General features: G+C 43.6%; 2 protein-coding genes, 2 long non-coding RNA genes and 1 pseudogene across 8 annotated transcripts; 1 reads left to right on the forward strand and 4 right to left on the reverse strand.

Moving 5' to 3' along the window:
- Nucleotides 1-2874: 2874 nt before the first annotated feature.
- Nucleotides 2875-64919, reverse strand: SSU72 (SSU72 homolog, RNA polymerase II CTD phosphatase). Its single transcript, XM_048825194.2, has 5 exons — nt 64683-64919; nt 48758-48901; nt 9833-9972; nt 5260-5378; nt 2875-3471 (listed from the first exon to the last, which is right to left on the reverse strand). The coding sequence occupies exons 1-5, from the start codon at nt 64760-64762 to the stop codon at nt 3370-3372; spliced, it is 585 nt and encodes a 194-aa protein (XP_048681151.1). The 5' UTR covers nt 64763-64919; the 3' UTR covers nt 2875-3369.
- Nucleotides 64920-65871: 952 nt separating this feature from the next.
- Nucleotides 65872-67100, reverse strand: LOC125624467 (actin-related protein T2-like; annotated as a pseudogene).
- Nucleotides 67101-73058: 5958 nt separating this feature from the next.
- On the forward strand, nt 73059-82371 carry LOC142069536 (uncharacterized). The gene is made up of 3 exons (XR_012665415.1): nt 73059-73297; nt 73729-73824; nt 80345-82371. It is a non-coding gene; the product is annotated as an uncharacterized LOC142069536 (long non-coding RNA).
- LOC125624477 (uncharacterized) lies at nt 75718-103753 on the reverse strand. 5 transcript variants are annotated; one of them, XR_012665412.1, is made up of 5 exons: nt 103330-103753; nt 98975-99170; nt 95783-95853; nt 90151-90929; nt 87721-89851 (listed from the first exon to the last, which is right to left on the reverse strand). It is a non-coding gene; the product is annotated as an uncharacterized LOC125624477 (long non-coding RNA). The 5 variants fall into 5 exon arrangements; XR_012665414.1 differs by lacking the exons at nt 87721-89851; nt 103330-103753 and adding an exon at nt 75718-75993 and having other exon boundaries at nt 90151-90223; nt 98975-99626; XR_012665411.1 differs by lacking the exons at nt 87721-89851; nt 103330-103753 and adding an exon at nt 75718-75993 and having other exon boundaries at nt 98975-99626.
- A 2324-nt stretch (nt 103754-106077) lies between these two features.
- Nucleotides 106078-110841, reverse strand: FNDC10 (fibronectin type III domain containing 10). Its single transcript, XM_075121072.1, has one exon. The coding sequence runs from the start codon at nt 110431-110433 to the stop codon at nt 109741-109743; it is 693 nt and encodes a 230-aa protein (XP_074977173.1). The 5' UTR covers nt 110434-110841; the 3' UTR covers nt 106078-109740.
- Nucleotides 110842-115979: the final 5138 nt, after the last annotated feature.

The following is a 115979-nucleotide window of genomic DNA, read 5'->3' on the forward strand; positions in this document are numbered from 1 at the left end:
TTTTTGGCCCAGGAGGTTGCTTGGATTTAGACCGCTCAAGTAGGATCTTTTTTTTTTTTTTTAAAAAGGAACCTTTTGGGTTTTTCTAGGCCCTACCCTGTTATTGTGGGCTTTGATGAAGATGAAAGGCATTAGAAGCAAACAGAGGAACACTTTGAGTACAAATACATCTTTCCTTTGCCATCATATAACTTAATTCAGAATCAACATGTGTCAGCACACGAACAGCTCAAGAAGGCAGCAGAGCAAGGTACGAGTGGAAAGCAGTCTCTGCACAGGGCAGCTAGAATCACTTTTCATTGGGTTGTGGGCCCCTCTTAATCCTCGTCTATACATTCAGGTGGCTATTAATGAAGCATGTTTCAGCATACAGCTTAGCTCATAAAATTTGGAGGACTGCTAACATTACAATTTATTTCCTGCCTCAGAGATAAAAATTTGCTCCCAGTTTAAATTCCACCTCTGAGTGACCAAGCACAATTTACAAAGGAGAGGGTGATGCTGTAGAATCCCACACCCCAGAGCATTCTTTTAGATCAAAGCCTTTTGTGTACATCTGGAGGCAAAGCTGGGGTGAAGGGTGGATTCAAGTGGTTCATATATAATCTGCAGGAACAGCAGGTTAGCTGTTTGGCAAATGGAATAATTTTGGCTGAACTGTTCAAGTTCTCTACATGAATCCACACTTAATGGCTAGAGCAATGGGGATGCTTCCCTTCTAGACACACATATACATAGCATATTCCTATGTAATCAGAAAGAATACCTCTGAAGATCTCCTGGATATGTATATACATTTTATATGGATACACACTCACTTAAAATAAAAGCTAACAAAACTCATGTTCACTGGCCATGTACAATAATATCCTCAGATGCTTACTCAGTTTTTATGAAGGGACAATAAAGAAAGAGTGAAGATGGAAGTGGGATACAGCTCCCAACACTGTGCCCGCTTCTTCTCGCCACGGGTTCAACTCTACAGAGCTGCTGATGCCATCTGAGGTGAAGGGGGGGGGAAGCAATAATTCTGCTCTACATTTTTGTTCAATCATTCTTAAAGAGGCCATCTCTAGGCACTTTAGCTCTCCTAGAGTCATCTTAACCATCTTTCTTTGCCTGCAAATATTCCCATAGCAATCAGCTATGATGTCACAAACATATGAATGAGCAGAAGCAGATGAAGTTGAATGAAATCCTGCCTTTAAGTAAATAGTCTCAAGGAACAAAAGGAAACAGGATGAGAAGAGAAACAATGAAAATGTATTTACTATGCAAGCAATACTGCTTATAAGTGCCACAGTTTTAACTCCCCTCTAGTCATAGGAATGTATTCACAAGGAGATGGTTTCTGTTTGTAACTTTTACATTTTGGCGGCGGGGGGGGGGGGGGGAAATGGTGTGTGGATATTTTAGTGAGGTAGGGCTTTCTATGATCAGAGTATAATTTAGTGGTTACTTAGGACATTCCTGGAAAGCACATCAGCCTACAGGGTCATGGCTTTTCACTTTAATGCAAATCATGACTTGGCCTTTGCATGGGCAAAGAGGGGCAGAATTTCCATGGTGCCTTTGATGGGGCAGAAAGCTGCACTTGAGAGCTACAAGAGCTGCTGGGTGCAAAGCAACATGGTCAGATACTGGACTTGCATCCATTCTACCTTTTAAGAAATACATCTTTGAACTGGGTTTGTTAAAGAGATTAGGAAAGTGGTAGATACTTGCCACTTCCATGGGGCTTTTCATGCATAGATCTCAAAGTATTTCACAGAGGTAGATAAATATCTGCATTTTACAGATTGGAAAGCACACACAAAGGCCCCAATTCAGGAAAGCACTTAAGCCCTTGCTTAACTTTAAGCATGTGCTGAAATCCCACTGAAGTCAAGGGAGCTTTAAGCACATGCTTAAGTGTCTTTGTGAAATGGGTGGGTGGGTAAGAGTTTTATCCAAGATTCCATAGCAAGTCAATGGGAGAACCAGAAACAGAACATAGGAATCTGGATTCTGACTGCAGTGTCATTTTAAAATAAGCAAACACCTTTTATAATACATCATAAAGAAGTAAAAAGGACACAAACCTAGTCCTCTCTCAATCCTTGATAGGCTACCTTTAAAGAGACACCATCAACATATGATTCTCATCTTCTACCAGTAGCTCTTCACTTTTTTCCATTCTTACCTTCTAATAAATTACTTAATTTTCACTGTTTATGCTGTTCACCTTTGGCATTTCCCTCAGTTTGAGCCATACAATTATGTTTTGCTTTTCCTTTATGAACAGTGACTGGTCAGTTTTTGGCCTGCCAGTAGAAACACTAACCTTGTTTGAGACCATAACACGGGAGGGAATGTTTAGATCCAAAAACACTCAATTTCCTTTTATAATTAAATCATTCCTATTTCTAGACTTTACACTTTCCCATTCTTTATATGGAACACATCTGTTTACTTGTGGCATGTCATTATAGTATCTTAAGGCCTTAAAGTAATTATTTCATCCTCACATAGCACACCTTGGTTATAAGTGACATATCAGGGAAATGAGGCAGAAATAGATTAAGGCCCTGATTCCTGCAATGAGATGTGCATAAGCAAATCCCTGCACATGTATGGAGTCTCACTGACCTCAATGCATTTCACTTCAGGAGCAGGGACTCTGCAGCTTGCCCAAGGTCAGATATGAAATCTTTGGCAGAACCAGGACTAGAAACTGGAACTTCTAAGTCCCAGTTCAGTGCCATACCCTCAAACACACATTCATTTGTTTGACCCCACTTTCTCTAATGCTTTTTTAGAGACCTTTAGTTTCATCACAAGGAACCAACATGCAGGTATCCAGCTTCTGTTCTGAAAACAAAGATAGGGAGGAAATAGAGATTTTCATTTTTATTGGATGCTTCCAATGTCATATCTAATATTATACAGATACTCATTTCCCATTCACATCTTTGCATATTCCAGCCATTCAGTCAATTACATTAAAAGAAGAAAAAAAATGCACAACTGAAATAAAATAAATTGGTAAGCTGGAAAAATACAATATAAACTGTATCATATTCAAGAAACACTCTTTATAATTAAAATCCCACTTGCAACAATTAAAGTAGGATTTTAAAAAAATCTTGATTTTTATTTTTAAATAGGTGGCCTTTATGTATATTTTTATTTCTCATTTTCATATGTACAATTCAGCAGGTCTCTCTGCCTGCCTGTGGCAGAACACCTGAAACGTAAAAACAAACACTGAAAAGGAAAATTATTAACAAAAAAAAGTTCGAAGTTCATCTTCCAGGAAAGTACAGTATGGTCAGAACGTTACACACATGCTTCTTTCATCTGCATTAAGGCCTAAGCGACGGATGTGCTTTAATAAAAGCAGACAGTGTGAAGAAAAGTCCTTCCACTTTTCTCTTCAAATTCCTGTAACAGCTCATCTATTTCGTTTTCCATGTCTTCTGTGTGCTGTATCTAAGAAGAGGAAGAACACATCAGTAATTGACATCAGATGATGCTGATCGAGTTTGTAACAAGGCAGCTCTCCTTTGTTTAGGTTTATTTCTAAATCGGACCAAATTATAAAACATTAAGGACTTCATTGGCAATTTGCTAGTAATTCTAAGAATGCACCCAATATGTAGATACACATATGTATTCTTTAACATACAAAATAACATGCAACTATAATATCGACATGTAATTTGTACCACATTTGATTACTAAAGATGCAGCTTGGTTGTTGAGTTCACTACTAGCAACAAAAACAAATCCCCAAAGGAATTCAGGCAGACAGACTCGCACATTGGGCCATATTCACACTGGAATCAGAACCATTTTTCAAACAAACACAGTGGCCCCATATACATTAGAAAGACCACTGTGCGAGGCAGCAGGTTAAATACCGTTGTCCCTGACCTAGTTACAACTTTGTCCCATTTTGCGATGCGGATGGCACCTTAATCCTATTTCAACACACAGCCAAGACTTGAGCCAGATTACAAAACACAGTCAAGGTCCCATCTACATTGTGATCCTCGTCCCCTACTACCTATATTAGCAGTGGAGGCTTCTAACTAGTGTGGCCAGGAATTATGTCTTGTCCTCAGACAAAAGAGAAGACCGAGAGAGACTATATAGGACCTAAGAAAGTTACATCTACAGCCCCTCTAGTTCCCACTCAACATATTGGTGATATTTTTCTTCCGATCAGACTGGGTAACAATAGCATAACAAACAAACCAATTTACTTAGAGCATATTCTTGGCAGCACTACATATGAGCATGTTCCTGGATCATGCGATGCGAGGAGACCTCTCCTCCACCCCACCCAGTATTCCCTGCGAAAGAATCAAAGTAGCGGCAAGTTCCACATTAGGTGCAAGTTCCACAAGCACACACAGGAGACTTGAGAGCTTTGCCATCTCATCAAGCCTACAGAAGGTTCTGGAGACTGAAAGTGTGTGTGTGGCATCAAGAGATTAGACCAGACTCCCTGTGGAATACCAGTCTGCCATAAGAGTGGAATATCAAGGCTTATTAGCTTGTGGAAGAATTTTCCCTTTGCCTTCGTGGACACGATGCTAGATTTCTTTAGAATTTAATGCATCAGCCAGCAAAGATACAAGTGTTGATTAAATAAGGTGGTAGGGCTAAGACTATTGAAGGTGGAAAGTAGAAGGTACCAGCTGCTTAAGCATTTTACGTCTCCCCCACCACACATACAAATGAGGATTCATTCTGGGCAACCCTCCGAAAAGATGCACTCCTCATTCTTGTAACACCTCAGAACCTAACATCTAAAAATAATCACTGTATAGTAAAAGCTTGGGTCGACATAAGCGCCTGTAAGTATATACGGTTTCCATGCACACAGTGAAGTGTTAGCACATCTGGGGTTCAATGTGTAATAAGTGCTGATGCGTGCAGGCTATGCAATATTGGATTTAAACAATAGTTGCTAAAAGAATTGCATATTCATTCAAGCACAATGCCCATGGCTAATTATGTATTTGTTTTAAACTTTTTTGCCTAGAAAAACATTAATTCAATGATGATTCATCCATCTAGGCACATCCGTTCTGAAGAGAATCCTAAGGAAGGATTCTAGAAACATCAGTCTGTCAATATGGATTTTGTTTTAGGTAAAGATTCACCTACCACAGGTGAAACAAACAAAAACAAACTAAGTAATTTTTTAAAAAAAACCTTGTAATCAGCTAAGTCCAAGGTGCCCATATGGCATGAGAACTTTATACTTACACACTGACATAGCTCACAAATAAGGAAAGCTCCCAGAGTCGCCTCCTCATGATTATCCTGAATGTCCACGTTAATCACATGTACGGGTTGGCATGTCTCCTGTTCTCTGGAATTCAAATCTAGTTGGGAACACCACACAAAACAGCAACACTTCAGAAAACCATCAGGCTTTAAATGGACATCCAAGAAAATATTTGTAAGGCCTTTATGGGGAGAGAGGGCTATAGTAACGAAACAGGTCTTGTCCTGTCTCAGTCCTCCCTGAATCTTGTTTTAAGAGGTCAGGCTATTTTATGTTTTTCTATTTTGCTGTGCAGCACCCCCAAGTATTCAGTGAAGCAAAAGGAGATTGGCTATAAATAAAATAATTGAACCTTCCAGAAGGATACAAGAGCTCACCTGCCCAAGCACAAAAGTTACTTGCCCAGCCTTTACTTGGATGATCATAAAGACCTAGGCAAAGATTTTCCAAAGCAACTAGTGATTTTGGGTACTCAACTTGAGACACCTTAAAGAGGCCTGTTTCTCAGAGAATGCTCTGCACATATCCTCTGCAAGTAAGGTCCCTTTAAGGTGTCTCAAAAGCCAGGGCTCAAATTCACTAGTCATTTTTGAAATAACTGGCCTTAATGTGTTTCACTCACAGATTAAAAAAGTTAACACTTCCCAGGGAAGCATATTCTGCAAGGCTGTGGAATATCTATTAGTGTGGTTCCTCACTACTCTATAAAGCTTCCAGTCATGTGCTCTGCATTAACAAGAGGCTCTCCTTCCCACCCACCTCCTGCAACCTCAGCTTGGCAAAGTTAGCCAAAGGCTCCGGTTTAACATTTCATCATCCATTCATAGCAGGAGCTATGCAGCAGCACTCAAACCCTCGTTCATTTGCCAATTATGAAGAGTCTCGTCACACTGTGAAAGAGGTGCACAATGTGGAAACTGAATGAGCAGTTGCCTGCCACCACCTACCCTCATATAGAGAAAACGCTCTTCTAAAATACTAGAGCAAGAGCTGTTCTCTGCGAGCAGCGCATGCTGAGTTTAGTGGCAATTCATTCAGATCTCAGGCCGCTTACTATTGTAAAAGCCAAACTGGGTCCAAGCCAGATCCCTTAAAGCCCCCAGAGCTCTGCAATAGTACAACTGACAGAAACCCAAAGGAAATAGACAGTGATTTGGAGAGCTGGCAACATGCTGATACGGGACTAAGCAGGCAGGCAAAACTTTTATTTAAACATATAAGATACTGGATTTTATTGGCTGCTTTATGAATTTAAAGACAACTCCTCACGATTCATGGAATATTGCATGTTGAATGGTTACCGAGGAGGCTGGGTTCTGTTCCTGGTACAGACACTGACTGTATACCCTCAAGCAAATGATTTAGCCTCATAGTGCTCAGTTTCCCCAATTTGTAACATGAGGACAATCCCCCTTGAAAAGCACCATGTATGTGCAAAGCACTGTTACATCTATACTATCGATTTATACTCCCCAGGCTAATTTTACCATTAGTTGGAGCCAAGCACTCTGAATTTTAAGGGACAGCATTTGTAGGGATGTTTAAGACAGGAACTTTGTCTCCAGTGGAGTAGTAAAGAGACTCTTCTAACGAACCATAGTGCGTCCTTTGTATTTGGTGATGGCAATGCCGGCCAAAGATAAATGCAGGGCAACAATTCAGCAGAAGCTCCTCTAGTGACTTTGCTACACTGCTCCGTTCCTGCCTCCGCTCTCACTTCTAAGCACCACCACATTTGCATTAGCCTTCAGCGTGTGGCGGCACACGCCCATGAGGCTCCTCAAGATTCTCCAACAGCCCCTCTGGCACACTCAGCTGGGCTCTGTCAACAGTGGCAGCTGTTCTGTGACAGCATTAAGAGAAACAGGTAAAGAGGGCTTCAACTGAGAAAGAACCACCAAGAAAGCTATTGAACCTCCATTTCCTTGGGCATGTCACCTCTTGGCTTGATTTACCCCATTCACAGGATGGGGATAGCACGTCTCTACCTCTCTGGCACATTATAAGGATTGTTTAAAGGCCTTTAGCACAAGAGAGTGCCATGTAAGCATTAAGCATTCACTATTCGGCAACTGAACGGTTGCTTACTTAGTAAAAAGAAAAGGAGTACTTGTGGCACCTTAGAGACTAACCAATTTATTTGAGCATAAGCTTTGCATCCGATGAAGTGAGCTGTAGCTCACGAAAGTTTATGCTCAAATAAATTGGTTAGTCTCTAAGGTGCCACAAGTACTCCTTTTCTTTTTGCGAATACAGACTAACACGGCTGTTACTCTGAAACCTGCTTACTTAGTGTAACATGAACCAGTTTCCACTTCTCTCAATAAAAAACAAACTTAACATTTCTTGATACCATTAAGCACTGGAGATAGCTCTCAGACTATGGGATCATCCAAGCTACAGTTTTTAATAAGTTTATAGTCAGGTTGTAATGGAGCTGACTCTATATATCCACACCAAGGCTGTTAGCCCACGGCTTCTGACTGTTTTGGCATACCTGGCTTCAACCCTGCTTATGGACAGGGTTGTAACATGATTGTCAGGCAGTAACTAGGCTCTAATGCAGGTCTGCTGAAATGCAGATGGGACCCTCTAACCTTGCCTAGCTAGCTAAGAAGATCTGGAGGACCTTAAAAACTGGAGTAATAGCAATGGGACGAAATTTAATGGTGCAAAGAGCCAGTTCATGCACTTAGGGACTAACAAAAAGAATTTTTGCTATAAGCTGGGGATTTATCGGTTGGAAGCAACAAAGGAGGAGAAAGACCTGTTGTATTGGTTGATCACAGGCTGACTATCAGCCGTGAACGTGATGCGGCCGTGAAAAAGGCTAATTCAATTTTAGGATGCATCAGGCGAGATATTCCCAATAGAAACTGGGAAGCGTTAGTACCATTATACAAGGCACTGATGAGATCTCATCTGGAATACTGTGTGCAATTCTGGTCTCTCATATGTTTAAGAAAGATTAATTCAAACTGGAATAGGTGCAGAGAAGGGCTACTAGGGTGATCAGAGAAATGGAAAAATCTACCTTATGATGAGACTCAAACAACCTGGCTTGTTTAGCCTAGCCAAAAGAAGGCTGAGGGGAAATAGGATTGCTCTCTATAAATATATCTGAGGGATAAATACCCGGGAGATCGGTTATTTAAGTTAAGTACCAATGCTAACAAGAACAAATGGATATAAATTGGCCATCAACAAGTTAGGTGAAGATTTCTAATAGCCTTGGAATAGCTTTCCAAGGGAAGCAGTGTGGGCAAAAACTTAGCTGGCTTCAAGACTGAGCTCAATAAGTTGATGGAGGGGCGGTATGATGGGACTCCCTACAGTGGCATGTAGCCCACCTGCGACTTCTAGTAGCAAATATCCCCAACAGCCAGTGATCGGGTACTAGATGTGGAGGGCTCTGAGTTACTACAGAAAATTCTTTTCCAGGTGTTTGGTGCTTTCCAGGGTCTTGCACACATGCTCAGGGTTTAACTGATCACCAGTTAAGGTTGTGAAGGAATTTTCCCCCAGGTCAGACTGACAGGAACTCTTTGGCGGGGAGAGGGGGAGTGCCTTCTTCTGCACCAGGGGACATGGATCACTTGCAAGATTAAACTAATGTAAATGGGGCATTCTCTGTAATGTGAAGTCTTCTAATAATGATTTGAGGACTTCAGTAACTCAGCCAGAGGTTAGTAGTCTATTCCAGGAGTGGCTGGGTGGAGTTCTGTGGCCTGCAATGTGCAGGAGGGCAGACGAGATGATCAGCCTTAAAGTCTAGGAGTCTTCCCACTGCCAGGATTTGCATGGGGTGGGGGGGGGGAGGCAGGGGGGAAAATATCACATGGTGCACGGCTCTGATAGAAGAGCACCCACAACCCTCTGCCTCTGGCAGTCTTCAGCTGAATCAGTAATCTGCGGAAAATCTAGGCAGCTCTCCTAGAACATACAGACCCAGTTATGTATTATGGAGATGTGAACAGGCCAACATAGCTGGTGAGACACTGCTGTGTGGACACACTGAACCAATGTTCGCCATATTTATGCCAGAGCCTGGTTACTGTTAATATGGTCTAAACTGTAGTAAAGATTGGGCAACTGACACACCTAGACTTTTGTATGGACTCATTTCCAAATGGCAACTTCTGTTTTCAGGGAAGTAGGTAGGAGGGTTGTCTTGCATCTCTCTCCTGCAAGGTGACGCCCTCTCCATAAAGACAGGATGCACCATATTCAGCCTGCTGGGATTCCGACCTCAGAAGCTTTTGGAATCTTAGTCTGTAAATGTACTTGACCTTCAGGATAGCTCCTCCAATCCCACCAACCTGCTTTGAAGGCACCTGCACACCCCACTAACATCTTTTACAGATATAGTTGGCATTTTCCCAGCCAGCCATCACCTTTATGACACATCTGACCCCAGATCAGGGACCACTAGTCTTTTCCCAGATGCATCTGCCAGCTGACGCCAGATGGGTTGGATACAGATGTTTCCAATTTGAGAGGGACTAAAAGGGTAATTGAAGTAAACTTAGTTTAACCATCCAAGGTCCTTACCTTCTACTACTTGATCATAGACTCTTTCTTCACAAGTTAGAATCAGATCAAACACATCTTTGCAGTTCTGGAATCTTTCTGGTCGTGGCTTGATTCGCTTATTTCTGTCCAACATGTGTAAAATCCCATTCTGTGTATATCTGAAGTTTCTAGAGTTAAGTAACTTGGAAAGTAAATTTTTGTATTTTCAGTAAAGTAAATGCTTCCATTACTCTTTATTTGCCTTTTTTTGCTTAGAAGCTAATAATTAGGACCAAAACAAAAAACAAAAACCCCATAAACCCACCCAAGGAAGAGATAAAAGTTGTCTCCTATTTGAAAATATAAAGGTCAATGAACTTAACTGAACTCTACAGCAATCTCCTAAAAACTGGTAAAACAACCCAATCAGGAAAATTCATAGAGTCTCTGGAATACACCGCCACCTTCACAGAAATTTACTATTCCTGTCCGTACAGAAGCAAAAATCACCCTCGAAGGCTCTGAAAATGAAGAAGCTTTAAGAAACGTCTGTCTTTTATAGAGCGAGTTCCGTAGCCACAATACTTGAACAATTAATGACATGTACCCGTTTTATATACATAAAAATGTATGTCTTCTGTTTGCATACAATATTTCCCACAGTAAGGGCCTATATGTTACAAGCCAGTCATATTGTGCTCTTAATGCTAGTTGCAAAAATGTGTGGGACCTACTCAGAACTGGGTTTGTATAACTGATCTTCTTAAGGGAATTAAAAAATCCAAAGGAGAAAAGTGCCTTGAAAATATGTCACCAGGCCTGGGTGTGCTGGAGAAAGACATTGATTTATGCTTATTGGAACTTTATACAGTCTCCATATGAAAGGGATGAATTTCATCTGCTGCTTAGTATCTATTACAGTGGTATGACTAATCTCAGGGTCAGGATTCACACACTGCATTCCAGTTCCATACAGGAATGGGACATACTGCTGTCAACACCATCATTATCTTCCCAGGCTTCTGCAACATTCGGTTTCAGTAAAATATGCCAGCATACAGGGCCATTTTAACCTGTGGCTCATTTATGCTTTTTGTCAAACCACTGCAGAATCAGGCCTCTAGGATTTTTTTCAATTGTTTTTTAAACTGTTCAACATACAAAGTCTTGCTATAATTTGAAACCTAGGTGAAAGACCACTTATTTATTTCCAGACACTCCATTTCTAAAAATAGATATTTTCAGAAGGTAATACACCAAACTTAAAGCCAGGTTTCAGAGTAACAGCCATGTTAGTCTGTATTTGCAAAAAGAAAAGGAGTACTTGTGGCACCTTAGAGACTAACCAATTTATTTGAGCATAAGCTTTCGTGAGCTACAGCTCACTTCATCGGATGCATACTGTGGAAAGTGTAGAAGATCTTGTGTGTATAAAAAGATCTTCTACACTTTCCACAGTATGCATCCGATGAAGTGAGCTGTAGCTCACGAAAGCTTATGCTCAAATAAATTGGTTAAACTTAAAGCCCTTAGGCAAAACCCTCTCTGGAAGCAGTTTCAGACGTGGATTAGGAAGGAACACCAAAAGTGTGTGGATAGAAGAAAACCTATTAGCCAATGCACATCTTTCCTCTCACCTTAGAAGAAGCAGTGATACTTACAAACAAGTCTTTGGAGAATGCAAGTTTGCACTGGTTATTACCAGTATAAAGATGCACCATTTACAAATGTGTGATTTTTGTGTCAAGAAATTCCCCTCTTTAGTAGCCAGACCCTTTCTGATCTTGAATCTTGCAAACATTGAAGTGAGCTATCCATTTTTACATTCTTTACAGATTCATACTCCTCCCAGATCCCCTCTAACTTCTTTTCTAAAGATCTAGTTTCTAACTCTTTGAAATAATTTAGGACTCAAATCCCTGAATCTTTCATTCTCGTTATCCTGTGAGTTCTAAGATTCCCCTCTGCTGCCTGGGTAACCAGATCTATTCAGACTATCTCAAATCCATTTTCGAGTGGTGTTGAAGGAACTGCGTTAAGTCTCTTCCTCTAACCTACAGATGCTCACCTATGCCCTCCTCAACACTGAATTCTGATGTTTAATAAAACAAAAGTTTTGAATTGCATCAAAAATTAACCCCAGCTCCTCTGCCTACTCAGTGTCCTGCTGTAGATAGAGTGGATAGTCTATTTCTATTATTTTGGTCTTTCACTATCAGCCTACATTCTCTGCAGTGAATTGTCCAGACCACTTGCTTAACAGACAACATTCTTCTGAATGTCTTTTGCTCTGCAAAAGAAAGATTGGCACTGCCCTTTTTATATCCTCAGCCAATTGTCATCTCACTGCAATGTTTCCTTCTTCCAGATCACTAATGAAAATCACTCCCCCAAGCCTTGCGCTATCCCTTTCTCCAAAAACGCTTTCACTTGGAATTATGATTGGTCTACAATGGCCAATTAGTTATCCACTCAAATAGTTCTATAGCACTTACTAGGTCCATAGTTTCACCAGGTCACTCTTGGTTACATCCTTGAAAAGCTCCACTGGATTTACTAGCCACGTTCTTCCTTTTGGGAGTCCATGTTGTTCATGCTTCTGTTTTAATGGATGTTAGTTCCCCGGATGTGCCTAAAACATATGCTTTCCTTCTACTCTCCAATCTATCAGGTATGCCCCCAATTTCTGCTTCCTTCAGAATCCTGATTTGGATCCCATCTGGTCCTGGATTTTTCGGTCTATATACTCTCTTAATCACATGCTCTGGCACAATATCAGTTTCTCCCGGGTATGTTTCCTTTCTAAGATAAAATATGTCTCTAGCATCTGTCCTTTAGCTTTCTTTGCTGAACACTAAGTCAGGGAATTACATTTACTAAAAAGCCCACAGTCAAGTTTTACCTCTTCTGCCAACTTAGAGCTACTTTCTCCCAGGGGCCATCTGCCTACATACAGAATAAGAGGCCAGAAACAAGTATTTTAAGATTTATGCCATTTTCATATATTCTCTTATTATACACATTGCACCTGAAAAAACCAACATACCACACGTTGAAAAACTGGAGGTGGTAATGGTGAGTGTTTGCATTATGTACTCATGATTGTTTTCTTTCCCTCATCACAAGCTGGGGTGAATTTCAATATGCCTTCATGGTGTGACACTTGTGTCACTGTCTCCACTATGCTTGCCCAGATATCTTGAGAGTCATTTGAGTCAGACCTTCCTCTTCTGCCCACACAGTGTCCCACCCCCACCGTCTCCTCCCCTATGCATTCCAGACACATTTTTTGGCATAGCCACCTCTCCAGATGGTGTACACAAACTTTTCCTTTGACTTTTGAACAGCAATGCTGGCTCTCAGCTCCAGCAGGAACCTCACCACTGTGATGTTCAGCAAGTCAACACTAGCAGCATATGCATTTCTCCAGGATGTTTTCAACCTAGACAAACCACTACTTGTCAATTGTATTATGCCCATTTTACATCCTTGATCCCACCGCCTTTTATAATGGGCCTGATTCTGATCTCATGCCACAGTAACTCCACTGAAGCCAATAGAATCCCACAAGGGTGAAACTGAAAAGCATAATTAGCATTAGGCTCAAATGCGTTTGACTCTAGGCAGAAAATGTTGCCTGCATGCACACCTAATTTCTCCTGTACCCTTAGCACTATGTACTAATTTTTAGTCAATAGGCCACAAGCTATTTACATGAGCAATCTCTCAATTTTACGAAAGATGTATGGTGTTCATTTCTTGGTATGGAAAAACTCTTTAGGTCTTTGCAAAATTTAAAGAACTCAACTCATCAGCTGTCCACCATTCATTCCACACAAAGCGAAAAAGATCACAATGAACAGTAAAACAAACTCAACTTAGTTTAAAGTTTTGTTTTTCAAGAGATCATCTCATAGAAGATTATACTCTGTCCTCCCACCTTATCCCAAACAAGAATAAGCCCACCCACTGTTTGCCCCTCTAATCAGTTTATTCATAACCTCCCAACTCATAGAATTCAAACACACAGAGATGCACACTAGCTCTGTGCTATTAGTATATTAGTTGGCAGATACATACAGGCAAGTCCTCAGCAAAGTGAGTGTCTTCCTTCATTCCTTATAGTTAGCAATACGTATCTTAAACCTTCACAAGCAATTCAGCACAGCTGGCAGCGCACGTGCTGAACAGACGACTCTGAGCTCAGACTATTCCCACCTCAAAGTCTAGCTCAATGCCAAAGCCAGGGGAAGTACCGGCCTGAACGTGTTTAGGTTACATATCACGCTGGCACCTCCTTTTCTTACTCCTCTCAAACACACAGTCACGCTTTCATCCACACTAAAGAAGCTATTCTTACGAGCAGCACAGTAGACGGCTTAGAGTCTGATGTCACGATGTGGATAGAAAGGGGACTAGATCGCCAGGCTCAATGGGTAGTGATCAATGGCTCCATGTCTAGTCGGCAGCCGGTATCAAGCGGAGTGCCCCAAGGGTCAGTCCTGTGGCCAGTTTTGTTCAATATTCTTAATTAATGATCTGGAGGATGGCGTGGACTGCACCCTCAGCAAGTCTGCAGATGACACTAAACCGGGAGGAGTGGTAGATACACTGGAGGGTAGGGATAGGATACAGAGGGACCGAGACAAATTAGAGGATTGGGCCAAAAGAAATCTGATGAGGTTCAACAAGGACAAGTGCAGACTCCTGCACTTAGGACAGAAGAATCCCATGTACCTCTACAGACTAGGGACCTAATGGCTCGGCAGCAGTTCTGCAGAAAAGGACCTAGGGGTTACAGTGGACGAGAAGCTGGTTGAGAGTCAATAGTGTGCCCTTGTTGCCAAGAAGGCTAACGGCATTTTGGGATGTATACGTAGAGGCATTGCCAGCAGATCGAGGGACGTGATCGTTCCCCTCTATTCAACATTGGTGAGGCCTCATCTGGAGTACTGTGTCCAATTTTGGGACCCACACTACAAGGATGTGGAAAAATTGGAAAGCGCCCAGCGGAGAGCAACAAAAAATGATTAGGGGACTGAAACACATGACTTATGAGGAGAGGCTGAGGGAACTGGGATTGTTTAGTCTGCAGAAGAGAAGAATGAGGGGGGAATTCGATAGCTGCTTTCAACTACCTGAAAGGGGGTTCCAAAGAAGATGGATCTAGACTGTTCTCAGTGGTAGCAGATTACAAAACAAGGAGTAATGGTCTCAAGTTGCAGTGGGGGAGGTTTAGGTTGGATATTAGGAAAAACTTTTTCATTAGGAGGTGGTGAAGCACTGGAATGCGTTACCTAGGGAGGTGGTGGAATAGCCTTCCTTTGAGGTTTTAAAGGTCAGGTTTGACAAAGCCCTGGCTGGGATGATTTAGTTGGGGACTGGTCCTGCTTTGAGCAGGGGGTTGGACTAGATGACCTCCTGAGGTCCCTTCCAACCCTGATATTCTATGTGTTGTATAGTAAGAGGACACTTTGGTTTATTGCTATATAGTACTGGTACAGGAATTAAAACTTAGTATTTAAGACATCAACAGGGATTCTTTGTCGCCAACTCTGAAGAGTGCAGCAATGTCCTATCATTATAAGGTTTAGTCAGCTACTAAAATATTAAAACAGTCTTAGGCTTCCAAACCATGGTGATTTGGTTAAGAAAACTGGATCAAGCAATCACTTTCTCTAAACACCCACCCAAAATAACTTCTACAGGACTGGATCTATATTGCATTTGTTTAGCATGAAGCACTGCCAATTGCCAACCTGTGCTGCTGGGTTCTTCCATCCTATTGTTGCTGCATTGTCTTTCTTCTTACTTAATGAGCCCAGCTCGCCTCTCACTTAAATGAATGTAAATCTGGAGTAACTCCATTGCAGTTAGTGGAATTGTGCCGATCTTAAACCAGTGTAAGGAGAATGAGGCCCATTGAGTAGATACTTAAGACAATGCAGCAGAACCCGAGCTTTTTTTTACACATTCTCAGTTGGAATTCTCTTCATGCAAACATTTATCTAAAACATTTATCTAAATTCTAAGTTTAATATTTTTGCTTCCTATTTCAATAAATCGTCTAAAAGATGTATTTCTGCTACTTAGCCTGAAAATTTCTAATTAAAAATTTAAAGAAGTTCACTTTATCCAAGTTTCAGTAATCTCTCTTGTACGACTTTGTGCTTCTAACCAGTTAGACGTGTGTCCTTTTTCTTATTCCCAATTCCGCCATTTACAGTTTTCCAGAGGCCTAAAGATTTATAGTTCTATGATTTGCAACTATTTCAAAAGTTGTACTAAACATGCCAAAATGTTTAAACAGAGTGAATCATGTAATAAAATACAGATACAGTGGTTGGGGGATTTGGTTTTTAAAACAAAAACAAAAAACGTATGGCTTGAATGTGTTAGGTCCAGGCTCTCTGTTTATGTTTATACCACAATAAAGTTATTCACCACCTTTGAGTACTGTAGTTATTCTAAATTCTATTTCAGAAGTTAAAATTTAAGAAAAAGTTAGAGCATAGTCGATCGTACTAAAGGCTAGGTTCTCTCCCCAAAGTTTACAAAAGCATCTAGTAAGAGTAATATTCTGTTCATCGTGTAAACAGCATGATCTGAGATGTAAAATAATGTGTTAGTGCAAACTTCTCTGAGGGTGGGATAACACTCTTCTGTATGATTCACGTATAGTTGACCATTGACAATTCTGGAACAAGGAAATACAGAGATTTTAAGGGAATAAATGTACATTACCATCACAGACGATAGAAGTCACTGTGAGCCTCACACTCAGACCCTTGAAGCGATGCTAAGTCAAGCTGCATTAAATGGAAGAGATCCCTCAGAAGCTGACTTAGTGTCAGCATCCAGATGTTTTCTATCCTCTCCCCCCACATTAAAGATGCATCTTCACAGCTGTAGGCCAGACCTAACCCAACTCTAAACCTGTGGATACCATTTTCAGAGATTAGGATTTTAATTGGCGTACACTTCGTATATGGAACCACAAGGGGACAATAAGAGAAAAAGACAAGGTGGCATTAAAGGGAAACGGCTCATGGGGGCGTGGAAAATTACCACCATACAAGCTCACAATGATGTAAAACTCTAGTTTTACTTTTGTAGCAAGGCGACAGTGAAGCTGTGATCTTGGCCAGGGCACCAGATATTCTAGTGGGATTTGGAGCACAGAAACCAGCTAGCCTGAACAGAGTCCATTCTTTTGGAGTTAGGATTAGGGAAAAGTCTTGCACTTGATGGTGGCAGATTTCTTTTAAGCACTTTAAATGGCAAAAAAAGAGTGCAAAGTTTGCTGAGACAAGAGAATTAGATTGTTAGAGAACTTTCAGATACCACATAACAGATGTGTTCTGGACATCGCAAAGTGAGGCGAGATTCCACACTTCACACCAGGGAGAATCAGAAGTAATTAACTCCATTAACTTCAAGGGGAGTTACTCCAAATTTACATCAGGGTAACCGAGATCAAAATCTGCCCCTCTGTTGAAGTGTGAAAGGGTTTGATCACAGAAATCAGAAAAAATGGCTTTTGAAAGATCTAACCCAAAGCTAGTGACCAATGCTATTATATTTCCTCATGCATTAACCTACTACTGCACTGTGAAAGGGCAAGCACCCCAAAAAGGGAGGTTTATTAAAAGAACTCTTGCAATATCACACAAAATTTGCAGCAAGGGCGGTTTAGGTTGGACATTAGGAAAAACTTACTGTCAGGGTGGTTAAGCACTGGAATAAATTTTCTAGGGAGGTGGTATAATCTCCATCACTGGGGATTTTTAAGAGCAGGTTGGACAAACACCTGTCAGGGATGGTCTAGATAATACTTAGTCCTGCCTTGAGTGCAGGGGACTGGACTAGATGACCTCTCAAGGTCCCTTCCAGTTCTATGAAAATATACAGACATATTGTGTATTAAATAGTACAGCCAGCTATTAAACTGCTCTTTAACATTGAAACATTAGTCCAACTCCCAAAATTGTCCTGCAATGTGACATCACGGGGAATCTCTGATCGGGGAAGGCAAGGAAGTAGAAGAGCAGGAGTATTGCAAGTCAGGACTTAAATACATTAGCAGATGTGTTCACAAAATGAGCCTAGCACATGCTTTTATCAGTCCTGTCAGTTACATTAATTAATGCTAAACTTTGCTATGCATTTATTAAATCCAGCATGAAGACAATCCTAATTAATTAAACCAACTCTGTATAATCTTACCTTGAAATGAAAAGGGATGAAGTTATTACACTAACATCCTGTCATTTTAAAAAAAGAGAGTTACAGGGGAACTAGATGACTCAGTAATGAGATAGGGAGCTCTACATCATTAGGTTGCCAGAAGTTACCACCCTCTGATGGCCAACAGGGAAAGAATGGGAGCTTCCAGTCAAGTTTCCAACATGTAGGTGGCCACACCGCAAAAAACACACCCACACAAAAACAAAACCACATCTATCAGCGCTCACCATTGTACCCATTGTGAACAGTCTTCAAAAGACCAAGAATGGCAAATGAACTCCTTTTTCACCTATGGATGTGGACCATTCAGAGAAGGACTGAAGCACATTGTTGGGGTGAACCAAGGGGGAGGAAGCTAATGGCCATAATGTACATTTTGTGGATAAAGGCTTCTGTCTCCAGGACTTTCATCCCAGCACCTTTCACAAGCATTAAAATAGGGAAGTTACTATAAAAAGAAAAAAAAAAAAAGAGAGGCAATTCTTGCCAGTATCATAGGATATGGTTTCCGGTGCTACCTCAGCCAGACCATGGCAAGAACTACTTGTACATAAGCAGGCAATTTTTGTAACAATGCTTGTAACAGTAAAGAAGAAAGTCCGTTTCAAACTCAATATAAAATAGGCCAGGAAAAGTTGCCCTAAATCAATTGTTCCATTTTATTTTGGGATTGTTTTCCCCGATTATAAATAAAGTGGGGAGAATGAGTCACCAGTTATATCAAAACACAGAGAGGCTCCTGCATGAAACATAGCTGGAAGGACACTGTAGTTGTACCACAATTATTGCTGTGTAGGGTGGTCAAATTCCATATTGATGGATGTGGGACAAAAACCTCCTATACAGAGAGGACAGTAAAATACTGGCTGTTTGTATGGTTTAGATGTAAAAACCTTCACAGTTCCCCTTCTTAAAATATGACCATTCCTAAACATAGGACATTCTTCATATCCATTTCCAGATGCAACAGACTTTGCATTTAGACCCCACCCACCTATTTTGTCTGCTCATGGTCTCAGACATTCTATGGTTAACTGAGCATTTTACATACACAATTTAAAGTACAGAACAGATGTAGCAGTAGGATACAGCCAAAACAAGTTCTTTTCCCTCAAATGCCCTTGGATGTTTACTTTATAATTCTATGTATTCTAGGGCCTACATTTTCAAGTGACTAGTGATTTTGTATGACTAACTTCAGACATCTTAGAGGTCTGATTTTCAGACAGTGCCTAGCATCCACCCTTGGAGTATCAAGTCCCTTTAAGGTGTCAAGTTGGGCACCTAAAATAACTAATAGTTTTTGAAAATTTAGGCCCTTAATGCACAAAGAAAATGGTTTCACCTTCAACAGGAACAGCCCTTGGCCTGAACAATGGCATAGCTCAGACATGGGTAACTTTATTGGGTCACTACTTCGATTGTAAGCTCTTTAGGGGGAGGGACTGTCTTTTTGTGCTCTGTGTTGGTACTCCTCACACGTGGGGTCCTGGTCCATGACTAGAGCTTCAAGGCACTGCCAAAATATAAATAAGGGGAAAAAATAATTCAGAGTAAATAACTAAGGAAGCGATGAGGACAATGAAATGGGAGGAACAGGAAATAAAACTGGGCTTGTACAGTCATGCCGGGGGAAGGGAGTTAAGTGAGGGAAGGAGGAATAGATCACTAACTGTGCACCCTGATACCCTGAGTTTTCCATTAATTATGTACTATTCACTCTTTGTCCAACTGGGTTTAGCATAATCTGTTTCTTCATAGAGATTTCAGCAGCATCTGAGCCATAGAGCTCTAATTAATTAGAGTTGGCACACAGACAACAATGCACAGATCATCTTCCTAGGCCAACTATACTTTAAAATAAACAGCAGTAGTATCTGATGCATTTAAATTTCAAACACAGCTAGACAATCATGTGTTTATGGCACACAGCATGAAGAGGCAAGGGCAATACACGCCATGGGTACTTCACTCTGCCAGCCCTTTCCAGCATAGGAAGCCATTGTCATAGTTGGACAGATATTCTATTTTAATTAGGGCTGTTGATTAATTAACTCACAAGATTAACTCAAAAAATTAATCATAATTAAAAAAATTAAATCAGTTTTAATCACACTGTTAAATAGAATACCAATTGAAATATATTACATATTTTTTCTACATTTTCAAAGATATTGAATTACAGACTAAAGTGTACACTGCTCACTTCATATTATTACAAATTTTTGCACTGTAAAAATGATATAAAAGAAAGTATTTTTCAATTCACCTCATACAAGCGCAATCTCTATCATGAAAGTGCAACTTACAAATGTAGATTTTTTGTGACATAACTGCACTCAGAAACAAAAACGCTAAACTTCAGAGCCTACCAGTCCCCTCAGTCCTACTTCTCGTTCAGCCAATCGCTAAGACAAACAAGTTTGTTTACACTTACAGGAGATAATGCTGCCCGCTTCTTATTTACAATGTCACCTGAAAGCGAGAATAGGCATTCGCACGGGACTTTTGTAGCCGGTGTTGCAAGGCATTTATGTGCCAGATATGCTAAACATTTGTATACCCCTTCATGTGTCGACCACCATTCTAGAGGACATGCTTCCATGCTCATTAAAAAAAGAATCCATTAATTACATTTGTGACTGAACTCCTTGGGGGAGAATTGTATGTCTCCAGCTCTATTTTACCCACATTCTGCTATATATTTCATGTTCTAGCAGTCTTGGATGATGACCCAGCACATGTTCATTTTAAGAACACTTTCGCTGCAGATTTGACAAAACTCAAAGAAGGTACCAAATGTGAGATTTCTAAAGATAGCTACAGCACTCCACCCAAGATTTAAGCATCTGAAGTGCCTTCCAAAATCCGAGAGGGACGAAGTGTGGAGCATGCTTTCAGAAGTCTTAAAAGAGCAACACTCTGATGCAGAAACTACAGAACCCAAACCACCAAGAGAGAAAATCAACCTTCTGCTGGTGGCATCTGACTCAGATGATGAACATGAACATGTGCTGATCCACACTGCTTTGAACTGTTATAGAGCAGAACCCATCATCGGCATAGATGCATGTCCTCTGGAATGGTGGTTGAAGCATGAAGAGACATATGAATCTTTAACGCATCTGGCATGTAAATATCTTGCGACGCAGGCTACAACAGTGCCATAAGAACACCTTCTCACTTTCAGGTGACATTGTGAACAAGAAGCAGACAGCATTATCTCCTGCAAATGTAAACAAACTTGTTTGTCTGAGCCATTGGCTGAACAAGAAATAGGACTGAGTAGACTTGTAGGCTCTAAAGTTTTGCATTATTTTTGAATGCAGTTTATTTTTTTTAACATAATTCTACATTTGTAAGTTCAACTTTCATGATAGAGATTGCACTACAGTACTTGTATTAGGTGAATTGAAAAATACAATTTGTTTACAGTTTAGTATCTGTAATAAAAAATAAAGTGAGCGCTGTACACTTTGTATTGTGTTATAATTGAAATCAATATATTTGAAAATGTAGAAAACATCCAAAATATTTAAGTAAATGGTATTCTATTATTGTTTAATCACCTGATGAATTTTTTTAATCACTTGACAGCCCTAATTTTAATTTCTTGCCCCTACTGTGTAGCACTGTTGGTACCATGATAATGCTCAAAAGGGGCTGCATTTAAGCAGAGTCTGAATATATGGTTTAATATGGTGCACGGTTTAATACCGGAAAGCCTTCTCAGGCCCACAAAAGGCACTATGCAAATAGTGCATGAGTACAACTACTGGCATATATTAGGTAACACTCTGTACATATTATCAAGTTAAGCTTCAATCCACCCAAGTATTTCAAATGTTCCATTTTATACACCTACCAAATGAGCCTTTTAAACATGAAATTCACAACTGATTTAAGATGAAAGTTTGTCGCTATCTAAAACACAGTGGGGATTATATTAAAAACCATTTGGTAAATTGTATCCAGCTTTTAACTTTGCGTTTACCAAAGAAGTGGACACACTTTTGGTGAAAACATTTTTATAGCTATCCCCGGCACCTAGGGCTTTTAAATCTTCAAATAAAAATCTGACATGCGAATGACTCATGCTCTGGGTACAGTAGTCAACATACCGGTACAGATACCATAATTTTTCTTTGTAGAAACCAAATGTTCTGTTTTGCTATGCAGACAAGCCAATTATAGCTGTTTGGACTGGCATTTACAGGTCTCATTTTTCCATGGTATCATCTTAGCTTTCTAACTGGCTACTGTTTACAACGTCAATTCTGTATTGTGTATGTGTCGTATTAGCAGAAATTAAAACCAAACATTTCCTCCAGGTGGCCTAGAAAAAAAAAACACTGATCTAGCTTTCCAGTAGTTTAAGAGCCTTCCTTATTTCTCCAGGGAATAAGACTGAAAAAGAATCAGGATTAAAAGTCCCACACTGCAGCCTGTTACAATTTACTATTACAAGAATATGGCTAGATCCATTTCAGTTTGCATGGAAACTGCATGTTTTTAAACATAAAATTTATGTAGTTCAGACCGTGTCTATATAGCTCATTGTATTGTGTAAAGTAACTCAGGTTCCGAGTATTAGATCAAGTGTCTTAAAACACAAAAAGGGGATACTTTGGGGTTAAACACATTTGAAAAGTTTTTCGGTGTCAATGCCTTACACAACACTGGAAATAAAGTTAAAATATCAAGGTTACTTATCATTAATACCAGTTCTTGATTTTTATATTCCTCTCCACTTGGACAATGAAAATCAGATTAGTCACTTTACTTTTGTGGATCATGTGCTAGTAATGCTATGAAGTTTGGATTGCAATCAATGCAGGGGAATGTTTACAACTAAACAAAATATAGTTGTATCACAAAGTAGGGGAATCCTTTAACTGATCTTAGTTTTCGTAGTATTTTTAAAATAAAAATCTAAATTTTAGGCCCAAACTAACTTGTGACCCTTGAAGTATGTTTAATTGTTCATAACCTTGAAATGATTTAAGTAGGACCAATGCAGGCGACTGGACTAGATTGACCTCTCAAGATCCCTCCCAGTCCTACGATTCTAGGATTCTACATTTCAACTCAAATAACCTTTGGTTCTCTTACTCCCAAAGATCACACAATACATAACACTTATCTAACATTTTTCTGGTGCCTCACAGAAGTGTTTACTGAACTACACAAAGGAATTGTGTCACCCTGCACTGAACTACAGCCAGGAACAGTTCAGTAGTGCACAGTAGCACCACACAACAGTTTGTGACAGTAAGTGAAGGTTTAGGTTAGATATTAGGAAAAACTTTCTAACTACAAGGGTAGTGTAAGTTCTGGAATAGGATTTAAGGGAGGTTGCGGAATCCCCATCACTGGCGGGTTTAAAGAACAGGTTGAATAAACACCTGTCAGGGATGTTCTAGGTTTATTTGGTCCTTCCTCAGCATAGGGGAGCTGTACCAAGAGGACTTCTGGATGTCCCTTCCGGCCCTACATTTCTATGATAATCATCATATTTAGTTTGAAACTGTAGGTGGAAAACTTAGGTAGGCAGAATGCAATTTCTGACATTTGAATTTAGCACGGACATCAGAGGTGATGCCATTTATCTTTGTGATAAAGGCCATAACACCACAAAGTTTTAAATCACATCTGAAATACAGCACAGTGTCTGATGTTATTCTGGAGAGCTGATCCCACATGGGGTCAGAAGAAAGAGCTCCTACCCATTGAATCACCAGAACCAGCAGCATGTGGGATTTCCTCTGAGATCTCATCTAAGCACTAGCCAGGCTCAACTTCACTTAAGGAAGCCACAGCACCAGGTGGAATGGAAACAAAACAGGTTTTCAAAGGACATTTTCATGTGGGGAAAACAAGAGCACTCAAGATCAAACTAAACCAACATACTCCCTATACTAGCCTGACTGAGGTCATTTTTATTCTATTGCATTGGATGAATAAATTCAGCATGAAAATGCAAAGCTTTTCATTTTGCAAATCCACCTCGATCTGGTTTGCCAAGTCATCCTTAGGATGACCTGTTCAGTTTAATCCAGGAAATAGGTGTCAGATTAAGATGCTCCTTGTGATGCCAGTAGCTTTTAATCTTTAATATTTTGTTGCTTAGTGCTCATAACAAGAAGAATGAAATCTAGTATTTATCCCCTGAATGGGCAGCAGCAAGGCTGGATTCCCAACACAGCTCAACCTTGCCCTGGAGGAACAGCCTCTGGCTTAGTTTAGTCTTCACGCCCCATTCAGTCCATGTCCTGTCTGCTCAGACTGCTAAGAAGGGGGCCAATTATGATGGTAGTGGTTTGCGTTGAAATGCCTTGGCCACCCATTGCATTTCACAGAGTCTCCACACCACCCACAACAGTAACAGCTTCTGTTCATTGGTGAAACAGGGCAAGGTTCAAATTGGCAACCTACAAGTGAAAGGCTCTAATTATTAGTCCTCTCTAAAACGGTCAGTAACCCACCTCCAGGGACCATGTCTCACCATTCTCTTCCTCGTCCTGTGGGTCTTGCCTTTAACTTCGCTACCCTTTCTCACCTTTGACAGGGTGGTCTTTCTGCTGCCTTCGTCAACGGAGCCTATGTTTACACTACAGGCTTCTGGCACCATAGCACGGTTGATCGGGCGTGGGCAAAGGTGTGATTCCTAACTGACATAGCTGTGCCAGCTGAAGTCTCTAGTGTAGACACAGCTATACTGTACTGGTAAAACTACACTTTTCTTGGTATAGTTTATTTCGCTCCTCAGGACTGAAATGGGGAAGATAGGGCCTTACAAATGTGGTCACTTTGAGATCTACTGATGAAAAGAGCTACATAAAAGCTAGGAGTTACTGACATACTGGTACAAAGTGCAGCTTTGCCAGCATAGCTGCCCCCAAACTAGGAGCACTTTGCAGATATAGCATACTGGAATTCCGGTAATGGTACAGTGCTCCTACTGTAGATAGGTCCTAAGTACCAAGCCCCGCCTAGTACTACACACCCATGCTGGGACAGCCTTTGGCCCTCTTCCCTATTAACAGGAAGCAGCTGTGCACAATTTTGATTGCTCCTACTTGAGAAAGCTTCTCAATTGCTTTTGCATTTGGCATTTTAACCTATGTTGATTCTTTTAAAAATTAGTGCCTTGGAGAGAGAGTGTGGATTTGAGAGAATGATCACAATCAAGAAAAATGCAACCCTCAGATCTCCTAATCATGGCTGTGGAGGTGCACCTAGGAGTAAGGGGATGAAACTGAGCAAGGTAAAATTTAGGCCGAGTAGCAGAGAAACACTTCCTAATAGCGAGCTCTATTAGACCGTGAAATAGTCTCCTGAGGGAAGCAGTAGAAGCTGGAGTCATTTATAAACACAGACAGGGACAAAAATCGCCTCTTCCAGGGAACAGCCCAGCACTGGGTTAGATGAGCTGGATATGCTAACAAAAAGGCATTTCCCACTGGACAGCATTATTTGTTTCCTTACTATGCACAGACTGGCCCGCGAACTTAGTGCATGGGTCATTTACAAAGAGGACAATTGCTTCATGACTCGATTTTCCCTTTTCACTGCAAGGTTGAAAGGAGCAGAAAAACAGCATGTGGGACTTGGCTGCATTGCTCGCTGGCCTACAGCACTGCTGGTGCTCCTAGAGCAAGCTGGTTTCTACCCACACCTGGCCAGTGGCAACGGTGCTAATGTGTCTGAGTGGGTTTTTACTCCTGGGAATGACAGCAAGAGCAGCATCACAGCACATCACCTTAATGGTGGGCGGGCAAAACAAGGGTGTTTTTGAAAGCCAAGCTGTATTGGGAGAAATTCCCTCCCAATCCCATGGCTGCTTCTTTTCTCGGCATGCCTAGCAGCATTTTGCTGGGCCCCAAGGCTTCCGTCACGGCTCGCTTGTTAGCGCTCAGTGCCCTAGAGCCCATCTGTGGGAAAAGAGATTTACAGTAATGGGGAGGGGGGTCCCCAGTCAGATAGTCGTGGAGCACTTAGCAAGGGAACTGCAGGATGCTGACAAGCTAATAGAGAGCAGCACGCAGAGGGACACTAACTTGGCAGCAGTGGGAAGGGAGTTGAGAATGAACACAGAGGATCAAGCAACAGAGAAGAGAGGGAGCCCATCATAAGGTTTCAGATAAGTAGCCGACTTTGCTCCTCAGAACATAATCTTGGGGGCAATGTGAGGGAAGGCCTGGAGGGATGAGGAAGGACACGTCTGGGTAGATTACTGGCAATGTTAAAGCCTGAGTACAGGGAAGGAGGCATTGCAGAATTTTAGGGTAGACTAATTATCCCAGATGCTGACCCGCTCCCTCTCCGAGACAGCAGTGGCATTTTCTTTTTCCAACTCTGTTTAGTGTCACCAGAGCACGTGGTTCTGTGCACAGCCACAATCCCTCAAACTGGTTTCAGCTGTCCAAGACGGCTCTCCACCGTGGAAAGGTCTCTGGAAGTAAATTCTATGAGTTAGGACAGTCACCCCACTGATTGGAATAAATGCACGGGAGTAATGTGGCATGGATTAGAAAATGCCATATGGGAAGCAAGGGCTAATTTCCTCGCCCTTCCCTATCCAATTTTTCAAACAGCGCCCTGTCATGAATGTGGCAGCTTTAAGAGTCTGCACAGGCCTGCATCATTCCAGGAGCAGACTTATGCTGGCTTCAGCTGACATTTCCTCCACAGGAGCATCCATGGAAACTGCTCAACACCTACTCATCACTACTCAGATGAACTGAGATATCCCTTTCCCTATTCCATATTCCTTCCTCCCCCTGCCCCCAAAAGCTCTGGATGCAAAGGATGATTTGGGCTCATATCAAGGGAATTTCAAGAAGAGATTTTCAGAACAGTATAAGGGTTGTCTTAGGACCTAGTGCTAGAACAACCATATCTGAATATACTTATTGTTGGCTGGGTTCTAGCAACTTCCTGACCAGCATGGAGAGGGATTCAGTTTTGAGAAGCTTGTTATACACCACTACCTTACATTGCCTACAGTACTTTTATAACATGCTTTTCAGAGCAAGCCCATTTCACATCAGTTCTCAATGCTAGCATGGGTCTACTCCCGCTGTGAACATGCTTGTAATGTTGCTGGAGACTTCCAAATCTTCTACTGGGCAGCAACAATGCATGATAGTCTAACCTCTTTCTCTGCCGCAGGACCCAGGGGCAACAGCTGAGAAACTGCATCTTGAAAATATGGATCCCTCCTTACCTCAGCTACGTTTTTGGGCCAAAAAAAAAAAAAAAAAAGGCAAACATTTCTAAACTGCCTTGCTTCAGCCCACATCTAACAGTAAACAGTCCTAAGTTTTTTTGTTCCACATGCCGCAAGAGCAAGATAGCTTCAGCGATAAGATATATCCAGTTCAGAAAGAAGAGGTTTAGCAATAGGTTTATCTTCAACCACCTTGTGCTGGACCAGTCTAAAGCATCCACTCTGCAGTGCAGCTGCATTCCCTCCCCTCCCCCCAGGAAAGGTTAGCATCCAAAGCATTCGCAAGCACATACTTTGAGTACTCCTGTTCCATATGGTATTCAACATACCTTATTCCTAATCAGAGGATTAACAGCATTTTTCCCCACTTGTTCATAATTTGCCGTGGCCTTGGCTGTTTAGATGATCGTTTGCAGGCATTTGCATAATGCTATTTATAGCGCACCCAGCCATTTGCTGCCTGCCCTTTATCTCAGAAATTCACTGTAGAAAATCATTTCTGAAAAAGTGCTGCTTTTTAAAGACATTTCTCAGAGCTGATTAAGCACTTTTATCTGGGACATGAAGCTCTTCCAGACACTTCTTACACACATGCTGGTAGCATACATTAACAGAGAGATCACCCAAGCAGAATGCTTCAAAGCCAGGAGTAATTTCATACACAGAATGTTTTCTTTGGGGCTTTCTTTTGGCGGGGGGAGAAAGCGGGAATACTGCTGAGCCAATTTGTTTTCTGTTGGGAGCGCACTGCATGTGCATTTGCAGCTGGCGATGCATTACGTATCCTCCCACTCCCATAACGGCCCTTCCTACTCACACTGCCAGATATAGTATGCCGCATGATGATCCAGTGCTATAAAAGTCTATGATGCTCTGCACTCCTAGGCCTCTCTCCCTGAATAAAGGAAACTGTGCCAGAATATTCATGTTAGAAGCAGAGCAAGCACTCCACTTCCCCTACACTTGTGGTATAAATCGCCCTTCCGTTCTTAAAAAACATACTCAATCTGCTCCCCACACATAACTAGCCACACACTTGGGGGCCTCACACCAGAAGCAGGACAGACATGATGTGGCTGACTCAGGGCTTTTTCCTGCTCCTACCTCTCTTCTGGATTCCTCCCTTCCCAAGATGTAGGTTATGGGTAAAAATTTCAAAAGCACCACGTGACTTAGAAGCCTAAATTTCATTCAAGTCAATATAACTTGGGCTCTTAACTATCTAAGCCATTTCTGAAAATGAGACAGGCATCATAGGCCCTTCTGAAAATTTTACCCTATTCTGAATCTAACATCTAATCATATCTGCCTGCACAGAGCCTCACAAAACAAGCCACACAGAAGTTTATTCTCAACATGTTTTAGGGGAACATATAATTTATACCTAGACCTCCCTCAGATGCAAGTTTATTGCCAGAGGAATTTTGTTCAGTTCACTCTGAATTTCAGTATCCTGCATCTTTAAGAGTATTGATATTTTACTCCACATGCATTTGTGATTTGAACCACTGATCAAAAAGAACAAACATCAAGCTTCACTTGCTCTTCTGTACCTACATATGCCAACAGGGTTGGTTTTCTTGAGCTCAACATTTCATGTCTCTGGGGGCAAGAATAGCAGAATTAAATCAAGAACTATAAAGGCTCAGATTATCAGAGATGTAAATCAAATTCACTACAAAGGGACTCTCCCAAAAGAACCTTCTATGATTTAAATTGTTAGGTACTAGCGTCAAGTTACTAGATGCTTTAGGAAAACGAAAAGCTGTGATTCCACAAGGCACAGTTAGAGAATATATTGGTATCTGCTTAGTTTGGGAAGTCTGGTGAGGAATCCTGTTGGTAGCAGGGAGACTAGCTCTGCCCTAAGGGAAATTAATCTGCTCTACAGCTAAGCCCCTTCATGTTACCAAGTGGCAGACATCATATAAGCATTACATATACAGAAAAATAACCCACACTCACTGCAAATGGATTGCAGATAAGCCTTCAAGACAAGAATGCTCAGATGTGTTTAAGATCCTAGACAGTCTCAAATAGCTGAGAAGGTAGACTAGGAAGTGGCTTTGCTTACAATTATGGAGAAACATCAAACAGAAAGGCAATGTTCTGGGCTACCTTTTTAACAGGTCTGTTACAAACGGACCCAACCTAATTGTAAAGGCTTGGTAGACACATCAAAGGAAAAGTCAGGCCTAGCAATTGTACTGCCTTGACTGTGACTAGTGACACTACTGTGGCAGTTCTGATGATTGCTAACCTACTACTAGAGAAAGGATATCAAAGGAAAGAGCAGTGTAAGCTTCCCTCACGTTGCCCCCAAGTTTCCCCAATGCTGACTTGAGCGAGCCACCTTTAGCAGAAAAAGGGTGCGGCAGAGCATCCCATTTGAGCAGAGCGGTGCACTTAACATACAAGCAGGTTTGTAGGGGACGGTTTGCTCTGGAAATGAAAGTTTATAAAGTGGAAGTTACATGCTATTTAGGAATGCATTTAAGACTCACATCTGAAGAAGTGGGGTTTTTTTCCCCCACTAAAGCTTATGCCCAAATAAATCTGTTAGTCTTTAAGGTGCCACTGGACTCGTCGTTTTTAAGACATGTACACATCCATTAAATGGCATGGTGATTTTAAAATATTGAAGTATTTCACATATTTAGATTTGATTTCTGGAACAGTTAAAATCCCAAGAGCCCAACACAATCCCAAGACAGTCATACAGCTCTGAAGAACTCAATTCCTAGGTGATTTGCAAAAATCTCTACTTCAGGCCACTACTATTTTGCCTAGGTAGGGTTCCAATTCATCCAGCTGCTACGCTGAAAAGTTCTCTTCCTTCTTTTGATGTCCTCTACTGTCCCCTTGGCATTTTCAAGGCTCTTAGAGTCCAACCCAAGCTTTGCCAGGGAACCATTTCTTTTGAAGGAATGAATTTGCTCCCCCAGCTGCAACATTCTGTGATAAGAATTTTCAAATGGATTGGTTTCAGTAGCTATTAGTCAAAATAACACATTTACAAATATGCTGTATGTAAAGCTCAAATATTGTGGTTATGAATGCAGTAAGAATACCTAGATATTATAATAAGTTTGTTTTAAAAATCTGTATGCAATAGAGCCCTGGCTGAGATGGGCTTCTGCTACCAGCACAGAAACCAAAACACCCACAGAACTGGCCCTTTGAAGAATGAACTTCAACGGGACAATGCTCAGATTAGTTCAACAAGCATGATGGAAAAGCAGAAGGGAACTAAAATAAGCAGCGGCCAGGAAAAGAGCAATCTGATGAAGTGGCAATGACTGAAGTTCTCAGCTCACAGTGGCAATGAATTTAAACATGCCCTAGAGGTCTTTTCTGCACAAAAACTGTATCACTAACTATACCGCTATAGCTAATGTGGTACAAGCGCCCTAGTGTAGACTCAAAATTATAATCAGTTTAGAGATGCCTTATACAAGTATAGCTATTCCCATTTCAGAAGGGGAAGCAGCTATACTAGTGTAAGGCATCTTTACACCAGTTCAACTACATCTATACCAGAGGCTGTACTGATTTAATTATTTTGGGTAGGAGTGGAATAGTTAAAATCGGTACAAGAAGTGTGTGTAGACCAGGCCTAAAGTTCTACAGAACAGTGGATATCAGGACAAGGAAGAGGATCTCTCATAGGTCTTGCACGCAAACTAAACACGGAAACAAAGTGGTGTGACATAGCAATGTTATTGGCTAGAAGATTGTCTCTATTAGTCTATTGCCCCATTTAGAAGTCATTGTCAGCCAGTTTTAATCAGAAGCTTTCATTCAAGCAATTTTTTAAGTAAAGATAATGGTAGGGAAAAGCGATAATCTTAACCTTCTGGAGATACATAAATATTGAGGCAAAGCATCTATGGGAGATAAATGTCAAAATGTTGCCAAAATATCACAGAACCAATGCCCATTGTAATTCCTTTCCATTATACTAGGACTGATGGCAGGGTCAGCCTCTCATTCCTTAACTCTTTTTGGAAAGCCCATGAGTGGAGAAACTAGGAGGCTCATGCCCTGCCTGGATTAGAAAAGGTTTGCCTATATAGCTATGCCAGCCAGCCTTCCTAGTGGAGACACCTCTTACGCCAGCAAACAGTTCTTTTGCTGGAACAGGTCATACTAAGCTGTATCAGCAAAAAACTGTTTTGCTGGTATAACTGCATCTACACTGAGGCTTTTGCTGACAAAGCTATATCGGTTAGGGGTGTGATTTTTCTTCCCCCCACATTCCTAACCGACATAGCTACACCTGCAAAACAATTAAGTGTAGACCAGGCCTCAGTGGAAGCTGATGCAAAAAGCATAAAGGTGGAAGGGAGAGGTGGAAACAGGGAAGAGGCAGTGGGAACTCGTATCTGAGAAGCGAGAACCAAGCTGACCAGGAGGAGCTGCAGTCATTGTACAAGTTACCTGGGGGAGAGGCTAACAAGCTGTCCAGTTTTATAAGAGTCAAGCATTGCACTGCTCCAGGGACCCTTTGGTTATATGGGGCTCAGCACTAACGGAAGATGTAGGGTTGTTAGTTATTTTGCCTGATGGATATTGGTGCAATAATGTAAAAGGTGTTCATTACTGATCTGCTTCACTGATTGGCTTGGAAAAGAGCTATTTGCTTCAGCCAGAGCAATGCATCTAACACACTTTTCTAGAGTACATTAATGTAATAAATATTGTACTCTAGAATCCTTCAGAATGAAATTTAAGAGTGTTTTACAAACTACAGAGCACCACTGAAATGCAGCCAGACTTGGGAGGGAGGGAGGGAGGGAGTTTACCAACAGCATTAGCAAGAGAAGAGGTAGTCATTTTGGCAAAGTTAATCAGGCCAAACTCCTCAACTTGCCTTAAGATCTTAACGGTCTGTCCAGAGTAGATATGACCTCAGGTTAAGGTCTCACCTTTACTTTGAGTATGCTATTTTTATGGACTACCTTCTGGTCTGTGGGGGGTTGGGCGAAAGGTGTACATTCATCCAAAGCTGCCTGGCTGACATGCATTTCATTTGATATCACTGAAATTCAACAAATCAAGGAACTTAGACTTGCTTTGCACAATTTTTAAAGATTTCTTAAAGATCAGTTTTACATATGAAAGAGTCTCAAGCTCTGGATCTTTTCGGGTATACGCCTGAGCAGCTGAGACTCACTATGGCAAGAGAGGAAATGTATTTGAGTAAAAATTTAGAAAGAAAAGACGAGATCTACTCTTTGATCCTTGAATGGAGCCTGCAGTTAATATTGCCTCCTTGAAATGGAAATACCAATTTAATAGTCTTTCCATTTTAACATGAATGCAACAAAGGTGAGGTGCAGTCCTTATAGAAAAGAGTCTAATTTTAAAAGGATCTAGTAGTGAACATTGCCTTTGAGAACTTTTTTTTAAGGTTTTGAATCAATAAATCTTTAGTCCCTTCTCCAGAAAGCTCTCGTTCCTGCAAGACTGGAAACTTTGATATGCAGAAAGTTGGACCTTTTAGAGACTGTTCAAATTCCAATTTTTAATATTACTTTTCCCTCTCAACTCAGTTTCTCAGACATCCGAGTCTTCTAGCGAAGAACAAAACAGCAAAGAGTGACATCTTGGCCTCACTTAATTAAAATCAGTTTTGTCGTTGACTTCCATGGAGCCAGAATTTCAACTCAAGGGTTTAAAGCCTTTCAGTGTCAGGTATCAAAAAAAAAAAATTGTGTAGCACAGCACAAGCTCCACGGAGCACAGTCTCCCAGCCAAGGGCCAGGACAAAAGGAATGTAATAAAGTAGGCCGGCACCTTCCAGCCAGGTGGACCCCAGAGTGCTTTACAAATCAGCTGCAGGAAACCACTTCGCCCACCACTGAATGGCAGCCACTTTAGGTGGAAGATGACAGCTGCTTATTAGCATTACACAACAGTTTAAGAGTATCTATAGCCAATTGAAACTATAGAGGGAGTTGAGAGGGGCAGAATATCATTACCCAAGGTAGAATTTGGCCAGGATAGTCTTATGGAAAGTGCAGAAAGGGAGTCCTTTGAACCATTAGGCATTCAAACACTTTCTAGGGGTTCCGACAAGGAAGTGAATAGCCTGAGGCACAAAAGGAGGTTTTCTGAATAAAAGGGAGGCCAGCAAGTGAGCCTCACTGCTCCTGGCTACTTCCCTCAGTCTGTCCGCCTCTTGGTCTCTCTCAGGCCATGAAACATCTCTGATAAGGTTGGTTTCTCTCCGTTACATCTCAGCAGGGAGAACAGAGCTAAAAGCTAAAGCTCAACTGGGGACATTAAAAAGGTCAGGAGTGAAGAGGGGGAAAGAAACTGGAGCACAATTTACTCAAGTAAACAAGTCCCAAGAGTTAGGTTTCATTCAGGAAATGGCACCTCAGGCAGAACAGCACCTTTTAGGGACAGTGTTTCAGCACTGACTCAGAAGATACTGGTGCTGATTTACACTTAGGAGACATAAGCCGTACACATATCTGGCATAAACTGTCATAGAATCATAGACTATCAGGGCTGGAAGGGACCTCAGGAGGTCATCTAGTCCAACCCGTTGCTCAAAGCAGGACCAATCCCCAGTTTTTGCCCCAGATCCCTAAATGGCCCCCTCAAGGATTGAACTCACAACGCTGGGTTTAGCAGGCCAATGCTCAAACCACTGAGCTATCCCTTCGTGAATCACCACCTTGACTCACTTCAGCACCTTGCATTTTCCTTGGAAGTTTCTCATCCCAGCACTAGCCTGGTTCTACCTTGCTTTGCTAGTAAGATCTATCTAATGGACAACCAAAGCTGGTATGACAGTAAGTAATGTTATGTCCATTTAATTCTGCTCTTAACTAAAGGTATCTCCCCCCACTATGTCCATTCACCCTCAGATCATGCTGCTTTCTCCAAGATACCCTGGAAAAGCAGCTGTATATTCATCTTTAAGATTAAATGTAAGGAAAAAAATCCAAAGTTTAAAAACACAGTAGAAAATTCGAAAGACTTCACTTGAATAGATATAGCCAAAGCACCCCAGGTTACCTGCAACTTTTTTACTGTAAAATATTTAGCTGCAGCGGTATTTACATGTTAATTTTAAAGGCTTCAGCTATTTTTCTTCCAAGGAAAATGTGCATTTTCTTCAGGGCATTTGAAATCAGATATAAGAATAACTGCAAATAACCAAGAAAATAAAATTCTCAGTGAACTAGACTCTACGGTTTTGTGAAGAATTACTCTGTTCTCAAGCTAAGCTCAGGCTCAATTATTGTAAATTGCAGGCAATCTTTATGCTAGCAGTATATAAGTAGTATTAAATAGATTCAGACAGAGACAGACTATTTTTAAGTAACATTAAGTGTGTTACTGACAAGTGGAAGAAAATGTAAAAGGCTAACATTCTTAACACATACTGTCAGGCTTTTCTCATCCCTCATCACAGCAGGAGTGCAAGATGGTGTAGTAGGCTTAACGTTGAATCACTCGGCTCTCTACTCATTGTGCTATTCCTTATTTCAATAATTGTTATTGTCTGAAGTTCTACGTTAGCCCAATTCTGCATTCATAACACCCAGCAGGAGCCTCTGGGTGCACAAGAAATGCAGGAGATGCCCTTTTAGCAACGCTTTCCTTCCCACAAGGGCATTACAAGATTTTTAAAAGCTTTCAAGTCCAATCGCCATGCACTAGAGATCAGGTCTGAGACTCAGATATTTATAGCTTATGCCTCCCTGGAGTTGTTACTATTTATTGGTTTAATATAGATTGCCTTTATGTGCCATTCAAAGCACGTTATGTATCCAACAGACATCCTGTTAATGGAGATTTTTTGATTTATTACAAAACTCTCTTTACATTTGTGACATAAGCTTGACAAATCAGTTGAGTGGCTACAGTTTATCAAGCCAATCCAACTGCTACATCTGCATATAGAAGATCCACCAGAACTACCCATGCTGTCCTTCAGGGCAGGTATCTCTTTTCTATGCTTGTACAGCACCCAACACAACAGGACTCCAGCGTAGTACCAGAATCAATATTTATTAACAAGGCTCTGAAAGACCAGTGATCTTAACTCAATGCAAGGGCTAGCAAGTCCAACAGAAGTGTTTACATTATGAGTCTAAGCTCTGTTCAACTACATAAAATGAAGGGTTCCCCACCCTGGATATCTTTAATCTGGTAAAGATATTTCATATTAAAGCCCGTAGAATCTCCTGACTGTAGATCATGTACCAGATTCAGTGGCCAATATTATTTTGATTTTGATTTCAGCAGAGCTCGTTCCCGCTCCCCAAATCCCCCAAAGACTGTTCCCTTTTTAATTTTATCTTATTGGCTACATTATTCTGTGTATTTTCTTCGCTAAGATTTAATTTCAATGACAGCAAACCCAAGTATGTGTCAGGTAAGGCAAGTCCCTCCCCTCATCAACACTAAATAAAAATCTCTCTAAAACAACCCATAGATCCCGTTACCTGACTTACATATCTCTATAGCACTTCTCATCCAAACAGATTGCAAAGCATCATACAGGCTTTTAGTAAGTGATTGCAAAGGCGACAGATCAGGTCACCTACCACTGAATGGCAGCCGACCATGCGGTTTAGCGAGGCTGTTAAAGAACAGCACACTGCAACGCTACTCAGTTGTTCCAGGCAAGTGAAAAACTATGTCCTTCCTCATATTTTTCTTTGAGAATTGTTTCTTAGAAGTCATCTCTTCGACCACTCAGAACCTTTTCATTTCTTTATCCTTCCCACCCGCACTGCGTTTTTGGTGGCCTTGTAGACCACCAAAAAAGGATCTACCAATCCATTTGAGAATCACTCCAATATCTAACTGATGCTCAAGAGAATTTGCATAGGCAAAGTTCGCCAAACTGGAATTGGGGCAGAACATGTGGCTAAAACACCACTATCTTTGGGACCTTTACTGAATACAAGGTTTCAGGACTGTGGCACCTTTAAAGGCCATATACGTTCTTCAGTGCATGACAATCAGGTCCATTAAGGTGGGATGTGCAGCATAATAGAAGACCCAATGGTATCTTGCAGAGCTACTTAGTGCAGGATTCTGATCGTACACTCAACTAGGTGGTAACTCAGCCTCACTAAATCAAATCTTGTGTTCACACATTAAAAATTCATGCTTGTTAGCAGGGCCAGTGCTCCCTATGATGCAGATTTCTGTGGCACAGCAATACTGAATTCCGCAGAACACTAGAATTTCTGTGGCAATTAAATTCATTAAAACCGATTTGAATTTAAGGGGAAAAAAGTGACCATTAGTACACCATTCCTTGTGTTGTTTTAAAATTAAAATCTGTTGAATTTAATAAAAAGGTTTTGGGTTTTGTTTGATTTTACTCTGGCACAGCTTCCAAATTCCCAGTTTTCAATGAGCTGCAGAATTCTGCAGTGACAATGCATAACTACACTGCAGAAGTTGTCCAGAGGAAACAAGGTAATTTGAATAGCTACAGCCGGGACTTATGAAACTCAGAACTGCGACAGAGGCAGCTAGGGGGGAAATTTTCAAAGGAACAAAAGGCAATCAGGCACCCTACTCCAGGGTTGCAAACTCTTGCCATTTTATCATGAGTCTCGCAATATCTGGCACTTCTCTTGAAGCTCCAGGAGCCATGTTATTACATGAGAATCTCAGCTTTCACTTACAAAAAGTGTTCTAGCCATCATGGTTTCAGAGAAAAGCTTGAAGACATGAACCCTAGTGACTCAGAAAGCAAATAAAAAGAACCCTAAGATTTATTATTGAAAATCTCATGTTTTGAGGGGTCGAACTCTGATTTTTCTATGCTTCGGATTGGTAATACTGCAACTCCCACTGACTTTCAGTTGTAGCTGGGTGACTAACTTCTGCTTGTGCCTTTGAAAATCTCCCCCTTCAGGTTTTTGGCACCAGAGTAGACTATGTCTCCTCTTATCCTTCCCCACCCCTTTAGTGAGAGGCCATAAAGATCCAAAAATCAAGGTCGATGAGAGGGAGAAGGATGGACTTCAACTACTAGTTCCCAGCCTCAAGTAGCCACCTCAGTGTACTTCTCCCCCAGTATCTACCAGTGAATCCAACAACAGGGGACAAGCACATTAAACTGGAAGTTTCAAGCTAAAATCATCAGCAGCAAAATTTATGTTGACATTTCAGCTGGTTTCACAGTTAATACCTTACTGAAGTGAATGGAGCAGACGTAACCAACACAAGGGTAAAATCATCAGAAGCTGCTGAAGCCATGCCTATATTAGGGCTCTCACCAGTGCAACTGAAAGGACAGAAGCACTAGTAGGAAGTTTCCTAAAACTTCATAGTGTGGACGCTGCCTTCGATTGCAGAAAAAGAGGTGAATGCTGTAGTCCTGTAAAACATGGAACCCTGGTTACCGCAAATAGGTAACAGTGGATTTAGAAGTCTCAAAATCCTGGTCTAACACACAGAACAGGCCTCAGTTGTCTGACCCCAATCTGAACAGCTGAAGATGGTGTTGACTGGCACTAGAAGTGGCAACGTCAAGCCTAGTGTGAGCGTGGCTGCCAATTTTGGGTACCAGAAGAAAGTACATGGGAGGGAGGTTAGGAAAGGGAGAAGATAAATGATCCAAGACTCCAAAACCTTTTCCCTTTAGAAAAGATATTTTCATAAAAGGTATTTCCATGTAGATAAGTATTCAAATATACAGAGGGATTAGAATATCAGCTTCCTGATCAGGAAACGGACACTGACTGCACACGACTGACAGACGTGAAAGGAACAACTAAATTTAACAAAACGGTAGTACGCAACTTTGGTCAATTGTCACAAATCAATTGCCATGATGGGAATTTCTCTAAACTTTATTCCAGCTCCTTAAAGGACTGCTTCTTGGAAGAACTAGTTTCTAGAGCACGCAAGATGGGAGGCTATACTTGAATAGGAATTGATTCAACAAGCAGCTCTAGAGAGGCTATTAAGTAACAGTGACCACAATACAATTAAGGTCAACATCCTCAGAGGAGGAATTGTCCCAAAAACTAGTACTGTAACGCTTAACTCTAGAAAGAGGTACAAAAAAAGAAGAGGATGAAGCTCTGATCCTAGTCAAAACGCAGCATGGAGCTGCTGAAAGCATATCAAACTCCCAGAAGGCATTTATACCTCTAAGCAAAAAAGGAAGCTGGGAGAAGGTTGCACAATATGGTTAAAAGGGCCAGATTCAAGAGGTTATTTGAGCTGCACAAGTCTCCCTCAGAAAATGGCATTAACTGTAGTGAAGCCAACAAAAAGGAACAAAAATCTAAGAACTACGGAGGACTCTGAAGAGCAAATAGCTGAAAGACATGAAAACAAAATAAATTCCTTAAAAAAGACAAAAGTTGGAAGCCTGCAAGAGAATTGTCTGCTGGGCTACCAGGGAGAAAGAGGACCAATTAAGGAGAACTGGAATATTGTAGAGAAACTATCCATAAAAGTTCTGAAGAATGAAATAGCTGGGCTGGAACAAAAATAGGAACTCCATTAAAGCAGCTACTAACTAAACAGAAGGGTAGCAAACATATATATTTTTAGAAAGGTGGCAGGTGTGGGTCCTGGGAAATAGACCAGTAAGCCTTACTTCAGTACCAACCTCATCCAGTATGGCAATTCCTTTGTTTTTATGTCTTCTGAGCTAAAGATGTGATCCTGGTTCTTTCCTGGTTGTTGTTAACATCATCTTGAGTTTTCCGAGCAGATTAAGACTAATCAGAGAATGGCTTGAAAATTGAATGGGGAGGGATGTTGGACTACATTGTTTCAAGATGGACCTCCAGCTCTCATTTTTGTCTAGACCACATTCCCTACGATATGCTGATAAAGAGTTGCTCTGCAACATCTCAAGCTTAGGGCAACTCCTTCTGAGATTGGACAGTCCTTCTTACCACAACAGAGAAAGGCTGCCTGGCATACAGATTACACTCTTCCAATCCCTAAACCAGTGGCTCGGGGGGGGGAATGCGGCGCGGCAGGAGAAACCAAAGAACTATGCCATAAAAGGATCAGAGCAAGTACCCAAGGAACTAGATTTATCAAAGGACATTTCCCCCAGAAGTTGAACTGTTGAAACTTCCAGATAGGAAATCCGGACGTTCTGCAAGAAAAAAAAGCCTGCTCGGAGCAATTGCTGGCTCCAGGACTTTAAAGCCAAAGCAATCTGCTCATCTCCTTTCTCAGAGCAGGAGAATGTCTCCTTACTTCACCACAGTGATCATTCCTACAGATGAGGGTTAGCAAGAAAAATGTTCTCTGGGAGTTATACAGACTTCTTTCTGCACATGCTCTCTGAAAGGGCTGAGTAAGAGAAGAGCTTTCAGTGATGCCTTTTCTCTTGAGGAAGAGCTAGTCAACCACACCCCACAGAGTCTATTTCCAGGTGGCTGGGTTGGGAAGCTTTAGGAAGCCGCCTCCTCAGTATTTGCCTCTGGACCAATCATGGGAGAGAGGAGCAGTGGGAGAACCCCTGAGAGCAATGACTCAGACACCTTCCCAAGCCAAACTGAAGAATTTAGGGAGACAAATAGTGACGGCTCCCAGGACAGACAGTTCTCAATGTAGGTCAGATCTGCTGCAACAACACATAGCTGTACACCTCCTAAACCTACCACCGTGCTCAAGAAAAGAGATTACGTCCACCTCTGCTCATCTGGATCCTGTGGAGACTATGTGCATTAGAGCTGGGTAAATGTTTAGAAAAAATTTCCCCCTCCTACCACCAATAAATAAATATTGTAGATTTGGGTCAATTGGAACATTGAGTTCACCTAAATATTTCAGTCAAAACAATTGAAAAAAATCAAAACATTTCATTTGGACATTTTTTAAATAAAGGGTTTTGATTCTATACAACTTTTTGTTTTGAAGTTTGTTTCAATTTCATTTGAAAAAAATATTTTAAAAGATCTCAAAATTCAAACAAGTATTTTGTTCAACCTTAAGCAAAATATTCAACTTTTGGTTCGCTGAACAATTTTCACTAAGACAACTCAAAATTATTTTCCCCCATAATTTTTTGGTTATTCACGCAGCTCTAATGTTCCATGCTGACACATGCTTCACATTTCTCGCCCCAAACTCTGGGATGATCAGAATGGTCCCTCAACTGAGGCACATAGACCTGCTCCAACACTTAGTACTTCACCCTATTCTCACTGAGCTTTATCATGTTGCATCTCACCAGTGAAGAGGAATACATCTTCTTGAGAAGGTGGAAGAAAGGGGAGTAAACCAGGGGTAAGGGTCTGCTATGGGGGAAACCACGAGGCCATATTTGCCAGCAAGTTGGTCTGTCCACATGACATAAGCAACAGCTGCCATTTGTTCAGGTTTGTTTGGTTTTTGCAGGGAGGGAGTAACTATAAACAGAAACAAAGATTAGTAAGAACCAGGGAGACTAACTGAACCAGAATTTTTACTTGGAGCAGAACCAAACCTGAACCAGAATACTGTCCTACCTACTGAACCTGAAAAAAAAAATTTCAGTTACAGGTAAAAATAAAGGTTCCGCATTTTTTAAGATCAATATTTTAAAAGACTATTGTAATTGTGTTTTCTTTATAAGATAGGCATGTGAATGCTACCAGAAAGGCCTGTTCCGGTATAATGAGAATAGAAAGCTGCCAGGCCACAAGAGTAAGATAGGAGAAAGGAAGCTTAGGAGCTACCTACATACCATGCGAGTTCCCAGAGACAGACAAACCATCCCCGAGACTCTTCACTGGGGAAAGATGAGGTAGAATACTCCCTGGTCCCAGAAGTTAACAATAACTCATCAAGCCCAAGGAAAACGGTAATGGCCCCTCAACCCTTCTCCCCCTTAGACAGGCCCTCCCACCTATACCCAACCCCTAAGGCAGCTCCTGCCTCCAGTTGCCCCAAACTCAAATGTATCCTTTAACTGTATAGGTCCAATATGAGATCGAATAACAGATGTTATTTTAGTTTGCTCAAATTGTTCATAAGAAATAAACATGATTATTTCTTAACAGAAAATACTAGGAAAACTCACAAAGTTGAAAAATAAACAGTAAAAAAACCCAAGAGTTTCAATTTTAAGTTAACTTCTATTAAGGCCTAAACTTGATTTGAACTGGTTACTGGCCCATTTATTTTTTTTGATGGCTTGAACCCAAACTGAACCCTAACATGCTTAAAGCAACTGAACCAAACCAAAATAAATACTAGTTCAACTTCCTAGTAAGAGCAAAACAAAGTTTTACAATGGTGATCCCGTTAAATGGGTCTAGATTTTAGGGAGCAGAGCTCAAGTCCCCTCTCCTGGATTTTCACCATTTTCTCTTCTCCAGAGAAGAATCTGTATGTTTCAAACTTGTACATACTTGGCTTCAAGCATCCTTCTTGATTACTAAGACTAGGGAAGTTACTCTCTGCATTAAACAGAACTTCTGGCCTTCTCTATATACCTTCTCTTTCCTGTCAGTCCCAAGGTTGAAGACCCAGAGCTGGAGTGCAGCTTACAGCCAAGGAGCAGGGACGCCAAATGCACAGGCTGGTCAGCAGGGCAACAGTGCAACAGCCCAAGCTCAAGGAGTGGAGCTAGGCTGCTTAGAGACCATAACAGAAACCCCATCTTTGGAACTAAATCAACAAATGTTTTCACCTATGACCCATAGATGTGTGGGTGGGTGGAATGGGAATGAAGGCATTTCATGACATAGTAAATTAACACTGCCACAGAATTTAGGAGTTACTGCTACAGAATTTGGTCCTATGGTGCTTTGGAACCCAGAGAGCTGTGCACAGAGACTGACCTGATGAGCCAGTTGGTGTCTGGCTTTTGGAAACTTAGTCCTTGATTTCTCGCATGTGTGGGTCTGTTTTCTGCAGTGTCACTGTCTCTTTTTAAAAGGCATTATTCAGCTAATCATTATGTACTTCAAAATAAACCTACTACCTTGTTTACACAGCTATAAAAAGTGGCAAAAGTAATCACTCCAACCACTCCAGAAGATGGCCACGCCTCATGAGCAACAGAGATGAAGGAGACTTGTATATAAGCACATTTCCGGGAGTTGTGGATTGCGAATTACCCCAGCTATAGGGATGCAATAATCCCTAGGATATTACTGGAGGGGAGAGAAAGGAATGAGCCTCTAGCAAAAATGTCAACCCATTTTCCCCACTGAGATGTGCCTTTCTCTCCTCTAGTAAGATCAATGGGTCTTAAACCACACTACACCTTGGAGATGGCAGTTAGTCTCCTCAATGATCTCCAGAGTGACCCCTATTCAGGATTTCCTGCTGTCAACCAACCAGGGATGAGTCAGCTACTCACCACTTCACTGGAACATCAGAGGCACTTTGCATGCAGCTCCTCATGCTGCCATATCAACTTTGGGGATGTGTCATGGTTATAATCAGCAGTGACCAGCCACAGGCATCGCTGCCCAGTGAAAGCCCCTACAGTAGACAAAGTAGCTGCTTGCCCTGGCAGAACTTGTCCCTGCTGGAAACCATGGTTAGCACCACAGGTGCCAACAGCAGCTGTGCTGATCTAGGGGTTGCACCAATACAGCGACAGTGATGGCTAAAAACAGGGCAAATGCAAGGCCTTAGTCAGCTCCATATTTCTGATGGCAAAAAGGGCACTATTCTGCAACATGGAGCATTTTGCCGGTGTTTTGCCAAGACATCAACTTTAATCAAAAGCTATTTTCAAAAACATTTGGTTTCAGCCAGCTTCCCTGCAAATGTAATACCCTTTTAAAGATTTGGGAGAAGAGCTTCACAATACGGATGTTAATCTTTTCTAATTGGCAACCTTTTATTTTTTGTATTTAACGTAGCTGAAATTAGTTTGATAATAAATTTACATTCTATCTTTTATCTAGATGGATCCCAAAGCAATTTACAAATTAATACGTAACAATTTCACCCACCAGCTCTGAGGTAGAAGGCAACTGTTTAACTCCACCTAGCAACAGTAGTTTAGGAAAGGAAGAGGTTCTACATCAGCAGTTCTCAAACTGGGGGTCGCAACTCCTCAGGGGGTCGCAAGTACATGTGCAAAACAGAGACCGACTGCTAGAATATATGGAATTTAAATCTAGTGTTTTAGAAAATTACACAAACCTTTCTGTCGCAATGTAGTGTATTTACTTCAAAAAGTATTGTAAACGTATAATGCATCTATCATTGTTCCTAAATAAAATATATATTTGTATTATCACCACCTTAAGAAAACTGGACTCTGGGGATTGTAGCATCGTGCATGCATGTTCGTTGTCTTGAGACTAAAAAAGGTGAGACCGAGACAACATTAGAGGTCTTGATTGTTCAGCAGCTGAAGAGCTATAGCCATCTCAAAGTTTGCCTTAGCACTGCCCTGCCCCCCGAAGCCACCCCTCTGAGCGGAAAGGTCAAACGTTATGCAGAAGTGAGGTGGCATGATATGGCATTGTCACCCTTACTTTTCCAGTTCTGCATTGCTGCTAGTGCCTTCAGAGCTGGATGTCTGGTCAGCAGCCACCGCTCTCCAGCCGCCCAGCTCTGGGACAGCACGTGCCAACAGCAGCAGCGCCGAAGTAAAAGTAATGGGGTGCTAAGTCTGCTGTGGAAAGTTTTTTTTTTTTGCTTCCTCCCAGTATAATTAGAAAAAAATATGTTTTAGTCAATTTAAAAGGGGTGAGAAAAGGTAAATTCATTTTAAACAAGGTTACAAATGTAGCATTTAAAAGTGTTAAATATAAAAAATTGTTTTTAATTTATAAGGGGGGGGAGGGTGTTGCTGTCTGAAAGGGGTTGCCAATATAAAGTTTGAGGATCTATATCCATGAGAAACTTCAAGGAGAATTTAGGTAGGCAGAATATAATTTAAAAAGTTGGATTTTGGCCAGGCTACAGACATTAACATTTCTCATGGGGGAGGGAACGGGGGGGGGGGAGGGGGGGAAGGATGAGGAAAAGAAAGAGCCATAAGTGACTATAAGTTGTCAGGAGGACCTTGATTCTACTTTTCATCTAAAAGAAAATTTGAAAAATGTCCTACTGGGGATGCTAACACCATATGAGACATTGGTTTTAATTAAAATGATTTTTTGTGGTTTAGATCCCAAAGCTTAATGAAATAGTAGATTTAAATTACAAATAAAACAGATAATTTTAACATGTATTTGCAGTTTTTATATTTGCACATGAATTTCTGCTAAGAATTTGGGACCTTTTTAAATTAAACATTTCCATTCCCTTTTTAATATGGACTCAGAGGAAAGAATGCCACCTATCGATCACCAATATTTGCCGCATCACTTGGGTTTTCTTTGGAAGGCTCCCAACTACGAGCTTGGTCCTATTAAAGCAAATGAGAAAACTCCCACTAAATTCCATCAGGAGCAGATCAAGGCCTGCAGAAGCATGACCCTACCTGAGGGATTTGACAAAAGGCAGTATGGCTGAAATTGACATGCTCAATAACTAAAGATCTATTTCTAGTTAACTGCTGGTATCTGCAGGAGCAGATTCAAAATTGAGTCCACAAGTGGGTTTCCCTTCCCCACACAGATGGTTTCTTAGTAGTAAAAGGGTGAATATAAAAGTTTGGAGCTATATTTTAGTAACAGACTGGGCTACAGAACAAGTGTATTTGGCACACAGGTACTGGTACCAATATTTCTGTCTCCTGTCATGGACTCTTTGATAGGTATTTTTCAGATTAAACATATGGACATAAAATTACTATTTTCTGTATGTCATCTTGTTTCATATTTATTCTACTTATCTGACTCTGTATGCTAACCTTTAACAGGGTCTGGGGCATAATTTTCAAAAGCATCTAAAATCCTATTTTCAAAGGTGACGGGCACTTCTGAAGCTAAGATGATGTCTATACGTACAGCGCTGCTGCGGTCTGGTGAAGACGCTCTATGCCAACACAAGAGCTCTCCTGTTGGCATAATAAAACGACCTCGACAAGTGGCAGAAGTTACGTCGGTGGGAGAAGCTCTCCCGTGGACATAGCGCTATGCACAGGAGCTCTTATGTCGGTGCAACTTGTATCACGCGGGGGAGAGTTTTTTCACACCCCCGAGTGACAAAGTATGTTCACGTATGATAGGTCTACACTACAGGCTTATGAAAACAGGACTTTGGCAACTAAGGGACTTCAATACTATTGAAAATGTTGCTACTCGTCTCCCAGTAATGCTGAGGGAATTTAAACAGCTGAATCTCTCCTACATAGCAACAGCCGCCCTGATTACTTAGTCTTGACAACTATGTTTATTTCATTTTAAGTGTTTGACTTCATTTTAATTTTAAAACACTAATCTCTTAGTACTACATGTATATCCCTGCAGAGCCTAGCTTCGTTACTTCTGCATCCCCAACTCCTTCTGAACTAAAAGCATTCCTTTTTAACAAGCTACTCTTTTGAAAGTATTTCTCATTCTTCTACCTATAACACAGAGAAGTACCTACATTTGTAAATATGTCCTCATTTAGTGTGGAAGATTACTTATGGAAAGGTTTATAACCTACAGCTATAACACTTGAGAATTTGCACTAATATATATTTAAGTGCAATCCAGATGCTTTTTATTTTTGTATAAGTGTGGATTCTCTTGTTGTTCTTCCCTCCTCCCCACCACTGATAGAGAAAAGAGTTTTCACACACCTTGCCATTCTAAGCCGCTTTTTACCTCAGCTGACTGATGTCCACACCATCGTAGAACTTCAGGCCTGGTTGGGACGGCTGCTTTCCGAAGCAGTTATCAATTCGTTGACTGGCTAGCAGATGATGGGCTGGAGTAGTTTAGCCAAAACTACTTACTGAATATCAAGTGTCCACAGTGCACGTATCTCCCCACTGGCCTACAGAACTCAAGCACGAAGTCACTCCTAAACACAGGAGCACACTGTGCTGCATTGGACCTATATTCCCATACTGAGGTAATGAGATACACAAACTGGCCCTTGTCACTAAGAACGGCTGTTTCAGACAATGTGGAAAGGCTGAAGGTGGCAGTTCTCCCCACTTAACTGAAGATAGCAGGATTTGGGGAGCATAAGGACAAGCCAAGGAATTTGGACCCCCTCCTTCTCCCACATCCCCTTTGAGACACCAAAGGAAAAGTAGTTCCCTCCCACCCTACGACAAAGCACCTCTTTCCCCCCCTCAAAGAGTAATCAGCTGCCCTAACTGAGTCCAACAATGCCATGGTCCCAAAGATAGCTGCTCCTTGGCTCACAGGCAGGAACAAGAGGGGTCTCTGGTTTTCACGAATTTAGGAAAGAACTTACCCACTCACCCAGAGTCTGGAAGTTGAGCTGCCTTTTGTACTGAAAAAGTATATCTGTTTCAAAGAACTTGAATTTGCAACATTTGAGGGCATAAAATATACAGACATAACTCCTTCCCCACCCCAAACTGGGCTTTTGCTTAAACGGGAAAATCAAAATAGAAAGGAGTGCTCAATGTCACTCTGCATAAGTATCTGTGGCTCAGAGCATAGCCACTCCGCCTCTAATGTGGAGCAGAGCTCAAAAGGCAACTCCAGAGAAGATACTGGATAGAGGACCAGATGTGTTTTAATTTTGTTGTATCTTAAAACAGTACTACGTTCCCAATACAACAGAATAGGCAAAGTGGTAGTCACTGCAAATTCTTAAGTGCTTGAGAATGAAGACTGCACAATTCAAACAGTCCTCTATTTGAAGGGGGAAAAAAGTGTTTGCATTGAGATGTGCACCATCTCAATTAGAGGATGGATTGGCTGGGAAATATCCCTTTTCTTCACCAAAGATGTGATCATACAAAATTAAGTTATGTACCGATTCAATGGATGCCCTACATTTCAAATTTAAAAGATACTGCTACTCAGCCTTTTCATCAGAAATTGGGTTCCCTAATGTCCTTGCATAATATGGATATCCGTTTTGGGGAAAACCATGTGGAAGGAAATTTCCAACATAGTATCAAATTTAATTGTACTGTACAGCTTTATGGAGCTGCTCGTCTTAGCTGAGTACATTCAGAAAACTCAACACGAAAGAAACCACCACTACTGGGGTCTTATGGAGCTCAAATTTAATGTTTTCTAGTCAGCAAATACACAACTAAAAACCTGCTGACTCAAATCAAGCCACAGTGAAACCTGCACTAAGGACCTCCTCCATGTCTTAACACAATTTTAAAAGTCTACTCAAGTCTTGCAGTACACAATTTTGTTGAACCAATAGTTGAAAGCCCATCTCTTCTACTGGGCTACTGAACTTGTTGATTCCTTGGGCGGCCACTTAAAATAGGTTTCACTGTATTCCCCATTTTCTAATCTTCATCTAGTGCCTGTTTGCCTGTTCTCAGCCTTTTTAAAAAAAAAAACTGAAAAATTTCAGCCATACAAAAATAAACTGTTTAGTTATATAATAGTGAAGCTTCAAAAGATATTAAAAATAAATATTTAAAAGATAACATTTTAGCTGCCATTTCCAGATAGCTATAGAAGATAGATATCAAATCTAACATTAGCAAGATTTTACTAATTTGATCCAAAATTACTTTTATGCAGCTCCCTAGAAGTTAAAAATCTAGGTCACGCAACAATAAAGGATGGGACAGACTGCCATATTATACCTTGTTATCCAGACTCGCTTCAGAGGCATCACATTTTGTAACAAGGGCCTTGTAATCTACCATTAGAAATTAATAAGCAAAACCTACATAAATTTAGTTTTCCCTTTCACACCAAATTATATTTTTAATATTAAAAATCAGATCCTGCGTAGAGAACAAGACCCCAAACAAGTGCCCTGATCTTGCAAACTAAAGATGTGTTTGGGGTTTTTTTGTTTTAAATATAAAGAATAGATGTCCTAAAATACTGTGTGCTCATGGCTGATGTGAAGAAAGGTAGTGTGCCTGACCCTTGTCACCTCTGGTCTTTGGGAGTAAACCTCACATTTAATTGGGCTTTCTGTGCCCATTCTTGGAAATATACTTAAGGAATATGTTTTTGATGTACAGCCAAAACCAGAAATTAACAATTAGCTTCTTGATGAGAAGAGAAAATATTTGATGGATTATGTTCTCTCCCCTTAGGCCACTAGGCTACTCTAAACTTTACCTGTTTGCTTGACTGAGCTACATATGATTTTCATTCTTTTGGTGGCAGCTCTTGGCATGCCCATTGCCAGGAATGGGCTCTGCACTGGGAAAACATAGCCCGCAGTGCAGTTCATGGATGAAGGTGTAAAATATTCATAGTTCTGTTCAAGAACTAAGTATGTTAATTTACTATACAAGAGGATTTTGAATGCATGCATTATAACTCAATAGCAAGTTACAAGGGGAGTGTTAGAGATCCTAACAGAATGTGAAACACCTGCCTAGAACCTTAAAACAAAGCTCTTGCCAGTCAAGCAGCTGTGTATTCCTTATGCAAAATAATGAATTACACCTTTCAAAGATGAACCATATAGGGTTTTTTAAAAAGGTCATTCCACGGGGATACAGTTCTTTGTCTTTCCTAAGCAGATCATTGTACATCTGATCATATGTTGTTTTGAAATCATAAACATTCGGCTTGTCTGGTGCTGGTCCTGGCAGTTTCACATGAGTCCCTGTTCCAAAGGATCGAACACTGAATCCTCGTTTGCTGAAAGACACAAAAAGGGATTTATAATTAGATTGGAAAGATTTAAAACCTACATGTCTAGGTGCTGAACAGCAACGCACTGGACTTGGAAAAAAAATAAGATTCTTAGAGACCTGTCAACTCTGAATCCAACCTTCTAAACACATTTAAGATAAAAAATTATACATTTGCAATTTAATGCAAGTCTTGGTGCACAATACGTATCCTACACTTCATTTAAATAACTTTAGTAATGTTGCAAAAAAGTGGCAGCCAGAAAGTGTGAAGTTGCGGGCAGTCTTTGTCTGATATCACAACAAAACAAACTGGATTGTATTCTTTTTCAAACTCACAAGCCTTTTTCCATTGTGTTCTAAAGAAGCTGAAATTATGTGGGTTTTGTTTAACTCTGTTTCTCTAATATCCTCATGCCAAGAGTTGTCTGTTCAACCACAGAGTGGAAAGTGTGCAGGAAGAACTCAAAACTGTTACATAATCAAAGGTTGTACTTCCTGCTGTCTCCCAAATTTTGCATCTGTACGGGTGCAACCCTAATATGCAGCATAAGCACAATGAGAGACTGAAAACAGAAGGGGGAAGCTTTATTGATGAGCACAGAAACTATGAAAAAAAGAGACATGGTTAATAAGACAAACCTTTATTTTCAAAACATTCCACACTCATCCATAAACCAAAAAAAAAAAAGCCCCCAAAGTTAGAACAAGCTCCCCACCTGTATCTCCCAAGGAAGAGAAAATTAAAGCTTTGAGATTGAAAAAGTTCATCTTGATCTTCCTGATATTAGTGGTTGAAAAAGAGTTAGCAAAGGGACTCAAAACTGCTGTACTGGTACAAATCATGACTACACTAGGCATTTGCACTTAGACATCTGTGTCGACGCAAAAACCAAGCAAGTGCAGATAAGGCCTTAGCCACAAGACTATCACCAATACAGCTGATAATGTGTAGTTCTAATACACCAAAATGTCAAAACACTTCATTTTTTGCCAATCCAAAATCAGTTTCTATGGAAGAGGCAATATTCAATAGTAACAGTTCTCCTATTGACTCCAGCTGTGCACCTGAAACACTGATGCAATCTAAGCCACTACAAAGGATTTTTTGATAGTACATCTATTATGGGAAGGCTGGAACGTAAGAAAGTGAAATTTGTCCTCATGTCCCACCCTTTAATAATGAGTAGGGTTTAATGGAGAGAAATAACTCTGCTACAGAGTCCCAGTATCTTATAACAGAGGCCTTCAAGTAGAATCTGTAAAGCTGTAAGGGCCTTTCACAGAGCCTATTTCATGACTATAAAAATATATCTGCACCTATATAGCATCTATTCTCAGACTGCCCATGACTAATGCATGAGATTCAGTGTGCTACTTCTGACAGTTAAGCATGCGTCTCCCCTTCAGTTTGAATTATTAATTTTGGCACTGAAGCCAGATCTCCATTTCAAACTCCAGCAGGAAGATAAAGCAGATAGCAGCTCCTGAGTTTGGCACCAGTCCTTGGTTTGATGCTCTCATATTCCACCATGGCGAGTCACTTGCAGCACACTGTATGACCGATACATACTTGATAACCTATCAGGACCACTACTAAACACAGATGAGAGATACTGCTTTGGAATCGGTCCCAAAAGGAACAGATTCCTCTCATTTAAAATTCTGAAAAGAAATGTATACCAGCCTAAAATTTTACTAAAAATTATTAGTGCACCTGTAGGTCTAATTTTCACAATATTGCATCTTTGAAAACGTATTATACCAGAATAGAATTGTATACATATGCACAAATACAGCTCTCCTCTGGCACACAACTGGGTGGGAGGAGGAAGAGGTTTGAGCTGGACTGTCTGGACATCATGGGAGCTAAGTTCTATGAAAATGGGCAACCTGGAGAGCATAACGAAAAAAAACCCATCAAATTAAAATCACTGAATTTACATTCTGTGAGCCTTCACTGAGTTTTATAGAAGTGGAAAGGAAGGGAGTGACGAGATTTTAAGGAGATGAGTAAATAATACTGCTGCTGAATTTAAGGGCCCTTGCCACAGAATTTGGTTCTAATGTGATACAGGATACACAGGACCTTGATTACTGAATTATATACACTAATAAATCAAAACTACCAGGTTCTACCCCCACCCCAACCTTGCTAAACACGGATGTAATCAGGAAGTAAAATGTGCAAAAAACCGTAATACCAAGATCCCATGAATTTCAACTTCTCCAAGTATTTTCCCCTACCAAAAGCTGTAACTGCATCATCGCTGTATCTACACCCTTTTAAGGATATTCGGGCTGATTATCAGGAAAAAATCTTCCTGAGAACAAAACTATTAAGCTATGGAATATGCTGCCAGAGAAAGTGATGGAAGCACCCCTGCTTGGGCATTTAAAACTATGCAATGGAATACCAGAACATATACTGTAGGTAACGATGCTGAATTGGCAGGGTGATAGACAAGATGAGCTACAAGGTCTTTTTCATTTCTAACCTTTGGCTGCTGTTCTGACTCCCCTTTTGGCCCACAGACCACCCAAGAGACTTTACCACACTACTGTTACCAGGAAGGAGAAATTTATTTTGGAAAAATCAACACACAGTATAAGTTGACATCTTATTAAATGACTAGCAATAAATAACTGAATTCTAGTTTTAGTAGTAGCTAATTGACGGTAACCACCTTACATACTAAGCAAAAAAGCAAACGTGTACAGTGTATTGACAATCATTATGGGGTAAAGAGGAGGTCGGGGGATAGCAAAAAAAACTCCAAGCCCATCCATTATTTTCACTGCAAAGAAAGGCAGTTTTGTTTATCAATTTTATTCCACTCCATTCACCCCACCCGCCACACCAACAAAACAGTTGGTTGTCTAACCAGGAAAAAATGGGCTGAGACACACAAAGGTTTGCAGAATTTGGGTTCTAACGTATAAGTGACAGATCCTCTTATGCTTGGTTCTCACTTGTTTTGACTGAAGTCCCTCTATAGCAGCTTTCAGGGTACCTACTTAAGAAATGCACTTGGCAATTTCAATATCTAATAAAGCAAGTGATTAAACAAGAGATCTTATTTATTCTTATAGATTCACTACTTCTAGACCCAAATTACAGGTCTTCTGAAATACTTTTACCATTTTAAAAACTTCTCCAATTAAATTGATAAGCATACAATGCTTAACAACCCAAAGGTTAAGTCTCCCTGAAATGTCAATTTACTGTTTAAAAATGCACATATGCAGCTTCCAAAAGATGGCTATAAAATTTCAGCAAATTAAGTCAGCTGTACAGCTATTAGGACTATTTTTAGTTACTTTCCTCCTTTCATTTAAATCAGTCCATGCTGAATTGCACAAGTACGAATGCAGAACATTCACTGTTACAGATCAGAAAGACATCTGAAAGGAGGAAGGAGCAGTATCAGAAATGATAGTACTCAGTATTTCAAACAGAACACTAATTTTTTTTTAAATTAAATTATATAAACCTGTCTACCAATTTTTTTAAAAGCACCAAATGTGCATTGTTTAAATTTAATACAAGTACAAACATCGGAATCAGCTAAGTTTTTCCAACCAGATTGAAAATTAGTTTGTCCACAAATTTTGCCAGAGTCTGATGGATACTTTATTGACTTGTAGCCAAAAGTCATAATAAACCAGGCATGTCTTCCATTCCATTCCTGTCAGCAGCTATTCTTTTAATAATTAAAACAGAAAAGAAATTTCGAGGGCAGACAAACAATCAACTGCATGGTGCTGACTTTTAGATATCTTTTCACTAGGTCATTATGGAAAGGGGGGGGGTGTATGCACATGTGCGCACAACCCCACCCCGTTGAATATTTGTGGAGTTAAGATTATGAGAAGCAGGATCAGTCTGTTGCTTCACATATACTGCAATACCACTGCAAATATCTTCTACTCCCAGTATGGCTTCCCAACCATAATCCTATATCACCAAGCTCAAGCCTACCACATTTCTCATATTTAGGGTTATTTGGTTGGCTATTTTATTAATGTATGAAGTGCCACCAACACCCTTGACCTCGGCAAGCTGCCACTTGAAAACAAAGGATTGTAATAATGCTAAGCTTTGCTGAGTATCAGCACATAGAAGAACTCGTCCATTAGCCTGTCAGAAAGCAAAGGGTGCGAGGAATCTGAGCGAAGTAGTCTGTCAGTATTGTTTAGGAGGTAAAAACATCTGGCTTTCTAATTCTGATGTGATTTCTGGAAAAGCATTTCAAGAGTCTGGCTTGCTTTTTAAAGACCCAGACTTGCAACGTCACTGAATTGTCAAAACACAAAAGAGACCGAAGTTATCAAGCCCTGAGATCCAGAGCAGATGTGAGCATGTACTGTGAGCAACTGACCTTCAGCATTTCAATTCCTTGCTCTCCAAGTATCAAATTGCAAGAAACAAAAATAAAATACAAGTGTTTAATTTTAAGTGTTTATGCACATCCTATTCCCAGGGACTGAGTGCTCTGTCTCTGTAGTGCTCCAAAACCTTCTTGGCATAGATTGTGAAGGACCAAGCTTTATCCTAAACTCTCATGTGTTCCCACACCACAAAGAAGAGGAAGGCTGCCTTAGTAATGTATTTGTCTTACCGTGCTTTTTATTCCATCTTCCCCTCTTCTCACCTTCCTATACTTTCTCCCTCTCCAATAATTCTGAACGCTCTACTGTTTCTGCACACAGTGGAGACAGGAACTGTGATATGAAACTGAGGTGATCCTGGTAAGTTTCATTCTGCTAGACCAGGGGAGGATAGGTGGAATGGATGGAAGTGGAAAGCGTATATGATTTCCCACAGTTGAAGAGAGGAAGACTCATTTTTTAAAAGATTAATTTCTCTTCCCTTCCCCAACCTTTGGCACAGAGGCTAATCTCTCTGTTACTCATGCCTAGGCCATTTTCCATACTTACATTAGTTTCATTCTACTGCCCCTACTGGGCAAAAAAGTACAATAGGAGAACCACGACAGATGGAAATTTTAATGATGAAATTCAAACTGTTCAGTTTTTGTAAATTTTGCTGCATCCGAACTAACACCAGATCTGTTTTGTAGTTGAAATACATCAGTACATTTCTACCTGTGGAATCCCAGAAAGGCAGTGTTTGTTACAGAAATAACTTCATAGGGGAGCTAACACCAATCTCCCATTATTCTTACATGAAAATTCAATTTTTATACTGCTGTCTAGTATTCAAATATTTTCTTAACTTCAAAACAATTGAGATGCAGTTACACAAGAAATGTGAACACAAACTGGTCTGAAGTAAACATCAGATTTATATCAACTTTCATTCCTGTAGCTACAATAACCAATAAGATGTTTTAAAGTCCATGAAAACAGGTTGTCAATTATGAGAAGCGCTTCAGTAAAAGAACAAATCCCCCCATTTAAAAATTTGATATGGAAATAAGGCTCACTAATAAATTCTGTACACTACATGATGTAAAATGGTATCTGGAAGGACTACAAATAGTGTGAATTAGCCAGTCTGTACCTGTGAAAAACAGGTTTGTAAAATGGAGCTCCCTTATCCCTCTCCTGCCCTTTCTCCACCCATCTGTTTCTGCCCTACAGTCATCACTTCATCAAGTAGTGGGATTTCGCAATACGACTCTGCCATAAGATAATGGCGTAAGAGAAGATTTTGGCACCATACCCTTTTCTTCTTCCTCTTTCTCTACCCGCCCTCCCTCCCAGGTCAGGATGGTGGAATTGCAACAGTCAAGTCATTTTCTTCCACTTTTTTCTCCTTGATTTTTTCTGTTCGCATACCACAATACCACTGGCTGAAATGAGTCACGGGAGATGCAGACATACTGGCCACAGCTTTCACCACAACACTTACCACAGCCACCCTCTCTCAAAAGGTAAAAGCTGCATTTGATGAAGTCTGCATCTCATCTGAAATAATAAATAGAAACTTTTCATTGGCAAGGCTTCCTACCCCAAGATTTGAAATTCTGATGCATTCTGACTTATTTTTGAGACGTCTCTCTTCCCTAAACAGTCAGAGCACAGCTCTCAAAACCAAAGTCTTTACACTGCATTAGTAGTGGCCAGAGTACATCTGTGCGTGTCACTTACACAACATGTTGTGCTTTGACATAATCTGAAAGTGTTTCAGCACATTTCTGGTAACTGTACAAAAAATTATTGCTAGTGCCAATTGAATTACTCAGCACAGCCTTCTTCTGCTAAGCAATTAAACAAGTTGGATTAGTGAGTGAATCCAGATAGCTAGCACCAAGCTTCAGTAATACCAAAAAAAAGAAATCTAACATTTACAGTACAGGATAATTTATACAGAGTTTTGCATTATCAAGGTCAGAGTAAAGTTATTTATAACTATATGGGAAATATTAAGGTAACTCCAAGTACACCATCCACAGCAACAGCAAGACAATACTAGCGCACCTCAGATCACTGCTGATCACTGCAAATGCCTCATTCTAACCCAATGCATTAAGAGGTCCATTGATGGATGTAAGATTTGTGTAAATAATTTCCACGAATGCTAGTTAAAGTTATGAGCCTAGATAGGAGACTGTACTCACACTCAGGGCATGTCTACACTTGCAATTTAAAGCTGAAAAAGTCCCTTTTTTGCACAAAAACCATGGGAGCGTCTACACTTACTAATGACTTTTTGCAGTGAACCTCAGAAGTCTCACCGCAAAAAGAAAACCACCTCCACGAGAGGCATACAGCTCTTACTGGTGATGCTTCTGCAGTGATGTGGAAGTGAAGACACGTTCTTCCTGTTTACAGAGCTTTTAGCCCCCGCAGGATATCCCACAGTGCAGAGGTGACCACTCTGGGGGGCCAGCAGCTCTGCTGCTCTGACACCAGGTAAACAGACAACCCCACCCTCCCCCTGTAAAGCCCTGGGGAACTTTGAAACTCCCCTTTGTGTTTTCTTGGCAAGTGCTCACTTATCATTTGGCCAGGTGACAACGCTTGCTCCATGGAGCAAATGATCCCCTGCTTGGACCAATGCGAGCTACTGGAGCTGATCACCGTTTGGGGAGAGGAGACCGTGCAGGGACCCAGGATGCCCCACGATCACCTCACCCCACCTTTCCACAAGGCCTATCATCAAAATAGAGAGAGCTGAACTGTGGGATAGCTGCCCTCCGTGCGATGCCTCATCGGGGATGGAAGTACTGCAAATGTAAACACTCTCTGTGGAAGTAAATGGGTTCACAAACCAGCTCTTTTCTTTCAGCGGTTCACTATCACCACTGAAACTGACAGTGCAAAACTCTGCAAGTTTAGACATAGCCTTAGTTTAGCAATAACTTTACACAGATAGGCCCTGATTCGGTATGCATGTGCCCAGCTTTAAGCACAAAGACAGTTTCAGTGAAATCAGGCGGACTATTCATATGCTTAAAGTTAGGCACTAAGTTAAGTACATTGCTGAACTGGGGCCATGGCATTTTCCACCAGACGGATCTCTACGCACTTGACATACAACTCTACTTCTAGGAACACAACAGTTGTTTAACAGCTGACAGCAGTGCTCAATAGCACTGATGAATCGTTAACACTTGAAAAAGGACACAGCAGTCCTTATTCAGTTTTAGACGCTGGTGACATCTAAAGCAGAAGAAACAGAACTTTAGTCCAAGCAGATAAGTTAATATTCTGGAACCTTATATGGCTTGTGTTCTAAAAAGGAAATCTCACCTAACCTTAAACTCAAAATACTGCTGAGATTCTTCTCTCAAGTGGCCAATATTGAACATAATAATATAAAGGGATGTAAAATAACTGCTTTATTGCAATTGAATGGCAACAACATTGTTTAGGAAAAAAGTAAAAGTTCAGTTCCTAGGCAAGTTTAGCACACACTATTATAATGAATAAAAGTAGAATAATGAACAGCATTTCTTTAAATAATGTTTTCAGATTAATCTAAAGTTGGATCCCACTCAGCCAGTACGCATTTTACTCTTAAAAACTGCATTTGCAATCTAAAAGCATATTGCTGACTGGTTTCGGTCTCTGAAATCTTCAGAAAGTTGACAACTGGCTCAATTTCTACGTTAGCCTTTTTGAATATGTTTGTCAAATAAGTCAAATTCTATCAATATAAAAATGTAATAAATCAATGTTGGCATTTGCTCATTCTTGCTGGTTTCAAGCTAAACAATTTAAAAACATTTTTTGTAAACTAAATGGGGAATCTGACAAAAAGTTAAGCATACTCTTCATTTAGTTCAGTTGCTGATTGATACTACCCAATTGGTATAGAAACTCTGACTGAAGCTTGTTTATTGTAAACTGTACTTGGTTGAACTTCTGTTTCTCCTATGTGGTTAAACCCCCAATATTACATGATTTGTGGTTTAAGGCTCTAATGAAGTTTCTTATAAGCTTTCAACTCTCATTCTGTTTACACCATTAATAATATACCTCACACCCCACCTCAATTCTAAACATACAATTTACTAAAAATGAACTTGTATGAATGTATATGTAATGCATAAATCCTCACTCAAAAGCTACAAATTCTGAATAAACCAGAAGTCAGCTACAAATACAGAAATCCTAATTTCAAGAGACTGAGGAGTTGTTACTATATTAGTCTGAAATTGCAACAGTGTAAACACAGTAGGCATAGAACTCTGCACTGAAACAGTTCAAAAGTACATTTCTTTTTAGGAAGGCACTTTCAGTATGGTACTTTATATATAACAAAGTATATAAATTCATTAAGAAGAATTTGGAAATTCTTATTTGAAAGGATTTGCAGATAAAAGAAAATCCTTGTATCTGCTATAAGTGACAGAAAAGGAGAATTTGAATCAGATAAATTGTGCATACTCAAGGTATAGAGCAACTGGTCAACTGTTGGAAATGGGCCATCCTGTTTTCTCCTGCTGATAACAGTTCACCTTAATTGATCACTCTCATTATAGTGTGTATGGCAACACCCATTTTATCATGTTCTGTGTGTGTATGTATATCTACATCTATCTTCCTACTGTATTTTCCACGGCATACATCCAATGAAGTGGGTTTTAGCCCACAAAAGCTTATGCTCAAATGAATTTGTTAGTCTCCAACGGGCCACAAGTACTCCTCGTTCTTTTGGGGATAATACTGCAAGCTTCCAAATACTGTCTTGTAAATTAATCCCAATTCTTTTCATCCTGTTTCCATTTGTAATTCCCTACATGCTTAATTTATAATTTTGGACAATGCACTATACAAGTTGTACCCAGTCTATTCGGTATTCAGATCTGTTCATTGTCCTGTCTTGCATTACTTCAAGGTGGATTTTATTTCCCGAGTTCTCAATGGAAGATGGACTTTCCCAGCCTTTAGAACCTGCCAGTGATTTTCCTAATTTGATTACAAGGGGTATTCCCTTCCTCCTGGACTGAGCACACTGTACTGTGGGCCTAGACACAGACACTAGGTTCAGTAAATGAGTTAGATCACTTTCAGTTAAGGCTTACAAACTAATAAAGAACACTGGACTGTGATGCAAACTGATAAAAGCAAGGAAATAATTGCAGTTGCTATAGCCCCTATATTATGCCTGCATATTGGAGGCTTCACGCTGCCTTTTACCCCAGTAATTTAGTCTTTCCTTCACTGGCTTATCACACCATCATTCATTCCTGTAGTTAGCATATAAATATAAACGTATGTTCAAATTGCCATGTTGAGATGATCCAATGTACACAGTGCTGTCCATTTACAATGAGGTTACAATAATGAATTGACAAACAGTTCTCTGTCCTGAAGAACATAGCTGTAGAACAAATAAAACTTTGTTCATTTACATTAATTTATAGTCTTTTCTGGCAACAATACACCTCTACCCCAATATAACGCAGCCCTCAGGAGCCAAAAAATCTTACTGCATTATAGGTGAAACCGTGTTATATCCAACTTGCTTTGGCCTCGAACATTTCCGTTATTAATAGTCACTTCCCATCCCGACTGACCCCTCAGAACTCCCGACCCATCCAACCCTCTCCCCCTTTGTCCCGACTACCCCTTCCAGAGACCCCCCCCACCCCTAACCACCCCTCCGAAGACCCCACCCCCATCTAAGACCCCCTGCTCCTTTTCCCAGACTGCCCCCTCCAGAAACCACCCCCAGGACCCCACCCCCTACCCAACCCCCTGACTGCCCCGACCCCTATCCACACCCCTGCCCCCTGACAGGCCCCCTGGGACTCCCACGCCCTATCCAACACCCCCGTTCCCCATCCCCTGACCACCCCGCCCTCAAAACCATCCAAACCCCCCTGCTCCCTGACCGCCTCCCGAGACCCTCTGCCCCTTATCCAACCCCTCGGCCCTGGACTGGCACCCTTAACACGCCACTCAGAGCCCCGTGTCAGAGCCAGACACACTGACATGCTGCTCCGCTGGAGCACGCAGCCCCGCCCCCCAGAGCACTGCTTTACTGTGTTACAGCCAAATTCGTGTTATATCAGGACATGTTATATCGGGGTAGAGGTGTACTACTATAATGTGTCTTCATAAAAGGAAATATAAATCTGAACTATTTCAGTGTAGGATTCTATGTTTGTTTTATATACATTCTCTATTAATATACTGCAGTTTCACAGACTGATACACATTATACTGTAACAATACTATCACCAAACCCAGGGACTTTGATATTTAATTATATTTTTATAAAAAAAAAGTAAATGGTTCAGAACCATGATGCTGTGCCTGCCACTAACCTATGTAACCATGGAACTTTATTACTGTTACCTTCCTCCTCTCCCCCCCCCCCCCCATTCCCTTTTGCTGTTTGCTCAACTCAATTGTTGCATCTCGTCTTAGACTGACCCAAAATACTTGCAGGAAATGTCATTTTACAAGTTTATACAATACTCAATATGAGCATTGATCCCAACTGGGGACTTTGAGAACTGCCACTATACAAATAAAAGTTACATTATGAATAGATCATGATTCTTAAACTAAAAGAAATCCATTTTCATTAGAATTCTTCACTGACAAAGTTATTCTCCCCCCTTCCCTAAATGGCTACTGCTCTTGCACAACAACTTTAAACCAGTTAAGGGGTGGCAAACAGTCTCAGAGACCTTGACAGTATCAGTGTATTATAGACCCGTTTGTATTTAAATTTTCATGATCCAAGAGAGAAACGGTAACATTCTACTGTATTAAGCTTACATATACACATGCAAAGGTACTATCATTCACTGTGCAAATTCCCATAGATAACTATGATTTTATGTAGTATTACTGCATACATTTAAAATACTATGCAAGAGAACATGTCACCATGTTGTAGTGGAGTGGTTCTCAAACTTTTGCACTGGTGACCCCTTTCACATAGTAAGCCTCTGAGCATAACCCCCCTTATAAATTAAAAACTTTACATATTTAACACCATTATAAATGTTGGATGCAAAGTGGGGTTTGAGGTGGAGGCTGACAGCTCACGACCCCCCATATAACCACCTCATGACCCCCTGAGGGGTCCCAACCCCCAGTTTGAGAACCTCTGTTGTAGTGTATCCCAAGTGAAAACTATAAAAGTCATTACAACATAGGATAAGCCAGGTGTGGCTGAGTATGGTTACAGAATGACATCCGGTTTGGCAACTTTTAAGATATGAAAGTCATTTATTTGGTCAATATTGTTCGGGGTATTTTGTGTTTGGTTTTATATTTCAACAAGCTACATATATGCAGTAGTTTCACAGATCTTGTTCGACTTTTGTATCATAGCGTTATAGTTGTAAAAAGTTTAAATATAGTTGTAAATAATAGATGAGGGACTATATTGGGACATTGGGAAATCCATTTTAAAAAAAACAGAAAGCAGCTATTGTTTGATCTTGTAGGACATTTGCAGCCATAGAGAACAAAGAATATAGAAAACATACAGATATCTGACTCTCTGTAAGGCATAAGTGATAGTATAAAGCTATACAGAATGTCAGTCTGACAAACAGCCTTAGCTAAGTTTCCAAACTAAACCATACATCTCACCCTAAATGGAATCCACTGTGCTTCAATTTAAAAGGGTCAAGAGTTTATAGATTTCTCAAAAAAATCTTCAAATTTTAACCCTCTTTAAAAAAAAAAAGGGGGGGGGGGTTATAGCAGAAGCAGACCTTTAAAAGATAATTTGATCAATTTTGAACCATCCCAAATCCTGAAGTTTCTATACGCAAGAGCACTGTTTTTCTTTTTTTCCTTTTTTTTGGGGGGGGGGGAGGGAAGAGAAAAGAGTTGAAATGTGTCAGAAAAACGTTTTTATTTGGAACTGGCATTTCTGAGTCCAAAACAGAGACAAATATTGAGATTTTTGTCAAGGACAAGTTTTCAATTTTATATCAAACCTACCTGAAACACCTGATAATTTCATGCATTTAAAAAAAAAAGCATAAGACCCTATTACAATAAAAATATTGAAAACACCCCACATAAACCATGTATTAAGACTAACAAAATAAACGGTTTTAAAATTCTATAGTGCTTCAGGCAGGTCAAAAATATCATAAACTGAGTAAATTTTTAAGATGATGGGCAGTATTGACAAATGTTTCCTCCACAAATTAAGAACTAGAAAAAAAATAACACTGCCAAAGTGAAAAGACTTGACTTAAAAAAAAATTAGTGTTTTTTTTTTTTTTTAAACAAAATCTGTAAAGCCTATACCCATAAATACTGAAACTTGAGAGTAGGGTAAACAATATTTAAGATATGAACTATTTAATAGAATTTCCTCAACACTAAGAAAAGCCCTGTAACAGGGTTTTAATTTTATTGTTTCAGTTTCTCAGTGCAAATATTTTAAAATAAACTACAAACAGAATAGTTTTACAACCCCTCAGAGCATCACGTTTCAGAAAGCTCTTTCAAGCATTTTTAGATATCATGTAAAACTCTGCCCATCGTTTCAAAGGGACAGTATCCTGTATTATAAAACCTAATTTTTTGTCTGAGAAACTTTATAAAATGCAATATAAATGCCTCTATGCTATTTTAAAATTTCAGTAACAGTTTTGTTCAATTGAAACATTCCCCCACATTGTTTGATGCAATATCTAGTTGTAGTGTGCTTTGGAAAAACATGTAAAGTACTGTAGGGCACAATCCCACAATAGCAAGATGGATGACTGGATGATCAAGTAGGTATTTTCCATCTCTGACTTAAGAGTCTATAAACCACAAATTGAAGTTGACTAGAAAATGAATATTTTCCATTGTCCACATTAGGAATATGTAAAAAGCAAAACAGCATAAATGAACATAATGACCATACTGGGTCAGACCAATGGTCCATCTAGCCCAGTATCCTGTCTTCTAACAACGGTTGGCACCAGATGCTTCAGAGGGAATGAACAGAAGAGGGCAATTATCGAGTGGTCCATCCACTGTCGTCCAGTCCCAGCTTCTGGCGGTTGGAAGTTTAGGGACTCCCAGAGCATGGGGTTGCATCCCTGACCATCTTGGCTAATAGTCACTGAAGGACCTATCCACTGGGAATTTTCCTAATTCTTTTTTGAACCCAGTTATACTTTTGGCCTTCATGACATCCCACTGCAACAAGTTCCACAGGTTGACTGTGTGAATAAATACTTCCTTATCTTTGTTTTAAACTATCTGCCTATTATTTCAATTAGTGACCCCAGGTATATATGTGTGTGTGTGTGTGTGTGTGTGTGTGTGTGTGTGACACTTCCCTATTCACCCTCACCACACCATTCATGATTTTACAGACTTCTATCATACCCACCTTAGTCATAGCTTTTCTAAACTGAGCAGTCCCAGTCTTTTTAATCAATCTCACACAGAAGCTGTCCATACTCCTAATCATTTTTGTTGCCTTTCTCTGTAGTTTTTCCAATTCTGATATATCTTTTTAAGATGGGGTGACCAGAAGTACATGCAGCATTAAAGGAATAGGCTTACAATGGATTTATTTAATCGCATTATGATATTTTCTGTCTTATCTATTCCCTTCCTAATGGTTCCTAACATTCTATTTGCCTTTTTGACTGCTGCTGCACATTGAGCCAGAATATTCAGAGAATGATCCACGATGACTCCAACATCTCTTTCTTGAGTGGTACAGCTAATTTAGACACCATCATTTGGATGTATGTTTTCCAATGTGCATTTGCACTTAACACTGAATTTCACCTGCCATTTTGGAAATGGAAGCAGTAAATTTCTATAACTTATTACTTTTTTAATTGTCTGAAGCATTATCAGCACACAAGAAAGAAAATATTTTTTATCCAGATAGCCATTTAATGATGATTTTAAGGGATTGTTAACTATTAACTCATATTGTTTAAAACCTAAGTTTTGTGCTAACAGGCTAAGAGCTCATTTGCAAGATCTAAGACCAATAGAAATGTTTTCATGATTTTTTTTTTTAAATCCCAACAGAACTTGCAGCATTGGGAACCTGAAAGTGACTTCATCCGTTTCCCTTGTAGGAGCTGAGAGAAATACAAAGAGTAAAACAGCAAAATGTGAAAAGTATACTGCATTTTTAAAATCCCTTAATTTTTAATATTTTTTAGTGTTTAGTAACAGAAAAGGCAGTTTTGTTTACAACAGGATGTTTATGATATTATTGTCTCAATGAGTCTTACAATGAGTTTGACTATTACTAACATGGTAAATTGCCTTCGACCAAGATGGCTGCCACCACCAGAGAGATATTTTATTGATCACGTGCCATGTGTGCTTTAAAACATTTTAAATACATTCCTCAGTTTATTCCTAAACTTTCCTTTCAAGTGATTTTAAGCCAAGACCTAGATTACTTCCTTGTGCTAGATAAGGGAGCTTCAACACACACACTTTCTGGCTCATCACTTTTTTCCTCCCTCCTTTCGGTCTCTCTCGTGTATTTTCCGCTCTAAACTAAGTGAAGAGTTGAAAACATTTGCAGCACTAACTATGCGAGCGGCCATATTCCTGAAGGGGAAATTGAACGTTCAGAGCTGAGCGGCCTGTCCAGTGTCCCTCTAACAAGCCAGCGAGAGGGGGCTCGAGTCTCTGAATCCCGCCGGTGTATTCAGAGAGGGCGGATGACGCCGGGGCAGGTTGGTTTTAGGCTGCCGAGCCCCCCAGAAGCCAGCCCATGGGATTGCTCCGGGCCGGCAAGCATGGGGTTGTTGTGGGGGGAGAGATGCGGATGTTAATGCTCCGCCAGAGCCCTGGGACCGGGCCAGCCTTATCAGAGGGGCGGAGCAGCCCGGGGAAGCCGGGATAGGGCCCAGACCCCTGGCCAAGGAGATTAACCCAGCCCGGGACTTGAGCGAGGCCAGCGGAGGTGGGGCCCCGTCGATCCCTTCCAGCGAGAGTGTGAACCGAACCGCCCCATGTCAATACGGGGGCGAGACCCGATGGAGACCAGGAACCGGGGTCAGTCTCACAAGGAGCGGTTCAAACCCGCCCCCGGGCCGGGCTCCAGCGGGGCCGAGCCCAGGTGGCTCGGGCAAAGGGAAGCGGGCGGGAGGGAGGGGGAGGCCGGCTGGGGAGTGCCCAGGGCCGGGAGGCTCAGTCGCCGGAGAAGATTACGAGCCTCCCCCAGGATAGCGGGCTGGGCCCGGTGCAGGGGCGGGGGGATCCGGTCCGGGGCAGGCCCCAGGGCAGACGCGGCGGCGAGCAGCCCCCGTGCGTGGGGAAGACGAGGGGCGGCCTCGGCGAGGGAAGGGGCCACGACGGGCAGGGCAGGCCCGGTCCCGGGGAGGGGGGAGTGACGGGCAGGCCCCGGTTACCTAAGGATGTTGTGCGCCTCCATGCTGCGGTTCTGGTTGCTGGAGCACACCACGGCCACCCGGAGCGGCGAGGAGGGCATGGCGGGACGCGGAAGAGGCCCAGCTCCCCTCCGCCGGTATCGTGACTCCTCTGGTCCCGGCCGTCCGGCTCCGGCTGCGGCTCACATAAAATGGCGGCCAGAGCCAACGACGGGCGGCGCCGGGACGTGTCACCAGGGGCAGCGCCGACCTGCTTCCCCTAACCATAGAGACCGCGCGAGAGCGGAGCCCTTCGCATACCATCGAGAGGCGGGCCGAAAGAGAGAGCGCCACCGCAGGGAAGGTCCGCCAGCCATAGAGAAGACGGATCTGTGAGCGTTACACCAGAGCGAGGGGCCTCCAGTCATAGAAAGGAGAAGAACAAGTGTGACAGCGCCGCCCTAGTGGAGCAAGAGGGCCTGCCAGCGCTCTGTGCCATGCCCAGGGGAGGAGGCAGAGAATGTGCTTCAGAATGAATTGCCTTTTGGACATCGGTTCAAATCCCACCCAGGCTCTCAGACATAAAAGCCAGGCACACTTTGGAGCTGGTGAGAAATGAGTTTGCCGAGTCCCTAAAGGGTAGGTGATACCATCAGAAAAGCCTCTGGCACTAAGTGACAGTCTCAGCAGGGAAACTCTCTAGAACTCACTTTCTTATAGAAAAAGGCCCTGATTCGCCATTGCCCTGACCCTCATGCAGCCATTTAAATTTACAATCCTAATACTGAGGCATCTGGCACACATTTGGCAGGGACACAAATGATTACACAGAGTGCAAAGCCAGGGGCAGGGAGGGGGAACAAGAGGGTGGGGGGATAATTCCTACCTGACAATTGTAGTGATCAGTTTATCCCCCAGAACATCCTTTTTTTAGGCTATAATAACTACTAATACCATAGATTCTAAGATGATGAGCACCTTATAAATACCACAGAGAGACAAGGTGAGTGAGGTAATATCTTTGGTTGGTGAAAGAGACAAGCTTCTGAGCTACACAGAGCTCTTCTTCAGGTCCTGTAGCTCTGTGTAACTTGAAAGCTTGTCTCTCTCACTGTCAGAAGTTGGTCCAATAAAAGATAGTACCTCAACCGCCTTGTCTCTCTAATATTCTGGGACCAACACAGCTATAACAACACTGCAAAGATCATTTAATGCACTTTTTCACTTTTATTCAATCACCATCACGGGACAACTTTTTTTTCCAGTTAAGTCTTCAGTGCAATTCTCAATGGTAGCTGACACAATTCAACCCTGACCTGAGACCTCTTAAAAGCATTTTCTGTGCACAACAGAAGGTCCTTATTCTTTGTAGTCCCAAACAGTGATCCACATTGGCATGAAGGATGCCAGGTAAGTAATGATGGAAGCTCCCATCTGCACAGAGCACTTCCTGTCTGGCAGGGCTACAATCCTTACATGAACTCCTTTACGGACTTGCTGCTCTATCTCTTTAAACAGCCTCTCATTTAGTCCCTGAAAAAGGGATGAGCCACCAGCCAATACCACATTGCCATACAGATGCAGGCAAATATCCCCATCACGCTTTGTAACTCTGTTGGAAATCAGAGTATGAAGCTCTGGGTGTATCAATGCCAATGCTACGTGAAAAGATTTTCTGGTGCTCTGCAGAGGTGAAGACCAATTTTGATGGCATTTCCATCAGGAAGTTTATAATCTCTCAGGACCTCCTCTGACTTCTTCTTAATCTCTTGGCTGGGGTCTAAAGCCACATAGCAGGACTTTTCCTTGATATCTGACAGTTCACCATATTTCTCTTAGCCCTGCTCATGAGAGAACAGCCACTTGTCGAGAGGAGCCTCATGAGGTATTCAGTGATATCCCTGCCTGCAACATCCAGCCTGGAAACAGCATGAGGTAAGCAGTGTCTTCATAGATGGGCACTGCATGGGTAACTCCATCTCCACTGTCCATTACCATTCCAGTGGTATGAGCCGATGCATACAATGCCAATGTCGTCTGGACAGATAGATACAGACCTGGTACCTTAAAATGCTCAAACATCAGCTCAGTTATTTTTTCTCGATTGTGAAGGGGATTCAGAGGGGGCTCACTCTTTAGCACTGGCCTCTCGCTGGCATCTGTTCTAAGCTCACACGCCTAGATGTGTCTCCAGAGCTTCTCCACGTCATCTCAAGATGCAGCCCTGCCATGGTCAATAGGATATTTCAAAGATAAGGTCCCCCAACTTGGACAGGGCTTCTTCTCCAACATAGTATTCCTCCTGACCATCTCCAGGCACAGCTGCTTTCACTTTAGGGTGACCAACCACTGAAATAATGACAGATCTTGATGTCATCTCTCCTGCAATGCCAGCTTTACATGACCGGATCCATTGTCAAAAATCACAGCTCAGGTTTGTAAGATTTTTTAATCAAACATTACAGCAGGAAGAGAGAATGAAGCTGCTGAGGTTGGCGCTGGGGCTTGGTTTTGGTTTTTTGGAAATTTAGTGAAGTTAGAATGTTCAGGGATAAATATTCTAGATTCCTGAGGTCACAAAACAATAATAACAACACTAAATTTTGATAGTGCATTCCATCCAAGGATCCCGAAGCTCTTTACAAAAGTAGGAAAATATTATCCCCATTTTACAGATGGAAAATCAAGGAACACAGAGGTTAAGTAACTTACCTGAGGTCACAAAGGATACTAGAGACAGATCTAGGGGTAGAGCCCATGGTTCCAGTCCTCTACTCTGATCACTAGACCATCTGCCCTTCCCAAATCAGGAACAGAACCTTGTTCAGAAATATGCTGTAGCTCAGCCACAAATTATGGGCTTCATGTGGGAATTATTGTGCCAAGTTCTCTGGCCGGTGTTATACAGGAGTTGACTAGATGATCATTAATGGTGTCTTTTGACCATCTATGAAGCTAGAGTCCTGATACCCAGGTGCCTGCACTGACTATGTTGCCTCCCAGACAATCCAAAAAGATAAGCATGAATTTGAAAACTTTTCCAGTCTGCTCATGGCAGAGTCTATATCTGACACAGTTGCAGCTATCTGCTTTTGCCTCTTGAGGGTCCTTATCCAAGCAAAGGTGCCGGGGGCAACAGAGGTACATTGACAATAAATTAAAGCCAGGTCAGCAAAATTGGCATGGATGGGCATTTAAAGATGGAGGCCCAAATGAACTGGGTTGCTCTGTAATAGAGTTCAGCTTGGACTGTGGGAGGACTGAGCTGCGGGAGCATGGCCCCTCAGACCAGACTGAACGTACTCCTGCTGGGTTTATCCCACTCCTATATCAGGCCTTTGTTCTGCAAAGAGATCTGCATGGACTTAAGGCTCCTTCTGCACGGAGCTCTGTGGAAGACCCAGTGGTTTGTCTAATTTAAGTAAATCCAAAAAAACACCTGCTCTTACAATCATTCAACTTTGTAAGTAGAGTAATTCTTTGTACAAACATAAGAATGGCCCCACTGGGTCAGACAATTGTCCATCTAGCCCAGTATCCTGTCTCTGACAGTGGCCAGAGGGAATGAACAGAACAGGGCAATTTTGAGTGATCCATCCCCTGTCCTCCAAACCCAGCTTCTGGTAGTTGGAGGTTTAGGGACACCCAGAGCATGTGGTTGTGTCTCTGACCATCTTGGCTAATAGCCATTGATGGACCTATGCTCCATGAATTTATCTCATTCTTTTTTGAGCCCAGTTATACTTTTGGCATTCACAACATCCCCTGGCAATGAGTTCCAAAGGTTGGCTCTGTGAAGACGTACTTTCTTTTGTTTATTTTAAACCTGCTGCCTATTACAGAGCAGTTCAGCTGTATTCACCTCTTGGATCAGATCCTGTACTCCACTTAGGACTTCTCTCCAGTTGTGGGTTCCAGGACTAGGTGCCTCAAAGAGGAGTCATTTAATGTGTCTAGAAATTTCATCTCTGCATCCCTTCCTGAGGTGACATGTTCCCAGTCAAAATGAGGATAGTTGAAATCCACCATTATTATTGTGTTTTCTGCCTTTGTAGCCTCTCTAATCTCCCTGAGCATTTCACAATCACAGTCACCACCCTGGTCTGGTGGTTGCTAGTATGTTCTTACTACTATCCTCTTAGCCAAGCATGGAATTTCTATCCCTACAGAGTCTATGGTATTGTTGGATTCATTTAAGATTTTTACTGTATTGGACTTTATGCTTTCTTACTCATATAGAGCCACTCCCCCACCAGCACTACCTACTCTGTCATTCCTATATATTTTGTACCCTGGTATTTCCACATCCCTCTGATTATCCTCATTCCACCAAGTTTCTGTGATGCCGATTATATCAATATGCTCATTTAATGCCAGGCATTCTAGTCCACCCATCTTAGTAGAAAGAAAAGGAGTACTTGTGGCACCTTAGAGACTAACCAATTTATTTGAGCATAAGCTTTCGTGAGCTACAGCTCACTTCATCGGATGCATACTGTGGAAACTGCAGAAGACATTATATACACAGAGACCATGAAACAATACCTCCTCCCACCCCACTCTCCTGCTGGTAATAGCTTATCTAAAGTGATCGCTCTCCTTACAATGTGTATGATAATCAAGGTGGGCCATTTCCAGCACAAATCCAGGTTTTCTCACCCCCCCCCCCCACAAACTCACTCTCCTGCTGGTAATAGCCCATCCAAAGTGACAACTCTCTTTACAATGTGTATGATAAACAAGGTGGGCCATTTCCAGCACAAATCCAGGTTCTCTCACCCCCACCCCTTTTTTTCCAAAAACCACATACACAAACTCACTCTCCTGCTGGTAATAGCTTATCCAAAGTGACCACTCTCCTTACAATGTGTATGAAAATCAAGGTGGGCCATTTCCAGCACAAATCCAGGTTTTCTCACCCTCCGCCCCCCCCCCCCCCCCCACACACACACAAACTCACTCTCCTGCTGGTAATAGCCCATCCAAAGTGATCACTCTCTTTACAATGTGCATGATAATCAAGTGGGCCACTGATTATCATGCACATTGTAAAGAGAGTGGTCACTTTGGATGGGCTATTACCAGCAGGAGAGTGAGTTTGTGGGGGGGAGGCGGAGGGTGAGAAAACCTGGATTTGTGCTGGAAATGGCCCACCTTGATTTTCATACACTTTTGGTCACTTTTGGATAAGCTATTACCAGCAGGAGAGTGAGTTTGTGTGTGTGGTTTTTGGGAAAAAAAAAAAAGGGCGGGGTGAGAAAACCTGGATTTGTGCTGGAAATGGCCCACCTTGATTATCATACACATTGTAAAGAGAGTGGTCACTTTGGATAGGCTATTACCAGCAGGAGAGTGAGTTTGTGGCGGGGGGGGGGGGGGGGGGGGGCGGAGGGTGAGAAAACCTGGATTTGTGCTGGAAATGGCCCAACTTGATTATCATACACATTGTAAGGAGAGTGATCACTTTAGATAAGCTATTACCAGCAGGAGAGTGGGGTGGGAGGAGGTATTGTTTCATGGTCTCTGTGTATATAATGACTTCTGCAGTTTCCACAGTATGCATCCGATGAAGTGAGCTGTAGCTCACAAAAGCTTATGCTCAAATAAATTGGTTAGTCTCTAAGGTGCCACAAGTACTCCTTTTCTTTTTGCGAATACAGACTAACACGGCTGTTACTCTGAAACCCATCTTAGTAGTTAGACTTCTAGCATTTGTATATCAGCACTTGTCCATTTGTCTATATTCAGTTGCTTGCCTTCATGAGTTGTGTTTAAATGACTGTTCCTCGCTAACTCCCACTTCTTTTCAATCCTCTTTACTAGGCGATAGACTTCCCCCTTTAAAAAAAAAAAGGAGGACTTGTGGCAGCTTAGAGACTAACAAATTTATTAGAGAGTAAACTTTCGTGAGCTACAGCTCACTTCATCGGATGCATACAGTGGAAAATACAGTGGAGATTTTATATACACAGAGAACATGAAACAATGGGTGTTACCATACAGACTGTAACAAGAGTGATCAGGAAAGGTGAGCTATTACCCACAGGAGGGTGTGGGGGAACCTTTTGTAGTGATAATCAAGGTGGGCCATTTCCAGCAGTTGACAAGAACAGTAGGGCGGGAATAAACATGGGGAAATAGTTTTACTTTGTGTAATGACACATCCACTCCCAGTCTTTATTCAAGCCTAAGTTAATTGTATCCAGTTTGCAAATTAATTCCAATTCAATTCCAGTGCTACTCTTCCCCCTTTAATAAATTCATCCCTAAGGGATGCCTCCACTCAGATCGTGTGACCATCCACATCTGCCAGCTTTCCCCAATCCCTTAGTTTAAAACAATCCTTTCCAACTTTTTCAATTTTACACTCCAGCCATCTGGTTCCATTTTGGGTTAGGTGCAGCCCATCCTTCCTGCATAGGCTCTTCCTTTCCCCAAAGGTTCCCCAGTTCCCAGTAAACCTAAAACCCTCCTCCCTACAACATCTTTATGCCCTCCAAGTCTGCAATTCTAAGTCCAGATAGGTACTGAAATCCCTAAGATCAGTCTTATTGTCTTGTCATAGATCTGTCTTATTTGTGCAAACATTTGTTGATTTGGCTTTTAATTAGCATATGCACAACAAGAATAATAAGAACAAAGCCATTTCAAGCTCCATTAGAAACACAAGTGGGAGATAATCTGTATATAAGTCTTTGCCAAAAGGAAAAAGGACAACATCAGTGAAGGAGACTTTGGGGTAGATTTTCATAAATGGGAATTGAGTGCCTAAGTGCCATTTGAGCCTTGAAAAAAATCTACTCTTTTGATTTCAATTGTCTATACAAGTATTAAAAAACAAAAGAACACAAACTTTTTTGAAGTGCTGGATTGCATGCTTTCCAATTTAAAGGGACTCTCTTTCAGGCAACTGGTGATCTTTATAAGACCTGAACAAACCTAGTATGAAAATAAATATTTAATTATTCAAAGTTTTTATTTAAAACTTCCTCTGCAGCCCCCATGCATCTGAAGAAGTGGGTTTTTTCCCCACGAAAGCTTATGCCCAAATAAATCTGTTAGTCTTTAAGATGCCACCAGTCTCCTCATTGTTTTTGGGGATACAGACGAACACGGCCACCCCTCTGATACTCTGCAGCCTAGGACATTATGGTGAGTGCTTGAAAATCAGAAAGTTAAACTGACGAGAACTGCTCCTGCTTGTTTACATAAGAAAACGTCTTCTTTTGGCTTTATGACTCTTGCTTCTGCTTGATTTTTTAAATCCAAAAAGGTCAGCAATTTATTGAAAGGGCTAAAAGCAAGCAGAAGACTCCTTGATGTAGAAGTGCTACCTCAGTAGTGCCAAGGAGGGGTGTTTTTCATCTTTTTGGGTGTGGCCTTTTTTTATTTCTTCTCCATCAGCATCCTTAAGACTCTGGAGTCAGACAACTCTTTTTCAGCATTCGGTCACGTCAGCAGCTTGGGTAATGCTGATGAGGCTTCGGAGGGAAAGAGAAGCTGATTCCTTCTCATTGGAAAGTGCTCTTCCGAAGAAATCCACATGCATTTCCTTCTCTGCATTTGTCCTCCCTTGCTAGGAAGAACTCATGCCCTAGGCCAGCAGGCAGGGTGGTACAATCAGATCCCCTCCTACCCAGATATGTGTGAGTTTAGCTCACAGAGCCTGGGGATTTGAGCATTCTCATAGTTCTTCATCTGTACAGCATGTTCCATGCACCTCAGCAAGCAGGGAGGTTTGGCAGCTGGGGAGGGGAAGGCAACATCAGCACATCTGTGACTATGGGGGGGAGGGCCCTAGGCATTCTTGCCCCAGATGGCAATGCACTGTTGGCCACTGGTGCCACTGCAGTACCAAGGCTGCACCAGCTGTTGGGGAACTGGTCTGCTGCCATTCAAAAATTGGGGGTGGGGGCAGGGGTGTTCCATTCCTTCCCCTCCCCACAGCAATCCTCCCCGTGCAGCCTCACTGCTCTCGGTGTGATTTGTAAAAGGACAGCTCAGTGCAACAAACACAAAATATCCCGTCACAAGACTGCAGGCTGCGAGTCAGCTGCTTTAATCAGCTGCATCACAAAACACAGTGGGGGTGTCAGAGCAGGGGGGACGGGACTTCCACAGCAGGAAGAGTAAGGGAGCGGCTCCAGCCCATAAAACTCTGGGTAACCCCTGTTAACCTTGTTATGACTGTTTTCATTGTGCATGTGGAAGCATTGGCTTGTGGTCAGAGCAGGGCTCGAGGATTCCTGGGTTTGTTTCTGGCTCTGCCACTGATTCACAGTGGGACCTTGTGCAAGTCCCTTTCTCTCTCGGGGGCGGGGGTGGCCATACGTGTATGATTTGAGCCTGAGCCACAAAGTTCAGGGTGTTTAGAGTTGGAGTTTTTGCTCAGCCTATTATCTATTGACAGGTCTATGACAGCAGAGATCTATGGTACCTTTAAAGCCACAGTCGATCTAAAAATCCCTCTAGAGCCTGTGTCTGAAGCTCAGTGCATTTGTCTGGATCTGAGATGCTGCCATCTGACCGACAAGGGTTTCGCAAAGGAGAACCTGTGATGAGAGCTGCTTGGGAATGCATGTGCCATCACCAGCCAAGTTACATCAAAGGGAAGACTTCGATGGATAGCAGCATAAGATGTCCTCAAGGCAGGCTGGGTATAAACAGGCTTCCCTTTATCCCTCACTTTTCTGACTTATCTGATCAGCACTGTCGATATGCTGGAGCTGGAATCGCTAGGAAGTGTGGCCATCAGTTTAATACTGGCCATTACGTTGTTCCCAGCTCCCATCCGACTCTGACAAATGCAGCCACATTTAAATCATTGAGGAAGCACACTTTAGCACTGTCTAATCACACTGGGGGGTGGGCACAACCGCCGCCCCCCAGTCCAGAGCTCCAGAATGGTGCTAGTCGAAGACTGCTGCTGTTGTCTCACTGAGTACAAACAGATGCCGTGGCAGACGCTGGTGTCATTATTACGCCGAATCATCGGTTTGAAGGGTTAGTGTGGCTCTCTCTCATCACCCCTTCACTGAGCAGATGTTCTTCCACCACTCACTTCAGGGCCTGCCTTTTTATATTCCAGGCACACAATCCCAGAGGCCGTATGAGAGCTTCTTGGAGAGCAAACGGACGGCCCACCCAAACCCTGCCTGGAACAAGCCTGCAAGGAGGCGTCAAGGTCAGCATTATGAGGGCATGTGATAGGACAGAGGCCTGAGCCTGTAATCCTTCATTATGGGAGTAACCCTTCTCATGCAGGGCTCCCATAGTCCTGCATCAGGGTGAATGGAGGAGGAAGCATTACTCAAGTTAAATGATACAGAGAAAGTAAAAGTCCTAGCAGGTCCATAGCAATCTACCCACTCTCATGGCAGGACTCGGCCCTTTCAGGGGAGATGCGCTTTAATCCCCGTGGCAGCTGAAAGTCTCAGCTTACAGCTAGCTACTCTTTGGGAGCAATAGAAAGTAGGGTCTAAGTCAGGGCAGCCCTGAGGATGCTCTAATATGTGATGGGAACTTGGCAGGCCCCTGTATTGCCCCAGGTATATGCTGCCCAAAGGTGCCTTCAAGCCATCTGAACCCCTCTTTCCCCCCCCCACCCGCACTTTACTCTGTGCACTGAAGTGAAGTAACTGAGAATCAGGCTCATCGTGTCTCTCACGCCTCATCTCTGTCCCAGTCAAGCTAGACGTATTCAGGAACTCTTAACCTCTCTCCCAACTCAGTCCCCAAGCTCCTCACTCATTATTAAAAAGAAAAGGAGTACTTGTGGCACCTTAGAGACTAACCAATTTATTTGAGCATGAGCTTTCGTGAGCTACAGCTCACTTCATCGGATGCATACCGTGGAAACTGCAGCAGACATTATATACACACAGAGATCATGAAACAATACCTCCTCCCACCCCACTGCCCTGCTGGTAATAGCTTATCTAAAGTGATCATCAAGTTGGGCCATTTCCAGCACAAATCCAGGTAAAAGAAAAGGAGGACTTGTGGCACCTTAGAGACTAACCAATTTATTTGAGCATGAGCTTTCGTGAGCTACAGCTCACTTCATCGGATGCATAACGTGGAGGAGGTATTGTTTCATGATCTCTGTGTGTGTATATAATGTCTGCTGCAGTTTCCACGGTATACATCTGATGAAGTGAGCTGTAGCTCACGAAAGCTCATGCTCAAATAAATTGGTTAGTCTCTAAGGTGCCACAAGTACTCCTTTTCTTTTTGCGAATCCAGACTAACAGGGCTGTTACTTTGAAACCTGTCACTCATTATTGTCCGAAACCCCACCTCCAACCTGTCACCATCATCCTGGCTGCCAGAACAGAATACAGGTAAATCCTACCAGCCAACAGGAGGCTCCTGTGTCTGCCTCTCTCCGCAGCAAGCTGCAGGTCGGCCAAGGTGGGATTTAAATCCATGCGTTCTCTTGGCCTGGGCTAGGAGAGCGGGCTGCGTGAAATTCACAGCTAGACGGGAGAAAGGCAGAGGAACCAAAACTGCTCTTCCAACATATTGCAGTTCCTCAGCAAACTGCCTGTTCCAGGGCCGGGGGAAGGCAGCTCCCACGGTGATTTCTGCATTCCTGAGATAGGAAGCAGACAAGGGCTGGGCTGCAGTCAGCAATTTCCTCCTCTGCACGGGATGGAGGCAGGCACTTCATGGCCGACAGCTTTGTTTCCAGTTTAGAAAGAGGGCAAAGCTGTGCATGATCAAGTCCTGCAGCTCACATCTAAACCCAGGGACAAGATGCCAGAAAGGCCACATTTAGCCCTGAGAAGGGGGATTAAATAGGGGTACCATGGCCCTGCTGCATGCCAGGATTTGATGGGGCCGTTGGTCCCAACTCCTTCCTCCCTTTGAAACCTCTCACTGACTTCGGTAGCAGCAGGAGGGGGATGGATGTATACAAATGCATAGCCAAGAAGTGTTGTTAGTGTGTCAGATGCTTTGATTCAGAAAGCACGTCATGCTTCAATCCACTAACCCCGAGCACCTTTAGCAAGGGAGTCTTTAGCATGTCAAGAGCACCTTCATACAGGCAGATCTCAAAGCATTTTGCAAATAATAGACAATAAAATGGCTGACCCTCATGTGACAGACAAGGAAAATGATGCACAGAAAGGTTGGAACTCACCCAAGGAATAGGAACCATGCTTTCCTGATGCCGGCTCCCCAGCTCTGACCACTAGACCACACATTCTCCTTCAGGTGCTTGGCAAAAAGGGGGCCATCGAGCCCGATGGTGATGGGAAGCAGAAGAGCCTTGTCTTAAAATGCAGAAATTCTGCTCCCATTTTCTCTCCCAGTTCATATTTGCCAACTGAAAACCTGCAAGGAACAGCTTTGAAACAAAGGGAAATAAATCACCATCAGGAGTGCTTGATGGATTAACTTTGTGAGCAAGCAAACCCTGTCTCTGAGCTATCAAGGCAGCCTTCAGCTTCATGCCCAGAGAAGGCCAGCGTTTTGCGGACCGCTGCCAGGCAGATGAATGCGCAGGGTATGTCTTGCGACCGTGGGAAGCAGTTCCTCGCCTGCACTCCAACGGGCATTGCAGCCCCTGTATTTCAAGTTCCAGCAAACTCCAGAAGAGATAGAGGCTGAATTTCACTTGGCTTTGCCTGGAAATCTTGAAATTCCAGAGCCTGTGGTCACCCTGAGACTTGGGATCCAGGCTCCCCCCGGAAACTCAGACCACCCCAAATGATTCACAAGCCTGTGCCAAACTCACCAGGAAGCTTGTTTAATTTGTCAGTTTGTTGCACAATTCAAATCCGCTGAGTTTCACCTGGTGTCACGGACCCAATCGAGAGTTGGAAAAGATACACAGTTCGGCTGGGTCATGCCACCAACGTTTTGCTGCAGTACGCAGAGCAGTTCTAGAGTCTCCCAAAGGTTAGTCAAAAACCAGCCTGAGCTCAGCGATGCTTCAGTCCTGCTTGTGCTGAATTTCAGCCCTCAAGGCAACAATCCTCCAGCACCGCAGTTCTCAACCTTTTCCAGACTAGGATTCCCCAGAACTTTCACCCCCATCTAGCCAGGCCCCCGGTTAGCAATATGGGAAGGGCAGGGTAGTCATGGCCCCCAGGTTGAGTACGGCTGCTACTCTAGCTGATTTCTCAGCAGAGGAGGCAGGAGGAGAAATGTGCATCACCTGTTGGACTTCTTAAATGGGAAATCATGGGATGGATCCAAACAGACCTCAGCACTCATTAGCCACTGTGTGATCCCCTCCGCTTTTCACATAATCCCAATTGTTCCCCCGTCTATAACACACCCCCTTTCTTTCTCTTAAGCTGTTCTTCACCTCCATTGCTCATAACATCCTGGGCAGGGCCATGCAGCCCGAGTCTCCCAAACCAGCAGGTGCCAAGTTCCTCATTAATTACAGCACTTTTCAGCCTTAAAGAAACCAACCCCAAACCTTAGCTTGACGGCTCCCCGGCAGTGCCGCCCGCAGAGATGCGGTTTCAGTGGAGGGCACCAGGGCCTTGCATTGGACAATGCCAGTGGGAATGCGGTGAGCAAAGAGATTCAATAGGCACAAGTAGCTGAAGTTAAGGGCAGAAATGAAATCAGCTGGCCGTAATCTTGATCAATGTCTGCAATTAGATGGCAGTGGCGCACACAGACGCTGCCATCTGGCGAGAACACAAATTCTAACCTAATGAGGGGTTTTCATCCACAATTAAAAAGGAACTGACTCCAGAGTTGTTTGGAAGAATTTCTGCTTTCCCAAATGTGTGTATATATATCATCGAGAGAAAACAAATGGCAAGCTCTTGAGAAGCTCTTAAGGAGTCGCTAATTCCTTTCATAACCTCTTCAAGGCATTCAAAAGCTACTGGAGCTTAATCAAGCACCTCTCTTGACCGCAGCTGTTTGTTTAGCAGTTCACATAGAAGGCAGGAGGATGGGTGTTAACTGAGGGTGGATTGTCTCTGGACAGCTGAGTGGGGCCAAGCTGCAACACCAAGGAAGCTCTAAGTATGACACAAAAAGAAAAGGAGGACTTGTGGCATCTTAGAGACTAACCAATTTATTTGAGCATGAGCTTTCATGAGCTACAGTTCACTTCATCGGATGCATTCAGTGGAAAATACAGTGGGGAGATTTATATATACATAGAGAACATGAAACAATGGGTGTTACTATACACACTGTAACGAGAGTGATCAGGTAAGGTGAGCTATTACCAGCAGGAGAGCGGGGGGGGGGGGGGGGGGGGGGGACACTTTTGTAGTGATAATCAAGGTGGGCCATTTCCAGCAGTTGACAAGAACATCTAAGGAACAATGGGGGGGAGGGAGAGAAATAACATGGGGAAATAGTTTTACTTTGTGCAATGACCCATCCACTCCTAGTCTTTATTCAAGCCTAAGTTAATTGTATCCAGTCTGCAAATTAATTCCAATTCAGCAGTCTCTTGTTGGAGTCTGTTTCTGAAGTTTCTTTGTTGAAGAATTGAAACTTTTAGGTCTGTAATTGAGTGACCAAAGAGATTGAAGTGTTCTCCGACTGGTTTTTCAATGTTATAATTCTTGACGTCTGATTTGTGTCCATTTATTCTTTTACGTAGAGACTGTCCAGTTTGACCAATGTACATGGCAGAGGGGCATTGCTGGCACATGATGGCATATATCACATTGGTAGATGTGCAGGTGAACGAGCCTCTGATAGTGTGGCTGATGTGAATAGGCCCTGTGATGGTGTCCCCTGAATAGATATGTGGACACAGTTGGCAGCGGGCTTTGTTGCAAGGATAGGTTCCTGGGTTAGTGGTTCTATTGTGTGGTGTGTGGTTGCTGGTGAGTATAGCTCACGAAAGCTTATGCTCAAATAAATTTGTTAGTCTCTAAGTTGCCACAAGTCCTCCTTTTCTTTTTGCGGATACAGACTAACACGGCTGCTACTCTGAAATCTAAGTATGACAGCAACCCAACTGGAATTTAGCCAGCAGCTCTGCCAGAGGATTCTCTGATGCAATCAGATCTCGATGGGTTGGGTTGGGCAGGTCAGTCCTAGGAGGGATGGGAGAGACCCCATGCAACCAGAGTTCTATGTGAAACCGGAATTCCATGCAACCAGAGTTCTATACCGGAAACCTACTGACCGCTATTCCTACCTACATGCCTCCAGCTTTCACCCTGACCACACCACACGATCCATCGTCTACAGCCAAGCTCTGTGATACAACCGTATTTGCTCCAACCCCTCAGACAGAGACAGACACCTACAAGATCTCTATCAAGCATTCTTACAACTACAATACCCACCTGCGGAAGTGAAGAAACAGATTGATAGAGCCAGAAGAGTTCCCAAAAGTCACCTACTACAGGACAGGCGTAACAAAGAAAATAACGGAACGCCACTAGCCGTCACCTTCAGCCCCCAACTAAAACCCCTCCAATGCATTATTAAGGATCTACAACCTATCCTGAAGGATGACCTAACATTCTCACAAATCTTGGGAGACAGGCCAGTTCTTGCCTACAGACAGCCCCCCAACCTGAAGCAAATACTCACCAGCAACCACACACCACACAACAGAACCACTAACCCAGGAACCTATCCTTGCAACAAAGCCCATTGCCAACTGTGCCCACATATCTATTCAGGGGACACCATCAAAGGGCCTAATCACATCAGCCACACTATCAGAGGCTCGTTCACCTGCACATCCACCAATGTGATCTATGCCATCATGTGCCAGCAATGCCCGTCTGCCATGTACATTGGTCAAACTGGACAGTCTCTACGTAAAAGAATAAATGAACACAAATCAGATGTCAAGAATTATAACATTCATAAACCAGTCGGAGAACACTTCAATCTCTCTGGTCACGCGATTACAGACATGAAAGTCGCTATTTTACAACAAAAAAACTTCAAATCCAGACTCCAGCGATAAACTGTTGAATTGGAATTCATTTGCAAATTGGATACAATTAACTTAGGCTTGAATAGAGACTGGGAGTTGCTTAGTCATTATGCAAGGTAGCCTATTTCCCCTTATTTTTTCCTACCCCTTCCCCCATCAGACGTTCTTGTTAAACCCTGGATTTGTGCTGGAAATGGCTCACCTTGATTATCATACACATTGTAAGGAGTGTGGTCACTTTAGATAAGCTATTACCAGCAGGAGAGTGGGTTTGTGTGTGGGGGGGGGGGGGTGAGAAAACCTGGATTTGTGTTGGAAATGGCCCACCTTGATTATCATGCACATTGTAAGATTATGCTCAAATAAATTGGTTAGTCTCTAAGGTGCCACAAGTACTCCTTTTCTTTTTGCGAATACAGACTAACACGGCTGTTACTCTGAAAATTGTAAGGAGAGTGGTCACTTTAGATAAGCTATTACCAGCAGGAGAGTGAGTTTGGGAGGGATGAGAAAACCTGGATTTGTGCTGGAAATGGCCCAACTTGATTATCATACACATTGTAAGGAGAGTGATCACTTTAGATAAGCTATTACCAGCAGGAGAGTGGGGTGGGAGGAGGTATTTTTTCATGCTTTATGTGTATATAATAAGATCTTCTACACTTTCCGCAGTATGCATCCGATGAAGTGAGCTGTAGCTCACGAAAGTTATGCTCAAATAAATTGGTTAGTCTCTAAGGTGCCAGAAGTACTCCTTTTCTTTATGTGAAGTGTAGTTGCTGATGATTCAAAGGTGATGTCTTTATTCCAGCTCCTGCCATCCAGCCTTCAACCTAACATTTGATGCAGCAAAGCACACCCCTGCCTTGGGCCGCTCCTTCTGCTCTGGAGTTCTATTCATGGAGTTTGTTGACACATATTTATGCACCAAGCGGCCCTCTCCTCCCCTCTCCTCGCTTATCCATCCAGAGATGAGCCCAAGTCACAAGCTGAGATCCAGATCCAAACTTTGCTCCAGCCAGAGGCTGTCCAGATTTGGGGGTTAGTTTGGCCCACTGTGGAGAGAAGAGGCAGATGTGAAATTTTGAATCTGAACTTCACCAAAGTCTGGGGTGGGGAATCAGGTCACTTCCCAGAGTTCGGTTTAGCCCATCATCTAGACATAGGGACCGTGGCTTGGACTCATCTAAAGGTTGGTTGGGTCTGGATCCCAGTTTTTGATTCAAATCCATCTCTGGACACTCCAGGAAGGATTTGGAATAGATGCAATTTCTGCTTGCTTGTGCACTCAAATAAAGGCTGTTGCTGAATCAATTAAATGCATTCTTCCAGCTGCCAAGACCGACACGCCACCTATGGTCAAGCCTCCCCACGATCCCCCAGCTATGGCCATGCCTTCTGAGCCAGGTGGAGGCAACTCCAGGGCAGAATGTCACTCATAATCCCTTCTCCAGGAAAGATCATTAGTAGATACTGCTCAGCTGGGGAGAACATCCAGGCAAAGTCCAATCCACCCTCCACAGCCTGGGCCTTACTGGCCTCTTTCTTAGGCAGACTCCTTCCATTTAGGGGAATGGTCTCACGCCTGATCCACAAAATCATCATGCCTAGAGTGAAAGGAGCCAGCCCATCATCAGAAGCCATTCGCAGCTTGCCCTCTTGTGACCAGATGCTGCCACTGCAACAGGGTTTGCTGCAGACGTAGCAGAGAATACCAAGTTGGTCTCTTCGGGCCCTGCAGGGACCGTGTGGAGGAGCCAGGGGAAAGGTTCAGCCTCCATCGTCAGACTGTCCCTGCTGACTCTACTATGCCTGCCCAGAGTGATGTCAGTTAGCTCCAGTTATCATGGTGGGGATGGTGCAATGTGGACATCTGGGATGCTAGGATTAGGAAAATGGGGGAACCCCTCCCTGGACAAGAACAGTGAGCTTCCTTAGGAAAGGACAAGGAACCACAGGTACCATCTTTGTAATTCGGCAAGGGACAGAGAAGTGGATAGAAGTGGCACCAGCAGGACAGCATCTGGGCTTTTATAGACCTAGAAAAGTCATACGATAAAAGGGAGAGCATGATGCTCACGCCGGTGCTGAGGACAGGGGGAGTGTCTGAGGATTTAATAACTACGGGGAATGCATGACACACCTCTTAGAACGGTGATCCAAAGACCAACAAGTCCCTTCCCTTTTCGAATGACAAGCCCTGTGGAAGTGAAAGTTGGACTGTACCACGGGCTGGCTCTCTGTCTGTGGGAAAACCCCAATGGGAAAAGGTGAGAAGCTGCTATATGCAGAAGTGATAACAATAAGGGTATCCTCAAAAGAAGACCTACTAGAAACAGTAAACCAGTGGTGTGACACTGGGTAACTGTATGCTAACAGGCCTTGGACTATGTGCAATAAATGGGCAAGTCTTTCTCAGGGCCGAGAACTTGTCTACATGGGGACACTCAGGAATATTCATCCAGATTAACTAAAGGTGTGATTTTAAAGCAGATTAGGGTTTGTCAACACATGAAAATTAATACATAATAAAGTAGAGTGTGAATTTAAGGTGGATTAACTAGTCCTGATTAACTCCATGTGTGGATGCTCTTATTCTGGAATAAGAGTGTCCATTCATGCATTTAATCAGGACTAACTCTTGTTTAGTTTTACTCCATTAATCTCTATGGCCAGAATCCCTGTGGCACCTCTACTGACCCAGAAAAACTATGTCCAAGAGAATTTGCACGGTAAGATCTCTGGAGCAGGGAACATGTTTTGGTCTGTGTTTGTAATGCACCATGTAAATGTCTGATGTTACTGAAGTATGCTTAATAAAGTAATCATAAACAATAATAGTGAATAGCTTGCCTAGCAGTCCCTATATTTGTTCCTAAATATGCCTCATTAAAACACTCTGTTCATATGTCTCTCTCCACGTGCCTGTCAGTGCAGACTAGGGCATCCACTAGCGTGTCTTGTAAAATAATCATCCAGACGTTTCTATCAACGCTCACCAACAGGCAGTTCCCCGAAGTTTTAGCAGCTGCTGCTTCAGGTTCTTTTTTAACACTAGATGGCAGCCAAGTGTCACTGTGAATACAGACAGGTGGGGACAGAGAGATGAGGTCTAATGACCTGCAACATTGTTAGATCCTGAGGTGAATCCTGAGCTGAATTCCTCCCAAATTACAAGCAGGTTGGGGGGGTGGGATCCTGGATCAGCCCCCATCTCTGTGTTGGAGGCCAGATGATTCTCTTCCTGGGATCCCTTTTGTTTAAAACAATAGCAGATGCCTCCCTCTGTCTCTGTAGTGCCTGGCATGGTGTTTCAGGTTCGAGTTGCAGGCATTTAACAAGGGAAAAGTCCCTCGTCCCCGTTTACAGAACGCTGGGCAAAACTACGGGGCCCCTCTGGGTGCCCACTGAAATGCACTGGGCTTGGTGAGCAGCTAGAGAAAAAATGATCACAGCCCTCCTAACTAGGGAGAACCGGCCAGAGCCTGTCCTCAGCCTCAGTCCTCTTCCCCCCAGCCTGTCATCACCTCTCTCCCATCTCTCTGCTTTGCTGTCTCGCCTTGGGCCATACACACAACTCGGCAGTGTCCCCTTTCCTGGGGCAGCAGAGTGGCCAAGGACTGAATGGCCCGTGGGGACTTGAACACCCCTCTCAGTCCTAGAGGCAGCTCCTCCAGGGCTGGGTCTCAACACGCTGTCAGATCAGCATGCTGGAAGACTGCCCTGCCACATTCCATGTGGTCCTTGGGGGTAGTGGACAGAGGCCTTTGGTCTCCAGGGTGGGCAATCCAGCATCAGATCCACACACAGGAATCACAAAGCGGACCAGCTCTGATTTGAATTCAGACAGACCCTGAGTAAAAATACTGATTCTGTATTAAACATGACACGGAGGCAGGCAATCACCCCACACTCCAGGCCCGGTCTGGCCCATCTCACCCCGGGCCACACATGCCGGGCACCGAGCTGATGAGTTGTTCAAGGTTTTCTGCTGGAGCGGTGTATTGATGCAAGGCGATGACTATCCTCGGTGATTAATGTAATTGAAGGGAAGTGGATGGCGATGCCGGAAGAGACAGCGCTAAGCAGGCTCCGGCTCCCCAGCTCCCTCCATAATTATAAAATACAGAGGGCATGAGAATCAAGAGCTCCCAGGGACGCTGTTTGGGACTGGAGCTCGCCACGAAGCTACTGAGCTTCAGCCCAGTCAGGAGAACGGTCTGGAAACCGTTTCCGCCCACCCCACCCCCTTTTCCCTGGCCTCCAAGCGACCGGAATGAATTTTGCACGATGAATCAACTGCTAAGAGCCCTGGGAACAGCTGTGTAGCCCAATCAATTTGCCATGAAGATCGGTACAAATTAAAGAGCGGATCCTGTGGGGTACTGAGCACCCTTCACTCCCACTGAACTCAAAGGGGCTTTAAGGCCCTCATGCCTTGCAGGACTGGGCCCTGAGTCAGCATTCGAGGGGTTTATGAATATATTAAACTGGGGACTCAGCGCCCTTGCACCAAGCTGGAGAAGAGGTAATTAACAACTCTGATTGGCTGCCTGAGGAAGGCACCAGCTGTCCAGCTACCCAGATTGTGCTTGGTCTGGTTGGTCCCTTGCTGCTCCATGCAGAGCCCAGATGGCTCACAGGGGCTCCAGCATGAAGTTCCATCAGAGTGTCTATGTAATACCCTGGCCACAGCCCCTCCTGGGTCCCGTCCAGGACTTCGGATCAAATAAAGGCACATCCCAGAGAATCCATCCAAGGCTCTGCATTCAGCCCAGTGCATGGTGGGACAGGACTTGTGGCGCTGGAATCAGCGCAGTGTGAATGCTCATGCAGGGTAGACACAATCCAGACCACTCTTAGTTCTGTACCCCAGAATCCCGTCCCAGTGCTTTGATTTAAATAATCTAGGAGATGGCCCACAATTAAGGGTTTATTCTGTTAACTTTTACATTTGTTCTGCATCCTTAGCCTGCAAATTAACAATCTATTTGTTGTGAAATATAAATCAATGGAACATACAATTAACGGGACGGCGCCTAGTCGTCAATATAGTTTCTTTGGGGCAAAGTCTGAGATCCTTATACAGGTAACAGACGTGTTAGTCTGTATTCGTGTAAGTCTCCCACTGAGGTCAGTGATTTTTAAATAGACCCCCTAGTTGAAATCAATGGGGAATTCTGCTTAAAAATTGATGGTACAATATGGGCAGAACAAGAACTTCAGAATTAAGCTGCAGGCATTTGGGGCCCACTTGAACCTCAGAAATGGCATCGGGTTTAATGTTTTAGTAATTAATTATTATTATATTGGTTTAACATTTTCCTGTGCCCTTAATACACATTTAGCTAATCCCGAGGCTCCATAAAATAAGAGTTACCAGCTTCTCAATAAGATTAAATAGCAGGGGCGGTGTGGTGAGGTCTCAGGTTATTAGCGTTTCATTCTTTTTTACAAAATATACTACACCAGACAACAATGTAAATTTTCTTTTCAGCCATTTTTATTTTCTTCCAGAATTCAAGCTGATGGGATGAGCTCTTTTGCATATAGCCTCTTCATGGGTGTAAGGGGGAAATTAACAAAGTCTTTGCATTGCGATGTCCCATTTAGCTTTGACAGCCATTCCTGATGAGCAGGAGACAATGCCTCCTGCCTGGGTTCACCATTTCAGAGCAAACATTTTTTACAGTTGCAAAGCAAAAACTTAAATATTACCTTATAGCATGTGATAAAGATATTATAAGAGAGATCAGCCACTTACAAGCATTTCATAAAGTCTAAGCACTAAACACATTGTCCTAAGTCCAATACCCATCTTAACTATACTAACCCCCAGGGGGACAGCAATGGATTTGTCCCTACTCAGCTGAGGCCTAAAGCCTTGCCAAGAGCTGGCACCTGGTTGGCCAGCATCACAATCAGCCGGAGGAAAAAAGCAGAACCCTCCCACCCTGTGGGAAAGTGCCACGGATCAGCCTTTGCCCATAAAGAGGCCACGACACTTGGGCCCGGCCTGTGGTAGTTTGACAGCTGCCATCTTGGCCAACACCAAGGACTGACCCGGGAAACTCCAGAGCTAAAAGCGGGAGCTGCTCCAGCCTGAGCTCTCCCGCTTGGGCCCATACCAGACTCTTATCCTCTGTGGAGGGGGTGCATCACACACATTGACCAGTGAGTTATAGCCGATCAAGAGGCTAACTTCCCAGCCCTCAAACCAACCTCAGGGTCTCCGTCCAAAGCAACTGCCCAGCGGGGGCCATATTGGGAGAGATGCCCACCTCAGGTGCCTTGCAGAGCTTTGGTCTCCCACCTTCTCCAGCCACCTGTGGTGTTTCCAGAAGACGCTTTGGCTGCTGGGTGCTGGGGACCCAGCCAGCCATGATGAAATGGCATCCTCGTGCCATTCAGAGCCCTCAGTTGCCCCCTTATAAAGTAATCCTGTTCTCCCAGCTGCATTCTCTCTGCTCCAGGGCTGCAGGAAGCTCTGGACGCTGCCAGCAGCAGTCTGGCTGCGTTAACATCTGTACATTCATTTCTCCTGCCTGAGGGAGCCGGCTCCTTGCCTGAAGCTTGTTGACAGCTTTTATCTCCTACGTGACAGCCAGGACAACAGCTCCAGTTTCCCAGGTTGGTGTCTGCAGCATTGCACGTAAGGACCTGCTTAAATGAACAGGCAGCAGAGGACAGGGATCCCTTATCTTGAGATGGGAAACCTACCGGCTGCAGTCATGTCATATGATTTAATCACCGAGCCACCTGTGTCTTCGGTCCAAACAGCTGGTGGTGGACATAGCATCCCTGGGGAGGGAGCTGGGAAAGGCAATGCTGTTCTGCCACAGAGCTGGACCCAAGGCTCTGCGTTCTGCTTCCAGAGTTCTGGGTGTCTGGGTACAGGGTTGGGTATGGAATAATCTGGGTGGGTCAAGGAAGGGAGGAGGACCATGGTGGGGCGGGGAGGACACAGCTGGGGGAATACAGGGTTTTGTTTCCTTGAAGCTTGTTTCTCCACCGTGTGCGCCATCATTTACACCAGTGCCTAGAGAGTAAAAAATGCTCCAAAGCAGGTCTGAGCAACACCACAGGGGGCCAGGCCATGCAGAATGAGGTTCTTTGGATGGCTCTCAGCCAGCCTGGGAATTGGCAGGTCTCATGCCCATCAAACCCCTGATCTGACAAAGGCAACAAGTAAAGCTGGTCGGAAAATGGGTTTCCCCTCTCCCCCCCCGTGGACAGTTTTGACATTTTCATTGATTAAATCGAAAACAGACCTTCCAAAAAACTGTTCAGGCTTCCAATGAAAAACCCAAAGTTCCAAGGAAGTCACAGACCTTCTACAAAAACAGTCAGTTTGTCAACCCCCCAACTTCCACTGAGAAAAAAAAAGTGGATGGAAAAGTGCCACCCAACCCCAGCAATGGGAGAGGAGGGCTCCCTGGGAGATGGGGTACTCACCAACTGGAAGGACTGGCCATTGCCAAGGTATAGTGAGGTTAAGGCTCCTCTACTGCTGAAGGTAATGGGAGTCTGGCTACTGACTTAGGTACAGGGCACACGGGCCAGATTCTCAAAGATATTTAGGAACCTAACTCCCATTGATTTCAGTAGAGTCTGGCTAAATAAGTCTGAGAAACCGGGTCTTCATGACTTGCCCAAGCTAACACAGTGAGTCAGCTGGAAGAGCTACGCCGAGCACCCAGGTGCCCAGCCTCCAGGCTGTGTGCTAATCAATAGGCGATGCTTCCTTTCGGGCCAGTACAGTGTGCAATCCAGCTTACACGGGCACAGCAGTGGGTCCTATGTGAGAGCACCAAGCAGACCGCCAAACAACATGGAGTTTATGTGGGCCTGAGGCTCCAGGGAGAATGAGTCAGTGTCACAGACACACATCAGAATGCCATTCCACTGACCTGACACCTGCCAAAACCAGATGACCCCAGCAGGAGCAACAGAGAAAACCTTTGAAGAGGATATTTGTCGCCTGCCCTTTAAAGACAAATCAGTATCGCCTGGAGCAAGCCTCCCCCGGGGAGAGGGACACTATGGCAAACCTACTTCAAATGAAAAGGAGGACTTGTGGCACCTTAGAGACTAACCAATTTATTTGAGCATAAGCTTTTGTGAGCTACAGCTCACTTCATCGGAGCTCACGAAAGCTCATGCTCAAATAAATTGGTTAGTCTCTAAGGTGCCACAAGTCCTCCTTTTCTTTTTGCGACTACAGACTAACCCGGCTGTTACTCTGAAACTACTTCAAATGAACTCTTTGCAGGGCCTTGCTGCAGACTGACTTTGCAATCTACCCTTTGCGCATCCACCTCCCCAACTCTTCCCAGCCTAGCTGGTTGCTTGTTTCAGTTTGAGTCCAAATGGAAATGTAGGTCTCCATCTCCTGCAAGTCAGGGAGGACACAACAAGCTGCTACATTGCCTTACTGGCTCTCATTCTGATACCAAGTCACTTCCAACCAGGGAAGGAAGCCAGCCTGGGCAGCTCCAAAACAGGCTGCCACTTTGATTCAAGTGGAACTGATTCGTGTTATTGCTGCTCTTATGAAATTGCAGCCATTTAAGGATTGCAATAAGCAGAGGCTGGGTTATGTACCCCGGTCTGGGCTGCCCCAGTACAACAGCACAATAAATTAGCAGGCAAGTTGTTATTAAACTGAGAACTGCTCTAGATATCTCTCCAGCTACATATATTTTGTTTACGGGCTCTCTCCAATGTGTACTTAATGTGCACTCAGAAAACCAGTTATTGTTAATTAAACACTATTTGATTATTAAAAAAGAAGGAATGATGATGAATTAAAACCGCGTGTCAGTGATAAATCTAACCGGCTGGCAATTAACTCAAAGCGACAGAACCCATAAACGTCTCATTACATCCTTGTTTGTATATCACACTTTTATGAGCCTTTAATCAACTGGAAAAAGGCAGCCAAAGCTGCTTCATGGCATGCCTAGAAAATCAGAGGTATGTTGGGAAAAAGGTAACCAGAGACTTTACTAAATGCAGGAGAGGGGGAATTCAATCACTAGAGACCAAGCCCCATTTACTGAGAACTCCTTAAATCAAGACACTGAGACTTGGTAACTGTAGCTCAGATCCCCAGCCGGGGTAAATCAGTGACGCTCCACTGAAGTTGATTTACTGGAGTTGATTTACACGAGCTGAGGATCTGGCTCTATGAGCTGTGTGTGCTCTTACCTACATGGGAGGTGTAGCTGGTATAATCTCGTGTGAAATTTAAACTGATATGGGGAGGCCATTGTTTAGTTTAAATCCGTTCCCAAGTTACATAAACTAAACTGGAAAGAGGCCCTCTTATAGCAGAATGACAGTGTCCACCTAGGGTGGTGTCCGTATAACTATCTCGGTCTAACTGGTCATACTTCCCCATGTAAACAAGCCCCCGGTCATGCTGGTCTAAATCTGCAGTAACTCCAGGGAGTTATCCAGCGTTAATGAGAACAGAGCTGGCCTTCCCCAAGTCTGCACTACGGACTCACACAGCATTGGCCAGACCCCCAAAGCTGTGGCCCAGCAAGCACTGGGCTCAGTACAAAACCTGCAATGGATGGTCTAGGGGCAGCTTCTTCTTGAGCACTTCCATAGTCCTGGTTGGGAGGGTGGCGGGGATGTCCCAGGACATTGCAGAGTCGCTCTCGGAGAGAAATTCCCAGAGAACGTCACCCTGGTATAACGTGACCCCATGGGTCAGCCCCGAGGATGGAACCCGGGCCCTCGAATGGTACGAGCATGAGAAGTGAAACCCTCTATTTACCCTCAGAGCAGGCACAGCATGGCCAGCGGCAGCCCCAGCTTCCTCCACTCTCACTCCTGACCTGGAGGAGCGAGAGGTCCAGGCCTGAGGCTGCCGGCTGGTGGATGGGTTAGTGCTGATTGTGGAGAGGGTAGCTTTGTGCTGCCTCCCCTGCGGTAGGATCAGGTGCCCAGGAGTTGCTGTCAGTTGCTCTAAATCCGAGGACGAGTCTTTCCGAAAGTCCAGTTTGGGGGAGGTGCCTGGTGAACATGACTCCTGTGGTGTGGCTGGTGCTGGGCCCACCCATGGAGAACCAGCGGTCAGGTTTTCCGAAGAACGAGAGTTTAGATGACAGAAAACAACAAAACCGCCATGGAAAGCCGGACCCCCATCTGCGAAAGACCCGGCAGACGGCAGGGTCCAGATCTGCCAGCCATAGCCTCCCCACGGAACGGAGCTCAGAGATCTTGTAAACCTTTAGGGGTAAGGGCCATCTTTCTGTCCTGTGTCCACCCAGCTGTGCCTACTGCAATGGAGGTCCTGGTCCAAGCTCTGAGGTGTTATGATAATACAAATAGTAATGACAAAAGGAAACCAGAGACAGGGTGCAAACAGGCAGCCTCCACCCTACCCTACAGACAACACAATGCACAAACTTACCCCCCTTTCAGGCCTGTGCTTTTACTGGTAGTAATTAACAAACAGACCTCAGCCTAAGCCTCTTCCTGAGCTTTGGTTTCTTTCAAGGTTTTCCCCGCAAGACTAATCTGGTGTTTGCCCACAGCTCTCTATTCTCTCTATAGACTCTCATTATATCATTATATCCCTTGGCTGGAGCTAATCGGACTCACCTGCTCCAGTGAGTCAGCTGCAATAACCATCTCGGCTCCTGTCACTCCGGGTGTCAACCACAGTTTGTATCTCCTTCCAGGAAAAGCAAGAAAAATGATGCCGGCAGTGAGCATGTGTGTCCGTTGCTGTGTCCCTTTCTTGGGCTGTATTGGCAGCAAGCTAGTTCCTTATTTATGATGCCGCGAAGAAGCCGCACTGTGATAACAACATTTCTGTTCTTGCACACCACATGCCCAAAGCATCTAAAAATACCCCTTGTTAGCACATCTTGTGAGCAATGCAGAAAGGTGGTTCCTTCCTCACTGCCTGAGTTCACAAAATAACGCCACGTGTGCTTTGAAATCTTGGAGTGAAATGCACAGAGATTACCCGAATCAACTCTCCATCTCGACACCACATTGTCATTCTTGCTAATGATCCCAAAGCAGAGAGATGTCAAAAGAGATCAAAGCAAAGCTCCAGTTTGCCACCCATGGAAATATCCCTGCTGGATGTCAGACAGTGTGGGGTACTGGAGATGCACTCGCCAGATTTCTGTTGAGGAAGAATACATGCAAGACGGGAGGGGAAGTTTTGCTTGAGTAACAACTCAGTATTGCCAATTCCAATAGCTCAAAAACTATGAGTCAGGTCCCCAAAAAGCATGAGATTTTTTTTTTTAATAATAAGTTTTAGGTTCTTTTTATTTTATCTTCTGGTTTCTGAATCTACCATGATATATGCCATCATGTGCCAGCAATGCCCCTCTGCCATGTACATTGGTCAAACTGGACAGTCTCTACGTAAAAGAATAAACAGACACAAATCAGACGTCAAGAATTATAACATTGAAAAACCAATCTGAGAACACTTCAATCTCCCTGGTCACTCGATTACAGACCTAAAAGTCACAATATTACAACAAAAAAAACTTCAAAGACAGATTCCAATGAGAGACTGCTGAATTGGAATTAATTTGCAAACTGGACACCATTAAATTACAGGTTTCAGAGTAACAGCCGTGTTAGTCTGTATTCGCAAAAAGAAAAGGAGTACTTGTGGCACCTTAGAGACTAACCAATTTATTTGAGCATGAGCTTTCGTGAGCTACAGCTCACTTCATCGGATGCAAACCCTGGAAACTGCAGCAGACATTATATACACACAGAGATCATGAAACAATACCTCCTCCCACCCCACTGTCCTGCTGGTAATAGCTTATCTAAAGTGATCATCAAGTTGGGCCATTTCCAGCACAAATCCAGGTTTTCTCACCCTCCACACCCCCCACACACAAACTCACTCTCCTGCTGGTAATAGCCCATCCAAAGTGACAACTCTCTTCACAATGTGCATGATAATCAAGTTGGGCCATTTCCTGCACAAATTAAGGTTCTCTCACCCCCTCACCCCCCTCCAAAAACCACACACACAAACTCACTATCCTGCTGGTAATAGCTTCTCCAAAGTGACCACTCTCCCTACAATGTACATGATAATCAAGGTGGGCCATTTCCAGCACAAATCCAGGTTTTCTCACCCCCCCCCACCCCCATACACACACAAACTCACTCTCCTGCTGGTAATAGCTCATCCAAAGTGACCACTCTCCCTACAATGTGCATGGTAATCAAGGTGGGCCATGTCCAGCACAAATCCAGGCTTTCTCACCCCCCCTTTTTTTTTTCCCCCGGGGACACACACACACACACAAACTCACTCTCCTGCTGGCAATAGCTCATCCAAACTGACCACTCTCCAAGTTTAAATCCAAGTTTAACCAGAACGTCTGTAACTGGACAGTCTCTACGTAAAAGAATAAATGGACACAAATCAGATGTCAAGAATTATAACATTCATAAACCAGTCGGAGAACACTTCAATCTCTCTGGTCACACAATCACAGACATGAAGGTCGCTATCTTAAAACAAAAAAACTTCAAATCCAGACTCCAGCGAGAAACTGCTGAATTGGAATTCATTTGCAAATTGGATACTATTAATTTAGGCTTAAATAGAGACTGGGAGTGGCTAAGTCATTATGCAAGGTAGCCTATTTCCCCTTGTTTTTTCCTTACCCCCCCCAGACGTTCTGGTTAAACTTGGATTTAAACTTGGAGAGTGGTCAGTTTGAATGAGCTATTGCCAGCAGGAGAGTGAGTTTGTGTGTGTGTGTGTGTCCCCGAGGAAAAAAAAAAAAGGGGGGGGGTGAGAAAGCCTGGATTTGTGTTGGACATGGCCCACCTTGATTACCATGCACACTGTAGGGAGAGTGGTCACTTTGGATGAGCTATTACCAGCAGGAGAGTGAGTTTGTGTGTGTATGGGGGTGGGGGGGGGTGAGAAAACCTGGATTTGTGCTGGAAATGGCCCAATTTGATTATCATGCACATTGTAGGGAGAGTGGTCACTTTGGATGGGCTATTACCAGCAGGAGAGTGAGTTTGTGTGTGCAGGGGTGGAGGGTGAGAAAACCTGGATTTGTGCTGGAAATGGCCCAACTTGATGATCACTTTAGATAAGCTATTACCAGCAGGACAGTGGGGTGGGAGGAGGTATTGTTTCATGATCTCTGTGTGTATATAATGTCTGCTGCAGTTTCCACAGTATGCATCCGATGAAGTGAGCTGTAGCTCACGAAAGCTCATGCTCAAATAAATTGGTTAGTCTCTAAGGTGCCACAAGTACTCCTTTTCTTTTTACCATTAAATTAGGCTTGAATAAAGACTGGGAGCGGATGGGTCATTACACAAAGTAAAACTATTTCCCCATGCTTCTTTTCTTCCCCCCACTGTTACTCGCACCTTCTTGTCAACTGTTGGAAATGGGCCATCCTGATTATCACTACAAAAGGTTTTTTTCCTCCTGCTGATAATAGCTCACTTTAATTGATCACTCTCGTTATATATAGTGTGTATGGCAACACCCATTTTATCATGTTCTCTGTGTATATCTATATATCTTCCTACTGTATTTTCCACTGCATGCCTCCGATGAAGTGGGTTTCAGCCCATGAAAGCTTATGCCCTAATAAATTTGTTAGTCTCTAAGGTGCCCCAAGTACTCCTGTTCTTTTTGCAGATACAGACTAACACGGCTGTTACTCTGAAACCTGAGCCTGTAGGATGCACTTGGGTCATGTTTTCAAGCTTCACCAGGCTACTTCTACCCTGCAGCCAGGGGTGTGATTTGCAGCTTGTGAGACCTAGCCATGTTAGCTGAACTCTCACCAGCTCAGTAAAAAGAGAAGTGAGGCTGCACAAGCAAGTACATACCCAGGGGCGCTAGGTGGACTTGTGCAGCCTCCGCTGAAGCCCGCACCGCCATATCCTCACTGCTATTTTAGTGAGCAAGCTAATTTAAAACTAGCACAAGTACATCTACACAAGCTGCAAATCACACCGCTGGCTGCTGTAGAGACATAGCTGCTGCAACCACGAAGACTAGAAACTTTTTTTTATTATTAAAGCTGAGATTCTGACATGCTCACATGACTCCAGGAGCTGGGGCTTTGGGAAAAACACCAAATATCAAGAGACTCATAGTAAAATAGTGAGAACTGGCAGCACTGAGAACTATGCACTCTGTTTCGTAATGATCTCCCAGCAGAGCTGAGTACAGTGACTAGTTGTGTATTCAGTGAGAATACATTCACCTCTTTTCTCTGCTCATGATCGTTCCATGAGCAGACTGCAATTCTCTCCAGTGTGGGTGAAATTCAACCCTGTGCAGAGGAACAGCACAAGTTCTCAGCAACCCTTAAAGCCCTCATAGTGGTACACAAGTCTTGTGCTGGCCCCCTGCCCAAGGGTGAATTTCACCCTACTGGGTTCTGTTCACTAACTCTATTTCTAGGGACACATCACAAATAGGTTGCTCACAGCGGGCAAATGCCTGTGCATGAGAATTGAGAATCCATCTGGCACAAGTGTTCTGGGCCTGAGAGTTTTCTGACTGCCCTCTAGACAGTCACGGGAGCAAATTCAGCCACACAAATGAACCCCGAAGGGGCACATATGCAGCCCAAGCAAATCCACTTTCAAATTCAAGCTAATGCCAGTGGGAAATGATTTGTGGTACCCACCCATCTCTGCTTCCCAAAGCTAGTCTCTCTTCTCTAAAAAGAAAAAGGAGTACTTGTGGCACCTTAGAGACTAACCAATTTATTTGAGCATGAGCTTAATGCTCAAATAAATTGGTTAGTCTCTAAGGTGCCACAAGTACTCCTTTTCTTTTTGCGAATACAGACTAACACGACTGTTACTCTGAAACCTGTCACTCTGAAACCTCTCTCTTCTCTGCATCTTCCTCTCTAAACTATAACCTCGTGCCAAGGGAGAGCTGTCACGGCTTTTGCAGCACATCCCTTCCCGTAATTTTCAGTGTGATCTGGCCTGCAATCAAACTGCTTATTAAATCAGAAAGCGCCTCCCTCAATTACCCGATCATAAAAGGATCAAAGCCAGTTCTTAGCTCAAGGTCAGTTTTATTGATTTTGGGGTTTCCCCCCTCCCTGGAGAAACGAAAATGAAAGTTCTTTTCAGCCTCTCCGACATGCCAGAGCAATTCTCGGGCTGCTAGAAAGGGACCCAGCAGCAGCATTATGAGAGCCATAATTATCCAGGGCTGCTTTTTGGGAGATTAAAGCCCTTATTAAAGGGAGCCCTGAAACAGCTGAGATTGTTACACCTGAGTAGAATTGAATTGCAGCGCACAGACTGCTTGTGACTTTGGAGATGTCCGACATGTGTCATTTCTGAAGTGAGGCTGTGCTGAACTGTCCGTCGAAAGGTCTCTGTATCATCTGGAAGAAAAATCCCGAGTGCTCCACCGTGCAGCAGAGGGCAGCTCAGCATTAGAGTCCTGATCTGCCTCTGTCAAAGCCTTCAGGAATGCTCCCAAAGCCCAGCCGCACTTGGGTAAATGTCCAAAAAGTCACCAGGGGGAAATAAATGGCGGGTTGAGGGCAGGTTTGGTAAAAGCAGTTAAGATCCCTTGAAAAATTACACTTATTAAAAAAAAAAAAAAAGTTTTTTTCATTTACAAAGAAAAACACTCCAGACTTGGCTACTTCTTCACACAGTACATAGGCAACCTGTGGAACTCACTGCTGTGGGGAGTCAAGGTCAGGATAAAAGGGCTGCAAGACAGGAGGGGACTGGGACAGCCGCCGGGGCAGAGGAATTGCAGAGCACGGATCCCTCCAGCAAATTGATGAGAAGGTGAGACAAACAACACCCCAAAGAGGGAGAAGCTGGACAAGAGGCTGGGGAAGCCCACAGAGGAGAAGAGGCAGGAGTAGCTCAAGGAGCAGCAAGGGACTGGCTCAGGCTGTTCCCACAAGGGTCTTGAGCTGGAACCCAGTGGAGTGGGTGTGGCTTTTGGAGAAGGTCTTCAACCCAGGAGACCTCGGGCTGATTAGCCCCGCTAGAGCCACAGAACGTGACTCCCCACCACGCTGAAGGGGACAGAGACTACTGAGGACCCGGCTGGAATGGGGCGCAGCGATATAAGGGGGACGGAGCCAGGGAGGGGTAGCTCCCCATCTTGTCACAAAAGGGTGTTAACAAAGGCCCTCATATTGCAGGGCCTCTAGGAGCTACTGTAATACAAATTAATAACAACAACATCCGCAGGCCCGGGGAACCGTACCTGTGCTCTGTGGGCCGATGACTCTAACCTCCATGGCTCAGTCCAGCACCTGGCACCTGCACGAAATTCCCCTCGGAAAAGAAGAACAAAGAATATTAAAAGATCAACTTTCTCTGGCCCCCTCCCTGATCTGATTTAGTTTCCTCCCTTCCTAATTTCATCTCATCAGTAAAACCTGTTTACCCAGCCAGTTCATCCCCCTCTTCCTGGAATGGCTGTTTTACCTTCATCTCCTCTCCCTGCTAGGCTCCTTTCCCTTCCATCTTATCTCTAAGCTCTTTCCTCTGAGTTTCTGTCTCCTGACTGGTTTGTTGAAGTGCTGTTGGCCCTGAGAAAGAAAGCACAGAGCTCTTTCCCTTTCATATTTCGTCCTTAAAGAGAGACAAGTCACCAGCAGTTTTGTGGCACTAACCTCATATGTTGGCTTCTTTAGGCAAAGACGGTTTTAAAGAGAACAATCTGAGAACTCATTTCGCAGCAGCACTTGACCTCAGCCTGCTTTCTTCCTCTTAAAGAGAGAGACCCATAGCCACTTTCCAGCCTTAACTGCTCCTCTAGAGCCTTAGAGGGAATGTGAGCATTTGCTAGTGGGGCAAGAACCAGGGTGGTCCAGTGGCCAGAGAACAGGACATTGGGAGACCCTCCCAGCTGTCAGAGTGGTAGCCATGTTAGTCTGTATCAGCAAAAACAAGGAGTCAGTCTCTATGGTGCCACAAGGACTCCTCGTTGCTTTTCCTCCCAGCTGTGTCGCTGATTCACTGTGATCTTGGGCAAGTCAACATTTTTATGCCTAAATTTGCCCCCATCATAAAACCAGGATAATGACAGTTACCCCGCTTTGTAAACCATCCCGGGAACTAGGGGTAGAAACTCTCTTGATAAGCCCCAAACCTCTCACGCTGCTTGCAGCTGTCATGGGTACTTTGCCTATTCGTTTATGACGTTCAAGCACCAGGATAAACCCCTGCGATAGTCTCAGGGAGAGGGGGACACTGCAGGACAATCTTGCACCTATGTTCTATTAGGTGCACAGCTGTTTACAAAGAGGAGCCTATTCAGAAGTAGGTAACTTTGTAATTTCCAACCATATGATCAAGGATTGCACACAAAGCATATCTAGCAAATGGTGCTACACTAAGTGTTTTCCAGTCAGGTTGCTACATCATGGTGAGTTTGCAGTTAGGAATCCTCAGTGTCTTTGCACCTGAAGCACCACCTGGAAGCCAGTTCCTGTTTGCATGGTTCCATCTGCCAGCTCCTCCTCGAAGCTTTGGGGCTGTCACTGAACAGTGCTCAAAGGGTCTAGTGAGCGGTAAAATTATCCCTTTAAATAAAGGTGTCAGGAATCTGGGAATGTCACCTGGCTTTGTGTGGGGGTGAACTTGATGTTCATGGAATTGAGGAGCGGATAGCATTAGCTAGGCCTAGGCATTGTGCAGGAAAATGCTGTCCAAGCTGCCTTTCCCTGTCAACACACCTTACTCCTGGCTTGTGACACCACCTGATCTGTGATCATTAATTATCCAGAATTGGAGGGTGGTTCAGGGGTGAGGGAAAACATCCACTGTGAGCTAGAGACTAAAACTCAGATGCTCACATATTTTCACTTGTAACCAAGTCAGGAACTGAGCCTGTGTTGCTAGATGTGAAAGGCTGGAGGCACTAATGCCAAGATCCTCAAAGGTTTTTAGGTACCTAACTCCCGCTGAAATCAATGGGAGAGAGACACTGTACTACCTTTCAGGGTATGAGCCGAACCCCCTGAAATAGGTCTCCTTAAGTATTTCAATAACTGACACTCCTGCCCCGCTCCACCCCCACCTCCAGGCCCCAACCAAGCCCAGCTGCAGCTACATTCCCTGCTGCCACCACACCGACTGGAACCAGTTGACAGGCGAGGAAGTCGAGCTAATCCTTGCAATAGCATTTTAGCCGCATTTTGCTGCACCACATCGGCTGGATTCCAGGGCTGGTGACAGTAAGTGTATTAGCAGATTTAATCTTGTTGTCTGTGGAAACCAGCTTCTGTTCAGACACATTCGCTTCCTTTCAGGCTCTCTGTGTACTTAACACATTTTAAAGCACAAGTAATCCGCAAGCCTCTTTGTTGAGAAACTCAGAGGTCTCTGCCTCTCTAGCAGGGGAGACCCACCTTTGCCCAATAGGTAACCATGGGTGAAAATAAATCCTGTCTCCAATGAAATAAGTGGCAAAATTCCCATTGATTTCAATGGTGCCAGGATTTCACCCCACATCTTTATATTCAAGAGACCACAGACCTTGGCATGCAGTGCTCCGGCTTGATAGGACCAGAACCAGACAGAGCAACCTAGGACAGGAATGAGCAAATCTGTGTTTAAAGATGAAGGCAGTTGGTGGGGACTGCACTGAAGGACTCCACAGGCTATATTTGGGCTGTACTTTGGCTGACTCTGCTCCATGCAAGAGTGATGCAGATAATCCTTTAATCTGGATTTTGGTCTCAGCAAACGTATTTGTTTTTCCTATTCTTCAAAAAGCAATGAAAAGTCCCATTGTGCAGAAACAGAGAAAAGATGATGAATTTCAGTTAGTAATCAACATCTAGTAGCTGATTCCCCCCCCCATCTGTTACACCATTGAAAACCCATTAAAATATTTTACACATTGCATAACTAAATTCGTGGAACTCACTGTCACAAGATATTATTGAGGGCAAGAGTTTAGCAGCATTCGAAAAAGAATCAGGCTTTTTATAGGTAATGAGAACATCCTCAGTTACATTAAATGGTACAAAAATGTTATAAGGGCTCTAAACTCCCATGCTTCAGGTATAAATTGACACCTAAATCACAACGGTCAGGAAGGAAATTTCCTCTGTTGATAGATTACTCTATAATAGTCCATCTTTTGAAGCATCTGGCACTGGACCCAGTCAGAGAAACAGGATATCAGACTAGATGGATCACTGATCCAATAAGCCAGGGCAATTCTAGATCCAAAAATCTGTTATGAACTATTACTAATGGGACAGCGGCAGTTTTATCCTGGCACCCAGTGATTTTTTACAGTATTTTAGTTTTTTGTCCAGCTGCTCAGACACAGTAAGGTGTTAGCTCACCATGGCATGAATGATCCTCAAGCGGAGAAATCCCTTCTGTCTTATCCATTACCGAACAGGCTTTGCATGCATTACCCAAAGTGCACTTGTACCTTCTCACGTGATGGTCCTCACTGGACTGCACTGCTCCTCATGGGGGCGGAGAGGGGGCGAGTTTGCCATTGCTCAGTAACAGAGAAGATGCAGAGAAGCTTGCAGCCTGATTTGCTAGCAGGGGAGCCTGATCTGTCCAGCTTTTTGTTCTTTGGTCTGTGGCACTGCAGTCAAAGAGGAATTAGCCCAGAGTAGCTGGAGGAGATAAGGCGACATGAAGCTAGGAACAAATGAACATTCCAGCGACAGGGGCGGGTGTGTGTGTGTGTTGCTGATTTACCATGCCAGAGCCTTTCAGGTGATGCATTTAATTAAATAACATTGAGACCTCATATTTCAATGGACAACAGAGACTAGTGCAATTAAAGCCTGCAAGAAACAAAGACAAATAGGCTTTCAGTGAAGGTTGCCAGTCTTTGCTAAAATCATATATTTAAACTTTTTCTTTTGTAGGTAGCAAGCTCTCCAAGACATTGGGTGTTGGAGCTCTCACTCACATACCCCTCACCATTGAAAACACCAGTACCCACCCGTATCCACATTGGATAATAGCTTATTACATAAAGTAGCTCCATTTCCATCATTTTCGTACTGTGATCTGTATTACTGTAGGCCGCACTCGAGAACAGGGCCTGTGCAGACACATCTACACAGCAGGCACCTACACCTGTAGGCAGAAACGCTAGTAGCGTGGCCACGCCGGCGCAGACAGCGGCTCAGGCTACCCACCTGGGTACAAACCCGCCTAGGTGCACGCTCAGGAAGTCAGCCTGAGCCACCCCACCTGTGCGGCCGGCGCCACGCTGCTATTTTTAGCATGCTAGCTCAAGCAGAGCTAGCACCTGTCTACCCGCCCTGGGAAACACAGTCCCAGCTGCAGCGTAGACAAACTCATAGTAAGAGGCAGTCCCTGCCCTGATGAGCTTACGAGCTGGAAGCAGAGTCTCAAAGAGGAGACGTAACCTGCCCTGTTCACAAGCAGGTCCAGGACTAGAACCCTGAGTCCTTGGTCGGTGCCCTACCCACTACACCACACTGCCTCTCAGTGGGATGGCTCAAGAACAAAGCATGAGTAAAGGTGGCCAAATAAAGCCCTTTATATAAGATGCTGCTGGATTCTATCCTTGTCTTTGTTAACGAGTTCTGTGTCTCTTTGGACAAGATGCTGTATCTCACTTCCCTCCTCTGGGAATAATTATCCAGACCAAGTCACCCCAAGGTGCCAGGCTTACTCTGCTCATCCATATGAAGTGCTTTGAGATCCTCAGTTGGAGGGTGCTATGAAAAGTGATTTGGTTTGAGAGAAGCATTATTGGAAAGTGGTAAAATCATATGAAGTTCCAGTTATTACAAATGGTAAGTTATGTACGAACACTCCTGTAGTGCCATAAGAATTGGTGGAAAATTAAGCAATTGGTTCAAGCCAAAGTTTTAGATATGGCAAGGTGGCATGAAATCACCATCGCATTTCATCGAGTTCTTAAATGGGATGTTAGGAACAGTAGACGAGTTGGAGAGCATGACATTGGGTGATCTAGAGTTAAGCTTATGCAGATGGTAACCGGCAGACATGTCTGAAGGATGATGACACTCTTTGCTACCTTGGAAAATTGGTGTGGTTGACTTGGCCCTACAATAAATGCAAAGAAGTGGTTGCATCTTAGAAAAGGGACAATCGATGAAGTGTTTAAATGCAGCAGCAGTGAAATCCTAGAACAAGTAAAATCTAACGTGTACCTAGGAAGCTTGATCAGTGCTGACAGTTCCAACAAGGATATGATTAAAAGGAAATGGGCTTTAGGTACAAGTGATGCACAGAAGCTGATGTAATTATGGACGGGTAAAAATATTAAATTTGGTACCAAAGTGAAAGTGTATCCAACCAGTGCATTGAGGGTATTACTCTGTGGTCTGGAAGCAGCTGCATTAAATGAAACAGCTGTCAGAAAGCTGAAGGCAGTAGGGAAGCGAGTTCTTCGGAAGACACCAGGTGTAAAGCGGAACGATCTTCAGCCAGATGAAGACGTGGGAAGGAGAGTAGAATGTGAAGTCAGGGAACGGGATTGGCTGCGGCTGACAAGATAACGATGGTGGGGACGCTGCAGAAGATAAACAGATCACAGGAGACCAAATAAAATAATGCAACTGCAACCAAGGTTAGTCAAACCTAGAGGCTGACCACCGAGCAGATGGCAGGACATGGTACACAGGGACATAACCAGATGGGGGTTCAATAGAGGAAAAAGCCCTGGTCAGGAATGGATGGTGATGCTGTTCTGCTCCCCGTGTCCATAAAAATGGTTTGGGATGAGAAGGAGGAGGAAGGGGGAAAAGCCCAACTCTGCTAGGCTGCTGTAAGCAGATTCTTGCCTCGTTCCTAGTAGACATTTCCACTTCAATCACTGAGCAAGGGAAACCTGCCTGCATCTGCATGCAGGAAAATGAGCACGTCCATCTTCATACTAGCAGTAGGGAACACCAGCCCCATTATGTGCAAACACATGAGCCTGCCAAGCAAATAAAGGATACCGGCACCTCTTCTGGGGCGAGACAGAAGAGAAGCAATAGTGGGTTTGTTACCATTTAGGTAGAGCAACACAACTCAGCGCGAGCACTATTAGTGACTAGATAAACTGCACACCCAGGGTTTGGATTGCCAGGTGAAATGGCATTGTGCCCTGCCACTATGGCAGCTCCACCTACATCAGCAGAGAGAAAGTAGGGTCCAGTGGTTACAGGGTCAGCTGAGGACTTGGGAGACCTGGGATCAATTCCCTGCACTGCCACAGCCTTCCCAGATGACCTCAGGCAAGTCACTTAGGCTGAGATTATTGAAAGTATTTAGGCACCTAACTTCTATTGTTTTCAATGGGAGTAAGGCACCTAAATCCCCTTAAAAAGCCGCTCTGGGCCTCAGTTCCAAGTCTGTTAAATGGGCATGATAGCACCGCCCTACCACACAGGGGTGTCATGTGGATAAATACAGTAACGATTGTGAGGCACTCAGGGACTGCGGTGCTGGGGGCCAGAGAAGTACCTATAATAGAAGGATCAAACCTCTCCATGTGGATCAAGTCCTAACTGGCTGTTGTTACTTATCTGCTAAAGCATCTCAGGCCAGACTCCACCCTGACGTATACTCCACGCAGTGCTATTGGTTTCAGGATGCCTAGCTGTGGAGAACCTGAGCCCTGTGCGTGTGAACAGGAGGAAGATTATTGTCTCTGCAGTAAACATACCCATTGTCACAGGGCAGGACAGAAAAAGTTCTCAGGAGACTCAGATTTGAATGCAAAAATCACTGTCACTGTGTAGTCAAGGTTTAATCCAGACTGACACCAATTTATTATAATCATCATGGTGGTAATGCCTAGTGGCCCTGACCAAGATTCGGGCCCCGTTGTGCTCGGCACTGTACACACACACACACACACACTGTAAGGACTGGTCCCTGTAATTAGATGCAGCAGACAAAGGGAGTATCATCATCTCCTTTTCACAGATGGGGAACTGGGTCACCGAGGGATTAAGAGACATGCCCAAGGTAGGAGTCTGTAGCAGAACCAAAAACTGCATCCAGGTGTGACGAGGGCGCCAGCATGGGGCCAGGAAGAATCTGGTACATCCCGTCACACCGAGTCTGAGTTCACTGCCTTAATCACAAGATCATCCTTCCTTGACCTCACAGCCTCTAGCTGCCTTTCCTTCCACTCTATTTTACAATCCGGAACCAAACAAACAAATCAATAAGTAAAAGCCCTACTGGAATCTGAGCCCTACTGGAGTGTCTCTCTGTTTCCCCGGAGCTCCCTGGCCTGGGGCCTGGTCAACCAAACCTCCTTCTCTCTACTCAAGGGCTGAATGAATGAAAGAGGCCCTCTTTCATCCCTGGTGATAATCTCTTCAGGTCTGAGTGGAGACAGGCTCAGCCATTGCAAGGGAAGCTTAAAAACCCCACCACTCTGAAAACAGTGCAAAGACTGGATCCGGTTTTCAGCTTGGGTGGCCCTCAAATAACACTCGGGGAAGGAGAGAAGATGCATCTCTCACAATTAGCCTGCAACAGACCTTACCAAGCATCATTACTATAACTGCAGGACTTTTACGCAGGGACACGATAAGGTAGCTGTTATTTACCATTCCCCTCTCCTCAACCTACCCCCTCTTCTTTCTACAATGCTTTGGTGAAAACCAACCTAGTGGCCTGCAACCCTGCAAGATTACTACTCCAGGTCTCCATGGAAGCAAAGCACCAGCCTTCCCTTCACCTCACAGAGAAGCAAAGCACATTGAATTTTCCCTTTGATGTAACACAAAAGCGAATGGAATTAGAAAACAAAACAAAAAAACCCACCTTAGCCTGAAGCTGAGGCCATCTCTGCCTGGGAGTTGAGATGATTCAAAGGCAACGCCAGTCAGAAGAGTTCCGTTTGCTCACCTTTCTGCAAATACCGATTTTTCTCCCATTTAGCACAAGGGCACAGAGAAAACTTGCTTGCAGGCAAAATTCAGCCGGATCCTATTTTAACAGCTGCACACGTGGCCTGCAGACTGCAGGGTATTTGTGTTGAAATTAGCAGGTAAGCCCTGAGTCCAAACACCCCTTAGACTGCAGCATTTGGATTTTTAACACCCCAGTTGCTAAGGTATAGACAACACAGCAGAAGCTATTTCCATTTTCCCTCCGTAATATTAATATACAATGGTCAGCTCCCGGGCTGGTGTAAATCAGCCCAGTGCCATTGAAGTCCATGGAACTGTGCAGAGATACACCAGCTGAGGATCTAGCCCCAACTTTTTATAGCTGTCTGAAATGGAACAGGATTAATCACACCCCTTCAGCACAAGCTGTGTATTTTGCAGAGACTGGCTAACAATGCTTAATTTAATTGCCCCATTTTATACAACCACTGAGTTTAACACAGTTTGTCTGGATCAAATTAATATCAGGGCACATACACGTAACACACCCATTATTGCTACATAGGAAATTCCTTATTCATGCTGTAGAAAAAATCAAAAGATCAATTGCAAATGGGTTGTTATTGAACATGTTGTTTTCTTGTTTTGCTTAACATCATATACAAAGGGAGAGAATTATCTGATTTTTCCTGCCCCAGCACTGTGATGTATTGTCAAGATTTAATTCACTGAAAGCCAATGAGAAGCCATACAATATTGTTTTACACCTCCCATCCATAATGCATAGAAATGAATGTAATGCTGTTAAGATAACCCTTCTGAGAGTTGCAGCAATTCCCCCAACAGGATTAAACCTTTGTAGTACATCTTGTTGCTCTGGTTTCTTACCCCTCCCGCCCAACATGCTGCAGAAATACAATCCAGAAAAGCAGATGACATTGCTAGAGGGTGTCTCTTTATATGGGGTAGAGCGGGGAAGATGTTGTAGCAAGTGGATTTTCCCTACCACTATCTACCAATGCAGTTTATTTGAAAGATCCCCCCATAAATCTAGGAATTAACTGATGCTGTTTCTGCTAGTGTAACTGAGATCAGGAGCTGGTTCTGTGAGTACACAGATTAAAGTAATTTGGGGTTGTAGACGAGGCTTGGGTCTGGAGGTAAGTACAGCTCATTTAACGGTTAGATTGGGATAGTTTCTATTTAAAAACAAAAGACGTGTTTATCCTCACACTGATCATTTTGGCTCAGTGGAACTTCTCACAGGGGAAAGATCAGCACTATCAGATCTGATTGAAGGGCTAGGGCCTTACCTGTATGCTGCATCTCTCTCCCCGCTTCTTTTATCTATCTAGACAGCAAGCTCTTCAGGGCAGGGACTTTGTTTCTCCCCCTCAGTATTTGGAAAGTGTTTAGGGGATTAGGGGTACTACCACACTCTAAATAAATAACAGCTCACGTCACCCACTCCAGAAATTCAGCCACTTTGGTGAACTACCAGCCAGGGCTGTTTTGACCATGTTGTTATTAGTGGGGAAAGTGATTCAGTAGGGAATGTAGTGTGTTCAGAGTCTTCAGCGCATGTATTTAACTCTGCTATTAAAATGCGGTAGATACTGTAATCTCCTCTTTACAAAGAAGCTCAAGGAGAAGATATGTGAAAAGAAATTGTGTAATGTTTGGCCCAAATTATGGTTCATCTATGATGAGAAATGAAAAGTTAATTTTTAATACTCTTATTTTAAATGGCACATAAATCTGAATGAACCATTGAATATCAAACTGAGTAAGACCTAAATGGATTGGGCCACAGCTTCAGCTGATGTCAATGAGCATAGCTCCCTTGATCTCAATGGAATGATGCCAATTTACATCAGTGGAGGATCTGGCCCATTATTTGGAAAATAAAAGTTGTTAAAGTGGATTCTATTTACTAAAAGCAGGTTAGAAGTCAGATGGTCTGGATTCTAATGTAGGGTCTGCCAGAATAGTTCTGTGTGACCTTGGACAAGTCATTCAATAACCTTTCCGTGCCTCAGTTTCCTCATCTTTAAAATCGAAATAAAAATACTTACGCTTGCTTGCAAATCACTTGAGAACCTCAAATGAAGCAATGCTGCAATTCTATTATACTGGCCAGAAATCAAACCAAAAATATGGGTGTGAAAGTTTAACCACAGCTGAAAAGTCCAGCAGAGCTGAGAACATTCTTGCTGTGCAGCTGAACCACCAGTGTTGTTGCTGTGGTTTTTTTTTTTAAGGAAATATTTTTACAACGAATTTGCTGAGAAACGCAGACAACAAATGCAGCACTATAGGGCCCAATCCAAAGCCCAGTGAAGTCCATGAGTGACTTTCTATTGACCTCACTGTTTTTTTGTTTCAGATTCGTAGATATGTGGGAACTGAACAAGAACAAATAAAAAATAAAGGTGTGTACAGAAAACTTGTTTGTTGGGGGGAGTGGGAAAAATCTTTGTGCAGGAGTATTATGCTGACAATGTTTTCCATAAACCAGGTGCTCCAAAATTCCATGTGTTTCTACCTGTATAACCAACGATGTTGCAATAATTTTACAGCAAGTAATATAAGTAGGACAAGCCTTTGGTGGGTTTATTCACTACTTGAATCAGAAAGACTTCTAACTCACCTGATCAAAAAAGGTATCAGTCAGAATCTATTACAGTTTTATTATTTTCTTTTAATTCATTAAGGTCAACTCCAAGGTGATACAAGGCTCATTAGTTATACATTTAACTTTCAAGTCTGGCAATTCATGGCAAGATGAAGGACAAGACACCAACAGCGAGTGACAGAAATTGGTCGAAATGTACAATATTAGCTCCATTCTAGTAATCCTGCCCAGAATTGGTCATAGGGTAGACGCATGCAAAGCCTTCAAAGGAAACAGGGCCAAATTTCACTGTGGGTTTAAATCCACTGAATTCAATGGATTTACACAAAGGATGACATGACTCCACTAGGTACAACTTGTCTTAATATTCTTGGACTAATTTCAGATTTCACACATTCTCTCTGTTTGGGGGGAAAAGTGAATGAAATTCTCTGTCAGGGCTCATCCCCCGATTGCAATTATATTTTAAACAGTCAGGTGGTTTTAAACCAAGGTTCATAGGCAAGAAACTCATGAAGGGAAGAAGTGTACTTTACTGCAAGCTGCTTGTGAGAAGAAAAACATGAAGAAATAAGGAAAAAGAAAGGTATTTTTGTCTGACAGAATACAGACCTTCAGCTTCCTGACCACCCTCAAATTATTTCAGTCGTAAAGGGAAATAAGTTTGCTTGCTGGATTTAAAACACACAATGTGGAAAAAAAGAGAAATGTAGGCTGTAGTATGGCTGCGCTCATCTGATTAGTACAAATATTGTATTTTAACAACAGATCCTAGAGGGTTTCTACATATGCCATCTACATACAAGTTTTAGTTCTTCCATACTGCCTAAGAAATGGCCAGTGGGCATTTACTGATTATAAACATATGTGTTTATTCAAACACTTGAGTTTCATATGTGATCTATTAATAATACACCGTTACACAAACCCTATTTTCCCCCTACCGTTATTTTTAATGTGATATAATGTTAGATTTTTGTTACACCAGTCAATTATGCGGAGACAATACTAAACAGAAACTAACACAGAAGCTCCAGGAAGGTAATTTACTCTATTTTAAATATACATTAAAATTCAAGTAATATTCAGCGAGTCTAAGTTTATTTTCCTATCAAACAGACAAAACACTGTGGGAGGTACACATGTTCCTATAACATTTACAACAAGAACAGAAAGGTCAATATAAGTGGGTCAAACTTTCAACACTAAGGCACAATATAATGAATACTAGAGTTTAGCTAAAATCCTAGTTTACTATCACTTCGAGTGAGTGGATTACAGCTTGTGTTCCTGTATTAAAAATACTCAGCTACTACATGACAGAATTCAGCGTTTAGGAGGTGTTACCTAAGTGGAACTAAGGTGTATTGCATGTGTCAAAGATGGGGTAGCAAAGACTAGCCATAGTAGTTATTATTGTGTATTTTTCACACCATTAGAATTAAAGCTCAGGTCATGTTTCCATTATGAAGCCCAGTTTTCAGACTCTGTTCAATTGGCCCTTTTAAACTGCAGCAGGCAGAAACCGGAGAGTCATTGGCTAGATCCATTTTTTTTGTCTAGAAACATTGTGACTTTTGAAAGGGCCTAGCGCTGTTGAAGCCAATGACAAAACTCCTGTTGATTTCAATAGGGGCAAGCCTGGGCCCGAGTTGTTGAGCTGCGCAGCATAGGGCTTGATCCAAAACCCACTGCCGTCAATGGGAGTTTTTCCACTCAGTTCAGTGGACTCTGCATCAGTCCCCGAGTTTCTTAAGCTGAATTGATCTACGCTCTTTGGCCAAGTTTCAGGATAGCATTCCAATTCAGGAAAGCAATTAGGCACATCTAAATCAATGGGATTTAAGCACATGCTTAAAGTTAAACATGTGTTTAAGTGCTTTTTTGATTTGAGGCCTCTAAAAATAAGTTTGTTTACTTTTCAAAACTGCAGGTTTGCTGGCACTTCATGCAGATTCCTGATTTTTATTTTTAACTTATGGAGATATTTTAAGTTTGAAAACTGGGTATGGCTCAGGCAGAATAGCTGCTTTGTAATTTATTTTTTTTAAACCAAAAATAGAAAACAAAATTCCAAACCTTTAAATGATACACTTGGCAAATTTGCTATTAAAACAGAAAGACCTTGGTATTTTAACAACTGCTCTGCAAATAAAATGAAGGAAAACACCTTCATAAAGAAGGTGGTACCTAAAGAAATATGTGCTAAAGAACAAGCTTATATTTTTGAATGCTTTAAATCAGCACTAATTAATATGCCTAATTTTGATCCTATTACTAAACTTACTCTATTTTCCTGTGAATTTTCCTGTGTAACACGATTGCTAAACAATGTAACAATCTAGGTTATGGCACATAGTGTGAGGAGTTGGGGCTTTCTTTGTCCCATCTCTTTTATCGTCTTGAGGAATGTTTAGTTCTAAAAATCACAATAAAATGCACACATCAACATTATCTCAAAGGCAGCTTATAACCCAATCTTTCAGCATTCCGTGACAACACTTACTTTTCTCTTAGTAATGTCTGCATGCCCATGCCCAAACCACAATTACATACCTCACAAATATTTCACAGTATAAGTTCTTTATCACAGAACACTGATGTTCAGACACCTGAATGTGTAACTATTTCTCCCCTGCTTCTTTCTAAACACAGTTTTCTTTAGCTATTTAAAACTTCCCTTGGTCTAGTCAAGACTGATCTATAGAAAGTCCTCTATGGAAAATAATACCGGATACAACTCAAAAAATCTTTGAGTCATACAATGGTACTGAGGTGCCTCAGGTTGTTGCAGATCTGCTCTGAGTGATAGCACTGGTTTCCTCCGGATTTAAACTTTCATTGTCACCGCTAGCAGGATTAGAAAGGTTATAGGCTTTGGTAACCCCCAGATAACGCTTTAGTCAAAGTCTACCCCCTACAGCACTGTGATCAATATGCATTTTGGAGTCAGCTAGGAAGAGAAGTGTCCATCAGTACTCTGGATAGAGAGGAATCCACCATGCCCCAGCTGGGTATAGGATTCCAGGCCCCTGGCTGAAGAGGGAGCTCCAGGCCTCGGTTCCAGGGGCCAGTTCCATCCCCCTGGCTGCAGAGAGAGCTCCAGCCCTGGCTTTAGAGGCTGGGTCCAGACCCTGGCTCTAGAGCTCCAGGGCCGATTCCCGTCCCCTGGCTGCAAAGGGTGCTCCAAGCCCTGGCTCTAGGGCCGGTCCCAGGCCCCGCGGCTGCAGAGGGCGCTCCAGGCTCCGGCTCTAGGGGCCGGTCCCAGGCTCTCGGGGCCGGTCCCAGGCCCCCCGGCTGCAGAGGGCGCTCCAGGCTCCGGCTCTAGGGGCCGGTCCCAGGCCCCGCGGCTGCAGAGGGCGCTCCAGGCTCCGGCTCTAGGGGCCGGTCCCAGGCTCTAGGGGCCGGTCCCAGGCCCCCCGGCTGCAGAGGGCGCTCCAGGCTCCGGCTCTAGGGGCCGGTCCCAGGCTCTAGGGGCCGGTGCCAGGCCCCCCCGGCTGCAGAGGGCGCTCCAGGGGCCGGTCCCAGGGCCCCCGGCTGCAGAGGGCGCTCCAGGCTCCGGCTCTAGGGGCCGGTCCCAGGCCCCCCGGCTGCAGAGGGCGCTCCAGGCCCCCCGGCTGCAGGGGCCAGTCCCAGGCTCCCCGCGGCTGCAGAGGGCGCTCCAGGCCCGGGCTCCGGAGCGGCCCCCACCCCGCCGGGGCCCGCGCCCTACGTGCCCCTCTTGGCGGCGGGGGCGGCGGCGGCGGCGGCCGGCGGCATGAGGTTCTCGGTGATGTAGGCCACCAGCAGGCAGATGAGGACGAGCATGACGCAGATGGAGCCCCCCACGGCCGTCATGGCGATGACGATGTCCCGCAGGCCGGCCGGCTCCCGGCTGAACTCCACGCACTCGGCGCGGGGCGCGCCCGGCCCGCCGGCCCGGGCCAGGGGCTGCAGGCACAGGCGGTAGCGGACGCTGCCGTGCGCCTCGCGCAGCAGGTAGTCGCGGCAGGCGGCCCCCAGCTGGACGCGGTCGCAGTGGAAGCGGGTGTAGGTGCCGGCCCAGGAGCAGTTGAGGGCGAAGCCCCGCAGGTCGCCGCCCGGCGCCCCCCACTGCAGCAGCACGCTGCCGTTGGCCAGCACGTTGGCCACCAGGGCGCGGCCCGGCGAGCGGTGCGCCCGGCAGCTGGGCGGCGGGCACTGGAAGTCCCGGGCCGGGCTCCTGAAGCAGAGGCGGCCGCTGGCCTGGCCCTCGCTGAACACCTTGTAGGGGCACCAGGGCGCCGCGCCGGGGCCGCGGGCCGGCGGCGGGTCCCAGGCAGCGGCGCCGCCCGCGGCCAGCCTGCCCCAGGCGGGCCCGGGGCGGCGCGGGCAGAGGCAGAGCAGGGCGAGCGACTGCAGCAGCGGGCCCGGGCGGAGCATGCTGGGCGGGCGCCCGGGGCACGGAGCGGGGCCGGGCGCCGCAGCGCTAGCGGGCGGGCAGGGGCAGCGCTTCGCCGGCCCGCTGGCTCCCTGCGGGTCCGCGGGCCCCAGGCATCGCCGGCGGCCGCGAGCGACGTGCGCCGAGCCCCGCGCGGAGCCGGAGCCGGCCCCGGCTAAGTTCGCCCCGCCAGCGCGTCCCCGGGGCAGGGAGCCGGCGCTGCCTCCTCCCGCAGCCGAGCGGCGGCAGGCGCCTGTCGGACCCGCCAACTTCCAGCCCAAGGGCCGCGCCGCCCCCCTCCCGCCCGGGCGGCCGCCAATGGAGAGGCGGCTCCGGCGTTAACTCGCGCTGGGCTGCGGCGCGCAAACCCGCCTGCCCCGCGCTTCGGCAGCGCGCGAGCGGGGAGAGGATGGAGCCAGAACCCGAAGGGAGAGCGGGTGGTGAAACCACAGCCCCGGCAGCGAATAGCTCAGACCCCCCCCCCGCGTCCTGCAGGCAGGCGCTGAACGCGGTCCGGCTTGCAAGACGGTGGGGGGAATAAGGCTTGCTCCTGACCCTCCAGCCCCAAAGCACCCAGTCCCACGCCCGTTGAGGCCAGGGGAAGGATTCCCCTTAGCTTCAGCTGGGTTTTAGAGCAGACCCACGTGCATTTGGATTAGGGTTGCCAGTTCTGGTCGGACCTATTGCTGGAGGTCCGAAGCTTTAAGTAGAGATTCCTCTTTAACTCTTGGAGACTCCAGGACCACCCTAAAGGGTTGGCACCCCGAATTTGGATCACATCAACACCCACTGTGCTTTATGGAGAGGGATGAAGTCAAGGGCCTCTACCCAAAAGTTCCATCAGTGCTTGACTTTTAAATTATCCCTGCACCTGTGCAGTTCTGCCAACAGTAGCAATGAGAGGAGACTTGGACCAGTTTCCTTCCTGTAGATTCAAATCAAGGGTGGATGCCTTTCTAGATAATGTGCTTTAGTCAAACAAGTAACTGGGCCTGATAGAGGGTAACTGGGTGAAAGTCTCTGGCCTTGCTTAGGAATGAGGTTAGAACAGGTGACATAATGGTCCCACCTGGCTCTTAAAATCTACAGAGCTGTGACTGAAATGGGGAGTAACAGAATTCCTTTCCCTTTGGAACAAAGTATCACTACAGATCTGTTTTTCAGGGTTACCCCTTCGCTGCATGTTGTACAGGGTAGGCCCAGGCCAGCTGGCACTTCCTGCCATGTAGCCCAGAGTAATCCCATTGATTGACAGCACTGTACTGGTTAGGAAATGTTTGTTAGAGGGCCCTTTGCTAGGGAAAATTGTAGAACGTTTCCTGGCCCTGCAGATTCATGCAGCTCCACCAGCGTTAGCAACGTTGAGAGCTTTGGCGGAGACAGGTTGCAGGGCTGCCACGGGTGTTTCTAACACCCCATCACCTAACCCTGCTTGGACCAGACTGATATTGACCCGAGGTTAAAACAGAAATGCTGTTGGAGGGTCACACAGTAAGTGGACAGCAGGAATAGAACCCAGGTGTCCCGCCTGCCCGGACCAGGCTACGTCAAGGTGAGTGAGTGGTATCTTGGTCCTGGACATGGTTTTGTCTGGGTTTTCTTATAAACTAAAGGTTATGCTTTCAGGTTTAGAATTTCAATCTTACTAAGCATGGCCCTGGGGAGCAGGTAGGGTTTATTGGCCTTTCTGCAGAGGAATGGGGGAGGAGGGGAACTAGAGCATGACATACTGGGTCAGAGACAGACTGGGAGAAAGGCAGTCAGTGGCATAGCTTGGCTACAGTCATCATAGCAATTAGAGAAGAAAAAGGACTCGTTAAGGCATTTAGTCCAGTCCATTGCTAGCTCAGGATACATCAGCGCTCTAATAAATGGCCGTGGTTGGCTCCAGTAGCTGCCTCGGGACTGGGGGACTTGGGCTGGAGGTGGGTCCTGTCTCCACTGCAATAAAATATACGAGGCACCAAGCCTCAGAGCTCAGGTCAGTTGACCCGGGCTGGCAGGGGTAAAGGCTGCAGGGCTAAAAATTGCATCGTAGACACTTGAGTCTGGGTTCTCAGATCCTCCCCTCTCCTGGGGTCTCAGACCCCAGGCTCCAGCCAGAGCCCGAATGTCTACGCTGACATTTTATAGCCCTGCAGCCTGAGCCCCAGGAGTCAGCTGTCAGGGGCTCTGAGACTCAGTGCTGTGGGTTTTTTACCAGTGTACACACACCCCCAGGGACTTGTAATCCCAAGTCACTTCCAGTCGCCAGAAGGACTCATCATCCATTCACTCAATCTCCTGGGGTCAGCCATTTCCTGCAGTACAGAGGGAAGGCGAAGACAACCACTGGTGGGGACATAACACCGGGCACGTTTGCTGGACCGCATAATGCTTTCAGAAAGCTCTTGAAAGATTTATGCTGGGAGCGTGTTCCTGCCGGTCTTGCCGTTGTCAAAATGCGGAAGCGGGAGATTCCTGAATAACTAAAGGATGATAAAAATACACATGTAACCTCAACTGTTTGAGGATCCTTTGCACAGTTAAAGTGGTGGAAGCTGCTCTAAATCTTGCCTAATTCCAGGCTCCACCCAACGCTATAATTTGCTCTAATTGTTTTATAAACAACTTTATGAAGAGTCTTTAGTGGTTTTAAGCAGCAGAGAAGCCGGAAGTTACTACTGTACTTTCCCCTCCTCCACCAGTCAAGGGAGACTATAAATATTGCTGGAGGACAAGATGCTTCACTTTGTTATTGATTTTTTTACCTTGAAATACTTCCTGGTCCAACACTGGCCCGATCATTGCAAAATCTTGCAAGGAAGAATTTTCAAATGACAGTTTGTAGAAAAACGTTGTAATCAAGAATACGGTTAATGTTCCCTAATCAAGAGTTGAATGTTTTCTTTAGTGACAATATTAACTTATTTAGCCCATATCACCTATAACAGTGACCGTTCTCTGAACGTATGGTATAAGTGGCATAGTATTAAATATCTAGTGCTGAGAATGTATGGTTTCTTCCTCTTCCCCCATCCTACACCATTAGTGAATAATGATATAGTCCATGTATAGAGATTTATATTACCTCTTTGTCTATTATATCTGCTGCTTTTGATGCCAAGAATTAGGTTTTAAAAATAGCTACCATTTGGTGTCACAGATAATGTGTGTGCTGCCCCTGCTGGTATGCATATATTATGGTCAGCATCAATTACATGATCAGTAATGCTGCACACGCACATACGCACGAGAGGAAACATAAAGGTGAAGTATTGGCTTCTGATTGAGAACACAGAAGGCCGGGAAAAATCAAGGTTTGTCAAATGCCGGGGGCAGGGAATCAAGGTTTGCAAATGCGGGAAGGGGGATTAATGTTTGATTTCCCCCCCCCCCCCCCGCATTTGCAAACATTGATTCCCCCCCCCACATTTGCAATGTTTGGCAAATGCAGGGAAACATCAGCATGGGCTTAAGCTGATGAGACCAGAATGCAAACAGGAGAGCACAAAATGAGAACGAAAAGCCGTGATAAGGAATGATGCATCTGAAGAAGTGGGATTTTTTTTCCCACAAAAGCGTATGCCCAGATAAATCTGTTAGTCTTTAAGGTGCCACCGGCCTCCTTGTTGTCATTATAAGGAAGTAGTCACAAGTGTCCCTTTGAATGAGAAGAAAAGGGAATCTTAGCTGTGTTGTGCAGAATGACTGGTATATGTGATTGGGACGTTTGTTCTAACAGCAGAATGTGCAACAAACACTTAAGTGGAAATAACAATGTAATATAGAAAATGCAAAGCAATGTGTCCTAATATAAACAATATAGGAGTGAGAAATCTGGATAGATGAGAATTTATGCTTTTCGGTGAGGAACATTTATTAGCATGTGAAAGTTTGATGTATAACAGAAGTTGTAGCACTGAAGTTTGATTGAATGCATTTTACTGCCTGAGAAAATGACTTGGCCTGAATTCAAGCAGTCACTTGAATGCGTTCAAAGCATAATTAACTCCTGTCTGAGATTTATTAAAACGTAGCCTCATTTTAAATGTGGTGAGCATTTATATGACCAAATTGTCTACCGTTGAGCCAACTTCTCTGAGTGACTTACCTTTTCAATTGTCGTTCGCAGTGTTGGAGCCCTGTTGGTCCCAGGCTATCAGTGAGACAGGGTGAGTGAGGTAATATTTTATTGGACCAACTTCTGTTGGTGAAATGTACAAGTTTTCAAGCTACACAGAGCTATTCTTCAGGACTGGGGAAGGAAATCCGAGCGTCAGCGAAATGCAAGGTGGGGCAGATTGTTAAGCAGGCAGGGCTCACGCATGCTGTCAGAGACCACATCATTTTAAGTGAGCACTGAACTGTTACACCAGGGTGGGAATAGGGAGTGCTATGCTACTAGACATGCCTCCTCAGCTCTTCCAGGTCAGAAGCCTGTTGAGAAAATGTATTGTCATTAAGGACCCAATAACACTTTTAGTAAAAGATGGGGGTGTCTGGCAGGTGCTCAGAGCCCATTCCACCTTCCGTTCTTCCTCCCTGAAGTCTGTGCAGCGCTGCCATCCGCTGTTAAAACAGATTCCACTCTAAAGCTGGCTTCATTTTGGTGGTCAAGGATGTGATCCTGTACCTGCCTCACGGGCAGTTTGTCAAGCCTAACTAAGGAATCTTTGCAAAGTTTGCCATAGTCATGCCACTAAAGTCCCTGCGGTGTAGATGTAGCGCTAGCCTGGGCCTTATTTTATGTCCCTGTTAAATCCTATGGGGAGGGAAAACCAGAGAAGTCCTGTTAGTCTACTGCAATAGAAGGGACTGCCCGAGAATGCCTCAGAACAGCTGTCTGGATTTGTTAAGGATTTTTATTAATCACTCTATGGCCAATATTGTAATGTTGCTTCCTTTGGGCCTAATTCAGCTACTCTACCTCATGCTGAATAGTACTTTAACTGCACAAAGAATCCCTTTGAAAGCACTGAGGCTGCTCACTGAGTAAAATGCTACTCTGCGTGAGTAAGGGTTTCCAAAGGAGACCCTTGGCTTTAGTAAGGTTGTTAGAAGTGTTAGTCATTGAGGGAAGAGCCTTTGGAGACCCCTGAATACAGAATCGGCTCATAGTGAATTTGGCAAGAGTAGTGGGGAATGGTCTCCAGTTATTTACAATTTCTTTATACCTATGCATGGTAGTTTCCCCTCTTACATCCCAGAGCACTGGTACTCTGCCAGCCAGCTCCAGAATGCAGAGCATCGTAGGTATATGGGGGTCTTCCAGCTGGGACAAATTTCCTTCCAGAACAATTATACGAACCTTGAATTATGCAGCATCTCTGGCTGAGCATTCAATTGAACAAGTTGCTGTGAGTTCAAGACCTCTTCAAGGGGACAATGCACTGTGCTGTTGTGATCATCGGGCCTACAAATTGACCCTGTTTGTGAGCTCAAGTGGGAAAAGTGAGTGAAAGTTAATAAAGTGTCACAATAACCTGTAAGAACAAATGTTGAAGGGAAAAGGTGCAAAAGGTAGACAGAGTAAAGGAGTCATTAACAACAACAAAAGTTTTCCTGC

The sequence above is a fragment of the Caretta caretta genome, chromosome 18 (genome assembly GCF_965140235.1).
Source record: "Caretta caretta isolate rCarCar2 chromosome 18, rCarCar1.hap1, whole genome shotgun sequence".
Classification (NCBI taxonomy): domain Eukaryota; kingdom Metazoa; phylum Chordata; order Testudines; family Cheloniidae; genus Caretta; species Caretta caretta.

Excerpts from the sequence above, each read along its gene's own strand:
- SSU72 (XM_048825194.2), bottom strand. The coding sequence starts at position 64,762 with ATGCCCTCCTCGCCGCTCCGGGTGGCCGTGGTGTGCTCCAGCAACCAG. Across the intron at positions 48,902-64,682 it reads GAGGCGCACAACATCCTTAG|CAAACGAGGATTCAGTGTTC; the intron begins GTAACCGGGGCC and ends TGTGTCTTTCAG. Across the intron at positions 9,973-48,757 it reads CTTAGGAAAGACAAAGAACT|ATATACACAGAATGGGATTT; the intron begins GTATCCCCGTGG and ends TAGAAACTTCAG.
- FNDC10 (XM_075121072.1), bottom strand. The coding sequence starts at position 110,433 with ATGCTCCGCCCGGGCCCGCTGCTGCAGTCGCTCGCCCTGCTCTGCCTC.